This window comes from Centruroides vittatus, unplaced genomic scaffold, assembly GCF_030686945.1.
Source record: "Centruroides vittatus isolate TY-2023 unplaced genomic scaffold, ASM3068694v2 scaffold_1047, whole genome shotgun sequence".
In the NCBI taxonomy this organism is placed as follows: Eukaryota; Metazoa; Arthropoda; class Arachnida; order Scorpiones; family Buthidae; genus Centruroides; species Centruroides vittatus.
In genome coordinates, this window is record NW_027122669.1 from 781,067 (window position 1) to 903,155 (window position 122,089).

Here is a 122,089-nt window from a genome sequence, read left to right on the forward strand (position 1 = left end):
AAGGGCCCGATTTACGCGTGAGTTAACTGAGCCGAATCTTAGAGCCTCGTATTTTTACGTGTCTTATTTGGTAGAGAGGAAGAGCCCGTTACATGCCCTGACTTAACAAGTATGGCCATTAAACAAGGGATTGAACTGTAGATGTTGTAGGAATGCTGATGTAATAACATTAGCTCCAAAAAATAAGCCTAACCCCCAAAATGGAGCAAAAAATAAACAAATAGTGGAAAATGTGAACGTTTCCAGACAATAAAATTACCTAGATGTACTGGAGACAGCGGGAACCCATGAACATTGTGCAAGACACCAGTTTGCAGCTAGTGGTATCATGATCTGGGGTGGCATTATGTTTTAATGGACTCACTAAGCTCCGCATTTTTGCAAGGGATGCAAGAAGGCGCAGGAAAGAGGTTTTAGAACACCATGCAGAGGTGCAATGCAGAGTTTCATTTTCATGGACGATGATGCCCGCGCGCTTGGGGATGCACACGTCGATGACTTTGTTGACAGTGAGGATATTCGTCACATGGAATGGCTAGTAAGTCTCCTGAACTAAATCTCATAGAACATTTGTAGGATGCTCTCTCTAGAGCGCCCTACACAGGTTCTATAGAACGTGCATCTCTTTAGCCTATCCCAAGAAAACTCCAAGAGCTTCAAGATGCCCTTATTCAAGAATGGACGTTGCTCCCGATAGATCTCATAACCAAATAGTAGCAGATTATGTTTCCTTGAGGCCCGAGGCGCAGTTTTCTTTCTGCTATGTAATTTTTGAGGCCCTCGAAACGAAGAGGCCTTAGGTGCGTGGTATTGCGCCTGTTGGGTAATCCACTACCGTAACCAAGATTTGGCAATGAGTCTACAGGGATCTATAAATGTGAGGCTGAATTAAATAAGAGGCATAGATCCATATTTAATATGAATGTAAAGTCATAAATTTAAATATGAGGCTCTATAAATGTGGCATTGTTAGGGCTTGACTTCGACACGTTATGGCCCTAAGCAATAACATAATAGTGCCTTCCTTTCCACCAAATAACAATTTACGTGTGAAAATTCGATGCATTAAGCGAGGCCCTAGGCTGTAATATAACAGGCCTTTCCCATCACCAAATACAACAATAACAACTAGCGTAAAAATGCGAGGCGCTAAGCTATGTGAGGCTCAAAGTCGTAACCTAACAGGCCCTTTCCCACCACCAAATAATAACTTACACGTTAAAATGTGAGTCATTAAGCTATAGTCTCTTAACGCGAGGCCCTAAGCTTATAACAGCTTAAGCTTATAAGCGTAAATTGTTATTTGGTGGAGGCCCTAAGCTTATAACAGCTTAGGGCCTCCACCAAATAACAATTTACGTGTAAATAAGCGCTGCTTTAAGTTATAGACTGATAACGCGAGGCCCTAATCTCTAGTTTGTTTAACTTCCCACAAATTGGGCCATGTAAATTCTAAATTAAAATATGAGGCCCTACGAACGTGAGATTGTAAGAAGAGACTTTAATGCAGTTTAAATTCTTTAAAGTTAAGAACGTAATTAACTTGAAAAAATCAATTAAAAGTATGAGATAGATTTATAGGGTTAAACACAATTAAGTATTGTCACGTTTGAAATTTAATAGTTAAACTATTATTTACATTTAATTTTGTTATATAACATTTGTTGAAGGGTTTTAATGTTACACAATTAATTTATAATCATTTAATTTAAGGTTAAGGTTTAACGGCCACCCTCCCAACAACGGCCACCTTTAAACGGTCGAAATGCTTACAGAATAACCTGCAAAGAACGGACATTTTCTCCAGGAACGTTTATTTTTAATACAGATACGAAACGACCTCCGTAAAAAAAACGGCCGCCTCTAAACGACGGCCATTTTTATATACAGAAATGTCTTGTCTGTCGCAAACGCTATAAAATTACAATCTTGCACGCGCGAAATAGTAGCGAGCGAGAAGTTGATAGCGATATAGCTCTATCGAAGCGAAACCGTTCGCTGGAGGGACAGAAAATCTCGTTCTCGCGGATATCTGGCAGCGATTTTTATCGCGGTTAGAAGTTACTCTGTTGATCTCGCTTGAGCACGTTTTATACTCCATTCAGCTCGCTTGAGCATCAGCGAGAAAGAGAGTCTGACTCCCTCCCATTCTCTTTCTCGCGTCTGCGTGTAAACTATAGGAATTTTCGGCGTTTTCTCGCTGTCGCTAGCCATAGCGAGAGCGAGAAACAGAGATTGTCGTGCAGTAGCGTGAATTTTCCCATTTCGTTCGATAGTAAAGAAAGAAAATGGATTGTTGACGACTTTACAACAACGTCGAACAAAAAGAAAACAAAAAAAAAAAAAAAAAAATTCACGCTACCGCACGACGATGTTAGCGAGGCGAGAAACGAGAAAGCGAGAAAACGCCAAAAAAAAAAAAAATTCACGCTATCGCATGACGATGTTAGCGAGGCGAGAAACGAGAAAGCGAGAAACGCCAAAAAAAAAAAAAAAAAAAAAAAAGTTTATATTTTTAAACGCGGATGGCGTTTCTCGTTTGCTCGCTAATGTTCAAGCGAGAATCAACCGCGATAAAAATCAAACAGTGCGAGATATCTGCGAGCGAGAGATTTAATAATCGTTTCGTCAGAGCGACATCGCTACAAACTTGTCGCTCGCTACCATTCTCGCAGTATCCTCAAGAATGGAAGCGAGAAATCGAATCCCGAGAGACGTGGGTTCGTAAGGAAGAAAATTAACGAACGTAAATCTCATTTAAAGTGAATTATTACACAGAATATGCTCCATCAAGGACGATAAAATGAGATAAGAATTTTCGAAGGATAAACCTTATCTCAGTTTCTATTCGTGGCTTACCGATAAGAAATGCACCAACATCGTCTCGACCTTACGATTTGGGGTGTTTTTATTTCCTTAAAAGTGAAAAAAAAAATATGTAATTATTAACGTTAAATTTAATTAATTAATGCTTAATTTAAAAAAATATTTCATGCAAATTAAGTGTTTATTGATTTATTATTCATTTTATAGAAGCCAAACGCGAAATGCTGCTGCTGCAAACGGGTTAGACTAGTTTTTAGGGTTTTCAAGACGTAGAACGGCTGTTAAAATTGTTAACCAAATATAATAATTGACGAATAGTAACTGATAATTAATTTTAATTAATCATTAGGGGTTTAATTAAGTTTGGATTAACTAAAATTGGATCTCATTTGCATACTGCTCTTGTGGATGATGACGATGATGCGTATCGTTGCAGAATTATCTTTAATTATTGACTGTTTTTTGTTTAATTTTTAAATATTTTGAATATTCTGATGAATAATCTGGCGTTATTCCATTTAATTTAAAACTTTATAAATATTCTCTTGAATAATCTTCAATTATTCCAGCCCCCGAGTGAAAAAAAAACCAATGGTAGGGGGTTCTCACCTGACCAATTGGTGTCACGTGGTGTCTTCCGGATTTATTTCACCTGTATATGGTTCCTCTACGGGAACCTCTATTAAGGGTCAGTTTCCCGTAGAATCTTCTCGTGAGGCACCCCCGTTTGCAGATCGCCCAAATGTTGCAATGCCTTATTCCATCGATCCAATTAATCCCAATTTTTAAAACTTTATCCATCCTGCGGGCACCGAAATGGCCTTTTTTGGGTCCATCGTGGGGGGTTCTGCCAGGCCCGTAAGAGTGAGGAACGGGTCCCGACTACACGTAAAAAAGTTACCCAAAAATTCATGGAATTTAACGTCGTAAACACCTTAAAAGTTGCAAGGATCGAAGCAGTTTGACAAAATATTAAATTATTGAGTGCTTTTTTTTAAGAGTTTTTCCCCCTTTCTTCATCCTCCTTGGAGTTTATAATGCATCTGCAAAGGGTGAAGTCCTGCTGCAGAAGGACGTATGACGTGTAAACGCGTAAACTTTCCAGTACAAATCCATTGCATTGACATAATTAGGAGACTAATTACGTTCTTAGTCAGTTGATTAGGCATTCAACTAAGAATATGTTCGTTAAGTTAGTGCTTTAATTATCTAACTGAAATTACACGAACCTGACCTTTGACCAATGACCTTCGATTACTTTACTTGCAATCTATGAAAAAAAATATTTTAAATGTTTTAGTTTTTTCACTTTAAAATATGAATAATTCTCTGTTTTAAATGCATATAATAATAATTTTTATATGCAAAGGGGGTGGGAATAGATAATAGAATGTACAGATTTGGTTCGATGGGGCAACACGACACTTGGGCAATCTGCCTGGGGGTTCCCTCTTAAGAGGACATTCTATGGGAAACTGGGCCCTACTTAGAGGTCAATGTTAGAAAGGTAGAGCTTTCCACTGAAGAAAACGGAAAACTTCACGAGGCCAAGTCTAGTGGGGTGCGAACCCGCGACCACCTACCAGTGTTCAGTGGTTTTAATCCACTCGGTCACTGTTGGGCGATAGATACAGACATTCTGACTTTTATAACTCAATATAAGGCCTTAATTTTTAAGTTTATTATAGGGATATTTATTTGTTGGGTCATAATTTACTATATACAAGCGTTTTTATGAATATAGCAACGTGTAAAATGTATAAATTATACATGGAATATTGGAAAGTTGATGTTTCTGCGTAAGAATAAATAATTTGCAACTACTGAACCTAGTGGTTGGTCATGGGTTCTCACCAGATCAAAGGGCTGGCCGCGTGTTTTTTGTGTTTTCACGTGTCTGACACTTAAATAGGGGAATTTCTCATAGAATATCCTCCAAAGTGCCTCAAAGAATATCCTCCTTGAAAGATCGTCCACGTGGTGCATTGCCTTATCTCATAAACCCATCCACCCTTATACGATCTAAAGATGATTCCATGTAATCTAAGGTGCCCATTCCTTAGATCTATCTTTGGCATACAGAGCTGCAGAGATTCATTGATTCAAAGATGTTTGGCTCTCCGTAGCTCTTGAACTTGTCTATAAATTACTGATTGCCGGTATCCAGAGAGATTCAAGAATACAGTAAACCCGTTCAAAACGGAAAAAACTATACGGTACCGTGCGATTCCGTTTACACAGGTTATACTGTATACAGACAGTCGAACCTCAAATGACGGCCAACTCTACACAGATTTTTCTCAGCAAAGGAAGAAAAACAACCTCCAAACAACGGCATCTCCGAACAAAGGCCAGTTCTACATCCCAGTCAGTGGCCGCCATTGGGAGTTTTTTGACTGTATTTTAAATAAATTACGTCTTTTTCTAAGGATATTTTTATCCTTTACGTTCACACGCATCGATATTATTGATTTTAATGTTACTATCATTGCCCGAAGAAGGGGAAATAAAAATAATAAATGGTGTCACTAACTTTTTGATGGATTTCTTTGAAAATAAAGATTGAAACTCATTAATTTCCAAAATGATTATTCTTCTTAATGGATGTGAAATTAATAAAATTACTTAAAATTAAAAAAAATATATTCAAAAATTCGAATAAACGCAATCTAAAATACACAGTAAAACCTGTCTAAAACGGACGTCGTAGTGGGTTCGCCACGTGGATTTTCCGGGTTTTCGTCACGTGCGTAACGCGTAACGAAGGTGGTCCCTATTCCTTCCGGAAGATTGCCCATGAATTGGCATAATACATCAAATCAACTGATCCAGTCACTTCCATTGTATGCCTGTCCGAAACCACGATGGAAAAAGGCCCTCCTCCTATGTTTACTGAAAGAGCCTCTTACTGATGCTTTAGGGCTTTTTAATCATACCCATCGTGCATTCGGCTAGGCCCCTAATGTGGGAGGCCCGATATATATGGGATACATTACCCACGAAAATTCCTGCCGTTTCTCACCCCGATTCCATCCCTGGTCCCCAGAGCCTACGGTAGGTTTATGCCTTAACTATCTGGCCGTCTGGTTGTCTGTACATTAATGTTGAATTATATCATAATTCAAATTTAATGGATTTCTGATGAATGTGCGCACGAAGATCATTTTGCTAAATTTAATATTAAATTTTATAAGGCTTATTAAACAATAATATTACTTAATTTATATAATTTATAGTAAGATATTATCTTCTTATTAAAATATGCACTATGTAATTTGTCTTCTCGTATTCTCTGTTAATTGATAATTTCTTAGTAATTTTTAGAAGGGATAATTTAAAATGTTTGCTCGAATTCTACGTCTTTAGAATTGTTTTGTAGTTTTTGAAATATTATTAACTGCTTTATAATATTTTGCAATAAAAATCGTACAGGGGAGTGTGATTTTTCTAAAAACCTCAACGAGGAAAGATTAATTAAGGAACTAAATAAGAAATGATAAAGGCCTAGTGCAAAGTTAGAAAGGGCAAAAGGAACAAGGCTAGAAAAAGAAAAAAAAAGGCCCAATACGAAGCGAGAAAGGGCAAGGAAAAAAGGCCCAATGCAAAGGTAGAAAGGGAAAGGGGAAAAAGGCCCAATACAAATCTAGAAAGGGGAAGGGAATAAAGGCCCAATACAAAGCTAGGAAGGGGAAGGGAAAAAAAGCCCAATACAAAGCTAGGAAGGGGAAGGGAAAAAAGGCCCAATACAAAGCGAGAAAGGGGAAGGGAAAAAAGGCCCAATACAAAGCTAGGAAGGGGAAGGGAAAAAAAGCCCAATACAAAGCTAGGAAGGGGAAGGGAAAAAAGGCCCAATACAAAGCGAGAAAGGGTAAGGAAAAAAAGGCCGAATACAAAGCGAGAAAGAGTAAGGGAAAAAAGGCCCAATACAAAGCTAGGAAGGAAAAGGGAAAAAAGGCCCAATACAAAGCGAGAAAGGGTAAGGAAAAAAAGGCCGAATACAAAGCGAGAAAGGGTAAGGGAAAACGGGTCAATGCAAAGCGAGAAAGGGAAGGGGATAAGTGACACAGTGCAGTAAAACAAAAAAAAAAGCTCAGTTCAAAATAAAGGAAGAGAAATCTAATAGAAAATTAAAGAAGGAATGAAGCGAGCCAATATATAGACTAGAAAAAAAAACGATAACATTAAAGAAGAAAAGAATGTACAAAGAAAAATCCCCGATAATTACAACAACCAAGATAAAAGCTATTTAAAATATAAAATATTAACTCTCAAAAATCATCGCATCCTCCTTCGCCAACAAACACAAACACAAATTGACCTTTAAGTCTAGAAGACGTTCACATCAATTAATTAAAGGTATTTTTAAACAGAAAGTAAATCAATAAATGCCATTATTTATATAATTTTACCGTAAAATATATCATTAGAAACGAATTGAATAAAATAAAAAAAGAAGAAAGAAATGACAAGAGTTCGTTTGTCATTCTCCTCTTACGTCTTTAAGATCACAGCTTGAGGGTAAAACCTCTTTGATCGTCAATTTTCCTTTACTAGGACAGAAAAATAAATAAATCTATTTTTCAAAATGACAGTAAAGTCTTGGTTTAACTTATTGACGTAAGACAATATCTCTCCAGTTGAGAGTTACAGAGAATTCCAAGAGATTTGTAGTCTAGAAGCAGAGGAAAATCGAGTCGCCATTTTGCAAATTGGCACTCAGTCCTTCACTAAATTTACGATAATTTGAGTACAGGAAGAAGATTAACCCATCATACAGCGTATTGTTTATGAATATTTTCATAGTTTCATTTCCTTCCAGGAAGTGAGCGAGGCCCCAGTCCCTCATCCATAGTTTAATCAAGGATTAAAGGTTGTCAGGAGATGATTATCGAGCTTATTTTTAAGCGGGTTTTAACCTTTACCCTTTATCCTTTGTTTTTAGTAAGAAAAGTGGTTTATTTTTATTTTTATTTATATATAAGAGATAAACCCGTAAATTTACTTAAAATAACTGTTTTCTTGGTAAGGATCTTGGATGGGTGCCATGGATACGATGGAGATCTTTTGATAAAGATCTTGTTGATGCTTGATGAAGAATTCGTTAAAGGTTACGTAATTTTGTAAAATTTCGTAGCAAAATAATTCGGGAATTCTCCGCATTTAGATAAATTTATCGTTAATCAAACGTCCTTTGTTGAAAGGGGGTCAAACAAACAATCTCTATCGCTTGTCTGCTGACGACGAAGGAGAAAGTTTAGATAATGCTGTTTCATGTGACGATCTGATAACGTAACAAGACCGGTTACGACCGGTTAAATTGTTATCATATTCCGCAACCGATTGTCTATCGAATGATATATTTTGTTACAAAATTGCAGAAAATCTCCACGTGGTTTAGAGCTTGGGTTCGATCCATGTTGCAAAACTCTTCGTCTTCATCAGATGAAAACTCGATTTAAAAAAAAAAAACACGGTTTCGAGCAGGAAAAAATACGTTTTTAATTTGCTGATACAGTTGAACCTGTTCAAGACGGAACCTGACTAAAGTGGAAATCTGCTTAAACGGTAAAAATTCTTCGGAAATCAGCGATTTTTCTCTGTGTGTGTTTTAACCTGTACAAAACTGTCCGGTTTACACAGGTTTTTTTTACTGTATATTTAAATAAATATTCTAGGATTTTCTAGAAAGATTAAAAAGCATCATCGCAATACCCGAAACTGATAGATTTGCTTGATGCAATATGCGGGATTTCATAATTTAACACTTCGTTATGTCATCTACAGATGTTTACAAATGTTATTTCTCATGCTGATACTATCTGGTATTAATTTCACTAAGTGTTAAGTCCATTCTGTGAATTTTTATGGCACTCACTGGCGTTAATTGCAATTTAAAACGCTTTGATCTGAGAAATTCTCATTTTACTATGAAAATATATTTGGCACGTGGTTAAAATGAGGAAATTTCTTCACCGTCTATCGCAGAAGAGTTTAAGAGACACGTGGAGGCTTTCTACGAGAAACTTGGCCCCTATTTAGGTGCTAAATTAGACACGCGAACCTACGACCAGTGGTTTTAACCTTAACTAAGACCGGATCATATTGAACTGTGATCTTTCAAGAAGGTGTTCAGAAAGGATCACCCGAAGATGCCAACGTCACTTAATTGTTTCGAGGCTCCTGCGAATATGAGGCCCTCGAAAAAGCTAACAATATTTTCGAATGTGTCACCCCTTATATGTACCGTAAAGTCAGGTGATTCACGCTACTCTCCTGTACCTCTCATACAAGAATAACTCCAAATTTCTTTAGAATTTAGAGCTAATTTTATGTCTAATCGCAACACTTGGTAACTTTGTAATTAATAGTAAAGTAAATTACACATAGAAACTATTTGTAACAGGCGGCGGGGGGAGGAAAGTTACGTAACTTAAACACGTAACTCGATCCGTACATTGTGATTCTTTCTTTGTTCGAGTATTGTAGCAAGTTTTAACAAAGTTTTTCTTATTAAATTATATAATTTTTACAATTAAATTCCCTCGAAATGATTCGATTTAACGTTTTTTTTTAATAAAAAAAAGAAATTCCTTCCCCGTTATAGTGTTTGCAGTTGTCGATCGAATTGTATTTCCTTTCAGGTAACAGTACAGTCCTATTCCTGTACTCGCGCTAGACAGCGTGCCACCAATGTCATCTAAATGCGGGAGTATCTATTTTAGAAATTCGTAACACAGGTGCAGAGCACATGTAAAGCTTAAAACGAGGTATGACATAATGTCTAGACGGGCAACAATTCAAGGAACATTATATCAGAGCCGTAGTGCGCTGTCAGTTTTGCAGCGATGAAGTGACATTCGAGTAAAACGCTCGTGCGTATTCTTTAATTATTTTAATCTATATTGTCTTCTCCGGGGGTGGAGACGAGTAAGAGGTCCCCCCAGCCATTATCTGTGTAATTATAGTCTAATTGGGTAGATTCGTAAGGATCAATTCTATCGCTCTACGTAGCGAGGTAAAGATTTTTGAATGGCAATCACGTGACTTCCGGTCTGGATTGGGTTCTCTGACTAGAGTGGTAATTGATAGGTGTGCAATTCGAAAATTGCAGCCCAATGAGCTGAATGTCCCACCGGATGAAGGGATAGACGGGGTCCTAGCCCTAGGAGTCGCGATTGCATTACATCATTCTAGTCTTCAATATTTATTATTTTGGCTTAAACTACCCCCTACCAAGTGGCCGAATAGATGAAATAACCGAACACTGTCGCGGGTTCGCGCCTGATTGACGGGCTGGCCACTTGGTTTATTTGTTTACGCGTGGACGATCTACCGAGGACTTTCTAAGGGAAACGGGACCCAGTTTAGGCGTTACAAACGTGAAGAAAACTCGAAAATTACACATGTCCAGCCCGCTGGCGAGGAACGAACCCGCGACCAACTATCAGTGTTCAGTGATGTTAACCACTCGGGCACTGGTGGATGCTGCTCACGTGGAGTTTTCTGGGTTTTCTTCTCTTTCTTAACATCAAAATAAGTGCCGGTTTCAAATCGAAGGTCCTCTAGGTGGTCCCTCCTTTGGCAGGTCGCCCATGTTGTCTTGACTTTACCATAAATCCTACAATCCTTCCTTTAGGGGATGACAGTTTAACATAGATAATTCTGTAAAATAATTAATTAATAAATTTTGGAAATTGAAGATCAAGAGTCCATATTTCTGACTCGAGATGTGAAGAATCAATTTACTGATCCATAACGTGGATTCTAGTCTATTATTGTTGAAAAAATACACCAGATCGTGGACGAATGCCAGCTTAAATCGAAGATTTTATTTCTGAATGAATTTCAGAGTTTGGGTGGAATAAGGCCACGCAACACATGGGAAATCTTGCAAAGGGAACACCACCCGAGAGGACTTTCTACAGGAAAATGGCTCCTGTTCAGTGGTCAGACACGTGGGAAAAACACAAATTCCATGCTACCATCCCTTTGGTGAGGTGCGAACCCGCAGCCAGGGATTTTATCCACTCGGCCACTACAGGAGACGTGATTTCACACCTTTAATAATTCAAAAATATGATATAAAGATAAGTAATCAAGGGCAGGATTCATTGCCGAAAGCAGGTTCACGTTCTTGTAACATGGCTTAGACGATCAGTTATAAAGCGGAGTCGTTGATTTCCCATTATTATATGCGTTAAAATTTCATTTTAATTTGTAAAATATCACTGATACCACCACCAATAGATAAAAACCACTAAATAATGGTAGTTGGTCGCGTGTTCGCGCCTGACCAACGAACTGGCCATGTGACTTTCCAGGCCTTCTTTACGTAAATAGGGGTCTTGGCAAATCGCCCGTGTTATGTTGATTTATACCATGGATCCTTCAATTCAATTCTTTTTAGAATGCCATAAAAATTATGTAATAAACTACTGTAGTTTTGCGAGTATAACCCGCGGGTTTCGTGTGCTTGAAATGAAATTTGAAGGAGTGGAGAGTTTACAGTGGTCAATATTTAGTCCTATTTAGTGGTATAAGGTAACGCAGCAATTTGAGATCATTCAAAATATCATTGTGGTTCCCAGGACTTTATGAGAAACTGTCCTTTATTTAAGTCTGAAGAAGATAGTGAAGAAAACTCGGAAAACTCCACGTCAGGTGCGAACCCACGACCATGTGAAGACCAATCAGTCAAACTGTTAAGGCGTCAGCCTACTGCTTTAAGAGGACCCGGAATCGAATCCGAATGGGCAATCTGTCTCTGATGTCCTATGAATTTGGGGAACCCAGTTGATTACTAACATCTTAGCAAGGAAAAATAATAATTTTTAAATACTCTGTACGAAAATATGGAATATTTGAAGATGTATAAGTATAAGTAAATAAAAAATATGAGCCTTATCCAGTCCTTATATGTAACTTTTGCATAAGGGACAAGATATTCTTGCTCCTCCACTGAAGGGAGATGAGTAACATAATCTATGAAAGAATTATTAAACTTACAAAGAGAAAGTATGTTTTATTTATGTAAACTATGCAAAAAAATATAACTTATCGGTTAATGTTACCTATGGTTCCAAAATGGCGGCTCGTCTCTGATTCCAGCAAATAGAAGAAAGGAAATGGTGGGGACGCACGTTCTAACCTAACCTAACCTATTCTAATAATTTTGTTGGTAATAATTATGGTAATTTATCAGAATAGGTTAGGTTAGAATGTGCGTCCCCACTGTTTCCTTTCTTCTATTTGCTGGAATGAGAGACGAGCCGCCATTTTGAAACCATAGGTAACATTAACCAAATTATCTGATAGAAATCAGCATACAGTGTATATAAGCGGGAATTCTCAGAGGTGGAAAGTGAGACTCAAGCCAAAAGGCTCTACTGGCCCTCCTGTGATAAGGTTTATTCATACAGAGGTGAATCCTTAAAATAAAAGTATAAATCCAGTGAATGAATGTGTAATTATTTATGTGTCATAACACATTAAAAACTCAGCATAACAATAAATAATGCTCCAACCATAAATGCTCTAGGTAACATCAAACTGTGCAGCCACACAGAGCAATTAGAGAAAATGGATGCAAAATTTACACTATTGATTAGTAAGCCCAGGAGTGCCAAAACTTCTTGCATAAGGCTAGAGCTGCTACTAGTTAAAATATATTGTTGGTTTCTAATAACATACATTATCATTGGTGTATGAGGATGAGTAAAATTAAATTCACACAGCAGAATGACATGCCATTAATGTGTCATTTTATAATACATTACAAGTAATAATTGAGTAGAGTCTGACATTTCTTGCATCATTGATTATTTACTAGGCAATTTTTATGTAACAAGATATGTTACTTTACTGTATCTTTTGGATCATTTTTTTGGTTGTAAATAAAAATGTCTTTGATAGTTTTCCTTTTTTTTTATTGATAATTATGGATAAAAATAACCTTTCCATTAACTTTCATTTAATCTATTTTTGGAAATAAATTAATATAAATTGGAGAAAAAATAAGAAGGAAATGACAAATTTTATATCAAATTACCTTTGTTAAAAAACAATTTGTTGGCTAGCAGTTCGTCCGTCCGTTTGTCAGTACGTAGTCTATTTGATGACTATATCGGTAGGGATAGATTTATGGATTAAGGAAAATAAATAATGGACAATCTGCCAAGAGGTAACGCTCCCAGGTGAACCTAGCTTCTATTTGGGCAAAACTGCTAGACTAATCTCTACGAAATTTGATACGGACAACGAGTCCAAGTCGGTGAATGTCTTAAAATATATTTGGAATCCTGATCAGATTGTGCATTTGAGGAATACTCTCCCAAGTCAAAATAATAGTTTAACAAGAATCCATTTTCAGAAACTGAAACACCGATCCTCCAATCAGGGCAGAATCGGGATTCTTCACACGAGGTTAGGACCTCACAGTTTTACATGTTTCATTATTTGGTGGAGTGAAAGGGCCTGTTATGTCTTATAGCTTAGGACAGGGGTAGGAAACCTTTACTCATTTAAAGGCCGTATGAGAGCCAACATACTTCCAAGAAGGCCACATTCTTCGGCTTTTACCGAAAATCATCTCTTAGCGGAATCGCCATATTGCCAAAATTAATTCACATATGTTAATCAATGTCATATACATAACAATATGAAAACTTGTTTAAGAAGGCCACAGGTTTCCTGCTCGTGGTTTAGTGCCACAACAAGTCTAAGTCTAAGTTTCCTCGGATGATAAACTGAAGTGCCCTTTGTAATAGAAATGTGGAGCCAAACTTAGTACAAAAAATGTAGAGTTAATTGTTTTCCTTGAATTAAAATTACTTAAAAGACATTTAATTTTTATTTTTAAATGAATTATTTAGTTCTTGCGAACTTGCTTGAGGCATAATTGCAACATTTTCACGTTTACAATAAGTCATATCACGTTGCATTCAGAAATATGAGAAATTTGCAATAAGATCGTGCATCAGATATTCGTTTTCATTATTCAGAATATTACTAACGGCGATTTATTTTTAATTATGATTATTATGCAAATGTACTGTCGAACGGCCAGTAACGGCCACCTCCAAACAACGGCCATATTTTGTTTCTCGTCGGTGGCCGTTGTTCAAAAGTTTCATTTATCGCCTTTGATCATAAATTAAATATTAGAGGGCAGGAAGGACTCATTTGTGGCACTAAAATAGTCTTAAAAAAGGAATTTATAGCTGTAAAATATAATAATACAGGCACGAAAAGCAAAATTTGAGGCATTAAATTACAATTTTAATTGAACAAGGCTGATTTCTATGCAATAAAATCGAATATAAGAGGCATAAAAGATGAAGTAGGAGGCACGAAAAACAACATTAGCCACTATAGAAGGTAATTTTACTTTGAAGTTCTTTCATCAGGCGTAAGAAAATCAATTAAAATAAACCAAAAGTTACATAGACTCTATCAATTATCTAATATAAACATGTGTATAGGTTAAATAATACACTTAAGTAGTATTATAAACACGTGAAATTCATTAATTGTTTGTTTGTTTTATTTGATTACACGTGGGCGATCTGCCGAAGAGGAGGGTCTCACGGGAGAGCCCACCAACGTGTAGGAAACCCAAAAAACTCCACGTGGCCAGCCCGTTGGCGAGGTGCAAACCCGCCAATGTGCCCACCAGTGGCTAAATGGACAAATCCCTTCAAACGCTGGTTCCAGCGTTGAAGGGATTTGTCCATTTTGCCACTGGTGGGCACGCGATTCATTAATTAGTCATTAAATTTTCTAAATCATGCGCCCAGAATATCAAGTGACTTCATCACATTGCAATTCTCACCTGACAGACTTTCGTTACATTGCAACAGAGTAATAAACTGAATTACGTTAGAGTTTGGCAACATAAAACATGGAGGATCATCTGATAAGAATTTCGAACTTTCAATTAATTTATTACTAAATTAACGATTTTTTTTAAATGAGCGAATTCGCTGGAATTATTTTTTAATTGAGTCGAAAGTTAAAATAAAAATTAATTAAATGTAAATTTACTAATTAAAAAACGAATTGTCGCGTGGATTACAAGAGGAGAATTTGTTACCCAACGTTGCTTGCCACATTGGGATTGTAACGTTACAAAATCAAGTCTACAGGCCAAAGCCTCCTGGTTGCAGAATTTAAATTAGTTGTGATATGATCGACTTGAATTTTATTATTACGCATTAGAATTACATTCTCATCTAGTGTTACAGCGCTGAAGATTCATTCAACATCATTTTGGACACGTATTTCGCTTTAGTTATTGGTGCAACGTTCGGGTATTTGGCTCAGCAATGGCCATATTTTTGAACACTGTTTATTCAGGGAATCGAAGCAATTTAATCGTTTTCTGTTTCATGTGTGCATGATTTTTAATGCCTGTGGAGTAAATATTAGAGGCATGAAAATATCTGCTGCGCTAAAATTGAATAAATTAGTTTTGTATTCCTGTAGTAAGGGGAAAAATATTATTTTATGTAACGAAGGAAAAATGCCAAAAGAACAATAGCCTAGTTTGTGAGCTAAAATGGAATATTAGGGGCAGGGAAGAATAGTTTCTGGCGCTAAAATGGAGTATTAGGGGCAGAAAAGACTCATTCGTAGCGCTAAAATGGAGTATTAGGGGCAGAGAAAAATAGTTTGTAGCGCTAAAATGGAGTATTAGGGGCAGAGAAAACGCGTTTATAGCGCTAAAATGGAGTATTAGGGGCAGATAAAAATAGTTTGTAGCACTAAAATGGAGTATTTGGGGCAGAGAAAACTCATTTGTAGCGCTAAAGTGGAGTATTAGGGGCAGGGAAGAATAGTTTGTAGCGCTAAAATGGAGTATTAGGGGCAGAGAAGAATAGTCTGTAGCGCTAAAATGGAGTATTAGGGGCAGAGAAACTCATTTGTAGCGCTAAAATGGAGTATTAGGGGCAGGGAAGAATAGTTTGTAGCGCTAAAATGGAGTATTAGGGGCAGAGAAGAATAGTCTGTAGCGCTAAAATGGAGTATTAGGGGCAGAGAAAACTCATTTGTAGCGCTAAAGTGGAGTATTAGGGGCAGGGAAGAATAGTTTGTAGCGCTAAAATGGAGTATTAGGGGCAGAGAAGAATAGTCTGTAGCGCTAAAATGGAGTATTAGGGGCAGGGAAGAATAGTTTGTAGCGCTAAAATGGAGTATTAGGGGCAGAGAAGAATAGTCTGTAGCGCTAAAATGGAGTATTAGGGGCAGAGAAAACTCATTTGTAGCGCTAAAATGGAGTATTAGGGGCAGAGAAGAATAGTTTGTAGCGCTAAAATGGAGTATTAGGGGCAGATAAGAATAGTTTGTAGCACTAAAATGGAGTATTTGGGGCAGAGAAAACTCATTTGTAGCGCTAAAGTGAAGTATTAGGGGCAGGGAAGAATAGTTTGTAGCGCTAAAATGGAGTATTAGGGGCAGAGAAGACTAGTCTGTAGCGCTAAAATGGAGTATTAGGGGCAGAGAAAAATAGTTTGTAGCGCTAAAATGGAGTATTAGGGGCAGAGAAAACGCGTTTATAGCGCTAAAATGGAGTATTAGGGGCAGATAAGAATAGTTTGTAGCACTAAAATGGAGTATTTGGGGCAGAGAAAACTCATTTGTAGCGCTAAAGTGGAGTATTAGGGGCAGGGAAGAATAGTTTGTAGCGCTAAAATGGAGTATTAGGGGCAGAGAAGAATAGTCTGTAGCGCTAAAATGGAGTATTAGGGGCAGAGAAGACTCATTTGTAGCGCTAAAATGGAGTATTAGGGGCAGGGAAAAATAGTTTGTAGCGCTAAAATGGAGTATTAGGGGCAGAGAAAACGCGTTTATAGCGCTAAAATGGAGTATTAGGGGCAGATAAGAATAGTTTGTAGCACTAAAATGGAGTATTTGGGGCAGAGAAAACTCATTTGTAGCGCTAAAGTGGAGTATTAGGGGCAGGGAAGAATAGTTTGTAGCGCTAAAATGGAGTATTAGGGGCAGAGAAGAATAGTTTGTAGCGCTAAAATGGAGTATTAGGGGCAGAGAAGAATAGTTGTAGCGCTAAAATGGAGTATTAGGGGCAGAGAAGAATAGTTTGTAGCGCTAAAATGGAGTATTAGGGGCAGAGAAGAATAGTCTGTAGCGCTAAAATGGAGTATTAGGGGCAGAGAAAACTCATTTGTAGCGCTAAAATGGAGTATTAGGGGCAGAGAAGAATAGTTTGTAGCGCTAAAATGGAGTATTAGGGGCAGAGAAGAATAGTCTGTAGCGCTAAAATGGAGTATTAGGGGCAGAGAAAACTCATTTGTAGCGCTAAAATGGAGTATTAGGGGCAGGGAAGAATAGTTTGTAGCGCTAAAGTGGAGTATTAGGGGCAGAGAAGACTCATTCGTAGCGCTAAAATGGAGTATTAGGGGCAGAGAAAAATAGTTTGTAGCGCTAAAATGGAGTATTAGGGGCAGAGAAAACGCGTTTGTAGCGCTAAAATGGAGTATTAGGGGCAGATAAGAATAGTTTGTAGCACTAAAATGGAGTATTTGGGGCAGAGAAAACTCATTTGTAGCGCTAAAATGGAGTATTAGGGGCAGGGAAGAATAGTTTGTAGCGCTAAAATGGAGTATTAGGGGCAGAGAAGAATAGTTTGTAGCGCTAAAGTGGAGTATTAGGGGCAGAGAAGACTCATTCGTAGCGCTAAAATGGAGTATTAGGGGCAGAGAAAAATAGTTTGTAGCGCTAAAATGGAGTATTAGGGGCAGAGAAAACGCGTTTATAGCGCTAAAATGGAGTATTAGGGGCAGATAAAAATAGTTTGTAGCACTAAAATGGAGTATTTGGGGCAGAGAAAACTCATTTGTAGCGCTGAAGTGGAGTATTAGGGGCAGGGAAGAATAGTTTGTAGCGCTAAAATGGAGTATTAGGGGCAGAGAAGAATAGTCTGTAGCGCTAAAATGGAGTATTAGGGGCAGAGAAAACTCATTTGTAGCGCTAAAATGGAGTATTAGGGGCAGAGAAGAATAGTTTGTAGCGCTAAAATGGAGTATTAGGGGCAGAGAAGAATAGTCTGTAGCGCTAAAATGGAGTATTAGGGGCAGAGAAAACTCATTTGTAGCGCTAAAATGGAGTATTAGGGGCAGAAAGAATAGTTTGTAGCACTAAAATGGAGTATTTGGGGCAGAGAAAACTCATTTGTAGCGCTAAAGTGGAGTATTAGGGGCAGGAAAATATTTGTAGCGCTAAAATGGAGTATTAGGGGCAGAGAAGAATAGTCTGTAGCGCTAAAATGGAGTATTAGGGGCAGAGAAGACTCATTTGTAGCGCTAAAATGGAGTATTAGGGGCAGAGAAAAATAGTTTGTAGCGCTAAAATGGAGTATTAGGGGCAGAGAAAACGCGTTTATAGCGCTAAAATGGAGTATTAGGGGCAGATAAGAATAGTTTGTAGCACTAAAATGGAGTATTTGGGGCAGAGAAAACTCATTTGTAGCGCTAAAGTGGAGTATTAGGGGCAGGGAAGAATAGTTTGTAGCGCTAAAATGGAGTATTAGGGGCAGAGAAGAATAGTTCTGTAGCGCTAAAATGGAGTATTAGGGGCAGAGAAAAATAGTTTGTAGCGCTAAAATGGAGTATTAGGGGCAGAGAAGAATAGTTTGTAGCACTAAAATGGAGTATTTGGGGCAGAGAAGAATAGTCTGTAGCGCTAAAATGGAGTATTAGGGGCAGAGAAACTCATTTGTAGCGCTAAAATGGAGTATTAGGGGCAGAGAAGAATAGTTTGTAGCGCTAAAATGGAGTATTAGGGGCAGAGAAGAATAGTCTGTAGCGCTAAAATGGAGTATTAGGGGCAGAGAAGAATAGTTTGTAGCGCTAAAATGGAGTATTAGGGGCAGGGAAGAATAGTTTGTAGCGCTAAAGTGGAGTATTAGGGGCAGAGAAGACTCATTCGTAGCGCTAAAATGGAGTATTAGGGGCAGAGAAAAATAGTTTGTAGCGCTAAAATGGAGTATTAGGGGCAGAGAAAACGCGTTTATAGCGCTAAAATGGAGTATTAGGGGCAGATAAGAATAGTTTGTAGCACTAAAATGGAGTATTTGGGGCAGAGAAAACTCATTTGTAGCGCTAAAGTGGAGTATTAGGGGCAGGGAAGAATAGTTTGTAGCGCTAAAATGGAGTATTAGGGGCAGGGAAGAATAGTTTGTAGCGCTAAAGTGGAGTATTAGGGGCAGAGAAGACTCATTCGTAGCGCTAAAATGGAGTATTAGGGGCAGAGAAAAATAGTTTGTAGCGCTAAAATGGAGTATTAGGGGCAGAGAAAACGCGTTTATAGCGCTAAAATGGAGTATTAGGGGCAGATAAAAATAGTTTGTAGCACTAAAATGGAGTATTTGGGGCAGAGAAAACTCATTTGTAGCGCTGAAGTGGAGTATTAGGGGCAGGGAAGAATAGTTTGTAGCGCTAAAATGGAGTATTAGGGGCAGAGAAGAATAGTCTGTAGCGCTAAAATGGAGTATTAGGGGCAGAGAAAACTCATTTGTAGCGCTAAAATGGAGTATTAGGGGCAGGGAAGAATAGTTTGTAGCGCTAAAATGGAGTATTAGGGGCAGAGAAGAATAGTCTGTAGCGCTAAAATGGAGTATTAGGGGCAGAGAAAACTCATTTGTAGCGCTAAAATGGAGTATTAGGGGCAGGGAAGAATAGTTTGTAGCGCTAAAATGGAGTATTAGGGGCAGAGAAGAATAGTCTGTAGCGCTAAAATGGAGTATTAGGGGCAGGGAAGAATAGTTTGTAGCGCTAAAATGGAGTATTAGGGGCAGAGAAGAATAGTCTGTAGCGCTAAAATGGAGTATTAGGGGCAGAGAAAACTCATTTGTAGCGCTAAAATGGAGTATTAGGGGCAGAGAAGAATAGTTCGTAGCGCTAAAATGGAGTATTAGGGGCAGAGAAAACGCGTTTATAGCGCTAAAATGGAGTATTAGGGGCAGATAAGAATAGTTTGTAGCACTAAAATGGAGTATTTGGGGCAGAGAAAACTCATTTGTAGCGCTAAAGTGGAGTATTAGGGGCAGGGAAGAATAGTTTGTAGCGCTAAAATGGAGTATTAGGGGCAGAGAAGAATAGTTTGTAGCACTAAAATGGAGTATTTGGGGCAGAGAAGAATAGTTTGTAGCACTAAAATGAAGTATTTGGGGCAGAGAAGAATAGTTTGTAGCGCTAAAATGGAGTATTAGGGGCAGAGAAGACTCATTTGTAGCGCTAAAATGGAGTATTAGGGGCAGAGAAAACTCGTTTGTAGCGCTAAAATGGAGTATTAGGGGCAGGAAGAATAGTTTGTAGCGCTAAAATGGAGTACTAGGGGCAGAGAAAACTCGTTTATAGCGCTAAAATAGAGTATTGGGGGCAGAAAAGAATAGTTCGTAGCGCTAAAATAGGGGCAGAGAAGACTATTTTCAATAGAATATCATTAATTTTTAGAGTGAGAATGAAACATCACAAGTTATTTGTAACGTTTTAGTCTTTCCTTTCGCTTTTCAATATCATACTGAAACCTGACGTCTTGTGTTTTTATTTGATAATAAAACATAATGGATCGACGTTGATATTTAATACTGTATAAAGGAAACTAAAATTAATAAACTAAAACAGTACATAAAAAAAAGCAATTTGGTGTTTATGTGCAGGTAAACAAAGGATAAAAGACGTCAATGTGATTGGGTAACAAACAGAATTTTGATTTTATAATTCTATAAATAAATTAATAAAAATGTGTTATCTTACAATTACGGATAAATAACAGCTGAATTAATTAATTTTTCTTTTAAAATATACTCGCTTGTTCATTTGCAAGAACCATATTGAGTACTAACTTGTAAGTGCAAAAACCGCGATAAAAATCAAATAGTCCGAGCATCAAAAGAATAGACGTGAGTCAGCCTGAGCTGGAAGGGTCTATGTCAGATGAAAGGGATGGAAGGAGGCACATGGGAGTTGAAGCATGGATAACAGTAATAAAATTAGTAAAAATAAATAAAATAATAGAACGAAGAAGTCAGATACGTCACGATACAAACGAGATTGCTGTAGGAAGGGACTAACCCAGAGAAAAATAAAATTTGAAACTAAAGGTGGACATTTAAAAATACTCCATTAGTGTAAGCAAAACTGTTGAGTCATGCTGAATAAACGGCCATTCGAGTGCTACATTAGGTGAAGCTGCTAAAAATTTAGATAGGCCATAACTTTGTTTGAAGGATGGACAAATGAAACTTTATAGTGGGTAACGAATGACACAAGTTACTTTGAAAAAACTCAATTGAGGGGTGCTAACTTCACAAATCTTTTAATTCTTCATTAAAATATCACAAATTTGTGGCACTATAAATTGTGGCACTAGATAGGAATGTCAAAACGCAGAAGGCATATTCGAGGTACTTTTCAATTGCTCCTTGGCATTCTTTTCTACAATGTCGAGGCACAATATGCACATTTGTGGTACTAGAGAAGAATGTCAAAGGCGCAGGAAGCAAATTTGAGGCATCAGAGAATGCCACGGGTGCAGGAAGCATATTTGTGGCACTAAAGAAGAATGCCAAAGGCGCAGGATGCAAATTTGAGGCACCAGAGAAGAATGTTAATGGCACGTAAACCCTTATACCCCTATAGACAAGACTGTTGCATAAAAGATATCAGGCTATGAAATACAAGTCTAATAATCATCTCAATGAACGTAGATCAACGTTTCTAATAATTTATGAGTATAAAATGTAATTTTTTTTCCCTCATAAATTCTTTAAATAAAAACAAAACATTAAATTAAGAATAAAACCAGTTTTATCGTTTCTCACATATCATAAATCATTGTAATTTATGATAAAAAAAACAATCATTAAAATTGTGATTTATGTGATAAAATATCGAAAATAAAAATATTTCAACGGATAAACAAATTGTTTTATGCTTATGAATGCAAAATAAGTAAAAATTCGTATAATAAAAAAATAAATATGACAAATTTTATTCGAATAATAAAGATAAACATCTTCATAATTCCCTTGAAAAGTCAATTGTGCCACATATTTTTCACTTGTTTTATGAAAAATTCCACTAAAAATGGTGATAAAGTCCTTGGCTTTTTATGTGTATTGATACATTGTTTTTTTTTTATCTTTCCAAGTAAATATAATGATAAATGATCGAGCTAATTGCAATTAATTAACCTTGGACCACTCAATTTTACCATTAAAGAAACGTGTACCAAACACTTTAATTACAGTCGAACGGCTACCTGCCAACAACGGTCACCTCTAAATAGCGGCCACTTTTTTCCTTGCACAAAAATGCATACCGAGTAACCTGCCAAGAACGGACAGCTTTTATATTTCAGTCAGTGGAATGGCCGTCGTTTAGAGGTTCGACTGTACCGACTGTACTATAGACTCACTTTAAAAAGTTTCTGTTATAAAATGTTTGAGGTCCCAATTTTTATCGGACCTAATATACAGGTTGGCCTACGATCCTGCGATCGATTCGTTAATTTTTGGATTGATTGATTGATTGATTAATTGATTGGATTGATGAAATAAGAAAGCGACAAATCGGAGATCCGCTAAAGGGTGCCACCCCTTCTCCCTATTTAGGTAAGATCTACCAAGGAGATGACACCGGGGATGCTTTCAAAGTGAAACTGGCACTCATTTGGGTATTAGGCAAGTGAAGAAACTCGGAAAACTCCACGTGACTATCCCGTTGGTGGGGTCGAACCCCAGTTTTCGGTGGTTTTATCCACTCTGCCACTGGTAGGCCAATTAATTTTTGAAGAATCTCGGTTTTGAGCAATTTTACAAAGCTTGCAATAGAAAAGGACTCGAATAATACAGAAGTTTAGCCTTTAGAGTGATCAACAGACTGTATAATAATAATAATAATTTTTTTTTTAAATTGTTTAATTTATAATTCTAAGAACGTCCCTACTGAGCACACAGAACGGGTTTCATTGTATACCAAACATCTGCGCCATGTTTATACATTACATTTGTCTTAATTTGGCAAAATATATGGACATCACGTCATATTTTTTGCCTTATTTTCTGAAGATCAAAAGATAGTTCTGCCAATGACGCACGTTTTGTGATACAACCATTAAAAAAAACTTAAGGAACATGCAAAATGTCACTTAATAGTTAATGGTTTTTTGTTTATTTATTTTCCTTATTCATTGTAGATCAATTTCATAAAAAAAAACAAATAATTAAATAGACAATTGTTACTAAAGCCCTAAGTGCAGTAAAACCTGTTTAAAACGGAAACCTTCATAAACGGGTAAAAAATCTTCGAATTGAATCGATTTTCTGTGTTTAAAAATAAAAAACCTGTTTAAAACGGAATTATTCAATGTTTCTCGAGTCCGGTTTACGCAGGTTTTGCTGTACTTGCAAAAATCGTATTTGAAAATTGCACATTCTGGCGGGAATTTCAGGTATAAATTCTCAAATCTTTGCAAAATGCATACGTTAGTCACAGTAAAACCTGTCCAAAACGGAACCTGGATAAAACGGAAACCTGCCTAAACGGAAGAAATTCTTCGGAACGCATCGATTTTCTGTCGTTAGGATAAACCTGTTCAAAACGGAAACCTGTCAAACCAGATGCAATATTCCGTACCATGCGAATCCGGTTTACACAGGTTTTCTGCATTAAAATACCCTTATTTAACGCTGCCGAGAAATATTAACGGTTCGAATACAATCAGATCTGTTATAGTGACATTTACGTAAAAAGTTATTAGTACCAAAATTCACTACTTGGGCACTTTTGGCGCTTAGGATCTTAACCCGCAAGATTTTCGGCGATGGGAGCACTTAAAAAGTTTGGTTTATCGGGAACATGTTGCAAATTTGGCAACTCGAAAGACAGTGTCACAATACACGAAAGACGATCAATTATGATCGATCGTTGAATGACGATCGATCAGATCTTTCAGAATGGGTGTTTTATACTTGCATTGCTAACATTTCTGTAGAACACGGGTGTCTTGTGTAAATAAAATGTTTACTGCGCGCAGCGCCAAAAGTGCTCACACGGAGAGTTTTGGTACTAATTTTTTCACGGAAGTGTCTTCCGCATGTCCTGAAGTGTCACCATAGCATTTGGATAGCTAAATATCTCTAGAGATCGTTCACTAGAGTTGCACTAATTACAATCACCAGGTATAAATTGAGCATAGAAAGTGATTTCATACTTAGTAAAACAGTATACTTGTCCAGTAAACTGTACTGTACATAGGCCTGTACACGAGTCTAGAAAACAGTAAATTTACTGTTACTTTGTAATATATAGGTTAGTAAGATTACTAACAAATTGTTTTTATTATCTCTGTCATACATGCACATACAACCACACCTTATATTTGTAGAGATTATTAACGTAACCTGTAAGATATAGTTATATTTATATACTAAAGGTTAACATCATGTTAGTGTATACGCGTATATTTACGTAAAAATACACTGTTTACGACTATATATATCAAAAAGTCCAGTTAATGTTACCCATGGTTCCAAGATAGCGGCTCGTCTGATTCCAGCAAGGAAATAGTGGGGACGCACATTCTAATCTAACCTATTCTAATAATTTGGTTGGCAATAATTACGGTAATTTATTAGAATAGGTTAGGTTAGGTTAGAATGTGCGTCCCCACTGTTTCCCTTCTTCTATTTGCTGGAATCAGAGACGAGCCGCCATCTTGGAACCATAGGTAACATTAACCAAAAATCCGTATGGGATGATAAGAAACATCACTTATTACACGTGTTTTATCATCCTATTTAGGAATTATTAATCGAATTGCTTTTCCTGTTTATTTGTAATTAACCCTTTGTTCTGGCGTGAAACTTTATTAAGTAGATTATCATTGCGTTTTATTTTTAAATTTCTTTATGACGTACGCGATTAAAAAAAAAAAACAATAATAACCAAGGAAATTGAACGCAGAGATTTTTATAAATTGTTAAATTTATAGAGCAGAAACTATTTGATTTAAAGTAAAAATAAAATCTTCTGTTAAATTACATCCAGACACGAATACATTATTTTAAATTGTTTTCCAATCACTTATGGTACAAGTGTTGTTTAAGTGTCCAGAAACAATATTCCTCGCATACGAAAAGCGAAAGTGTTACTCTATTAAGCAATGTTTGAAGAGAATATTTCGGATATAAACCTGTATAAACCGGACGTACAATAGCAATATTTCTTTCGGTTTGGCAGGTTTCCTTCCGTTCTGGACAGGTTTCACTGTAATGAACTTCCATCTGTTTTGACATAGAACTCTTGTACTTTTTGTCGAAAATTTCTGAAATTTTGCAGGAAGGTTTGTATGTTAGGAGGATCGGTGCTATTAAAATTTGGTGGTTAAACGCCTAGGGGGTGGGGAGATAAAGGGGATTGTGTGTACCTCCAGTAGGGCCGGACTTAATGGAGATTTTACTCGTTATTATCATTTACAATGTTTTATAAAACCCATCCCTACCCCGAAAATTAAGCTTTTTGCCATTTTCTAATGATTAGAAATATAAAAATTTTTAAAATAAAATATCACGACAGATGGCGCTACCAAATGTCGCCGGGAAAGTTAAGTAACTCGTTGCTGGATTTTTTTTAATGGTTACGCGAGTCATTTTTTTGTGAATATAACGATTAAAATTGTTTTATTTTAAATTAAATAAATAATTCGATCGCACGATAAGTGTGTACAGTAAAACCTGTTGGAAACGGAACCTCAATAGAACGAAAACCTGCTTAAACGGGAAACATTCGTTGGACAGTAGCGATTTTTTGTGTTAAAAAGAAACCTGTTTAAAACGGTCCCGCGAGAGTCCGGTTTACACAGGTTTTGCTGTATACGCTATACACGATGATCGCAATTAAATGAGAGTTGTTCGGAGAACACTGTAGATAGAACTATAGAGCAAATCTAGAAAACGCACGTAATACGCACAGCGGCGCCAAATTCTGTCCTAGCGGCTACATTTTGAAGTAAGTTTTTCCCCCGAAAATCGAAACCGCATATACACCAATTATTTGAGGAGCTCTGCCCATTAGTTTTTTCTACAGAGCGCTCTTTACATCCACTCTTTAATTATAATCACACTTAAACTATAAATTTCATATAGGCCCTATCTTTTCTTTTACGTAATGGGCCTTTTTTCTTGCAATACAGTAGACCCTGCTTTACGACCCGATCGGTTTCTGGAATCTACGGTAAACTGAACTTACGATTTCCTACAGAATTAATGTCATGGAGTAAGTGTCCCTTTGGGGCCCTTGGCACAATTTTGTTATAAGGCCCTTTATGTAGAAGTGTTTTATTATGTGTTAAAAAGGAAATAAAATCGTCACTGTTCTTGCCAGGGGATGCGAAATATACGGAAGAAACCCCCCGAATTTTTTGCATTTCTCGACGTTTCGAGGTGTCCTGAGTCTAAAAATGTAAAAATCTCGGGGGGATTGTTTGACCGATCGCCATACTTTCCCTCTGTTTTATATATAACAACGGAAGAAGTAAAGATCAGAGTTTAAAGTAAACATACATTAAGGAAAATTAATTAAAATTGCATAAAAATTAAAATCAAATATTTACACATTTAATATTTATTAATATGAAAATGTTTGCAATTACAGAAGGTTTTTAATTAAAAATTGCATAAAATATGATTTAGAAAAGGAGAAAATATTTGCACAGTACCTTTTTTTTTATTACAGTGTAAATGAATTTAAAAACATCCGACCAATCATTCGCTTATCGAATCTCTCTAAATCCTGCAAGTTGTCTGAATCCATTGTAAACCAATGGATTCAGACAATAGATTCAGACTGAATCTATTGTAAGCCAATGAATTCAGACAATGATATTATACTACAAAGGTACAGGAATTCAAGTCAAAGTAGTATCTATCACACTATAAAAGTACAGTTGCCCTATTAGCGATTCAGGGCGGACAGAGGCGAAAAAACAATAAACAACTACAAAAGTACTAGGGATTCGGGAGAGCACTTCTTTCCTCCTTGAAAAAAAAATCACAAAAAATAGAAAGAAATAGGGTGAAAATTTCGACAGGCACGTGGTCCTTCGTTATTCTATTGTCTGTTCTTCTCTCGCCCAGGGGCGGATCTATATAGGGACTAATAGGGCTTAAACCCTGGGCCCCCATGTGTCAAGGTCCCACAAAAATTCAATTATCATAAACTTTTAATACTTTTTCATTAACAATGAGCACTTATCGTATAATAAAAAATATTTAATATGTTAGGTTTGGTAAAAATGGGGCTCCATTGGATTTCAATAAGCCCTAGGCCCCGAAAAACCTAGATCTGTCCCTGCTCTCGTTCATAGTCCCAATCAAACGCACAAGTTAGCAAGATAAAATGTAATAACTAACCTTCCTTTTCTTCTCTTTTTTACAACACAATTGGGCAACAACCTGCTACCTCACTCCTCTCCCTCTTCTTACCTCTTCCCTTCCACTCACCTTGAGCCCTCAGATCTCTCTCTCTCTCTCTCTCTCTCTCTCTCTCTCTCTCTCTTCGGAACTTGCCCCGTGACCTATTTTTTCGGAAGTGCTGCCTTAAGCCAACCAATACTAGCAAAGAGATAGATATACCAAGACCGGAAATAGCAGAATTTTCTAGAAAAGGAGAGGGTTTTAAGAAAATAAAAGAAAAATGGTTTCATCAAGCCACATCTGTACCTATTATATGGCTGGAGCAGTGGTTTTCAAACCGTACTAATGTGCAGCGACGCATCATTAGGAGTGTTTATGTTCATGTAGGCTATAACTTTCCGTTTTCGATGTAAATTTTACTTACTTACGTCATAGATGAGGTTTTTGTCTTTTTGAAATACGGGACGGCATTGAAAACGTTGCCAAAAAACGCCACGCGGGCTTTACACTTGCTCCACAAAAGCACTCTTTGATAACTGCTCCATTCAGTAACGCGTTATCCTGCGGGCAAAAAGGGCAATTGCCAGGTGTAACCACAGCAGGGAACCCCAAACCAATCTTTTATAAATACATTGCTGTAGTAAAAGTAGGAAATTTAAATTTGTGCCATATCTGGCGATCCCAGATTGCAGGTGCAGGCGCGATTCATAACTTAATTAGTTTTTCTAACAGAAGACTCGTTAAAAATCGTACGAGGATTCTCCAAAAACGTCTGAACTCAACATTGAACATGCGGGTCCCTAATTCAAATTTCCCTGGACCCTATGAAGTTATAACGCACCTCTACCTTTATGGGCAGAACCGCCGGGCTAGAACATTTGGCATCAAAGTCGCGCGATTCGTGCGATATCGCATTGTCGCCTTCTTGTATCTCGAAAACGAAGCCACAGACCCTATTTTCGTTACGTTTTTTGGATTCCTCAACTTAATTAATGGAAAATGGCAAATTTTCGTCAAAATTAGCCCATCAAATTTTGAAAACGAACACAATTCCCTTTTGAAGAAGAGAGAGGAGTCAAAGGAGGCTTCAAAAGAACAGAAGAGGAGGAGAGTTAGAAAGGAGAGTTAGCGAAGCCTCAATAACATTTTAAAAAATAAACTCTGATAACAGATGGCGCCACGCATAATTAAGACTTTTTTGCCGGAAAAGTTAGGCAACTCGTTTCTGGTTTTTTTTTTTTTTTTTTTGGTACTGATTTCTTTTTCTAGGTTTCATTTGATATTGGATTTTATTGGATTTAGATCTTATTTTATTTACGAATAAACAATATTTAAACAGTAAAATTTGTAAAATAATTAATTAAAATGACATTTTCCTTACATTTCCCCCCTTTTTTCAGGAAGACCATCGACTGTCATAACGAATTAACGATAAAAATACACGAAATTAAACAATTTCCTAACAGTAATCAACGACACGAAGCTATGCTGATGATCGATAACAGGAAATGAATCATTAAAAACATGATTTGTAATGAATTAAATAATAATAATAATAATAATCCTTTTCAAAAAATTATTTCCAAAATACAGAAAAAATTCTGAATAGAATCAATAACGCGTTAAAAATACAGTAAAAAAAAACACCGCGTTAATGACTCAATTGTTAATTTAAGTCACGGGATACATGGCTTATCATTTCTGTATTCTATATACGGTCAAACCTCGATATAACGCCACCCTCGTAAAGCGTGATTTCGCGTAGTGAACGGAAGAAAAACAAGAGAATGAATACCAAAACAATAGTGATAAAACAAAAGGTAACGAAAACCTTAATGGAATAATAATAGAAGACACAGCACGGTAAGCTTTTTTATAGAGAACTTTAACTAAAAGTAAATTAATATAAGCTTACAGAATTTTATAATAGGTAAAATCCAATCTTTCCAACCTTTTTTCTTCTGTTTTTTTAACTCTAGGAACACGAGACTCTTCAAAAACATGTTTCCCCCCCTTTCGTCTTTTTTAACTTTTATTGCTCGTGTTTCTTACGGACCTTGAGATAAACCAAATCTCCAACAGTTTTTAAAAATACACGAAACACGCGAATAATAGTGAAAATATATCACACAAAACAGCGAATATACAAAAAAGAATACGCATTATTCTTCTCGAACAGTTAAAAAAAATAATAGAAGAATACAAACAAGCTGTCCTTTATTCCTCTTCTACTTAAGTAGAAGAAGACAAATACAAGAGACTACAAGACTATTATTCTTCTTAAATAGTTGAAATTATACAAAAACCTGTATTACTGTAAAACCTGTGTAAACCGGACACGCACTGTACCGAATATTTTTCCGACTTAGCAGGTTTCCTTTTTGAACAGGTTTTATTGTATAACAATTTCAGAAATTTGTCTATCTTTAAAATACAGTCGAACCTCTCAAAGACGGCCACTAACGAGTATAAGTAAAAAAGCGATGGAGGTTATTATTTGAACACTTTAGAAAGAAACGTTCTTGAAAAAATGGCCGCCGTTTAGAGGTGTCCTTCGTTGGGGGGTTCGACTGTATTAAAGACTGTAAAATTACGCTTAATTCTTCAATTTCGAGATTTAAGAAAAACTGATGTAAATTTTAAAAAAGATCACAATTAATATTATCTAAATTAAAAAATACAATTAAATAATTAATTGTAGTTAAAGAAATCGCAAATTAATTCACAGAAATGACAAAAAAATTAATTTCGTTTGTTAAAGAGTCAAAATGGATTCTTTAATTGGAAAATTTAATAAAATTCATTGCATTTTTTTGAAAAAAATCACAATTAAAAAGTTAATTGCAATTTTAAAAAATCGCAAATATTAAATTTTATTTTACATTTTTACTGTACTTTTTAGATGGGAATGTGTGATTTTAGAAGACGAATTATTTTATTAAATTTTCGTTATATTATTAATTTAAAATATTTATAAAGAAATGAAATTATATTTTTATGTACTAACCAATTTAAATTTAATTTATTTAAATTATTTTGTTTTCCTAAAACAGAATAGCTAGGTCATACTACACAGAAAACTGCATCAAGTCATGTAACACTATCGAGCTACGCCAGGCCCCAAAGAGAACTGTATCAAGTCAATCGAGCTACGCCAGGCCCCAAAGAGAACTGTATCAAGTCATGTAACACTATCGAGCTACGCCAGGCCCCAAAGAGAACTGTATCAAGTCAATCGAGCTACGCCAGGCCCCAAAGAGAACTGTATCAAGTCATGTAACACTATCGAGCTACGCCAGGCCCCAAAGAGAACTGTATCAAGTCAATCGAGCTACGCCAGGCCCCAAAGAGAACTGTATCAAGTCATGTAACACTATCGAGCTACGCCAGGCCCCAAAGAGAACTGTATCAAGTCAATCGAGCTACGCCAGGCCCCAAAGAGAACTGTATCAAGTCATGTAACACTATCGAGCTACGCCAGGCCCCAAAGAGAACTGTATCAAGTCAATCGAGCTACGCCAGGCCCCAAAGAGAACTGTATCAAGTCATGTAACACTATCGAGCTACGCCAGGCCCCAAAGAGAACTGTATCAAGTCAATCGAGCTACGCCAGGCCCCAAAGAGAACTGTATCAAGTCATGTAACACTATCGAGCTACGCCAGGCCCCAAAGAGAACTGTATCAAGTCAATCGAGCTACGCCAGGCCCCAAAGAGAACTGTATCAAGTCATGTAACACTATCGAGCTACGCCAGGCCCCAAAGAGAACTGTATCAAGTCAATCGAGCTACGCCAGGCCCCAAAGAGAACTGTATCAAGTCATGTAACACTATCGAGCTACGCCAGGCCCCAAAGAGAACTGTATCAAGTCAATCGAGCTACGCCAGGCCCCAAAGAGAACTGTATCAAGTCAATCGAGCTACGCCAGGCCCCAAAGAGAACTGTATCAAGTCATGTAACACTATCGAGCTACGCCAGGCCCCAAAGAGAACTGTATCAAGTCAATCGAGCTACGCCAGGCCCCAAAGAGAACTGTATCAAGTCATGTAACACTATCGAGCTACGCCAGGCCCCAAAGAGAACTGTATCAAGTCATGTAACACTATCGAGCTACGCCAGGCCCCAAAGAGAACTGTATCAAGTCATGTAACACTATCGAGCTACGCCAGGCCCCAAAGAGAACTGTATCAAGTCAATCGAGCTACGCCAGGCCCCAAAGAGAACTGTATCAAGTCATGTAACACTATCGAGCTACGCCAGGCCCCAAACGGAACATTAGGCTCTACAAAGCTGTAGATTTTGCACTAATTCTGTTAAAGTAAAATTTAACAGACTTTAAATAAATAATTTTATTATAACATATTTTAAATACAAAAATAGAGGAAGTAAATTAATAAAATTTAAGCCTAATTAAAACACTCAAACTCGATTTCGAATGATAATTTGATAAACTATCAAGAGCACAGAAAAAAAAACAAACAAACAGTAAATGATTTAATAATAATAATAATAATAAATTAAACAGCAATTTAGTTAAATCGAATTGAATTTTAAGTGTTTCTCCCAATTTCATTTTGGCACAGTTTAATCAACAAGACACGAGAAAAACATGTTGCGCAAGATAAAAACAAGTGTTTAAACATGGATTTTAATAAGAATAGCAAAGAATAATTCACTTAGATCTTACTCGACTTGTGTTTAAATTCAATTCAATTAAGAGCATTTAATTAATAAATACGTTTAATTCGTTAAAAGATAAAAAATAAATAAAATCCTTCTAATTTTTTTAAACCTACCTACAGGGTTTGATTTACAAAAGCTACAGCTTAGGGCCTGACTATAGAATTAAACAGTTTAGGGCCTAATTACAAAACTAAACAGTTTAGAGCCTAATTATAAGGCCCGACTGTAGAAGTAAACGGTTTAACAGGCCTCACTTGAGTGGCGGTTGAAGGGCCTCTTATATGTTTTAGCTTAGAGTCATAACAAATCTAAGTCTGGCCCTGCTCTGTACGAACGAAGCGATAGTATTATCTCCCTTAAAATTAAAATATATTAATTTATTAATTACATTTTTTAGCGAAAAGTATGTTTAATCTACATTAAAAAACACTTTAAAAATGCAAATTTAATTTTAAAAAACACAATGAACGTTGCTAACAGGGAGAAGAAGAAGAAGAAGAAGAAAAATTGGCACTTCAGAAGAATTAATCTTCGTCGTTGTTTGGGTTATTTTTACAGTTTGTTTATCTTCACGCTTTCTTAAAAATATCCTCTTAACTATTTTATAACTTCTTAAATTCGTGTTTCCGATCGCCTCCCCACATTAAACATGGAGTTACTTCGAGTTGTACAATGCATAATGCTTTTTCAACATTTCATGTGTTCCTAGAATTAATAGAGCTGTATACTGCATAATACCTTCAGGCCAATAACACTTCATCCGCTCTTGGTTTTACAGAGTTGTATACAGGTAATCCTCGTATAACACGGCACTTCTATAGCACGGATTCACTCTAACACGGTTCGAGAATCGGGAACATCCCCCGTATAACACGGTTCGGAAATTAGGTAAAACACTCGTACAATACAACATGAAATGTAATAAAAACTGTTACCAGTTGATGATGCTCATGCTGAAATCATCATATAGGATTAATAATCTTTTGGTAAGGTATTTATTTAAATAATAAATAAGTGTTTACCCATGAAAAAAATCTACTATATAAAGCTGAAAAATCGGATTCTATCAATGTATGCCAAAAATGGTCACTAGGGGCGCCCCTGGCTACTGCTTAAATTAATTTAAAATAACAATATAAATTATTTTATATTTATTTTATATTTTTACAGTATAATATTCAGTGCATCCTTATTTTTATTTGTAATTTTGTATGTCCCGATGCCTGCCTGCATCCGGCCTTTCGACTTGTGAATAATAAATCCGATTTAAAGAAGGATTTAACAGCATGTTTTTTAATTCTTGGAACCTAACCCCCCTTTTCGCACTAGTTCTTTGTTTCGTATAACACGGATTCGCGTAACACGGCAATTTTTTGGAACGTAACTCCCGTGTTATACGGGGGTTACCTGTATTACCTGTATTGCATAATACTTTCTGCCACCCCCACATTACACGTGCTCCACGTGCGAAGCCATATCGAGTTGTATAACACTAATACTTTCTGGATGATGCCCACATTTCGTGTGCTCCTGAAGACACCTGAATGGTATGTTGCCTAATACTTTATGGATCACCTCCACATTTCGTGTGCTCCTGAATCTACATTGAATTATATACAACATAATACCTGTAATTTGTAAACCATCCTCAACCGCTAGAGTGAAATTGGCGCTGACGTTCCATTAATGTTCATATTACTTTTGTAAAATCGCTGCACTCTGTTCCTTAACTTCCGAAATTTGTTATAAAACGTAGATTATAGGAACAGCAGCGCAGAAGTTTGCCCTAGCGGCAGAATTTTTAAGTAAATTTAATCTCAAAAAATTGGGTCGATTCAATTAACATAAAAATTCATCCAAAAAACGCAATAAACGTATTTACAATATATTAAAATAGATTCTCAACTGGTAGATTACGTACCCTTTTTAAGCTTGCAAACCATTACGCGATGTGGAAAGGTTGAGAAACGTAACTGTAATTTAATTATTTGGACGTATTTTATTTTTAAATTTTAACGCATTTAATTTTTAATTAATTAACAACCAATCGTAATTAATTTAGCAATTTTTATTTATTAAAAATATTAAAATATTTGCCATTTTAAACACGTTTTGAGGCGGTAATGATAATTATAATACGCTTGTTTTCTTCATTTTGTTGGAAAAAGAATTTAAAATTCTCTTAAGGAAACTTTAATGATAATTATTAATTAATTAAGAACAGAGACTAATTAATATCTAAATGTTTAAATGTTTAATAATGTAACTAAGTAAATCTGTCACATTAACGCACTCGTGCACCGATTTATCGAAAATGCCAAGCAAAATCTTGGATAAATTTCTTATTAAACTGATTAAAAATATAAAAAAAACTTAATAAATTTTAATTATAATTATATATAATGTTGCTTAATTAAAAATTTCATGTAAAACAATCACTGGACGAACATAAAATCAATTTTTAATACACAGATGCAGACCCCCGCTTTACGACCGACCAGTTTACAACTCTCACTTTTACGATTTATATAAATTTACTGTTATAATTTTATAAAATGAGGTATTTACGTGCCATATTTTATAATGTTGGCCCGTTTTGTGTAGTATTTTACAGTATATTTACTTGCTGTTTCGATCTGTTTCCAGGAACTTAACTTCGATTTATAATATTGAGCCTACGGGAAATTAGGGTTCGATTTACGACGTTTAGGAATAATGGGCAGGCCCTAATAGAATCAATTATGGCTAGCTGGATGACTTAGACGGTTAAGGCGTGAACTGTGCTATGGGATCCCATGAACTTACCATTTGTGGGGCCCGAATCGACTCTGGACAATCAAAAAATTCCAGGAATTTTTGGGGGGTTCAGTCGTGGGTATGTTCCTCACCAGTCTGCTGCTCCATTGGACTTGGTTGGCCAGACCAAACCCAAAATGGACTTGAATAAAGGTTCTCTTAGTGCCAATAGGGCGCTAAGAGAACCTTTATTCAAGTCCATTACTTTTTCATACTTGAAGGTTCTTCAAGTATGAAAAAGTAAAAAAAAATCCTTTGTTTTATCTCGAAATTTAATTAAGAAACGAGGAAATTATATGCTTAAATGATAAATTATTTAATTTAAATTTATTTCAATTAAGTTATAACCATTTGAAGGCATTAACAATAACTTATTAGATGATCTTAACTTATTAATAATGGACAATATCGATTAGGAACATCTGTATGTCTGTGAGTAACTTCCATAACAGATAATATACGTCCATCGAATTTAAATTTTATGGGAAAATTTAACAATGGCCCAGTGAATTAATGGAATAAGATAGGAACTTACATGATTTATTATCGATTCGAACCATAATTTTGCAACTTTTATACACAAATTAAGAATTTTATGATGTTAAATTGTTAATAAAAATTTATAAATTAATTAAATAAATCCGAAATCAAAGGAAAATCTTTTAACAGGACAAGTATCGTATCTCAGATCCGAACCCACGTCCTGAATTAGCATATAACTTAAGTATCGGTATGCGTAGTTACTATATATAATAAAGGCTTATGATAAAGAGAGCGCTGCTTAGGGTCTGAACCCACGCTCTGAACCGAAATATGATATTACACCTACATTCGATAGGAATATCATGAATAAATATACTTTACTGTACTTGGGTCCGAACCCATGTCCTGTAACAAAATGTAAATATCTTTTTATACACTATAACTACGCTCATAGGAACAACTCATAACAGTTTTAAATATAATGTACTATAATTGGGATCCGAACCCATATCCTAAATCTATAGCATATTTTATTTATACATTATAAGTGCATTTTATATAATTAATACAATAGATCTGCTTTACGACCGCTTGCTTTACAACCCCCGCTTTTACGATTGGGTCCGACGTAACACGTTAAAGACTGTACAAGGCCCTAAGCTGTACTTAAGTGAGCTAGACAAACTGCAGCTTAGGGCTTCTCATTGTAAATCTAGTTTAGGGCCTCATAGTTTTGCATGTATCGTTTGGTGGAGGGAAAGGGCCTGTTATATGTTATAGTTTAGTGCCACAAGCTCAATGTTACGACAGTGAGATGAAACGAAATGGAAAGCCGTCGTAAAGCGAGTCATTTTTTTTATAACCAATTAAATGTGGGGACTGTTGGAGCATTTATATTTTGGCTTTCTGATTTATTATTACACCTCTATCATGGCTTGAACCGATCCAGATACAGCCCTGAGTACGGCCTCTTCTAGGCATAATGTTAAACCATAAGATATAACCCTGATTATACTGTGAGATTCGTGGATAAAACCACCGAACACTGGTCGTGGATTCGCGCTTCACTGTTCTCGTGGAGCTTTCCGGGTTTCTTTCGTGTCTAACACCTAATTAAGGGCCAGTTCCTCATAGAAAGCCATTCGGGAAGGCCCCCTACTCAGATTTTCAGTCATCCAAGTGCAATCTGATGACCTATATTTTACGGAGGCCTCTGTTTTATTGACTTTATATTATTTTGAAGATGTTTGAGGCCCCATTTCATTTTTCTCGGGCCACGTGTACGGTTTTAAAGCAACTTAAAATCTTATAAATCTTAACACAAGAGCACTCACTGATGGAGATTTACTGAATTATGTCATTCTATTTTAGGAAAACTTAACTGTGTGGCATCCTTTCACGCGCAACGTCCAACACTACGATATTGGTTAACTGCAGTAAATTAACTCCTAAAGAACGAAAAAAAGGCCTCTGTAGTTTCATTTTCTCACTTCAATTTTTTTCCACACACTCATCTGTTTTGTATATCCAATCCATGTCATTCTATAGTTCCTCCTCCTTAAAATTCAATAATATAAAACGTGAAAATGGAGAAGACATGACCTATATTTTTTGTCAAATTTCCTGACATTGAACAAATAACCGACTGATTAATTCGTTGATAAATATATATAAGCCATAAATCTAGCCAAAAAAGTTATATTTGTACATAAGATCCGAACCCAGGGTTGAATTTTCACGCAAGCTAAACAAGCTGCAGCTTAGGGCCTCAGTATTGCCTGTATTATCTTGTGTTATAGCTTATGGTCACAAGTCTAAATCCAGCCCTGATCGAACCCTATCCTTAACTTGGATTTCATACATTGGTTCCTAAAGTGGGATTTAATTAATATATGGGAGTTTATTGTATGATGTACTAAATAGGCTAGTCAACAAGGGAAAGAACACGAAGACAAGCAGTGAGCACTTAACACTAGCACCTGTCAAAAAACCCGGCCACTTACCTTTTTTGAGGCCTCCAATCTACTCAAAAACAATGGAAATTCAATAGAAATGAATAATTAGTAAAAAAATGTTTGAGCCTTCTGTAAATGTGAGGCCTCAAAAACATTTATGGGTTATTTGAGATGGTCTGTTCGTAAATGGGAGGCCCATGCCAAACGGTCATCCCGTGGTAATGAACGGGTTGACCATTTGGCACCCAGTGCATTACCACGTACACGGGCCTCCTAATTCAAAATTTCCTGGGCCCTCATGAAACTGTAAATGCCTCACTGGCCAAATGGTTTGTTTCCCCGTGATAATGCTTGCTTCACACAGCGATATAAAAATATATAGTGTTTCTAGAGGCATACCTCATATTTTTTCCACTATTTTGGGTATTCTTGGAGTGGATTTTATGTTGTACCCTATACCAGTACTATTAAATTAGGGTTTATTACTGTAACTTCTATACAGGACCGAGACTCCACACTTCGAGGGCCCGAATTCGTAAATATAAATATGGGCCCCCACTAAGCCTATGTAAGCGTGGAGGGACCCTATGCCAATGAACAGTTACGCATCCAAAGATCCTTCTCGGCTCCTAACAGAAGGGCTGGAGTATTAGCTCATACAATGCCTTGTTGTTAAGGCGTGAAAATTTAACTTGGCATAAATAAATTAATGCGATTAAGGGATTACGAACAAATCTGATAATCTAACAGATAATTCCGTCGTATGAAACACGTGGGTACTTATCGCGGGTGTTAGCTTTGTACTAAGTGCCATAACAGTGTACGGTATCTCATTGGAAATCTGCAACTTTACATTCTGTTAAAACAATTAAGTTACGCATCGTTTGATGGTACGGTTAATGCCTCGCTCGCTGCTTAAAGGATGGAACTTTCATATTTAGGACAAAGTAACAGCCACGCTTAGCGTGGTTCCTGGAAATCGTCCAGGTATTTCGGTTCGTGTAGCCTTTAACCTCGTTTAAAACACTGTTGAACTCACGTAAATTCGTTGAATAATGACGTTCGAGTGCTGGTATGGCTCAATAAACACATCAACTAAGCGATCAACCAATCAACGAGCTCGTAGTAAAGAAATTTGAACCTTTGGACGTGCGGGGGGGGAATTTGCCGAGAATTATAATTTATAGCCAATATAAATATTCAAATTCCTCTTATGTTTCTTTTTTTTTTTAATTTTAAATTAAGCCAGTCGTGTTTTATTTCATTAGGTGTAGGAATTTTGTGCCTTGGTTGTAAACAACAACATGTTTTCTTTATTTTCCTCCCCCCTCCCTACGAGACTCTGCTTAACCTATATAAATATTCAATGACTTCACATCCCAAATCTGACATAAAGATGCCAAAAACTTTGAAAGTTTGCCACAGGAGCCGAAGGATCTTCGTGGAATTCTTCGATCCGAGGCCTTAAATTATTCATTACCCCCCTTTCACACGAGCAATTTCGAATCATTCAGTAGTAGATCGAGAGAACGTTGACCTCCAACGCTCGCGCGCGCGCGCGCGCACACACACACACACACACAAACACTTGGAACCGGGAAGAAAAAAAAAAAATTGGAAAAAGTGACGAATAAAGTGGCATCCCGAATGATTAAACAGATTTTCAAAACAGGATTTTCTATCCAAGGACACGAAGGGTTTAAATATAGAACGAGACTGGATCGCCTGTTAGTAAACAGCAAAGGGGTGAAAGTTGACCAAAGGTTGTGTGCTTGTGTGTGTGTTCTCTTGGCATTTTTTTGTTTTTTTTTTTTTTTGGACGAATGCCAAGAAATCCGATAGCCTCCCGGGGATTTTTGGACCCGTCTCTAAACGTCTGTTAGGGAGCGAAGGTCTTCATAAATTTTCTTTGTTTAGATTCTTTTCGTTTGTTTCGTCTGTTCGCAGCCATCGCTTTCTGTGAATTTGTTTGGGTTTCAGCTGAAAGACCCTTTGCAAAACCGAGCCAAATTTAAAGGAAATTGCGTCATCGAAAGTCACGACTCCCCCGGAAATAGGCGTGGTGGCTCCATCTACGAGCGATGTGGTGCTTTAAATTATTGCCGACGTGGTGTTTTGCTAAGTCGTGATAAATCGCAGGCGGATAACTCCCCTTTCTTAAACCCAATTCTGTCATGTAATTACTCATATTTTTTTTTTTTTATTTAATTGATAGAAAGGAGAAAGTAGAACAAGAAAACATCCTTTCGCAATCATTTTCACACGATAAAAATGTAAACAAACTAAACTGTAATGGTGGAGACGGGTAGAGCCAAACTTAAAACTCAAGCCAACTCTTTCTTTGGGATGGGAGCCAATTACTAAATAATTTCGTGGTGTTTTGAAATCGCATCCGTTTACAAGTTATTCCTCGGGGAGGACGTTAAAATTTTCATTATTTTCGCTATATTTAGGCCCTGTCTATCTGTGGAATTCGTGATATTCCGGCTCATCAGTGGCGCGTTATCCTACGGGCAAAAAGGACAATTGCCTCAACAGAGGGCTCCAAACCAATCTTTTATAGGAAAATATTTCCCCCGAAGAAAAATCTGAAGTCAACACTGTACATGGGAGCCCCCTAACTCAAATTTTCCTGGGTGCCCATGATGCTATAAACAAGCCACTGAGAGTGGATGAGAGCACTGAGCGCCTGATCAACGGGTTGGCGGCGTGGAGTTTTGTGTTTTCTTCACGCGTATAACGTCTCAATGTGGCCAGTTTCCCATAGATTCATTCCAGGTTAGGCTATAGGCCAAGGGATCATCTATCTGCACGTGGGTGCCCATACGTTGTGTTGTCTCGTCCTATTAATACAATCCAAACCGCCGAATTCCTATTCAGCAATGTAGATTTGTATTTGTCTTTATGCCTATCACGAACACAGATATCTCAAAGCACACTGCGTGCAATCTGCAGAACCGGCTCCATATTTTGTAGGACCCAATGCAAGAAATAAATGATGTATCTTTCCAAGACGCTGTGGGTCGAGAATTAAGTGGTGAAGCTCCAATAAAACTCTTGTGAAAATGCCCTTGTAACGGTTTTACTGGCGGTTATTAGGGTTCCATCTCCTGTTATTTGGTTCGGTTTGATGAAGTACAGCAACACAACATATGGGAGGGGGGTGCCCCAGGAAGAACTTTATACGGGAAACTGGCCTCTATTTAGGTGGTAATTAAAATCATATTCATTAATTCGAACATTATGATCATTCTTACAATACCCAGATATATATGAACATTCCTAATGTTTATAACATTAGGAATGTTAATATACATCTGGGTATTGTAACATAACATTGGTCCTTTATCCCTGATCTTAACTCTTAACCTCTCATCATACATAATACTTAGATGAAAGAGATGCTTGAAGGCCCTAGCCTCAAGACCTATGGCCACTTTCCACGGCTCTGCCTATCAGTAAATCAACGTTTTTTAATTAAGCCTCAATAGTTTTTTTAAACTTTTTCCGTCCTACGGACACCAAAAGAGCCTTTTTACATAGACATTGTGGGTTCGTCAGGCCCAAAATTGGGACGACCAGGTAACGAGGCACGAAATCTGACGTACCTGGAAAACATGCCCATGAAAATGCCATCCACCACAAAGAAATGAGCGTGTCTTACTGGAACCTTCCGTTTCACTTCCCCATTCACAATCTCCCATTTCTTCACGAGGAATGAGGAAATTTTGGATTAATTATAAAGGTACCAAGAAATAAATAAATGCCCTTAAAAATATACGAATAATTACATCCAGTGAATGAAAGAATTGTAAAATAAAACCAACGTAAACCGGACTGGCACGGCACCGAATATTTTTCCGGTTTAGGCAGGTTTCCACTTTAGTAAGGTTCCGTTTTAAACAGATTTTACCTGTAATTAATTAATGTTAATCGTGTAAAAGTGTACATTTTTCAGAGCTAAAACTTACACGTATCGGTTACTACAGTACACGACATTAAAATAATCAATTGAAATGGTTCTGTACTCTAATTACTTAATTTATACAAAATTTTATAACAGAATAATATAATTAAGTTTTGTGTGACTCTGCCAATTACGAAAGAGCAATTACCTTGCAGTACAAAGCTATTAAGCTCGATTGTATTGCATAATACAATCAAATTTAATTTCTTCGTGCGGTTGATGAAGTAAGAACCCACGAACTACCACCAATGTTCAGTGGTTTCATCTACACAACCTACGAGATACTGGCCTCTATTTAGAATAGACACGTGAAGAAACCCCCCTCGCCACGAACCCATGACCGACTTCAGTGGTTTCATCCCCTCGACCACTGGTGGGCTCCTATTTGAACAGGTCTATTACGAACGTTAAAAGCATCATTAAATGACTTAATAATAAGTAAACACATCTATAAATAATAAAATTTACTAAATAAAGGTACAGAATTATACAAAACAATCATGAAATAACAAAAATATAATTAAAAATATAAATATTTACACGCGAACAGTGATGACCTTCGTCCATGCTCAACACCCCGCTTTACGACGGGTATTCAACATGGCATTCTCTTGTCGATTTAATTTCATTTCAACTAGTTTCACTAATTATTATTCAATTAAGGTATAATTTACTCATTTAAACATTTAAAATAAACTAACTTTGCTTCTTTTTTTTTAAATTTTAATCAACAGAACCATTAAAAAACAAAATTCCTCAGCTTTAAGTAATTACTGTTCCTAAATTGTTATGACATCATAATAAATTCAACTGATGACATAAAAATGACGTTAATTGTATTTTAATAATTAATTTGATAGAAATTCGGGAATAATTTTAATGTTTTTCTTTAATTGTGAAGCTTTTCTATGTGGATCTCAATGGAGTCATCCCGAATGCCTCAATGGATAATTACTCGAAGCATTCAAATTAAACATTAATATTGATTAGAAATATATAAATCGATCGATAATTTTTAAATATATACAACACGAAATTCCTTAAATATAAAATTAATTTGGTTAAATCCGCCATACTGAAAATTCAAGATGCACACGAGTGCCCGGGTAAGTAAAGACGGAGAATGGATAAAACCGAGCGGGTTCGCACTCTGACAATGGTTCGATCACGTAATTTTTCGTGTTTTCTTCGTGTGTAACACCTAAAAAGGGGTTCCGTTTTCCCTAAAAAGTACTCCGGGTTTGGTTTATTTCTTTACGACAACGCGATGCGTGAGAGATCTGCGGAGGAAGGATGCCTCGCAGGAGGACCTTCTATGGGAAACTGTCCCGTTTAATTAAAATTTTATGATATAAAATAACTTATATAACCCAAATTACATAAAAGCGTACTAATTTAGCCCACGAATCGCGTAATTTTACATTTTCTGATTGCAAACAGGATAATTACTTTGATGACATTGAATCTGATTCAACACTAATTATAAACTATGTAAAGGATAAATTGCGAATTATTTACACGAAATACATATTATTTTCTTTCGTAATTTAATTTATTTAAGTCTAAATTGCCGTAATTAAAAAAATCATCGTAAGAAATTTGAATTTCTGAAGTACCATTCTTTTCATTTATGGTATTTTTTTGGAATTTATTGTCTTCGGTTGAAATCTTTCGGTGAGGTTACAATGAAGAATAGAGATTAAATATGGCGTTCAAACAGCTAAATCATAAAATTTTACAGCAATATTACGCTGTGAAACCTCCTGCAATTAGATGAAATAAATACAAAAGATCGTTCCCTCTTGGCACATTGTCCATGTGTTGAGTTGCCTTATCCTCTCAATTTAATCACTTCTTATAATAAGCCCAGAAGTGATTAGGCTATTTTAAGGCTTCACGTTTTTTTTTTAAATGATTATTATTTGGTGGAAGAAGCAACCTCTTAAATTCGTGGCAAAACGTGTAGCTTCTTATGGCCCTAAAGCTACAATGGGTTACGAATGATTTGGGTTTAGATTTTTCCACTTCTAAGATAGCATTTTATAAATTTGTATTATCCTCTTTAGGCCTAGTTAATTTTCGAAAATCGCGTAATAAGGCGAATAATTAATGAAATTAATTAATTTAAGTAAAACGAACAAGCTATTGGGGAATAACGTGTCGCCATCTGTTGAATAATAATTAGATTAAAAACAAATTTTGGTTTGGTTCTTTTGTATACGGTCACGCGACACGTGGGCGATCTGCCGAAGGGGGATGCTTCCCGGGAGGTCTTTCTATGGAAAAATTATTCCCCTATTTAGTGGTCACAGACGTGAAAATCCAGAAAACTCCACGTGGCCACGTCCTTTTGGCGAGAATCGAACCCACAACCAACTACCCACTCGGTCACCGGGGCCGGATTTACCAATCCCGGGCACAAATTCGGTGGGGCCCCCCTTTAAGAGTAGGCAAATTTGATGATTTAGAAAATTTACACAAAATACTGTACTTTCAATTAGATTTCAACTAGGAAGTTGTAAATTTCATTTAAAAATAAGGTTATTGTAAACATACATATATTTTATTATGTAAAACTAATTATTTTAATTTAATTGAAAAATACCTATGTAAAATTTTTTCCCGAAATTTTCTGATGTTTCGTAGGTTTCCGGGTTTGGTTTTCTTTACCTGTGGCCCTCGTGATTAGGCTACACTAGGCTGTCGCAGTATAGGAAAAAAAAAAATTATGTTTAAACATAGTTTTGTGGGAGCCCCTATTTTGTGGGGGCCCTGGGCACCGGCCCCAAATGTCCCTATGTAAATCCGGCCCTTTCGGTCACTGGTGAGCGTGTTGTATCGAGAGAATAAAGTTTAATGTTATAATTTGTTTTAAACAGAAGTTTAAATACTAAAATACATTTAATGCCTCGAGAACATTTTCAAACATAATACTGTCAGACACAGTCCATTATAAATTAAGTTTTCCGTGTCCTTTGTTGGGAGAAATTGAAGCAAGTTGAAGACCATTGAGGCTAGCCGGTATCTACAGAGATGTGATGTCGATATATATGACAGCACGGGCATCCACAGAAAATTTTTCACGAAAGGTCAATGCTTGGAAACAAATACAATAAGACCCCGCTTAATGCTGCCTCGTTCGATATAACGCTGTCTGCTCGAAGCCAAAAATATACGCCGATTCAGATTATCGCGGCATTTCATTGATTCGTATATAATACGATTATTCCCGAACACGAACCTATCAGAAAAAGATGGCAATTCGTCGTAGCGCTGTTAAATCCACGTTTGTTTGGTGCAATTATGCAAAAAACAATATAACATCGTGGATGCCATAGGAAATATCGACTTGGCTTGGCAAGAATTAACCGATAAATGCATGAACAAAGTGTGGAAGAAGTTATGGATGAAGGTATCTATGAATTCTCAACGAGAATTCGTTGACCAAATTATCGACCAAATCGGTACAGCAGGACTGGGAGATGCAGACGAGCAGGATATTGAGGAGTTACTGCAGGTTCCTGGTGAGAGGTGACATACCCCAATCACTTTTACATCATAATTTCTGCTATTTTTTACTCGATCCTGAGGACAAAAGTGCCCGTTCGTCCCCTTCCGCGGACGTCCATGTATAGTGACATAATTTCCTAAATTCATAAATTCTTATGGGTTTTTTAAACTCTCCTCTCTGCGATCACTAAGATGGCCCGTTTTAATCGCGCTCATTATCGATTCGGCAGGCTTACAACCGGGCGGCCCGAATTATCCGGATAACCTCCCGAAAAATTCCTGGTGGTTTTCGAACCGTTTGGATTCGATTCCTGTTCCTGTGAGCGGTAGGTTGCTATCTTAACCGCTAGGCCATCTAGCCGTCATATAAGGGGATTTATTATATAACTCCACAGTTAATTAACTCGACAATAATAATTGGCTGCATAAAACCCGTGTTACTATAAATATGATCAATTCGTAATTAAATACATCGGAATAAATGTAGAGGTCGTTTGGTTTTTATTTGTATGTGACAACACGACACGGGCGATCTGTCAAGGGGAATACCTCCCGGGAGATGTTTACGGGAACTGAACCCTATTTAGGTGTTACTAACGTGAAGAAAACCCGGAAAACGCCACGTGGCCCACGACCAACTACATTTTCGCGAACAACTTCATTCAGACCCGCCTGTAAAGAGTTACTCTTCTATTGTGGACAGACACATTCAGAAATAGATACAGTCGAAACTATTATCCGAACTCGACGGGGCCGAGAAAATCTTTCAGATAATTCAGCTCGTATCACAAATTTAAAAATGCGCAGTAGCAGGGACCAGTTTATTTACTTAATTGTTTGATTAATCTTTGTAAAGACTTCACTGTAAGTTACCAAAAACCCTTTAAAACATCAAAGCTCCGACCGAGTATCGCGCATCTCCCAGTCAAGATCTGTACTATATTTAAATAAATTAATTGAATCAAAATTCAACATAACGTGTATGACCTAGTTTCGGGGCGCTACAATCGACTGACGACGTAATAATACGTATGCCTCATTACTATACTGTGTAGTTTAGCGCGACACCCCATTTAGTGACAATTTCAAAAGTGAACAAATTATAGCTCTTTATCGAGGTTCCTGTCAAAAAATTTAAGAATGTGGGAAGGTGCACCCTTATACTTCTTTATTTCGATAACACCGAATCCATCTTCTCAAATAATGTGATAATCCGATTCTATGAAATACATCAATCAAAAATGGGCGATTTGCGGAAGGACATTCAATGAAAAACTAGTCCTCTCTTGCTGTTATATACATTAAAACCCAGAAAATTCAGTCAGGAGTGATTAGTTTGGTTTATTTGTTTATGGCAACGCGACAATGGGCCATCCGTCGAGGAAACTGGCCTGTTTAGGTTTTACTAACGTGAAGAAAACCCGAAAAACTCCACGTGACCATCCTGTTGGCGAGACACGAACCCACCACCAGTATTCGGTGGTTTTATACCCTCGGTTGGCACAGGCCGTATTGGCAACGATGTCATACATAATTGAAACAAATTTTCGCCATCAATAGTGATAAAATATAGTAAAAAAGTATATTATAACTTTAAATTGTTCCCATTAAATATACTTCCAGAATAGTTTTTCTACTACGCCAGTAAAATCATTAAATTCATCATAGGTTCCACATGTAATTATGGCGTTAACTTAAAAACTGCATCCAATCCAATTTTATGGTATTGGTGTAAATGTTTACCATTAAATTAACTTATAATTAAATAATTAGAGAACATTCTAAGAAATAATATTAACAAATTATCAATACTTTTTAAGAATGAATTGAATTATATCCGAGGGCAGGATGGCCGAGCTGCTAAGCTGGCTCTAGGGGCCCTTGGGATCGAATTGGGACGGGACCCTAGGAATTTTTCGGTGGTGGACCGTCCGGATATTGTGAAAAGGGGTGTAAAGATGACGACATTTAAATTAATTGACCTCTAAATTGGTTATTTCACACTAAACGACTTATAAAACGGTTCTTCTTAAAATCTTAATCTAATTTTTCGGGGTTAAAAACGGGAGAAATCCGGGACCAAAGTTAAAAATCAACTTTCGAATAGAATTATAATTAATTATATATTATCAAAAGTTTATTAGCATTCCTAGAAAGTTTACTAATAATTGATTAGAAGACGAACGTAAAATTTCATTCGTGTCTCGACTTTATGATGCCGATAAAAGAGTTAACAACGGGGTTGATAAGATGTACATATTAATTAATTATATTGGATTGTATCTGTAGAATTTTCTTCACGATTTCGCCAACAAAGAAATGCTCTGTACAGAAAAACGGAACAGCAGAAGCAACGTTCACGAATGGTGCACCGCTCGATGCAATGGTTTGCGCCAGACTATCAGGCAAAGAAAGCTTCCATATGTAACTAAATTTCTCTCTTCAATCTCCGGTCATCATTTCCATAAATTCTGAAAGGAAAAAAAAATATAGTAATCAGAGAAAACTTGTCCGTGTCACCCTCAATTTTAACATTAAAAATTCCCGAAGTTCTTAATTTGCTTACAGAATAAGCCGTACCGATTTGATTCCAATGGCTTATTGGATTGAACGCTAGCCTAAAACGTGGGTTCGAATCCCATCTGAGTGCCTAGTCTCCAATTATGTGAGTCAATGCGTTGTTATTCGCATAACTGAAAACTAGGCAACGTGGAGTGGAAAATTTAAATTGAGATGCTTACCATCGAAATCTACGGTTCCGCTTCCGTCAGTATCGATTTCGGCGATCATCTCGTCTAATTCATCTTCCGTCAATTTATCATCCAGGGCTCTTAGAATCTCCCTCAAATCGGAAACGTTAATATAACCATTCCCTGATTTATCGTACATCCTGAAGGCTTCTCTTAGTTCTTCTTGCATGGCTTCTGTATCTTCTTCTATGAGAAATCTAGCAGTCAATGCCAAGAATTCGTCAAATTCTAATTCACCGCTTCCTGAAATAAAATATTTACGATGTAACCATGAGATTTTATTAATAAATCAATCAAAAACAACAGACGTAATTACGAGGAATTTTCTATCCCATCGAGAAATGAATTCCAGAATTCCTGGAGGTTATTAGGAATACAATAAACCCTCGCTTTACGACCGCCCACTTCTCTAATTACGAGTGGTACCGGTATTTAAATAACCGTACAATCGAACCTCTCGACAACGGCCATTGCAAGAACAAAAAATAACCGCCGTATCGGGGTGACCGTTGTTTGGAGGTTATTTTGTATGAATATCTATTTAAAATAAGAGTTCTTGATGTTTAGAGACGGCCATTGTTAAGGGGTGTCCGTTATTTGGAGGTTCGGCTGTATAAAATTTATGACTCGGAGTAAAAATGTGTAATAAGGCATCGGGATGCCGTACACTTAATGAGGTTTGCCTTGATTTTTGTAATGAATAAAAAAGGCACTAAAAATGACACCAAAAATGCCCATTCTCTTTAAAAAACGGGCAATAATTTGCCTTATTATTTAATTATTCTTAATGCAAATTTTTACTCGGTGGCGGATAACAGGGTAGTACACAGTTGTCCGAGCCCTAGGAAGGCCCAAACCCTTGTGTAATATATTACTAACTAACGGGCCCACCAAAGGCCCGGCAAGTTAATAAATTTAACGAAAATATAAAAATTTTTGAAGCCCTATAAATAATTTTTTGCACCTTCATCACCTTGCTCCATTACTGTTTCTGTGTTTACAATTAAAGAAAGGATTATTTGTAATGAAACTTTATCCTTTTCTTTTTTTGTGTAGGTCTTTGTTCTTGATAAGTATTTGTAACAATTTACCATTCGAGTGTAAGCTGCCCAACACCTTTTAAACATGGCGGATGTCATCAATTTTCCTTAAATGCCATTGTTTATATTTCCAAAATAAAGCTAAAAGGGTACTGTTTATTTTATAGAATTTTATAATTATTTCATTCTTTCCATTTAACCTATAAACAGGGCACACCAGAGACGAGTTTAGACCTAGAACAGTCACAAATATAGGGCCATAATCCTAAACACTCATAAAAATGCGCGAAAATCATTTTCGTGTACAGTTTTTAACACAAAATAGCGAAAGTTTGGAGGCCCTACGGGTCCCATTCTACCTGCTCATAAACTATGAAAGAATTGATAATTGCCTATTTTAAAGTATAAACTCTAAAATTTCTGGTTGTTTAAAGATCTCTGGCATCGCTTGATCATTCGAAGATCGATCCTTTAACAATTTATGTTATAATTTGCATACATATTTTAATGCAGCTGTAGAAAATAATAACTCTTTCGTGTTATTTTTAATGTAATAAAAGTAGATTATTTTCTATTTTTAAGCTCTTTCTGCCCTTCAAACACTAAGAATAGTCTCTCTCACGCGCTCGTGGATTCCTCGAGGTCCGCAATGGGTGCCACCGGATGGTGAAAAACGAGGCACAACATATCTCGGTCAAATTATCCATGAAAATCCCTGAAGATCCGGTCCTCGTTCAAACTTGGATCCCTCAGGTAAGTAGAATTTTGCACGAAAACACTCCCGATCCCTTACAGCAGCAAAGTTTTTTTACTTAAGGCACTCTCGATCATCGGGTTTTTGCAGGTAAACACTGCTGATCCCTTAGAGCAGCAGATTATAAACATAAATATAACAACTTGCTGTTTTAAAGGATCACAGTTTGAATACGGACTGGATCATCAAGGATTTAGCATGGATCCTGGTCCGTCCTCGAACTCAAATCCCTCAAGGCAGCAGATAGTTATGTAAAGATGAGGCCTGCTGCTCTACGAAATCAGGGCGCCATACTAACTTATCTAATTTAAACGCTCTCGACTGAAATTTATAGATAATTTCGAGCGACAAAACACGATTATCTACATATTTATTTATTAAAAACTTAGAAAAAGGTACTCACCATCTTGATCAATCTCGGCAATTAATGCTTTGAGATCCTTCTCTTCGAATGTCTGCCCCAGAGTACGAAGAATGGTGGAGACCATATTTGTATGAATGAAACCTTTCTTATCACGATCGAACATGTCAAATGCTTTTCTCAGCACTAAAATTTATAAATAATTTGCAATTAGTTTAAATTTTTTTAAACAAAATTAACATACTGTATTGCAATTTTCAGTTAATTCATTAATAGTTGGTTATTCACCATCAAGAACGACACTTAGGACCGTACTTTGGTTTGGTTCGGGTGCGACACATACACATGGGCAATCCGCCAAGAGAAGAAGACTTTTTATGAGCAACTGGCTCCTATTTAGGTACTAGACGCGTGTAAAAAAACTCCAAAATCTTCACCCGTACCAGTGTTAAATGGTTTCATTCACTCGGTTACTGGAGGGCCTCTAGGGCGGTAGAGAGCGATGGCGTGAGATCATAACTACGGAGCGAAACACACAGGCAATCTGCCAAGAGGGAGTGCCTTACGGAAGAACATTCTACGGGAAAGTGACTCCTATTTAGGTGTTAGACACACGAATAAAACTCTGAAATCTCCACCCGTAACCAGTGTTCAATGGCTTATTCACTCGGCTACTGGAGGGCCTCTAGGACCGTGGAGAGCGATCGTGAAAGGCCCTAACTCCGAAACGGTTCCGGGTCAGACCCTTCTTCCGACATTTCTTTTTTCTCCCTCTAAACACTTGAAATTACATAATTAAAATTTTATTATATAGATTCCGGCACGGGCATTCTACAGGTTTGGTCCCAAGGGATACAATCTCTTAAATCTTCACGATAAACGAAGATTTAAGCCACAAATATTACAAAAAAAATTGCCAAATTTCTCACAGTTTAAATCAACGGATCAAGTCCGTGACTAAAACAAAGAATTCTTTCAGCGGTCGTACTGAAAGGCCACTTTGTTGCCGCTCACACTGTACATTGTCTAGCACTTTGTATAGAACTCGACACCCTATTTTACGAGAGTTTTACGCATTAAATAATTACAGGAACTAAATTCGGCAATATTGTAAAGAATCTCGAATCTAAACCAAACGCCGAATAACCCATTTATCATTTTATAAGGTATATAAATAGTGCCAAAAAGATCTTCTATTTGCAGTGAGGACAGGTGAGCGGCTGTCAATCATTCGTGAATTTTTCTAACCTAATTCCGTCTTAACCTTCCTTTCGGGAAAATTAAGAATTGGGCCAATTTTAGGACATAAAAAAAAACAAAATTTAAATTGGAATTTCTGGCCAGTTCGGTCCGATTCTTCGGATCAAGGATTTTACTTTCGTGTCCATTTCTAATGGCAAATTTTGGAATGGTTCCAACTTACTCTTTACCAATCCCTCCCCGTCTTTTTCTGTTGGAAAGTTTTCAAGTGGACATTTTTTATGGACTTGAGAATTGCATTTGCCACCCACTCGTACAAAATATTTGGGCTAAACATAGGCGCGTAACATCCATCACCATGGAAATGTCTGGAATTCGACCCCAACTGAGTTATTTTCTCTATTCGACTCTATCCGTTTTGGCGTCACTTTAAACCGAGAGATGCCAGAAGCAACGTTACGTGTCAACACGCTTACTAATTTCATAAATTTTTCATATTCCCAATTTGGAGTCTCATAACGTAACGCGTCACTTCCTACCCCTACTACCAAATGCTGCACTTTCTTCCAATATATTGAATGGTTTCCAATTATAGAACGTAACAAATCGTAAAACGTTACTTTTTTATCCTGAAAAAAACGCATTTTGCGGGTACGAACGATGGTGTTATACGCGAATTTTTCCTTTTCGATGGAACGCTTCTTAATTGGTAGATCGCGATCTCTGTGTTGTGTTACGCACTTCGAAGCGATGAATGACAGCTTTAACGAGATGCAGTTGATGTTACGCTTGTATTTCTTGCAGTGTGATGCTCATATTACAGAGTAAATTGTATTTTCTCGATAATTTTATACGTTTTTTTTCGATGTCATAAAATGGAATCATCAGCTTGCAATGCGCTAAGAAAGGTACCACTAAACTTTAAATATACTGTAAAAAGGCTCATCGTGCCTTCAATATGCTGAGAAAGGGCTCATCACGCTTCAATCGTCACGCATCACTCTGCTAAGGAAGGACTCATTGCGCTTCAATATGCTAAGGATTCATCATGCCCGCAATAAGCGAATAAAGGGCTCATCACGCTTCAATCTGCTAAAAAAGGAACCGTCACGCTTGCAACGTGCCAAGAAATGGATCATCGCGTTAAAAAGACCTCATAAAATTCTAATTTACATACAAAAATACGAAGTTTAGATCAAAGAAGAATTTCCGAAGTTGCGTCACAACATCGGTGACACAAAGCGGAAGTTGTTACTCGACCTTGAACCCCCCCTCTCCGCGCCACTTCGCCATTTTGATAGAAATCCGATCTACAACCGAACGTGCTCCAACATTACCAAATTTGGTTTGGGATTTTAAATCATAATTAACACCGAAAAAATCGCAAATTGGAACCACAGAAATCCATTAGAACCGATGGACGACAACGCGTGGAACTTAACGAAGAAGAAATTCACTTACTTTGCACCTGTTCTTTACTCAATTCTTCCACCTGAAATTGCATTTTTTTAAAAATTTAATTTTCATTTTTGTAATTTTTTTTTCCTTTTAGAAAATTAAAATGGTTTTTTGTAAGTCGAGGAACTCGAGACTTACCATTTCTTTGACGCTTTACTCTCGATGGACTCGTGGATCGAGACTAACGAGCGACAGTATGTGACTCGTCACTTTATGGATTTATCGTGACGCCCCCGCACTGGGAATTATGGGTAACCGGGAGTTCTTAAGCGAGGAAAATATCGTCTTTGAGTTATATTTAGCGATCACGTGAGTGAATTGCATATTTTTTTCCGATAGATTACAAAGGTTTGGCCATAGAAAATTGGGTTATTAAATGAAAGAATCCACGATTACAAATGGCAATTTTCTCAATTGCTCTTCTTAGTCACGAACTCTTAACTGACAATGCTAGGGGGTGAATTTTCTTCATTAGAATCACTTTAGAGATGTTTGGAGCAATTTTAAGGATTTGGAGCTACTTTAGAACCATCTTAGGTGTTTAGATTCATATTAATCTGTAAAAATTTCTTAAGATAAGTTAACGAAAATCCCACGCGAATTTCGAAAATAACGCAACTTTTGCTATAATAATTCGTTCTCTTCCTTTTTTAATTCGTTAACAGAAAATAGATTTCCTGGAGAATTTCGTACCAGTTTCCTAACGAGTCGTCTGCAAAATGTGGCGGTGTTGTAGCTGAAACGATTTTTTAAATTTAAATTTTAAAATATGATCTTAAGTTTATTTAATATTTTTTAAAATTTTCACTCATTTCTTGCAAAAAATAGGGATTAAAGAAGGGCTTCAGACGCAAGAAAAGACGAGTTTATACAGCTAATCCATAAGGCAAGTGAAAGAAGGATTTAAGCAGCTAAACCCGTTATAAAGCTCGTGGAAGAAGAGTTTAAGCTGCTAAAACCCTTCATATGGCTCGTAAAAAAGAGTTTAAGCAGCTAAACCCGTTATAAAGCTCGTGGAAGAAGAGTTTAAGCTGCTAAAACCCTTTATAAGGCTCGTAAAAAAGAGTTTAAGCAGCTAAACCCGTTATAAAGCTCGTGGAAGAAGAGTTTAAGCTGCTAAAACCCTTTATAAGGCTCGTAAAAAAGAGTTTAAGCAGCTAAACCCGTTATAAAGCTCGTGGAAGAAGAGTTTAAGCTGCTAAAACCCTTTATAAGGCTCGTAAAAAAGAGTTTAAGCAGCTAAACCCGTTATAAAAGCTCGTGGAAGAAGAGTTTAAGCTGCTAAAACCCTTTATAAGGCTCGTAAAAAAGAGTTTAAGCAGCTAAACCCGTTATAAAGCTCGTGGAAGAAGAGTTTAAGCTGCTAAAACCCTTTATAAGGCTCGTAAAAAAGAGTTTAAGCAGCTAAACCCGTTATAAAGCTCGTGGAAGAAGAGTTTAAGCTGCTAAAACCCTTTATAAGGCTCGTAAAAAAGAGTTTAAGCAGCTAAACCCGTTATAAAGCTCGTGGAAGAAGAGTTTAAGCTGCTAAAACCCTTTATAAGGCTCGTAAAAAAGAGTTTAAGCAGCTAAACCCGTTATAAAGCTCGTGGAAGAAGAGTTTAAGCTGCTAAAACCCTTTATAAGGCTCGTAAAAAAGAGTTTAAGCAGCTAAACCCGTTATAAAGCTCGTGGAAGAAGAGTTTAAGCTGCTAAAAACCTTTATAAGGCTCGTAAAAAAGAGTTTAAGCAGCTAAACCCGTTATAAAGCTCGTGGAAGAAGAGTTTAAGCTGCTAAAACCCTTTATAAGGCTCGTAAAAAAGAGTTTAAGCAGCTAAACCCGTTATAAAAGCTCGTGGAAGAAGAGTTTAAGCTGCTAAAACCCTTTATAAGGCTCGTAAAAAAGAGTTTAAGCAGCTAAACCCGTTATAAAGCTCGTGGAAGAAGAGTTTAAGCTGCTAAAACCCTTCATATGGCTCGTAAAAAAGAGTTTAAGCAGCTAAACCCGTTATAAAGCTCGTGGAAGAAGAGTTTAAGCTGCTAAAAACCTTTATAAGGCTCGTAAAAAAGAGTTTAAGCAGCTAAACCCGTTATAAAGCTCGTGGAAGAAGAGTTTAAGCTGCTAAAACCCTTTATAAGGCTCGTAAAAAAGAGTTTAAGCAGCTAAACCCGTTATAAAGCTCGTGGAAGAAGAGTTTAAGCTGCTAAAACCCTTCATATGGCTCGTAAAAAAGAGTTTAAGCAGCTAAACCCGTTATAAAGCTCGTGGAAGAAGAGTTTAAGCTGCTAAAACCCTTTATAAGGCTCGTAAAAAAGAGTTTAAGCAGCTAAACCCGTTATAAAGCTCGTGGAAGAAGAGTTTAAGCTGCTAAAACCCTTTATAAGGCTCGTAAAAAAGAGTTTAAGCAGCTAAACCCGTTATAAAAGCTCGTGGAAGAAGAGTTTAAGCTGCTAAAACCCTTTATAAGGCTCGTAAAAAAGAGTTTAAGCAGCTAAACCCGTTATAAAAGCTCGTGGAAGAAGAGTTTAAGCTGCTAAAAACCTTTATAAGGCTCGTAAAAAAGAGTTTAAGCAGCTAAACCCGTTATAAAGCTCGTGGAAGAAGAGTTTAAGCTGCTAAAACCCTTTATAAGGCTCGTAAAAAAGAGTTTAAGCAGCTAAACCCGTTATAAAGCTCGTGGAAGAAGAGTTTAAGCTGCTAAAAACCTTTATAAGGCTCGTAAAAAAGAGTTTAAGCAGCTAAACCCGTTATAAAGCTCGTGGAAGAAGAGTTTAAGCTGCTAAAACCTTTATAAGGCTCGTAAAAAAGAGTTTAAGCAGCTAAACCCGTTATAAAGCTCGTGGAAGAAGAGTTTAAGCTGCTAAAAACCTTTATAAGGCTCGGAAAAAAGAGTTTAAGCAGCTAAACCCGTTATAAAGCTCGTGGAAGAAGAGTTTAAGCTGCTAAAACCCTTATAAGGCTCGTAAAAAAGAGTTTAAGCAGCTAAACCCGTTATAAAGCTCGTGGAAGAAGAGTTTAAGCTGCTAAAACCTTTATAAGGCTCGTAAAAAAGAGTTTAAGCAGCTAAACCCGTTATAAAGCTCGTGGAAGAAGAGTTTAAGCTGCTAAAACCCTTCATATGGCTCGTAAAAAAGAGTTTAAGCAGCTAAACCCGTTATAAAGCTCGTGGAAGAAGAGTTTAAGCTGCTAAAAACCTTTATAAGGCTCGTAAAAAAGAGTTTAAGCAGCTAAACCCGTTATAAAGCTCGTGGAAGAAGAATATGTAAATGTCTCGACCTATTCACACAGTAATTCTGTCATAGTGGCCCGATTTTAAAAATCTTTGGCTCTATACCAGGTGAATTTATTTCATTTTTCTTTTTTATAGTTTCTGCTATATAAAGCCATGAATGTAAACACGACGATACCATTTATATAGCTTAACGTTATGTGAATATCATTGCTAAGCCCTACAACTGTTGTTGAAACTATCCAGTTAGAAATGATGTAGGTGTTCGTTTATTACGCTTGAAATTTATGCGAATTTTAACATTTTTCTTCCCTCGATACCCTTAAAATCTATTTACAAGGCTCTACGAGTCTTATAAATAGATTTGGTTTGAAAGGGTTTGAGCCGCTTGAACCTCTGTAACTCTTTTATAAGGCCTATAAATGGATTGAATCCCTTAACACTTCTATGAGGGTTTAAGTCAAAGGGCTTTGACTTAAACGATAAATCTCAGTTAATGCTTAAGCCTCATAAAACTTGTTTTTTACAAGCTCTATAAGGAGTTAGGTTCCTTATTCTTCTTTCGTAATCTCTATAAAGGGTTTGAGCCCTATAAACTTTTCTTCTGCACGCCCATAAAGAGCTTGTCTCTAAAATTTTTCTATTACCCATGTAGAGTTTGAGCCTCTTAAAATCTAGATCCACAAAGCCCTGTAAATGATTTGATTCCATTAACCCTTCTATGAGCCATATAATCCCTTAAATGCATATTCTACAAGCCTACAAAGGATCTGAATATCTTAAACTCTGCTATAAAGTTCATAAAGCATCTTAAACTTGTTTTTAAGAGCCATATGAAGTCGATCTCTTAAATCCTTCTTCCATAATTTCTGTAAAAGGTTTAACCCCATAAACTCTTCTAAAAGCCTACAAAAGTCTTGTAGAAAGACTTTGAAGAAACGAACAGTCTTAAAGTCTTTCCCTATGAGATTTAGCTCCTTATTCTAACAGCCTTCTAATTTAAAATTCCCAAAAATGTTATCCATTTCTATCAACCCAACCCTCTTATAGGGTCATAGCTTTATTTTGCTAGAGAGCTTCTTGAAAATTGCTAGAGAGCCTCTTCAATCAAGAGCATAGACTATTGGAAGTGGCATCCTGTCATCAGCTTTTTGCTCAACAGCATCAATTGTGATTCGTCCTGGTGTAAATTTCGCATCGTGTTGACCAATCAAATCACTTCAAGCATGTTGTGCCAGTTGCAGATAGATGCGTGTCATGGCAATGTAAAATGTGGTGTACTTGACTGCTGCATACCACATCAAATTGCTTGTATGATTGTATGTAGATGTGTGTGGAAGACAATAGCAAACGGGATCGATCGTAAGCGCTTGTGGAATGTACGTGCTGCTTCTCGACCCCCAGAACGAGTGCCGGATTTGCACATAAACGGCATCTTGGGGCCTTGCGTTACGAGTTGATAGCTTAGGGCCTCATATTTTTACGTGCATCATTTGGTAGAGGAGAAGGGTTGCATTTGGTAAATCCAACCCTGCTAATATTTACACGGTAGTGTTCGTGAGAATAAGGCATTGTCGTGTAACTGTAAAAGTTACAGTATAATAAATGCACCAGAGCAATGCTGAAAAGACCCCCCTCGATCTTTAACCACCAAAATTTAATAGCATCAATGCTCCTCATACACAAGCCACCATGTCAAATTTTAATCTTCACCCCATCCCGAGATATTAAGTGGAATAGAATCCAATAATATATAATAATTAATAACATAAATTCTTAAAAAAATAAAATAAAATCTCATAATAGTTACAAGCAATTTTAACTTTTCTTTTTGCCGGGAAAGTTAGGCAACTCACTGCTGGATCTTTTTTAAAAATTATTTATTTAACTATACAAATATATAATTAAAATCAAAAAATCGTCTGGAAAAACATCTGAAAACAGTTTTGGTTCATCCATTCCTGATATATAAATCAAAACAGCGGCCCTTGTAGACCCTCATGTACTTGCGTGCACAATTTTGTAAGGGTTTATTTTACATTTTTAAGCTTCTGGAGTGTCGAAAAATGCAAACAATCATTGGTCAAAATTTGACTGAACACAATACTTTCTCTATTTTATTTTGTAACAGCAAGGTAAGTAAGACCACTTGCTGTGCAACAGGTATATATTTTCACTTATGTCTACCTAAAATGTATTTTTTATTGATTTTTTTTGCGTGGTGTTTTATATTTCCAAGAATATAACCCCAAGTTATGATGCTGAGCCTAAAAGAAATTAAATTTCAGTTTACATCAGCTTGCTTAACGACAGTTTACCCACAATATGTATATTCTGTTCTTATCCTTGATCTATTTTTTACAAGAGATACTACAAATATGGCGTGTGTACGTTCCATGTCCTTTCCAGAAAGCCTTCTTAGTGTTAAACCTGCAACCCTTCAATTTCTCTTTCATGTTATAATAGATAAAAAAATTGAGAAAGCATTTTTATGCAGTCAGATATTCATTAACCAGGAATGACTGATGCAAACCGAATGTGGAAGTTTAAGTCGTGAAAGCTCTTGGAGACATCTCGAAAAGTGGCTTCCAGGGGTCTGTTCCTAAATACTTTTGATAATTCCGAAGCTTTAGTATCCAATGGAGACTTATGCGGCAGATTTGAAGTTACACCCAACATGTCTTAGGCTGCAACATCCTGTTTGATGTTTGGTGAGTCTGCATTAGTGATAGATACCGAAACTTCAGTACTACCAAAAGTAGTTAAGACCGCTGGGACCAATTTGACAAATGGTGTGATCACTGGAATTTGCAGCTGCAGAGGAAGTTTATTTTGAAGGTAGTCCTTCCATAAGCACTTAACATAATGAAAGTTACACTAAAAGTTTTAGTTTTATTCTATCGTGTAGTAAAATTTTAAGGGAAAGTGATGATGATGTGAATTTGATCAATCAAAGTACAAAATGTCTACAAAGGAATGTTGTGGTAAAAAAATGTCTATTTTTATTATATTTATTACACACATCTTGGTAATAAATTCAGATTTACAATTTTTGTAATTAAAAATAACACTGACCACTATTGAGTTGTGGGAGTCGGACTCGATTTTGATTTTTGAATTTCTTGTTCTACGGTGGCGACTTCTTCTTCTAACTCTGCACAAGCTCGTTCAATTTCATAATTTTTACTTACTAATCCTACCCAACTGCAGAAAGAGAAATTATTTTATTATTATTATTATAATAACAATTTTATTCATTGTATATATATATATAACTATGCTGGTCTCATTCACTTGCTTACCAATATACATATTTGAATAGAAGAAAGCTTTTTACCGAAAATTAAATGGTGTAGCGGAAAGAGGATGTCTAATATATTATAAAATATCTTGAAAATGTCAAATATTTCACATTCTATGAGCATCAAAACGTAACGCCCAATGCTCATAGTGAACATTTTGGCTCGTAAACAATTTCAAACATATTTGCTTACTCGAAACCTTTTAATTTCTCTTAATAATGCAATGCAAAACACCATGGTTAAGTGATTAAAGGCAATCAGGAGATAAACTCCAAGTATTTAATGAATAAAATATTTATATATATTTAGAATAATATAAAAGAAGAGCATAAAGGACTAGGAAGAGAGAATTGAAAGGAAGATCATGTTTACTATCTTTAATTATGCCTTACTACATCATCATCTTAAATAAGGCAGAAGACTATCTTTTGACATTAACTAACTTTAATTGAAATAATAAAGGGCAAAGATACAGAAGTGATTAAATGTACAAGTATTTTTCACAACAATGTCATTGTCATGCAAAATTTAAAAGGAATAAAATAACACCCCAAAAACATTCTAAAGAGCACGACAAATGTCTTAAATAATAAAAGCAACTATAATTGAAAATTGCAATATTGGCAACATGCTCTAAAGCAGGCCTGGCCAACCCAAATTGTTTTGTGGGCCACTTTGATCATGCGTAACATTATGGTGGGCCACAATTTAGGCAAACGTGATTTTTAAAAAGTAAAACAAATACAAAATGAATAAGATTTTATTGTTATACCAAGAGTTTGTACTTGTACTTGTGCATTATAACAATGACACATGCAAATGTTCATTTATTTAATTGTTTTGGTATACACATAACGGAAAACAAAAGTTTTAATAGATATATAATATCGCTTAGCGGGCCACACAATTTAACGTGACGGGCCGCAGGTTGGCCAGGCCTGCTGTAAAGTGAGATACAATTATATTGGAGTCTAGAACTGCAGGTCAATAATACAATGAAATTATTAAACTCCTAAACATGTTACTGAGATCATTGAAATGGATAAACACGCAAGCATAATGCTCCACAAATCTGGTTCAAAATGTAGAGTTTTAACTGCACTATTATGAGTCTGGTTATCAAATCCATTTAGCCAGCTTCACACATTCGGTATTCACCGAATACCGGCAAACATTTAGCCAATACCAAGTAGTGTGAATGATTTACTTTGACAAATATCCAATACTTGCCATTTCCCATTCCTTCTTGGTATATTGTGCTGAATCAAAGAAAAAAATAGACAATTATTTATCTACTGGCAAATACCAAATGGCAGAGTTAGCTTCAAGGACACAAAAACAAATGAGTAATATACAAATAATTTTCATTTTACAATGATTTGTTTAGTTTGAGCTATATTCACAATGTAATATTCCACTGAGTAAATTTAAATCTTAGTGAATACATTACATAAATTAAAACAAAATTATACCTGGCTTCTAAATTTCTTAGTTTTTCTCCTGCTTCTGTTTGCGTAGTTTTTCTCTGCCAATTAACTTCTTGAATATTTTTTCTGCAAAATAAAAAAAAAATGTATTTATTAATAATCTAAAGTACGTAAGTAAGTAAAGAAAAACAATATAATTTAATTTTTACTTTCTTTCTAGTAATAATATTGATTTGGAGGATTGAAGAAAAATGCACTAGGAATACACACAAACACCCACTCTGACAAAAATAATTTTGCACGCACAGAAGCAGACATTAAAATCAAACAGAACTTCCCATATGCAATGATAACGAGGATGGAGATAACCAATTACCAATATCATGACAAACATGCAGTTTAATTCGGAATAACAATGCATTTAGTATTGTGTAGCACATCCTCTTGTACCTATGTGAGCAGAGATGTGTTATACTGTCTTGGCAATAGATTTTTCCAACGGTTTTCTAATTGTCTCTCCAAAATCTGCATACTCATTGATGGCAAAATGCCATATCCCACACACTTCTATACAACTCTATACTATCAATTTATTGCCTAGATAAATTGATGACTGGATGAGCCAAGAAAGTTTCAACATTATAGAGGTGCTCCTGGAAAATCCATTTGTTTGGGTGGTCTTTATCATGTTGTAGATGTTAGTGAAAGGGAACACAATTGCAGATCTTGTGGATGTATCAATTAGCAGTTATCATCTCCCTAATAATTAGTAATGAAGATTAATTATAGGAGACAGCCCATGGCACTATCAGTGGTACCAGTATGAGCTCAACAATGAATTTGAAATTCTGATGCTCTCCAGTGCTTTTCCATACTCGAATATAATGGTTATTTGTGCCCAAACAGAAGCAAGAATTGTTATTAAAAAGGATGTGTTGCCATTCCAAAACTATCTATGCTTGATGGGCACAACACAACTGTAAAAAAATGCTGCTGGAATCAAGTGTTAATGCCAGTCAGCATGAGGGGTACCATAAATGCAGTCCTGTTTTTGCAAGTTGTCTTGCAATCAGGCAAGAGGACACACAATTCTCAACATCTTTGGATGGTGGACAGTGTACGTGTCTTGTTATTAAGTGCTCTTCTTTTGGAATAGTTTGCTTAAAGTGACCAGAACTTTTCTGATGTCTCTTCTTGCAACCATTGCTGCCAGTATCCTCTCACAGTAAAGTCTGATCATTCTACATGGCTGTCAATTTAACAAAACTGACCATCAAACAGCAAGTACACTGAAAATACTGAATACAGTGGACATCTAAGAGTCTTTTAATATGATACTCGGATAGCAAATTTAAAGCACTCTACTAATAATACTTGATGTTCACTCTCAGATCAATTATAATCATTTACATACCTAATATAGTTGACAGTCAACTTTTGCAGTAATCAGATAATTCTATCTGTGCGCACCATTTCTGCATTCATTGTTATGAATTATGAATATCATTTCACAAGAGAAATAATTGCAGCTGGATCCATTATTTATGAAAAGAAGCAATTTTGCTTTGCTAGTAATGAGCATTTGACAAAAGCAATTTTACTTTTTAACATTTAAATTGTCTTCAAGACAACATTATGATGCAGCTTTAAAAGTTATTGAATATGTACAAGAGCACAGAAATGGTGTTTCTTATCATCACCTCTTTCATGGCATTTGTATTATATTATCATTAGTTTTCAAATTAAATAATATATGCTCTTACCTTAATTCTTGTAATTGTTTTTGAGTCTGTTGCAACATTTTTACTAAAATTGAATTGTACATTTTCCATGCTTCGCATCCATATTTAGACATCAGTTCCAAGTTTGCAATTCTAATTTTAAAAGAAAATAATTAAATATATAAATATTCAAAATATACACATTAAAATGCTTTAACAAAGTAAACATATGAATTTATTGTACTTATTCTATAACCACAATCTTAAAATAACAACAAAAGTAATATTAAATCAACTTTACCTAGTTGCCTGATGTTCTAACTGTGCCATTGAATTATCTACACATTCTGTCCAAGCAGCTATGTCTGTCATTTTACCAGATGGTGGCTGAGGTAATTCATATCTAATAAATAAAATTTTTTATTAAATAAATTATGAAGAATTTCTAAATAATAATTATCGGAATAGTTTATTGGCTTTTATAAAACAAAATAAAAATTTAAATCTCTTAAAATTTAGTGATGAATCAATGCAATTTTTAAAATTGTAATGTTTTATCAGGTGTTTAAGCATCCTAAAATTCAAGAAAAATAATCAAAAAGAACAACTCGCCAATATCTTTTGACTATCCTTAGTTTAAAACAATTCATTCAATGCATTAAAATCATGTATAACACATACATTTTGTTAAATGAGTTGTTCAAAGGCAAGAAAGAAAATTCAAACATGTTGCTACCAAGTTTTGTGAACTCATACCAAGAAAATGAATATTGTAACAATAAAAATTCAGAATGAAAACCCATTAAAAAAATACGGGGTGATTCAAAAAAGACTTTACAACTTTAGAAAAATATAGAATTTAATCAGAAGACTTACAGAGTTAGTTGAGATATTAATTTATAGTAAAACACATCAAGTTTGTCTCACATAGTGCAGAAATGTCGCATTGGATGAAGGAAGATGAGACATTCCTGAGCATTATCTTCAGTAATAAGTCAATATTTTGTCTGTAGTAACGTGAACAATCACAATTATAGGATTTTGACATTGAAATTCTACAAGCAACTGTGGTATATGTTTGTAACAGTCTAAAAGTGAATGTGTTTTGTGCTCTTAGCAAAGATAACGTGCATGATCCTTCTTCTATACAGAAACCATCAATGGTATTGTGTATCTGGACATGCTGAAAAATTTCTCAATTAAAAAATGATGACATAGGACATTTACAAAGACGATGTACAACCTTACAACTGTACAGGTCTCTGGGATTTCCTCAAATGTTTTCAAGGTTGGTGGATTGGTCAAGTAGGGATGTTACGTTGTCACCTCATTCTCCAAATTTAATAATGAGGTTGAGACCGAAGTTTTAAACACAAAAATGTGTACGTCGGACGTTCGGTGCCGCTTTCCTATAAGCATAGAAGTTTGACAATGGCATTTGGAATGTCGAGCATGATTCCACTGACTTTCCAAACACCATTATCAAACTTCTAGGCTTACAGGAAAGCAGTGCTGAATGTCTGACGTACACGTTTTCATGTTTAAGATTTTGGCCTCAACCTTGCTAATATTTCCTGATTTTTTCTTCTTGGGTTCCTTTAAAGATGTGTTTATTCCACCAATGCCCGCATATCTTGCTAAACTGATAATTCAAATCACTGTTGCAGTTACTGAAGAGACAATAGATATGCTGTTTCAAGTTTGGAAAAAAGACAAATTAGGTAGAATGTCTGGTATATCACCAATGATATTCAGATTATACCAAAATAGCTGACTGAGATAAGACTTAGTGTATATTGCTATAAATTAATACAACTGATTCTGTAAGTCTTCTATTTAAAATTTTAGGCTTTCAACTTAAATTATGAACCATATCTGAAGTTGTCAAGATCTGCAAATGGTCGGCGGATCTCAACATCTTAATCTCCACTGGAAGGAGAGAGAATTTTTACCAACATATTAATTCTGATAACAATATTCATAACTACAATAAGAAGATTCTACTGTAGTTTTGAATATACGTGAACATGCTTTGCAAACAATTTAAAGGGGATACTATAGATTACCACCTATGGAATTTCGGGTCTTTGAGTATATATCTGAACTCAGGAGATCGAGACGAGTTCAACAGTACCCTACTTTTGGACCGGAGACGAAAAATAATAAAGTTATCATACTTTTTTCCAGCAATCGCGCAATAATAGAAAGTCGCGTCGCTCTCTTCGCTAAGTCGGCCTCGCTATCGCAATCGGGAGTCGCGTCGCTTGCTGTTAAAACTGCCTTTAGTAGACATTTCCCCTTTATTTTTTTACTTTGTTCAAGAACTACTGTGAATCAATAACTAGTGACGTTTAGCACATGGCGGCTTGCCAACGGCTCCCCTCCGGGATGTCAGTCGGGAGCACGAACAGTGGGAACAGCCGCCATGTTCACTGCCATAAGTAACATTAACCGAAATGGCGATCGCACGATGATCGAAAGTCGCGTCACTCTCTCTGCTTTCGTATTGTGTGTTTAACCCTACTGGAGACCGTAGTCTGACGTCATGGTTTGCAGACTTTATTGCAAGATGGCAAGTACTAGCAACTATGGTGCCGTCTTCATGAGAGCATTAAAAAAGTATGGTAACTTAAAAAGTATGATAACTTTTTTATTTTTTGTCTCCGGTCCAAAAATAGGGTACCGTTGAACTCGTCTCGGTCACCTGAGTTCAAATATATAATCAAAGTCCTAAAATTCCATAGGTGGTAATCTATAGTACACCCAATTTAAATACAAATGTAAATTGCATGAATTCAAATTACATTACATGATTAATAAAGTAGATTTTTCTTAATAAAGTTTGTGATTTGTTATTAAAATTCTTCAAGATCCGGTATTCAAATGTTCAATATCATATCTCAAAATCATCTTTTAAGTGTAATTATTTATGTTTGTTGGTTATATAATGAATTAACCATATTAGATGAGACAATCGTAGTTAACAAGTATGTTAATTAATAGAGACTTAATCATTTTACCGTTTCATGCTTAACATTTCCATCGGTTGACGAGCCTGAAGTCGTTCAAATTCATTTCTAATAATTTCAGTCTGAAATGAAACAGTGAATGTTAATTAAATAAAGAAATTTTATAAAAGTGTTTTAAAAAGTATCTTACTTTTAAATAGAAAAGAAATAACAATATTTATATCCATAAGAGTGAACTTAAGTATATCAAACTCTGTCCCTCACCCCTAGTCACTGCTGTCTGAAACCATTAATGAACTTGCTAAAAGACCCTCTTAGTGCCCACCAGTGGCTGAGTGGTTCTGTCGCTAAACACTGGGAGTTCGATCGTGGGTTCGCGCCGCACTCGGATGGGCTGGCCACGTGGAGTTTTCTGGGTTTTCTCCATGTTTGTAACACCTGAACAGGGGCCAATTTCTTTTAAAAGACCTCCCGTTAAGCATTTCTCCTCGCATAGCATCATGCACTAGAAAATGCAACAGGGAACCACTCTGGTTGTAACTTCCCCCAGAATACACCATGGTGCCTTAACTAACCACTTATTAACCTGCGCCAGGTGCTCGCCAACTTCAGGATTTCTGATATAGTATACAGAAAGAGAAAAGGCCCTCTTAGTGCCCACAGGGTAAAGTTATAAAACAAAATTGATTTGGGCACAACGCCTGCAATGACTTACTGCTTTACAAGATCAGTAAGACTCACAAGGAGGATTATGATATAGTCCCAAGGATTTCAACAGTACTATTTGCATGAATAAGCCTTGATACAAGTCTTTATTGAGCAAAGGGAAAAGCTTGCTTAGTATAATTTGCATCGGTGACTGATCCCGTGATGCAAACAAATGTAAATAGGGCAGTGCGGAGCTATACGCAAAGAACAGGATAAAAGGCAATATGTACAGTACATTCAGCTGTGTAGTGTAGCTCCTGACAACAATCGGCGTAGGAACCACATACCTTGAATATTCTTTTTTGGCGGAGATTTGAATTGAGTTGACTTGACTTATTTTGATTGTATCTAATTGTAGAATTTATTTATTTATTTTGTTGTTTGGATTTTCGAATATTTGAAATATATGCTAACATTTGTTATAATTAATCATTGTTTGTTATTTATTTCACTACTGATCAATTGAATAAATATTTATTGTGAATTTATACTTTTATGTGTTTTTGGATGATTATATTTTTTTTGGTTTCCATAAAGTCCAGACCTTGTACTTGAACCCTAACTTGTGCAACCCTGCTTTTGCATCGCGCGGATGTTACAATTTGAAGGTCTAACCCCAACACTACTAACTATAAAGGACTTTGCTCCAAGAGAAGAAAATACGACAAGATTGGAGCTAGGCACAAGAGCAATAGTTTTCCTAGCAAGTGCTTTTTCTAGGAAATATGTTAGTGGGAACACTTATTCACTAAGGAACGAAGTGGTCAGGCAGATTTATGTATTTTTACCTAAAGAATAGTCTGGGACATGTTACATTGGCCAGTGGATCTACAGGTCCAATGCTGATGTTACACCCAGCATAGCGACAACTTTTTTACTTTTCTCAGCACTGTAGGGGTTGAGTCTACCTACATTATCACAGATCCCAATTGTAGCAGGAAATCATCAGCCCTATGCAAACAGTCGTCGTTTCTGCACAGCACAAACCTCTTTTGGTCTCAGACAAGGATAACAGCCAATCATTTTCTTACAATAAATATTAATTCTCACCTCGTTACAATTACACTTCTGAATGAGACGGATTAACCTTATCAGAGTTGTAGACCATACCCATAGAAGCAAAAGAGTCGAAGGAACCATACCTCTACACTCGAACCTTTGCAAGATACAGCCCTCCGAAATCAGCCTACTTCAAGTCAACCGGGAGTCATGTCACACCACCAAGACTATCGCATCTACCTATTTAATCCACACGACTACGACGGCTTTGAGTAGCCCACTCTACCATTCACGGGGTACTTGAAATTATATAGTTTTAGGGGGTATGGGGCTCTCCCCCATGCGGATGCATTGGTGCAAGCAACAGCAAGCACCAAAGCGCACGACTGCATGCAGAACACCACTCAAGACTTGCTACACTCGCCTCGACCAATGCAGAGAACGAAGAATGGGCAGCGTACCAGTTCGTGGGTTAAAACGGACCTACGGGAGCAAATATCTTGCAAAGAGTTGCATGTACAGGTATGGTTCCATTGACTTTTTTGCTTGTACAGGGGAGGGGGTCTATAACTCTGGGGTCATTCAGAGTTCACATCTTACCCTTACCTCAAAGGAATGCATATTTAAAGCTGGTAAATGTTCTAAATAATTTTTCGTTGGTCTGTATCTTCTTGTTTCTTCCTCCACCATTGCAAGAACCTATAAACAACCATAGAATAAGGCTATTTATTTAATATACCTCTAATTACCATCAAATTTAAATGTTTAAACTTATATTTCTTCCTTTCAGAAAAAATATGTCTAATGTCTTCATTTATTTATTAAATATTCGATTTATTGTTTAAAACTTACAGCTTCTCGCACTCCAGGTTCATCGTAACCTTGGTCGATGTACGGTAAAGCATCCACGACAACTTCTCCCGCCATTGTTAATTTTAATAAGCGTTGCCAGCTCAGGTTTGATTACAGAAAATAATAATTTTTTTTTTTTCAAATACATTGATTTCTCAATTTTAAATTTATCACAAATTTTATCACGTTGTAAATACTATTAATAAATATAAACTTTTGAAAGTATTCCAAAATATGAAGTAAATTCGACGTATTAATGGTGCACCGTGGACGTTTCCGTGTTAAGCGGCTAATGACAATAAGTAAGCCAATGACGTAGTTCGTTTCATATGAAACGAACTATGTCATTGGCTTGCTTACTCGTCCCCTAGTGTCTGTATAACCAGACAGTGGGACGGCCGTGTAGTTAATTACTGCTCTGGGGATACGGGTTCGAATTCCGGATCGAAAAACCCAGAAAGTTTTTGGGGGTGGTCCGTCAGTATATGCCCAACATACACCACACTCCGCCTCCTCGTGGGGGCTAGCCTAGAGTTAAAACAAACAGCGTCTGGATTATAAAGAGAGTTAATGATTAATTAACAGCGCAGCATCTAAGAGAGAAAGGCGCTTCGACTTTCGGGTCAGGCGTGAACTCGCGACCAGTGTTTCGGAGGTTTTATTCACTTTGCCAATAGGTGTCACAAACAAAATGCCTCCTAAAACAAACATAAACAAATACTGGAAACCGAGTAGATCCTACTGCCCACTTTTACTACCGAAACATTTGAATTTTTCACAAATGCGCTTCGAAAAACTTTGTAATGTCGGGATTATTCGATTTGGATATAAAAAAAAGGCTTTTTTGGCGTATTTAATTGTTTTCGAGGAACATCCGGTTGAGCACGTTGATTTATAACAAGATAACTGATTTATAACAAGAGAAAAATAGAATGTAAAACTATACATAATGGCTTATACGGTGGAATCCGATTATTATACTCACGGATAATGTTATCAATCGGTTATAGTTATCATAATCAGTCTCTCCAAAACACTATATAAAATTAGTTAAAACCTATTGTAATCAAACTCTTGTTATCAGTCGAAGAGAAAGGGACAAAGGGACATCAGTTGAGGACACTTGGGGACAAAGGATGAGAATTCTTAGAAAGTTTTTAATTAATAAATAGACAATTTTTCCTAAACTTAGCCTACTTTTAGCTGAAGCATACCTTTTATCTTTGATATACTGTAAGGGCGTGACAAGAATTTTTAGAAAATACATGTACTGTAGATTTTTACTCGAAGCGTACAGTACATTTGGGGATGAACAATCCTTCTGCGATTTCTATAGTTTGATCTTGTGATCTGTTGAGTTAAAACCAGTCTAAAAGCAGTTTATACGAGTAAGAAATGAAGCGTATATATTTTGTATCAAGTATACTGTACAGTTTATGATAAATTGTACACATTCATACTGTAATTTTAATAAATTTAATTCAATTGTTCAATTATGAAAAATTTTAAATCCTCTGTTTAATGTTATCAGCCGGATATTGTTATCAAGAGTTTCAAATTCCAAAGTGATCTTAATAAGCGAATTCATTGCATAATGATAAAAAACAAATTCATCTTATCTCTCACGGACAACAAAAAACAACGGCATAGAAGAGTTGATACTGGCCTATGTTAAGCACACCTATTCTACACTAAATGAATGTTCAGAAATACAGTTTTATCCGTATACGGCAGCACCACACGTAAGCATGGGGATGTTTTTCGAGAAATTGGCTCCTGTTTAGGTGTTATCAACGTAAACAAAACCCAGGGAACTCCACGTTGGCAGTTCGTTGGTAAGGCGCAAACCCACGCCAATTTTCAAGTGTTCAGTGGTTTTATCCACTCGTCTACAGAAATACTCTTGTATCTATCTTACATCCTAGACATCTTATAAGTTCGTTTTAAGTGTGAAATTTTGCGCATTACAGAACTATATAAAATGCACTTTATAAAGAAGAATGTTAACTGCAGTTTGATAGTAAATAACAGATATTTATGTATACGTTACTACACAGACAATTTACGAATTTTATTTTAAAAAAATTGTAAACGCTAATAACGAATAAAATCATCATTAAGTCCGACCTTACTCGAGATACGATAAACAATCCCCTTTTATCTCCGCTCCCCGTCTACCCTTAACCATCAAAATTTAACAGCATCAGTGTCTCTAATACAAAAACCTCCCTGCAAAATTTTAAAAATTTTCGACAAAAGACATAGGAGTTATTAACCTTCAAAGTGAGTTAAGTTGAACAAAATCGCGCCCCCTCACACACACACTAATATCCTTTCTTTACTTCACAACTGGGTGAATAGGTAGACACTAGGCATCTAGAATATTATATATATATATATAAAATAAGTCTTTCTTTTGCAAGATAAATGTAAAAATGGCGTGATTCGTATTATTTAACATTTCGCAATCAATCCATTGTATTCTGCATTAACAATATAAAATTGATTGATACAAGTAATGTTAATAAATAAATCACGTCAGACCATTTTATTGTTTTCTATTATAAAATTTACACATTTATTTTAATCTAGGAATTATTATATTTAAACTAAATGATATCAGCAATAAAATAAGCATCCTTTTTGAATAAAATATATGGAGATTTCAAATTCAGAGATGCTCCAAGTGAAAACGATCACTTGAAGCATCTCTGAATGCCTTCAATGAGGTGACTTCAGAAGGTTTTCTCGTGGATTGCACTTAAATAATCACTTGAATCGAGTTGTTAACTATTTTAAAATAGTTTATTCTATTTAAAATAACGTTTATTGTTTTTATTTTTCCCGTTAGAAAACTGTTACAATACAATATTTAATCCATGGTTACGGTACATTAAATATTAATGTGTAAAACCAATTATATTATAGAACCAATCAATTAGACCTATATATAGAGTTTGAGATTTGGCCATTCATAAATATGAGGGCCTAACCACTAAGGAAAGATGGCCCAATAATAATCATGTCTTTCCCAAAGGAGGGCCATTTGGCTGACTAAGGACTGATTTTTTACAAGCTGGAGCTTAGGGCCTCACGCTTTTATACGTTTGATTATTTGATGGAAGTGAAGGGCCTGTTATATAATACAGCTTAGGGTCACAGGTCTACAAAAAGTAATAGCTGGATTCATCTTCCTTTCCTGATACTAAATAATACTTGCATCTTGATAGTCTTTACAAAAGAATATCAAATTGTAGAACATTAACTTACGTTTCAACGGTGTTAAATTAAACACTACAGCCAAGGAAAGTAAAGGAAAGTAAAAGGAAGAAGGGCGGCCATTTGCAAATAAAAATGGACGCTGTTTACAGAGATTTAGACTATACATTCGTGGAAATCTATGCAAACAAAAATAACCCGCAAACAGTGGCCACCTCCGAATAACGTCCATTTTTCACGTTTTCGTCAGCGGCCGTTGTTTAGAGGTTTGGTCCGATTAGGCCTTCAAGACCTAATCAGGAAACTACTGTATAAACTACTGCCCACCACACCCTTGAAGTGCTCTTGCAGTGCTTTCAGAGCACTGCAAGAGCAATGCTACAAACATGAGGACGAGTCAAGCTTACATTGTTGTATCCTACTTTCTCTTTGGCTATCTTAAGTTGATCTTAAATTTGAGGGGATCTTTAAGGGCCTTGAAGATCGGCTTAAGGGCCACAATATACATCTATTTGGATCTGGGTTCAACACCCTTCGAAAACTATAAAAATACTTAAATAAAATCAATAAAACACGTTTATACTACTTTCGTATAATGCTTTTTACACAAAGTACTAAATTTTGTGGGCTATTTCAGGAGGTTCAGCCTAAATGGCATCCCATTTAAGTTTTAGACCCATGTTTCTTCTGTATCTGGTCTTCTAAGAAATTTTTCTTATTCATATATATATATATCTCAAGGTTCCCCCGAACAAAAACAATAAATTTAACCACATTTATTATAATAGTCTTTTAGTCATCTTTTGAGCAAAAATTACCTTTAATTTTCTAAAAATATCACCTGTAATTAAAAAAACTGAATACTTTCGAATTAAATTGAAGAACAGGATTATTTAGAATGAAAGAAATAAAGACAGGATCATTTGGAATGAAATAAAGGACAGGATCATTTAGGATGAAAGAAAGAAGGGCAGGATCATTTAGGATGAAAAAAGGACAGGATCATTTAGGATGAAAGAAAGAAGGGCAGGATCATTTAGGATGAAATAAAGGACAGGATCATTTAGGATGAAAGAAAGAAGGGCAGGATCATTTAGGATGAAATAAAGGACAGGATCATTTAGGATGAAAGAAAGAAGGGCAGGATCATTTAGGATGAAATAAAGGACAGGATCATTTAGGATGAAAGAAAGAAGGGCAGGATCATTTAGGATGAAATAAAGGACAGGATCATTTAGGATGAAAGAAAGAAGGGCAGGATCATTTAGGATGAAATAAAGGACAGGATCATTTAGGATGAAAGAAAGACGGACGGGATCATTTAGGATGAAAGAAAGAAGAGCAGGATCATTTAGGATGAAAGAAAGAAGGGCAGGATCATTTAGGATGAAAGAAAGAAGAGCAGGATCATTTAGGATGAAAGAAAGAAGGCAGGATCATTTAGGATGAAAGAAAGAAGAGCAGGATCATTTAGGATGAAAGAAAGAAGAGCAGGATCATTTAGGATGAAAGAAAGAAGGGCGGAATCATTTAGGATGAAAGAAAGAAGGACGGGATCATTTAGGATGAAAGAAAGAAGGGCAGGATCATTTAGGATGAAATAAAGGACAGGATCATTTAGGATGAAAGAAAGAAGGGCAGGATCATTTAGGATGAAATAAAGGACAGGATCATTTAGGATGAAATAAAGGACAGGATCATTTAGGATGAAAGAAAGAAGGGCAGGATCATTTAGGATGAAATAAAGGACAGGCTCATTTAGGATGAAAGAAAGAAGGGCAGGATCATTTAGGATGAAATAAAGGACAGGATCATTTAGGATGAAAAGATCATAAACAACAGAAAGACAGGATCATTTAGAACAAAAAACAAAAGAAGGACAGGGTAAAGGTCACCTACAATAAGAAGAAGAGGGAAGACGGAATCAATCAGTACGCAAAACAGGACGATCGGAGCCACAAGGCTCCAAGCAACCAAATGACTTCGTCCGCCAGGCGTCGCCACCGCAAACTGCCGGCTAGTATCGTAATTGGAGTGAGTGTCGCCGAAGTCGACTTCACCCCCGCCGTCGACTGAATTGTTTTCCAATGTGTTTCCCTTCCTGGCAACCCCATCGTTAGTTTGTTTCGCTCCCGATTCAACTTACTCCAACAGCAAACATGGTGAGTTGTCCATTTCCTATATTCCACACTCAACACTCAACCACTTTCACCCCTTTCATCCGACTTTCCTCGATTTTTCTCCCTTTTCTCATCTGTTGCGCTCTCGAATTTCTTCATTCCAAACCGATTTAACCACTTAAATCGATAGAATAATTAATGTTTAAGAAACGCAACTCCGTTAGATCTCTGCGTAACGTTAATTTCCGCACTTCTGGAGGAAAAGAAACAAAAAAGAAATTTCGATTTTTTTACCAAGAAAACTCGAATCGGGTTCCTCAAAGAGTTTTCGAAGTTTTCTCCGCCATTCGATTGATTTTTTACACGCGAAAACTCGAACAATTTCTCATTTACTTGGCCTTCTCCTGTGTCGAGTCGATAACTTTTCCTTGTATTGACTGATCGACAAACTGTTAACTTGTTACATTTTGTTTACGTAAAGCGACTCGCAGTCGCCTGCACTTTGATTTTTCGTGGGTTCTGACGTAAATGGCCACGGAATAATTTCGTTTTTATGGTCTTCTTCCCTACAAAAACATGCGTGTGGGCAGTTATATAATTTAGAAGTTAGTTCTATTGACTTTTTCCGAACTCGGTGTTTGACCAAGTGCCGTTAAATCGTCGGTCACGCCAATTTCCATCGTGGCGTTACCTGGTTTAACGTAACTTTTTACAGGTTATACGATGGTTGTACGTCGAGTGCGGGTTAAATTAATGGTGAGAACATTCATTGATAGCGATAAAGAATAAGTTTATTCTCACACACTCCACGAGACAGGAGAGTGGGTGCGTTATTTGTTGTATAGAGTAGATCATTGTATGTAGGATAGTGTGGAGCACTGTAGTATTACCTATATAGGATAGTGTGCTAGAGTTTACCAATATACGAGTGTATTATTTGGATGGTATACAGGCTACTTTGGTGTATTATTTGCATTATATTACCTCTATACACTAGCGTGATTTAGTATTGTTGGATGGTAGTATGTGCCCCTGTACGAGCCTATAGACTAGTATGATGTATTATTTAGATTTTATGCGTGCCTCTACAGACTAATGTAATTATTCGGTGTGTGTCTATAGTGTTGGATCGTGTGGAGAGCATCCAAATATGTGCCCATCCCATTATTGTGGTGCAATCGTAGCGTGGAGCACCATCCTACAGTGATCTAATACTTTTCTGGCATTACTTGTTGATTTAAAGTATGGCAATAAATAAAGTTTTATCATCCGTACGATGCGATGCGTCATTGAGTGCAATACGACAAAGTTCGCAGAGAGTTTGTCTCCTTCGTTTGCCTTGAACTATTTTGGTGATGGATGGGGGTGGAAGGCGATGGACCAAAATAGATTTTAGAGGTAACGGAATCGCCGCTTTTCTACAAAAAATACAACATTTAAAAACATCAAATGAAATGACGTAAGATTTCGTTGAAGAAAGCTCCGACATCATCCAACTCTATTCTTGTATGAGCCTTAAGTTCGAGGAATGAAATCGTTTACTTTAAATAAATAAATAAAAATCAATTACTTGGAAAATATTTTCAGATTAGAAGAAAGTTTAAGAGTTTCTCTTTATCTAAGAAAGCAAATTTTAGTAAATTTTCTGTAAATATTTTGAGTAAAACGTCCTGAAAAATTAGAAAGTGGGATGCATCATCGAGAAAATACTGTTTATAAAAATGATATCCCGACAATACCCGATAATTCCTAATGAATATCCTGTCATACTGATAAATGGAAAACTGTATAATGCAAGCTGTCATGATTCAGGTGAATATCAGAATGAATATCATTATCTCGATATCCATCAAGACACTAGGATATCAGTATTATCGGAATATTCTGTTTATAAAAAGAATCGCGGTATCCTTCAAGACAGGATATCAGAATCCATTAGTGTTCCTGATAAATATCAGCAATTTATCAAGAATACTAAACATATCTTAACGTCGTGGTAGATATCAGGATCATGGTGTATTTATTAGAAAGTATCAGGGTATCAGAACTTTGTATTTATAAAATATAATTTGTATAGAAAATTGTGTAATCCTTATGTTCATTAGGAGATTAAGGACTTTCATCAGGATAACAAGATCATTATCACGAATATCAAGAAGAAAGCAAGATATCGAGCCTTCTGTTAGAACCTGTATTTATTAAAACTATTTTGATGATAATTATATATTTACTTGCTAATTTTTACACAGTTTTTAACGCAAAAATGTCGAATCATTCAATAAATTTGCTGATCAATACATCTCGACTTAACGAGCACCTGTAAACAGCGGCCATTTGCAAATAAAAATGGACGCCGTTTATAGAGATTTAGACTATACATTCGTGGAAATCTACGCAAACAAAAATAACCCGCAAACAGTGGCCACCTGCGAATAACGTCCATTTTTCACGTTTTCGTCAGCGGCCGTTGTTTAGAGGTTTGGTCCGATTAGGCCTTCAAGACCTAATCAGGAAACTACTGTATAAACTACTGCCCACCATACCCTTGAAGTGCTCTTGCAGTGCTTTCAGAGCACTGCAAGAGCAATGCTACAAACATGAGGACGAGTCAAGCTTACATTGTTGTATCCTACTTTCTCTTTGGCTATCTTAACCAAAAATTTAACAGTGAAAGTTATTAATTTTGTTTTTGTAGAAGAACTACTTTCATTTGCCTCACATCCTACTTCAGTGTAGAGTGGGCAGACTGGTAGGCAACTTGCCTGTAAGATAACACTCCACTGTGCCCTTTCTCTGATACATCAGAAAATGCATCGTGGGTTTGCAAGTGGAGTTTTCCGGATTTTCTTCACGTTAGTAACACCTAAATAGGGGCCAGTTTTCCGTAGAAAGTCCACCCGGGAGGCACCTCCTTTCGGCAAGTACAGCTGGAATCCCAAGTCGTGTCAAACAAGTTTCCGGATGCGATTCATTTATTTGATTCTTGGCCTTCCACGTGATCTGGAGTCTGAATCCATTGGGACTTTGGATCCAAGTATTTCCTGTGGCATTCTACTTACGTGTCCAAGCCACCTCTCAATGAGAAACTAAAGAAAACATTAAATTACCGTTGACCCTCGGAGTAATGGCAAAAACGTTGTATCCGAAGAGGTCATGGTCAACTTTATATGAGGCTTTTGATAAGAGACACACGGGGAACCACACTACACTTTTCACCCCGATTAAAGGGAATGAGATCGGGAGTAAGCACTACAATAGAGAGGCAGGAGTGATAAGATATGTAAACACGGAAGAAACAGCATTTTAAGACGGAATGGGGCAAACAGAGGGGTGAGGAACAACTGATGTTGTGGGCATTCCGCGCAATCTATCATTCTTAATAAAATCATCTTACAGCACAATCGAAAAGCATTCATCAAATCTGCAAAGACTCAGACTGTGTAACCGAAACACGTGAAATTTAATCGACAGGCAGAACAGTAAAGCAAACAGAACTCTTTTATTATATTCAAGTTGTCAGTCCACAATAATTACTTTGAAGTAGGTTCGTATCATGCGCTTCATCGTATCTTCCATCAAGGTCAATTGATGATACATGCTACTCGCTTAGAAAATAGGACGATCGATACAGATCGTTCGTTTGTTTATAAAATTCATCGAAGTATAAGGGTCAAACTATGTATTTTTCCACTTTCTGTATTATTAGCGTTCCATTTTCAATACATTTTTTAAAAAAATGTAGTGAATTAAATCGAATATCGATCCGGAAAGGTACACGAAAATCCCATTGAACTACACGTTTGCGGGGTCAAAATGGCGGCATTCGTGCTAATTTTTTGCATGTATTTCGATTGTATGACTCGTGTGCCACTCTAACTATCCTTATAGGATAAAATGAAAGTTGTAGGTCTATAAATAGTAGAGACATAAACAAACTAGATCATAATTACTTGCCCAAATCATCTGTTTAAAGTGAAGTTATCAAGTTTCAGATGGAGTGAATATCCTCGTATTTAAAAATTGGCGTGGTCCTAACGTTTAATAATTAGTTTTAAAGTTTAAAATGAATATTTTAGTAAATTTAAAACAGAATTTTATATTCTTTTATTACTTTTTAAAAGAGTTTTGCCCTTCTTACTGCGCTTAGAAATTGGTTTCTGCCAATTTGTTTTCTAAATATGGCTCGATACTTCACGTAAACCTGATTTTATACTCTTTGTATGAAAATTAATTCTAAGTACGATTAAAATAATAATTAAAATGTATGGTTTTTTTTTAATATTTACATAATTTAAAATTGAGATCGTAAGGTTGAATGTTTCCATATTGACGGAATAAGGCACGCAACACATCGAGGTAGTGGTACTGTACCTCTCTGGGTGCAGTGGAGCGTTATAGCTTTGCAAATTTGAATTAGGGATCAGTGTTGACTTCGAGCATTTTTAAGAGGGGAATATTTTCTTAAAAGATTGGTTTTGGGCCTGCCGTTGGTGGGTCCTCCAGACAATTTCCCTTTTTTGCTCGTAGGATAACGCGCCTCTGTCCGAGTGGACTTTCTACGGGGAATTGGCCCCTCTATTTAGGAGCCAGACACCAGACGAAGAATTTACTCAATATATGGTGTATAAGTATGTCAAAGTATACTTATCAGTACGAAATTCTGTGGCATCACTTCACCATTATGATTTTTCGAAACGCAGCAAACCCCCGCTTTACGACCGCGATTATACAATCTACCGCTTTATAACCGGTATAATTTGTCTGTTATAACTGTATAAAGTTCTCTATCTTTATTTTCCATTTAGTTATTGTATTTTCCAATAACGTACGTAACTTCAATTTATGACATCGAGTTTGTGGAAAATGGCGGCTCGCTTTACGACGGTTTACGAAAGATCTTAAAACGGAGATAGATTAATAAAGAATTATGTTTAATTATTTTAACTCGGAGACTGTATTCTATATTTTAATTTTTAGAAATATAGAAAAATTATTTTAATTATTTTATCGGATTAACGGTCGTCGTAAAGCGAGCCATCATTTCCCATTAGTTTAGCGTCATAAATTGAGATTACGTTCTCGGAAATACTCCTTCAATACGGCATTTTGTGCATTAATATAGTCGAATCTCCGAGCAACGGCCACTGACAGGATCGGAAATTGTGGCCGTTGTTTACAGGTGGCCTTTATTCCAGGTTGCATCGGTTATAAATGCTTTCAGCCAAGTCATTCCCCGTTTATCCATAATAAGGACTAGTGTTAGATTTGTTGTGTCCCAACCTATAACGTAACAGGCCGTAATTATAGAAAGAAAATGAGGAAGAATTCTTAATTCCTCATTTTGAGATGAGTAATTATGGAAAGACGATGAGGAAAAACTTTAATTCTTCATCTTGAGAAACTTAAGAAGAGAAATGAGGAAGAGGATGAGTGTTTTTCCCTGGAAATGAGGATAATAATTATGAATTTCTATTCTATATGCTATTTTTGTGAGTTTATAAAGCAAAATAATGCTTGCATAATTGTTATATTTATAGCATATTTTATTGCCAATAAATAATCATATTTTGACACCATTTTGGCAATGTCTTTGCACATGTAAGCTGTTTGTTAAATAATTTATTTTTATTAAAAGTAGCTTTTTTTCTTTTTTTTTTCTTAAATTGTATATTAAATATTATTGTATTAATATAAAATATTCATGCAAATACTGTCTCAAATTCAAGGATCCTTAATTATCTTATCGGCTTCTGTAAATTGTTATGAAGATGAAACACTTCATCTTCCTATCTTATCATATGGCATGTGACAAGTTATTGATGATATTCTTCAGTTTTCTTCCATAAACTGTAAGAGAAAGTTAGATATAACTGGATACATCTCCTTATATCTTAAAAATAAAAAAAAATGGTGATGCTTCCTGTTATACTTAGGAAAGGTAATGAGAGCTCCTGTTATATTTAGATGGGGTGATGATACTTCTCATTATAACTTGAAGGAAGTGATGATATCATTACACAATAGATAATGATACTTACACCTTAGAGAGGTGACACTCAGAGGTAGATTTATGTTTAAGCTGTAGCTTAGGGTCTCATTCCATTCTCAGAGATAGTTTACATTGCCCATTATTATTTAGTGTAGGAGGAAGGATCTCTTGTATTCTGCACATTGCAAACATAGAAACAATGCAATGTTCCTCTATGCTCTTCTGTACATAAAGTAGCATTCATGACTTACTAATGAAGATGCAGATATAAAATAACAACATTCAAGCTAAAATACTTTAAAAATATTGATTTTAATTCAGAAAAATGGAGTGTAATCACTGAATTTCTCTCTTCCACTTCTACAAGTGGCATTGAGTGTTGTTTATGTCTTTGTTTTACAAGAGAGATATGGTTTAGTTTGGTTGTTAGGAAATTTATGTTTATTTTAAGAATGATTCACTTAGTTTTATTTTTCATTTGTAGAAAAACAAATATTTTCCCTACAAAGAGTCTTATTGTAAACAGAGTTATCCATTTTCTGGTGTTAAAAATAATTATGATCAATTGTAAATTATCTTGGTTTTTTCAACATATTGTTGAGCAAAGTCTGTATAAATTCACAGCATTAAAGGTGAGTAAATTACTCGATTTAAATTTATAGTATGGAAGCTGTGATGTAGTTTCATGTAAATATACATTAAGAAGCTTCTTGTCTGTATTACTAATTTTACAAAAAAGTAGTAACCAGAACCAGTGAATTAATCTTATTATACTCGTAGCGAAGTGTCTTCGGCTGTATTTCTATGTTCGTAGCATTGCACTTATATTATGCTACGTTGTTTGTATTGAATGTTTTCTCTTTGTTTATAAGGTGACGTAACACGAAGACTATTTGCCAAGGAGGGTGCCTTCCGAAAGGATTTTGTCGTGGGAAACTGGCCATTATTTAGGCGACAAAGATCCTTGGCAACGTTCCTGGCCAACTAAGCTGGGATCAATTACCATTGTTCAGTGGTGTCAGCCACTCATTGATGGGCTCTTAACTGGAGGTAACCGAGTGGATAATACCGTAGAACACTGGTAGTCGATCGCGGGTTCGAACCTCGCTAACTTACCTGGGGTTTTCTGAGTTTTCTTCATGTATAAATAGGTGCCAGTTTCCCATAGGAAGTCTTTCCGGGAGCATTCTCCTCTTGGCAGATTGCCCATAGGTTGCGTTGTCTTATTCCAATCAATCCAATACAATGTAATCAGCCTAACTATAGAAGCATAGGATCAATCAATGTATACAAATCAAGATTACCCACATAGAAATACACAAAAATCAAATATACAAGATACAAATACGTGCATTGCACAATTGTATGAGAACTATAAGTCGATCTATTGAAAGAACCGGTAATTATAAAGCCGAGAGTGCTTCTGTCTTTCGTTAATCTTGTAATTTGAAAATTGCAGCCCATTAATTATAGACTCTTTAATATACAGAAAGGTTTCATAAAGCTACAAACCTCTTAGAATTTCAGGCTCCCGAAAGCCTTATTTTACGATGGAGAAAGCCTGTAGATCCTTATCTACGGACTTCCTTCAAATTCAAGGGTGTATCTAAACTACTTAAGTATGGGCTAAATATTATTAATTTAATTAATTTCTTATGGAATTATTCGTATTTTTTGAATAAAATCGCTTGAAAATACGCTTTATCAATTCTCGAAAACCCCGTTTTAACGTAAGCTTCTCTTCTCGGGAATTGAAATCAATGAACTCTAGTGACAAGTGATGTGAATAACTGCCAAGAATTAATCCAACTTCCCAAAATAATATTACTCTTTTTCTTTAAAAAAGAAAAAAAAAGAAAAGAAAAATGCACGATTATCATTCTTCTGAAGCTTAAAACATGGATTTTTTCATACAAAATAAAGAAATTGCATATAGTTTTAACTCAAATTTCTACACTTTACGAATGAAATTGGGCAGTTAATTGCAATTATCGAGCCAAATTTAGTAGATTTTTTGCCACTAGAAACAGTACGGAAGTCGAAATTCAAGAATAGTAGCAAACAATTTCATGCAAATTCAAAGAATTTCTATATATAATGTAATTATGAGGCCATTCACCCCTATGTGAGGAATTTATCACTCCTCCTCCACAAGAGTACTGATAATATCTTTTAAGATTTGTCTGTTATATCTATAGAGATCCTTCTGTTTTGTATTTCTATATATTAATAAAAATACAAAAATTCTATCAACATTTCCTGTCGTGTAGTTCAGAAAAAAACACAGAAAATACAAAAAAACAATTATCTGTCAACAGCTTCTGATTTGTATTTTCTTTATCAAATTTTATTTGTATTGTCATTCTAAAGTACAAATAAGTTCTGTCAATGGCTTCTGTTGTGTTTGTATACCAGAAAAATACAGAAAACACAAAAAGTTCACATACGAAAGACCCTATTCTCCCAGTTTTTCTAATTTTTAACTGTTTTCTTTTTTTGGACTTTACGCCCCGTGGGAACTGACAGGGCCTTTTTTCGGGCCTTCGTGGGTCATTAGGATTAAAGATTTTTTCAACTTAGACCCCCCTTCTATGTTATTTAAGTGTTAAAACTATTGAATTTTAAATTACAGTAAAACCTGTCTAAACCGGAATTGACAGATTTCCGTTTTGAGGAGGTTTTACTGTATAATTTTTAATATTATTAAGCAACGAAATTCTTAAAAAATTCATTATTTTTTTCTTTATACAGACGGAATACGGTTTGACAGAAGAACAAGTCGCTGGTAAGTAAGCTTTCAAATGTAGTAGAAAAATAAAAAAAAATGGAGGAGGAACATCGTAAGTTCTTGGCTTCGGTCAATAGCAGCGAAACAGATGGCCGAGATTGTTCTAATAACGCTTTTTACTGTCTCTTCTTCTAACCCAGGAAATGGTAAATTTAGCCCAAATGTAATAACCATCAAGAACTGGCATGCTGACAGTTGCCAATCGAGCGAAACGCGATATTTCCTAGAATATGCTCTGTACTTGCAATGCTTTGCAACTCCCCGAAAATTCTTTTATCTATCAAAATGGAAAGATTTTCTTGTTAATTACGTTGTAGGAAGCCAAAAAATTACGTTTCTTTGCCATAAAAAAATCAGTAATTGATTACTTATTTGGATTGCCATCTTGGATCCTCCGCGGGTTCCGTTTTTGACAGGTTTTACTGTATTATACTACTATTAGGGACTCGCTCTTTAAGTTACGTAACGCGGATGTGGGTGGTTGGTTACGCAGGTTATCGTTACGATGCGAGGAGGTGGGGTGTTTACAAAAACGTTACGGGCCTCAAACACAACGGTTCGCTTTTGTTTCCGGTGTGTTGCATAGTGAACCGTACTGAACCGGGTTACGTGGAGTTTTCCGGTTTTCTTCAAGTATCTAACACTTAAACAAGTGTCCTATCCACCACCGTTGTGGGCCTAGCCGAACCATAATGTGCTTGCCAGAAGACCCTCTAAGTGACCACAGGGTAGAGAGGTTTATAAAGATGGTCTTTAAAGAAACCTAAACGAGTGCCAAGTTTTCTATATCATGTGTCTAACACCTAAATAGTAGTAGTCCCATAAAAAGTTCTTTCTGGAGGCAGATTGCCCTCGTGTTTTGTTGCCTTATTCCATCAAAATCAAATCATTTCTGTCAGTGGCGTAGCTAGGGGGGTGCGGTAGGTGCGGTCCTCACCGGGCCCCTGGAAAGCGGTAGGTTCACGAGGGCTCCAAAATCACAAGAAAAAAGACCCGAAAAATTTTTCGGGGGCCACAAATCTGGTTCCTCACCGGGCCCGGAGAACCGTAGCTACGCCACTGATTTCTGTCGAGGAGGCATCAAGAATTTTGACTCGGTATTCACGGAGAAGTAAAGAAGTGACATTAAACTTAAGTAATGTTATTTGTCTCATTTGCATACATTCGGCTCCACTCCGAGTAACGTTAATATTTTAAATTTAGACGATTTATCGATAAAGCACAAAAATATTGATCATTCTCTAGTGACGTTCTGAAGAGACTGGATTGTTAAATATAGTAACACAGTAACACAACAGATGTAAATATATATTTTTTATAAATTAGTTTTTTAAAGCGGTAAGTTATTTAGGCTAATTATAAAATATCATTACATATTGCAGGTCCTTTCGTCCAAAAACTGTGTCTAAAATTAATCTAGTTATGTTATTTTCGTGAAGGGGATAAAAAAGCGAGACGAGAAACTGAAATAGGGTAATTGGACTCTTACATGTTGTTTCTTTGAAAGGAATTCTGAGTTTTTTTTCCTTCTAAACTCTGTTTAAAGTGTTTAAAACTTATCGAAATCTTATTTTATACACAAAATATCTAATTTTCGTGCGTTAAAATGTATGTGGAATAAGTTACCGTACATATGAATGACTCGGAGCACGGACAAGACATAAATATGAAATCCACTCTCCTTCGAAAACCATAGAAATATTAAATAAAACCAATAGAACAAACAAGAACAGATTTCTTTTATTGCTTACCGAAGAAAAACACTAATTTTTATCACTCTCGTATGCATAAAGTCCTAAATTTTGGGACCCCTTTGCAAATCCGAATATACACTTGTGGGCTTTATCATGAGACTCTTTCCTCTCATCAAACAATAATGAATTACGTTTAACTGCGTGAGAGCGTAAGCTGCAACCATGTAGCAAGAGGCTTTGAGGTACAGCTTAGGGCCTCTTTGTTATGAGGTTGCAGGTTAGAGCCTCTGGCCATTAAACTCCCCAAACACTAGCTTATTTCTGAGAGTCGAGCCAAATGGCCTTCATGGCTCTCTAATTACCCTAGTTCTTCAATGGCTGAATCTTTCAAATCCAGTCATTGAAGCACTTTAGTATAGAAGATTCAATCATTATAGCACTAATATTAAAGATTAAGCCATTAAATTTGCTTTAATACGGGTCATTAAACCATACTTCAGTAGAATATAATGGTAATCTAAAGCTATTCATAGTTACCATTCCTCCAACTCCAAAGTTATCGGTTTTATAAAAGCATCTTGAACGTAATCTTTACATTGCAATTCGTTAATTAAACAAAGAATTTATTTATTTGTTTATTTTTACAGAATTCAAAGAGGCATTTATGTTGTTCGATAAGGATTCTGATGGAATGATAACTGCTGCAGAATTAGGAGTTGTCATGAGATCTTTGGGGCAAAGACCAACTGAAATGGAACTAAGGAACATGGTGCATATTGTCGATCAAGATGGTAAATTTCTCGTTTTTCCCCCCTTTAAAACACTGATTTTTCTAACAAAATATAAAGGATTGAGTTATATTTAATACTGTAATTTATTAACGATTCAACCTTCATTATACAGTTAAGAATTTAAAACTTTAAAACCATGTCTCAAACCCTTAAACTGCAGCCTAAAGTCTTGAAATCTTATATTTTGAAATATAATTTACATTACATTTATAGTGTGAACATTATTTACATATATTCCTTTAAAATACACCCGACAGCCCGATAGTGGGTCTAGATAGCCACGATGGACTTGAAAATAAGGCTCTCTTAGTGCCCTTATGATGGAAAGTAAAAAAAAGAATGACTAATCTTCATATTTTAAGATTTAACTGATTAGTCTTCTTCAAATGTATGTGTTTCTTAAAGCTATTTATAATATCTTAATTGTCATGATAGTAAATATGGAAGTAGATGTTGAATTCTTTAAAATTCTGACACGAAAATTGAAGTGGTTGTTTTTACGTCCCACTTCAAAATTTTTCAATATTTTTCTCTCTCGTCAATTGACTAATTTGGTAAAAATTTAGATCGACACTAAAAGAAATCATTCTTTGGCATAACTTATACAGGGTGTCCGAAAACTTATGCCCATCAGTAGCCAAGTGGATAAAACCAATGAAGTAGTTGGTAGTGGGTTAGTGCCTCGCCAATGGGCTGATCACATGGAGTTTCATGCTAGTAACATCTAAATAGGGGCCAGTTTTTCACAAAAATCCTCCTGAGAGGTATTCCCCTTGGCAGATCCTTCACGTGTCACGTTGCTGTAACCAAAATAAACCGAATCGAAAAGTTACAGCAAATGCTGGAAATGACCCCCAAAATCTGGAAGAGTGATATCCAGAGACCTAGCAGGCGAGATTTCATGAGATATTGTGTGATTGGCAAAGAGGTTTTCCAAAAATTAGTCTAAAAACCAGAACATTTGCGAGCAATCAGTGATGCCATCTACTGCAAAGTGGAAACATGGGACACACAACTTACAACACCAATGTATGACTATATTTTTTTATATGGCACCGCGACACGAGGGCGATCTACAGAGGGCCTCTCAACGGATTGCTTTAGAAAGTCCTCCCGGGAGGACTTAAGGGAAATTGGCCCCATTTAGGTATTACTAACACAAAGAAAACCCAGAAAACTCAGAGCGGCCAGCCTGTTGGCTAGATGCAAACCCACAACATCTATTGGGCTAATAAACCCATCTATTGGGTTTTATTTCCAATTGATGGTTTGGTTTTATTAGCCCATAAATGGGCTAATAAAACCAACCCATCTATTGGGCTAATAGGGCTACCCTAAGGTGCCAGCCCACGCCACTTCACAAAGTTTTTTATTATATATTTATTGTTTAAGGCATCCTTCTGTCGATCTAAAATACCCAGGATCGAATCTTGAAGGAATTGTTCAGGAATCTTAACGGGATTTTTTTGGACTCTATCTTTCACCACTCGGCTGCCACATTTGGACCTGCCAAACCCACAATGGGTATGATTAAAAGGTCGTCTTAGTGCCGATAGGATAAATGGCTTGATGTGTGGCTAGCTATTGTACTAGCCACAATTATGCTCATTGCAGGTATTATTACGCCTACGGTTTGGTAAATATTGCAATTTTATTTATTTTCTTGCAGGTAACGGAACTATAGAATTTGACGAATTTTTATATATGATGTCTAAAAAAATGAAAGATACCGACAGCGAAGAAGAACTAAAAGAAGCTTTTAGTGTTTTTGATAAAAATGGGGACGGTTTCATCAGTGCAACGGAATTAAGACACGTAATGACAAACTTGGGGGAGAAACTAACAGATGAAGAAGTAGAAGACATGATCAAAGAAGCTGACTTAGATGGAGACGGTCTTGTTAATTACGATGGTAAACAAAGGTTTTCAAAATTTAATTTCTTTATTTTATCATTCTAAAAACTAATCTTATCATTTCAATATCCTACAGTGTGTCCCATAAGCAATACACCATAACAAAATAGGTGTTCAGATGCAGTGCCGGATTAACCAATAGCAATAATTTTAAGTGACATTATTTCAGTTTTCTTTAGAAACAATTTATTTAAATGGTGTTCCAATTTAAATTTTGTCTAGGGCCCGTTAGAAGCTTAATCCAGCACTGTTCAGATGGCATGTTCAATGTGATTGCCATCTTGTTGCACACACAAATTCAGACCAGTGATCAAATAATTTCACACGTTTCAATTTGTTACCGGTTACAACTGACGTGCACTTGCAGACACTAAAGGTGCAAGAAGGCAAAAGTTTGCCTATGGTGCATGAATTACGGATTATGACCTGACATGCAATTGCAGACAGTACCGATTCGGAGGCAAAAACCTGGTTTGCCTATTTTCATATGGTGCGCGAATTATGGAACATCCTGTAGAACCAATGATAGAACCTAATTTAAACGTTACTTCCTCTGTTTCAGAATTTGTTACCATTCTGACGTCAGCCAAATGAGATGAAATGAGATGAAATTTCCTTCCTTTATTTGTATATGGTGTACACTCAGGACCAGAGTTTGTACAAGTATCGTCCATTTTGTTATATTGAAACAGTAGAGTTCCAATTAACTTAGCGAAGAATGGATTAAGAGAAACATCGTTCATCAATTGAAACAACTTTTTTAATCATTTACATTGGTTTATGATTAAAATACTACTAGACAAAAAGTGAAACAGTAACATAAAAACAAAAAATATTAAGTTTTGAATGTATTTTACATTCTACGCCGGTATCATTATTGTGTATTTCAGTTGATATGATTGAAAATATATATATGAGGAGCTGTCGAGAACAGGTTTGTAGATTTTTGTAGATATATATCTTTGATAGAATGAAATAAAAAATATTTCTTAAGTAATGTTATAAAATGAGTAAAATGATTTTTTATTTTTATTAAAAATACAATGTTTTAATGCACAGAAGTGGAAGATAAATGCTGATATTAATCGTTTCTGTACAAAAAATGAAACTTTACCTTTTCATTTTGAATACTTTGCATTATTTCTATAACAGAATGTATTAACTACAGTAGAACCTCACTTTATGTTGGTTTCTTCCCTGTAACAGGTTGTATAAGCACAGATCTACCGTACTTCTTCCTAAATAATGTCTAGTAAACACTTGATTTTTAATAATTTCTTGAGCATTTAGTAAAATTTTCTTCCTCTAAACAAGAAATTTTAGAAGTGCGTGGAAGTATTTTCCTGTTTGAAAGTGGAAATTTCACGAAGAATTTAATATTATGATGTAGGGCTAATGATGATATAAAATAAATATAAAAGCTTGTAAAGTAATTATTTATATATTCTCCTAGCTTCTTATTTAATCCACAAAGCATAAAGGATGCAACATCAAAGATTCCCTGATTCTTATCCATTAAAAAACTGGAAAATGTTATAGTTGGGAGTTCCTGTTGTCGGGGTTGGATGGTGGTACGATGCAGCAAGGTGGCATTTTTCCTAATTTTTATCGTGACAAAAATGTTCGAGGCTACAAAGGCACAAGAGTTTGTAAATTGGAAAGGTGAAACAGTATAAAGTTTCATTTCCATTGTTAATTTCGTGTACAATGAGCGGCATTCACAAAGTTTGCCTCACTTTATCTGGCACTGCTTATCAGATACATTTTCTAACATTGAAGTTTCAAGTAATCACATATTTATGGATTTAATGAGACAATTAAATTAGTTTCTCTGAGGTATTATTGATGGGATGAGATTCCACATTCTTTAAATGCTGTGCCTGCCTATATAAGTTTCTTCAATGTCATAGCATAACTTGGCATTCTACCGAACCTTTGATACAGAAGCTGCAAGAAAAATATCCAAAAGTATATATAATGTTAGCAATATAAAATAATATTTATGTTATATTGATTGTTTCTATACTTTTGACTTTACTTCTCAAAAAATTTAAGAATAAAATAATAAAAATGTTAATTTTTATTAAATTTATCTGATGAAAATTATCTGAACTTATGCCATTAACATTTTGCTTGCTTTCTAATTATTTTAATTCATTTTCATTTAGAATTTGGCTTTTGTTCTATTAAGTAATGGAGCAAAAGTATCATGAGTTCTAGTGAAAAAGTTATTTTAGGGTTCTGTTATTAACTAACTGAGTCCCCAAAGATCTGAAACCCAGTGCACTACACTATACATAGCTGGTTCTATTCATCTTGAATTCGAAAGGTAAAAAATTCATTTTTTATGTTAAAAAATATTAAATTTATTTCATGTAATTGTTTAAATTAATTAATAAATCAAAGAATCAATTCTTTGATCCCATCTTTCCTTTATCAAGTTTTCATAAAGGAAAAGATGGAAATGAACTCCAGTTTCATAACTTATATATGGCCAGGGATATACTTAGACTTGTTGAGGTCCTTTGTTTTCATCAAATATTAATTGGTACTGTATAAATGTAGACCCTAAACCAGCGTTTTTAATTTTTTTGTAATATTGGCATCCCTACTTCTTTTTCAATGTAGAGTTATTATGTCTTGTGTCTTTAGTAATACACATAAGAAGTGTTAGAGTGCTGCTCAGCACTATATTTTGTGATGCATGAAGCATTGTTGTGGGCACTCTCCATTAAAAACCACTGCCCTAAGCTTTACACTCAACACAAAACCCTAAGTTGCAGATTGTTTAGCTTATGCGCAAATCCAGTCCTGTTTATTGTGGCCCAAGTATTAGTTAACAATTCTAAAGAGTTTAATTATAATTTCTTGACTTATTCTGAAACTGTCTTTTAATTATTCGTTACGTCACAACTGGATGCATAGGTAGACACTGGGCATCTTTAACGTCACTCTTTGTTCATGAATATCTTACACACCTAATTTCTTCCTAACAAAATTTTAAAAAATTGTATAAGATGCTCAATGGACAGCATTCTCAAAACATTTCTACAGATTTTCTGATATAAAACTATGTTGTTATCAAGAAGTACAAAAGCTTCAGCAATCAGTTCTTCGGTGTTCTTAGTTAGGTTAATCCATTCTCTATACAGGCTGTTCTATAAGTCTGGAAATGCTGGAGTTATATAGATGTTTGTTTATTCTTTTATAAATAAAGCATATATTGAACCCAGAGGAATGAATTCAAGTTATTTTGATGGTGGGAAACAGCAATCAGCTTGAAGTTGCCAAAGAGTTTAACAAGCTGAATTCACATCCAGGGCAATATAGGCCTCTGGGCAAAGTAGTATACCAGGCTCTGCCTAAACAACTGATGGGTGATTCGAAAATTAGTGTTAAATTCCGATCTGTGCCTAAATTACCATTGGGTCTCCACATAATTGTCCAGTGTGCCTGTGCATTAAGATGACACTGTCCAGACTGCACATCAATCACACACATGGTCCTGTCTAGTTGAAGCCACTCAGCACTAGTGTTACCACCCGTTCGGTTTTCACCCGGACAGTCTGGGAATTGACTCACTGTCCGGGTGAACTATTAATTTTGTCTTTCATAGAAATTGTGAAATTACGATGAAACAAAGTTCTTGCAAATATTGTTATAAATTTACACCATTTGAACAACAAAAGACCTCACACTCACTGAAACTCATTTGTCATTCCGCCATGTTACTCTGTTTATGCTGACGTGTGACGTGCAACCTGCCTCTCGACATCCCTAACTGTAACTGATTTAGAACAAGCATGCACATTATTCTTTGCATTGTAAAATGACATTGCACATGTGTCAGGAACTTCTGTTTGAACAAACCCGACCTGCTGTCTAGGTCAGTGATTTTGTAAAGGTGGCAACACTACTCAGCACCATGCTCCCTGTAAAAATTAACATAACTTTTATGTGTTTCAGACTTATCTCTGTTTAACCTCTATTATAAACTCTCATTTCCCCCAATTGTTTATGGATTTAAACTCACAAACAGTATTTTTACATAAAAATTTCTTAATTATCGTACAACATTGTAATTTCTTTATAAATAAAATAAGTAAATAAAGATTTTTACCAGTCCACAACATAACTTTTGAGCATAAATTGTTGCATGTGTTCATATTGTTGCGCAGTCAGTAAACAGCCTCCTGGAAGATAAACTAGGAAAAAAAAACAAAGAAATTAATGAAAAATATGAAGCAATTGTAAGAAAATAGTGGAAATTTTAATAAATAAGCACTCACCAGTATCTTTTCCTACTTTTTCCTTGAACAAATCACTTTCATCTACTGAAAATCTACCTGAAATATAATTTATAGGTCAATAATACAGTTAATCATCATCAAAATTGATTATTTTTAGTATGTCTTCTGTTTAACAATCTGACAATTTAAAAAAAGATTAAGTGTCTTTAAATCTCAGCCACTGGTATTCCCTCTTTTAATTTAAATTACAATATATTGCAATGAGTGATTAACACTACTAAACGCTGGTAGTTAATCTCAGGTTAGCACCTCACCAACAGGCTGGGCATGTGGAGTTTTCTGGGTTCTCTTCGCATGTTTAACAAATAAATCTGTGTTATTTCTGTTCTGCAATATAAATCTGTTGTTATAACTGATATAAATACTTGCCTTCTTGTAATGTATTTGGAATACAAGTGCCAGAACTTGGAATCCCTCTGACAGGATCACCAGGTTCTTTGATGCGACAAGTATATCCTGATGGACATCCTGTTGTTTCAGTAGGTGCCGAAATAGAGGAACCGCTACAGGAACGTTCAACTACATCTGTGTAAATAAACAAAATAAAAATTTTTAAAAAAGTTCTTGTTAAAAATGGCGGGTGACATAAAGGAAAACATGCCTTGAAATCAGATCTTTTATTGTTTATTGTAAAGTATGTAGGAATTTTTGTGTGAATATTTTCGACCCAACCCATGACACATCTGGTATTATTTGATACATGTTCTATCGTAAGACAAGGGGAAAAAATTGACACGTGCTAGCAACCTACTTTCAGATTTAAAGAAGGAAGTGAAGGTCTTTGTTTTCAATGAAAACATTTATTTTATTGTTTTTTCTCTTTGTTTAAATAGTAGAGTGGGGTTAATTCTATCAAGTGTTGACAATGTAAAGCCTCTTGTAAGACATGTCCTACGTTTGATAGGGATTTAAAAAAGGAACACCCGACATTAGAATAGTCATAGAAATATGAAAAAGGAGTTTTTTTTGTTTTGTTTTCGATAAAAATATATACATATAATACAGTAAAATCTGTCTAAGACGGAACTGGTCTAAAACGGAATTGTTCGGTGCTAGTTTAAACAGGTTTTACAGTAATTACATTCTTTTCCAATTACTTCCTGTATTTCTCTAAAATAATTTGTAAAATTTGAAAATTATAAGCGAGATTTAATTTTTAAAAAAATACAATCAAATCCCTGAACAAAGGATTATATAAATGACCGTTGCTTGGAGGTTATTCTGTATGCATTTTTGTTATAAAATGCTGAAAAAAATGGTCTCTAATTATAAGTGGCCGTTATTAGAGGTTCGACTGACTATGGCAGTAGTCAGTCGAAACATACCCCTATAATAACCTCCATTTAATTAATAAGTAGACACCATCCATAGGTATCTTCTCGTAGAAGATACCTATGGAAAAGTTAGCTCTGGAATATGGATGATAATGAAGTCGTGTCGTATGAGGTTGCTCATAAGTTACCTCCAATGCCATAGGCTACCATACCCATATAGTAACCGATAATAATATATCAGAAACAGTACATTTCCATAAGAATTCTCTATGAGAGGATACATATGGAAGGGTAAGAAGTGTTCTCTTAATATTAACAGCTAACTACGTTAATCATACGTGCAACCTTTAGAAGATACTAGCGAGGTTGAGGCCGAAGTTTTAAGCGCGAAAACGTGTACGTCGGACGTTCGGCGCCGCTTTCCTGTAAGCCTAGAAGTTTGACAATGACGTTTGGAACGTCAGTGGAATCATGTTCGACATTCCAAACGCCATTGTCAAACTTCTAGGCTTACAGGAAAGCGGCACTGAACGTCCGACGTACACGTTTTCGCGTTTAAAACTTCGGCCTCAACCTCGCTATTAATTACTATCATCATCAATTAAATTATTAATATTTATTGATGTTACAAATACTTTGTCATCAGTCTATGTAAGAAAAAAGACCTAATTAATGTCACTCACCTGGTAAAGCGACTGAATTCATATCAGCTTCTTGTAACCAATCGATAACTATAAAAAAATATATGAATGAGTATATTAATGTGCATTGAAGGTAACAGATTTATGTGTACTGTACAGTACGTATATATAAATAAATATAATGTGGTTATAAGCACATGGTTGTAAGCATATAGCTATGTGCATAATCTATGAAACTAATTACTCACACCTAGTATATACATAATTAGGTTAAATTTACCTATAGTTCCAAAATGGCGGCTCGTCTCCGATTCCAAAATGGCGGCTCGTCTCCGATTCCAGCAAATAGAAGAAAGGAAACAGTGGGGACGCACTTTCTAACCTATTCTAATAATTTTGTTGGTAATAATTATGGTAATTTATTAGAATAGGTCAGGTTAGGTTAGAACGTGTGTCCCTACTGTTTCCTTTCTTCTATTTGCTGGAATCGGAGACGAGCCGCCATTTTGGAACCATAGGTAACATTAACCCATATATAAATTATTGTAATATGTTTATTGTTATAAGCACATAATTACATAGTTATCTTAAATGCACATAGTTATGCGCGTATAACAATTATGTACGTCATGTATGTGCTTATAATAAATTATGTAATTATACACTTATAACTATGCTAAACATAATTACATCAATGTGCTTATAGTTATTATTAAAGTAATACGTTTATAGTTATAAACACATTATGTGTTTAACCATAAAATTACATGCTACACATAACTACTATAAACATAATTACATATAATTACAGTTATACTAATGTGCACATAATTGCGCTGCAATAAAACAACATATAATAAAAAATCCAGCAACGAGTTGCGTAACTTTCCAGGCAAAAGAATTCAAAATTGCGTAATTTATAATTTGATGCGTAATTTTTTCACGTATAAAGTTCATAATTATATTCCTGGTACCGAAAACACAACTATGTGCACGATCGTATAAACATAATCTGGTAATTACGTCTATGTGCATAACCACATGCATATAACCTTTATGATCATATGCACGTGGTTATGCACATAGACATAATCTAATATGAGGTTAACCTTATAATATTAGATATGTGCATAAACATATATGTATAACCATCTCGCTATGACTATGTGCTTAATGATGTAAGCATAGCTAATATTTTAATTTCGATAAACAGCTCTAACCTTATAACCATGCTCATAACATAAGCATAACCGCAGGCATGTGATTTAATGAGTGATATTACAGTGCAAACATAACTATGAGCGTATTTTGTCATAATTATGTTAAATTTTTGGGTTATTGTGATTTTAGGGCCCCAAAAATACCCTAAAATTACATTGGTTTACACGCCTTTTTTTTAGAAAGAATCATTTCATTTATCTCAGATACAGCACGAAACAATTCTGCATACAATAGAATGAATCATAAAGAACCGGTTCTTATCACGTTCGTTTTTATTCTTTATCTCGAACGTCCGTTTTGTCTGGATTTAAAAAGCGCACTTAAAGTAATTTTCGCAGGGATTTTTCGCTCGTCGGACACGTCACCGCGAGGTCATCATTCCATTTCGGTCCCGTCGATAGAGGAAAACTTGGCGCTACTCACCGGGCAGCAGGCGCCATCTGTTGAGTGCATGTGAAAACGCAGCCGTTGTAACAGCAGAGTAAAGTGTCGCAATCGGCGTGGAAGCGGCAACGTCGTGCTGAGCATTTCTCTTTTTCTATAGGCCAGGTCGGTGCTGGGCATTTTTGCTGATCCGTGTCGTTGCTGGACATGAGTTTGGTGAGGAAATGCTGCAACTGTTCCTGCAGAAAAAATAATTAAAAATATGAGAAAAATTGAGGCGAGGAAAGGCCAAAATATCCTGAGGGAAGGTGGGGTTGTGAGATTGCTTTAGCTGTTTCTGTGAGGAAATAGGCAAAAAAATGGGAGAAAAATTTATGTACGGTAGAGGAAAGAGTAAACAATTGAAAATAACGGGCATAAATGTTCAGTGAAGAAATGTTCGTTTAGGGAGAAAACAAGAAAAAAAAATTGGAAACGATGATGAGGTACCGTTTCTGCATGAGGAAAGATAACATAAAACTAAAAATAATGTCAAAAATATGATGAGGAATCGTTTCTGCAAGAGGAAAATCAAAGTGAAAATTGAAAATGGGTAAAAAGTATAGTGAGGAAATGTTCTTCTATTAGGAAAAAAAAAAACAAAAACAAACAATTGAAAACAATGGGCATAAAACTATTACGAATTGTTCCTGCGAGGGGAAAAAATGAAAAAACATGTACAAAATCAGTCAAAATTATGAGGAAATGAACATAAATTTGTCGAGAAATTGTTTAATTGTTCCTACAACAAAATTAATAAATGAAAATAATGGGTAACGTGGAAGTGTTACAAAGCCAAAAGCTAAGAATATCCTGTAGGATAAAAAAATTAAAAGAACTGAGTATAAATTCGGTGAGGAATTGTTTCAGTTGTTCCTGTAGAAAACAACAAAAATTGAGGAACTGTTTCTATTTAAGAAAACTAAATTATGTCTACAGAAACGAGTATAACTAATGAGATTGCTTCAATTGTTCCTATAAAAGAGAGAAAAAATGGCGCATCTATTGCATTCGTTCCATTTGTCATTGATTTTTATTTTCACTTCTAAATGATCATTCAGTTCAAAATCTATCATTTAATATCGATCGATCGCCGATCGATGATCGCAAAACTAAAAATTCTGGAGTTATTGTAACAATTAAACGTAACGTCGCGACAGTTGTGACTCGGTTGTCATTAACGGGAGAGAGATTTGAAGCGGAAATTGGTGGTGACCTTTTAACCTTTTTTTGTCAATCAAGAAATACCCCCTTCGTCCTTGACGTGTAGATCTGCTGCTTTTCTAAAGAATATTTTAAATGTAAATCTTTACATTTTATTTCGTGATCGATCAAATTTCTTTGTGAAATTTGACGTACGAAACGTAAGATATTCCGAGAAAATTAGTAAGAAAATATGTATGAAATTCTTACGTGTATGTGAAATAGTGATATGAAATATTAAATGTTCGTGAAATTCTAAAATGTTTACAAGAAATGTGCGCGAAATTCCGGAAAAATTCATTAACAATGTACCTGAAATTCTGAAGAAACATAAATATTGGGCTTGAAAATCTGAAAAATTTTCATAAAATTGTTCATGAAATTCTGAGAAAATTTTGCATAAAGTTGTAAAAAATTACATGGAAAATATGCGTGAAATTCTGAGGAAATTTTGCATAAAGTCGTAAAAAATTACATGGAAAATATACGTGAAATTCGGAGGAAATTTTGCATAAAGTTGTAAAAAATTACATGGAAAATATGCGTGAAATTCGGAGGAAATTTTGCATAAAGTTGTAAAAAATTACATGGAAAATATGCGTGAAATTCTGAGGAAATTTTGCATAAAGTTGTAAAAAATTACATGGAAAATATGCGTGAAATTCGGAGGAAATTTTGCATAAAGTTGTAAAAAATTACATGGAAAATATGCGTGAAATTCGGAGGAAATTTTGCATAAAGTTGTAAAAAATTACATGGAAAATATGCGTGAAATTCGGAGGAAATTTTGCATAAAGTTGTAAAAAATTACATGGAAAATATGCGTGAAATTCGGAGGAAATTTTGCATAAAGTTGTAAAAAATTACATGGAAAATATGCGTGAAATTCGGAGGAAATTTTGCATAAAGTTGTAAAAAATTACATGGAAAATATGCGTGAAATTCGGAGGAAATTTTGCATAAAGTTGTAAAAAATTACATGGAAAATATGCGTGAAATTCGGAGGAAATTTTGCATAAAGTTGTAAAAAATTACATGGAAAATATGCGTGAAATTCGGAGGAAATTTTGCATAAAGTTGTAAAAAATTACATGGAAAATATGCGTGAAATTCGGAGGAAATTTTGCATAAAGTTGTAAAAAATTACATGGAAAATATGCGTGAAATTCGGAGGAAATTTTGCATAAAGTTGTAAAAAATTACATGGAAAATATGCGTGAAATTCGGAGGAAATTTTGCATAAAGTTGTAAAAAATTACATGGAAAATATGCGTGAAATTCGGAGGAAATTTTGCATAAAGTTGTAAAAAATTACATGGAAAATATGCGTGAAATTCGGAGGAAATTTTGCATAAAGTTGTAAAAAATTACATGGAAAATATGCGTGAAATTCGGAGGAAATTTTGCATAAAGTTGTAAAAAATTACATGGAAAATATGCGTGAAATTCGGAGGAAATTTTGCATAAAGTTGTAAAAAATTACATGGAAAATATGCGTGAAATTCTGAGGAAATTTTGCATAAAGTTGTAAAAAATTACATGGAAAATATACGTGAAATTCTGAGAAAATGTTCACGAAATAATAAAAATAGTATAAAAAAGTATGTACGAAATGCATAACAAAATGCATGAAATACTCGTTCGTGGATATTATTTAAATTTCCTGTTTTTAAATAATTGAATTAAAAGAAATTCACTCGAAAATGCTCGAGTTATTGAACTCGACAGAACAAGTTGATTAAACTCTCATCCGGTATTTCTTTTTATCAACACGCTTAAAACTCGAAAACTAAGCAACAAAAAATTTCCAAGAATGAAATAATTAATATACAATTTTAATTCAAATTTTACGAAATTTAAATTTCTATTGTTTCTTTTTATTATTCCTTTAAAGATATTTAATTAAAATAAAATGTGGTTTGCTTCGTGTGAAAAACGGGTTCGATTCCCTCACGATTTGAGCCAAGAAATTAAAATGTTCGTCCGTCTGTCTGGATGTTTTTATTACAATTTATGGCATATGATTAGTATTCGTTATATAAGACATTCCCCGCTTTTAAGACGAATGAGTATTAAGCGGGAGGTCGTAAAGCGAGGTCTTGTTATTGCCTGTCTTCACGTTTAAGCACCTTAAATTCTGAATTTCATTCACAATAAAAGAATTAAATTCTTATTTTTTTTTATTAAAGAAAAAAGCTTCTTTCGCGTCATTAAATGTGTCGACCTAAAACCTACAAATTAATAAAGGACCCCCTTTCAATTTTTCCTCGTAACAAAATGACAAGGCGGAACAAAGTGGCATTTCCTGTTTGTCAAATTATAGTACAAAATTTCATTATCATCGACTACACTTGACAGCTTTTCTTCTTCTGTTCGGCAATTACAGTAAACCTGTCTAAGGTGGAACCTATCAAAAACAGAACAGATGCTCTTCCTATGTTTTTTTAACACAGAAAAGCGTAGGAAGAAGCAAGATTTTAATGGCATCCCTAGATTAGCGAAGAAGATAATTAGTAGCCGCTCTTTGATAAAAATACGTCATTAAATTTATTAAAGTGTTACTTTCCCCTCACGCGAGCTTCCTCATCGCATAGCTCACGGTAGGCGCTTGAGTAACGTGATTATACATAAGGAGGAACCTTAATGCGCTAAAAATACGACTGTGTTTTCTGCAAGTTTCTAAAATTAAGTTTGTAAATTATGGGGTTTTGGCCCATTGACGCCCCCTGAAATCGCTTGTTGAACACAGACAAAACTCGATTATATTGTCGTTACGTTAAAGATGGTTGTTTGATACGTAACTACAATACTTCTTGTGTGGAAGAGAAGTTCCCTTAAGGAAATACTGGCAGAAATGAGTGAGGAAGTTCGTCTGAGAAGATACTGGCAGTGAGAGAAAGTTTCTGTAAAGTGATACTATGAGAAGAAAGTAAGGAAGTTTGTCTGAGGAAATAGTGGTAGAGGAAGCTAGTGAAGAGGTTTGTTTGAGGAAATACTGGTAGAGGAAGCGAACGAAAAGATTTGTCTGAGGAAATACTGGTAGAGGAAGCGAGCGAAGAGATTTGTCTGAGGAAATACTGGTAGAGGAAGCGAGCGAAGAGATTTGTCTGAGGAAATACTGGTAGAGGAAGCGAGCGAAGAGATTTGTCTGAGGAAATACTGGTAGAGGAAGCGAGCGAAGAGATTTGTCTGAGGAAATACTGGTAGAGGAAGCGAGGGAAGAGATTTGTCTGAGGAAATACTGGTAGAGGAAGCGAGCGAAGAGATTTGTCTGAGGAAATACTGGTAGAGGAAGCGAACGAAAAGATTTGTCTGAGGAAATACTGGTAGAGGAAGCGAACGAAGAGATTTGTCTGAGGAAATACTGGTAGAGGAAGCGAACGAAGAGATTTGTCTGAGGAAATACTGGTAGAGGAAGCGAACGAAGAGATTTGTCTGAGGAAATACTGGTAGAGGAAGCGAGTGAAGAGATTTGTCTGAGGAAATACTGGTAGAGGAAGCGAGGGAAGAGATTTGTTTGAGGAAATACTGGTAGAGGAAGCGAGCGAAGAGATTTGTCTGAGGAAATACTGGTAGAGGAAGCGAACGAAGAGATTTGTCTGAGGAAATACTGGTAGAGGAAGCGAACGAAGAGATTTGTCTGAGGAAATACTGGTAGAGGAAGCGAGTGAAGAGATTTGTCTGAGGAAATACTGGTAGAGGAAGCGAGGGAAGAGATTTGTTTGAGGAAATACTGGTAGAGGAAGCGAGCGAAGAGATTTGTCTGAGGAAATACTGGTAGAGGAAGCGAACGAAAAGATTTGTCTGAGGAAATACTGGTAGAGGAAGCGAACGAAGAGATTTGTCTGAGGAAATACTGGTAGAGGAAGCGAACGAAGAGATTTGTCTGAGGAAATACTGGTAGAGGAAGCGAGTGAAGAGATTTGTCTGAGGAAATACTGGTAGAGGAAGCGAGGGAAGAGATTTGTTTGAGGAAATACTGGTAGAGGAAGCGAGCGAAGAGATTTGTCTGAGGAAATACTGGTAGAGGAAGCGAGCGAAGAGATTTGTCTGAGGAAATACTGGTAGAGGAAGCGAACGAAGAGATTTGTCTGAGGAAATACTGGTAGAGGAAGCGAGCGAAGAGGTTTCTCTGAGGAAATACTAGTAGAAGAAGCGAGTGAAGAGGTTTGTCTAAGGAAATAATAGTATAACTCAAGATAATGGAGCCTTTTTGAGATTTCCAATACATTGAGTTAGTTATTTTGTCAGTGTATTAGTTGCTCCAGTGTATGGAGTTCTGCTGGACTTCCTAAGATACGGTCTGTACATAGGGTTTGCGCTCGTCTAATAATGAGCTTTTCAGCAATCTATTGGGTCGTAAAGCGGGGATCTGCTACAGATATCAATTATTTACTGGATTGAAGCAGAACATAATGAAGTTTATACAAATAACACGACGAAACCATAGAAATTTAATTAATTGAATAAGATGTGGCAACAAAATAAAAAAGAGCATAATTTAGCCATTTACAACGGCTTGCTTAACGACAGGCTTTGACGAATTAATTAGGTCGTAAAGCGAAGGGTATGTTCAACTACATATTTAAACTTAATTTTCACCGGATGTAACCAGAAAATTTTTAAGAAACTTTATCGTAAATTTTATAAAATTAACTAAAAAATTTAAATGAGCACTGCTTATACATTTGTAACGGCTGGTTTAATGTCCGTTTTCTGGAACAGAACCTCGTTTTATAACACTGAATAAATGTGAAACCCGGGTTCGCTTTACGACGACTTGCTTAAATGGCTTTGCAGCGAACAAATAGATCGTAAAAGCGAAGTATAACGTATATTACGACTTTAAATTTGATTTATTTTGCATCTTAGCATAAAAATTTTATAAAATACAATCAAAAATTACTCGCTTAACGATAATTATCTAAGAACTAATTAGGTCGTAAAGCGAGGGTTATACTTAAATACTAAATGTAGATTTAGATTTACTTAAAATTAAGCAGAGAAATTTTAAGAATTTCATAAATTTTAATAAATAAAAAAAAATCAGTAAAGAATATAAACAGGTGAGATGAGGCCTCACCCCATTAATTTAATTGGTATTTAAATTAAATTAAAGAAATTCTTTTACTCATTTTCTAGCTAAATTATTGATTTTTAATTGAGAATTTAATAAGCTCTATGCATAAATTAAGCGTTAAAGAATCTTTCCTGGGAGTTGCTTATTAATATTTATGATTAAACGAAGGTCAGTTTGTATGTCTGCTTTTAAAAATATCAATAAAATTGATTATCCTATTTATTTTTTCTGCTACAGAAACGATGTCATTAACTGGGAATGTATTTTAAAAAAAGAGCTATTTTACCTTCTAATTCGACCAATTGAGTTTTGTAACGCCCGATTATTATAGGAATTATAATATATTCTCGATATACAGTTAACCCCGCTTTTACGACCTATTTTTTTGCTGTAAAATCATTTTTTTAAGCTAGTCGTCGTAAAGCGAACCTTGATTTCCCATAGATTCAGTATTATAAAAGAAGGTTCAGTTCCTGGAAATGAATTTAAAGAACCTAAATAAAGAAAATTGCCATAATCCTTTCTTTCTAGGCTTTCTACAAGAAACTGACTGCTAGGCTTTTGGTATGATCCGAACCCACGAATCGAACAGAATGTGACCAAATGATCCTTTGCTATAGGAAAGGATAAATCCTATGATTTGTTCTTTTACTTGCATTTCTTAGAAACAATCAGTGTAAGAGACTAATGAGAAAATCCTTCATAAATCAAGAGAAGAGGATTATGAAGGATTGCAAGAGGAATCAACTTTATCGTTGATTCCTCTTGCAATTTCGTCGATTCCTCTTGAAATTTCATTGATTCCTCTTGCAATTTCTCTGATTCCGCTTGCAATTTCTCTGATTCCTCTTGCAATTTCTCTGATTCCTCTTGCAATTTCGTCGATTTTTCTTGCAATTTCGTCGATTCCTCTTGCAATTTCGCTGATTCCTCTTGCAATTTCGCTGATTCCTCTTGAAATTTCATTTATTCCTCTTGCAATTTCGTTGGTTCCTCTTGCAATTTCGTTGATTCTTCCTGAAATTTCATTCATTCCTCTCAATTTCACCCACCAGTGGCCGTGTGGATCAAATACCCAAACACTGGTGGTAGGTTCGCGCCTGGCCAACTTGCTGGCCACGCGGATTTTCCCGGGTTTTCTTCACGTTCGTAACAGCTAAATATAGACGAGATTCCCCTAGAAAGTCCCCTGGACAGATCGCCCACGTGTCATGTGCCTTATACAAACAAAAACAAAACCATTCGGCCCGTAAACAGGATCAAAGAATTTTCCGTAATTATTTAATAAACGAGGATAAAAACTGGATGTATTCTCGATTCCTAAACTTAGATGCAACATAAATCTTTCAAGTCACTAAAACTGTTTTTCCAGATTCATTCGTCTGCTCTCCTCTTTTCTTGAGAGTATTATTGGTTAATGGCGTGTCTAGACTCTCTTCCAATCCTGTCAGTTAGATAGATTATCTTTTCAGATCAGCAATTTCCGGAATGAAGCGCTGTTTTTTGGGCCAGTCACTCCCGAATTGTTATAAATCTAAGGAATTATATAGAAGTTGCAAGTTTAAATAATAAGGATCCGTTTTGCCATTATCGAGTTGAAGTCAGATTAAAGTAGAAATCGCTTTATTTACTTTAATTTTTAATATTTTAAGACTTTAAGTTGTTTAGAAACGCTAAATGGGAAGATAGATAGGAAGCTTGGCATAGGATTAGATAACTCGGATTGATAGGAAGTTTAGGATAGGATTGAATAGGAAAGCTTGGGATAATAGAATTAAATAGGAAGCTTGAGATAAGATTGAATAGGATAAGAAGCTTGGGATAAGATTGAATAGGAAGGAAAGGATAGGAATGAATAGGAAGCTTAGGGTAGGATTGAATAGGAAGCTTAGGGTAGGATTGAATAGGAAGCTTAGGATAGGATTGAATAGGAAGCTTGAGATAGGACTGAATAGGATAGGAAGTTTAGGATAAGATTGAATAGGAAGGAAGCTTAGGATAGGAATGAATAGAATAGGAAGCTTAGGATAGGATTGAATAGGAAGCTTAGGATAGGATTGAATAGAAAGCTTAAGATAAGATTGAATAGGATAGGATAGGAATAAATAGAATAGGAAGCTTAGGATAGAATTGAATAGGAAGCTGATGACAAAAATGAATACTAAAATATATAGGAGCTTAATATAAGTGTATATAGGAACGTTAAATGAGAAGCTTAAGATAGAATTTAGCAGGAAACTTAGGATTAGATAGGAAGAATAGTAAAAGATAAAACACAAAATTAAGTAGAAAGATTATTATAGGATTAAATAGCAAGTTTAGAATAGAATTAAACAGGAAACTAAATAGACAGTTAAGAAAGGATTAAATAGGAATATAAATAGGAAATTTAGAGGATCTAAATTTAAGGAGAATTAAATAGGATCTAAAAAAAAATGATTGCAAAAATGTACTGTTTTGATTGACAACAGTTTTGGTTTCGAGTGTGATAAACAGTTGATGTGGAGCAACGACTGAAGTCAACAGAGAAAGTCAAACTAAATTCCATTCAGTTGATGGTTTGTTTATTTTCGAGTTGTAAAAATGCCGAGAGGCGAAACTTCGAACGATGAACAAACAAAAAACAAAGAGAAAATTGCCAAGGTCTTTCACCCTCTCATCACTGATCTCATTCTGAGTGCAGCAACCTTCTGACCCGCACTCAATACAAACTTTCGATTCCTGTGAATCTTCAAACCGCAGACTTTCATGTTTAGACATAATTAAATGTGTGTAAACGACAGATTCCCGTGTAAATATTTAAAGATTACGTGAATCCTGTAGGATCGAATCGAGAGCACGCTTCAGATGAATATTTGAAGTGTGTTCCTCATCCGATCCTAAGCGATGTAAGGTCAAATGCAGTTCACACTCTACTGTTTATTTTTCTTTCTTGGCTTTCTACTTAGTTTCTAGAGCTTTGGAGCATGATATTTACAAATAAACTAGGATTCTGGAAAGGATATCCATTGCTGACTTCAGGAAATCCATTAATAATCTCAGAAATTCCATTTTAAATAATGTGTAAATACAGTGATTTAATAATTTAATGTTTATAACCTAAAATATTCCTTTATATTAATTTAAAATTAAAATTTTAGTACACCAAAGTATTGTGGCAATCATAGAGTACAATTGGTCCTCCTTCTTTACGTTTGTATGCTGTTCCTGAACAGAAATTTTGGTTTATAAACATTAAATTATTTTTAATTAGACTCTAAATGGCTAGTCGAAGAGAGATTATTAAATCGTACAAGTGTACAACTGAAATTTTCTTGTGTACATGCTGTAGAAAGCATCAGCACAGTGAATGGAATGCAACAGTGATAAGTGTTTGTGGCACACCTGATACACAATAATTTATTTAAACTCTAAATTATTGTGTATCAGGGAATCCCGCGATATCCTCAGAAGCTGGTCGAGACACCCTGGGGTGCCGCAATCAGGTTGACAATCTTTACGACATGTACCCATGTCTCTTCCTATACTTTTGAGCCAACTGTCAAGAGTTGGGATTAACCTTAGTTAAAATACAGTAAAACCCGTATAAACCGGAATTGCAACGTACGAATTGTTTCCGTTTTAGACAGGTTTATAGTAAAAAAGACGTTTATTTCTTTGTTTAATATAAAAACAAAAACACTACGTTTCTGTATAGATTCTAAAAGACCTGCAAACCTCACGACACATTCCACATCCATAAAATAGGCTGTGAAATGTAAAATCCACCCTCCAAATCATTGCACCTCATAAAAAGGTGCAGATTATTATTACATTTTGTGTTTAAAAAATCAGGTATGAATCTTCTTGTTTTTTATGGTTCCTCAGAAGCGCAGTGTGTAATTCAATACGTAATGTATCACAGCTGAATCAAAATATCGGTCGTTATTGATTGTTAAGGAAGGTCGATTCATTTTGCTAAATGAAGTATAACGCATTCCTTTGCCCATAAATGGGTTAAATATCTGGCAAAGGATGAAGATCGAATGTCAGAATATCCTCATTTGCTTCCTCTTAATGTTTTCATTCCGATAAATTTATCTTTAGTTAATCGATAAAATTCATTTTTTTTTCTTCCTGTATTATTGGTTTTAAATTACAATTAATGTTTTTACTCCCAATTTTTTAAACATATTTTTAATTGTTTTAGGAATTTGTTGCCGAGGGAATGTCCTCAATTCGATTCGTTTTTGTTGAAGGAACGTATTACGTTCAACTTATCCGGATTGGGAGAGGTTACGTTTTGTTGAAGAAACGTAATTTATCGATCCTATTTTCACGAGGAAAAAATGCTTTATTCGATCCTGTGTTGATGACGAAACGTGCTTTATTCGATCCTGTGTTGATGACGAAACGTGCTTTATTCGATCCTGTGTTGATGACGAAACGTGCTTTATTCGATCCTGTGTTGATGACGAAACGTGCTTTATTCGATCCTGTGTTGATGACGAAACGTGCTTTATTCGATCCTGTGTTGATGACGAAACGTGCTTTATTCGATCCTGTGTTGATGACGAAACGTGCTTTATTCGATCCTGTGTTGATGACGAAACGTGCTTTATTCGATCCTGTGTTGATGACGAAACGTGCTTTATTCGATCCTGTGTTGATGACGAAACGTGCTTTATTCGATCCTGTGTTGATGACGAAACGTGCTTTATTCGATCCTGTGTTGATGACGAAACGTGCTTTATTCGATCCTGTGTTGATGACGAAACGTGCTTTATTCGATCCTGTGTTGATGACGAAACGTGCTTTATTCGATCCTGTGTTGATGACGAAACGTGCTTTATTCGATCCTGTGTTGATGACGAAACGTGCTTTATTCGATCCTGTGTTGATGACGAAACGTGCTTTATTCGATCCTGTGTTGATGACGAAACGTGCTTTATTCGATCCTGTGTTGATGACGAAACGTGCTTTATTCGATCCTGTGTTGATGACGAAACGTGCTTTATTCGATCCTGTGTTGATGACGAAACGTGCTTTATTCGATCCTGTGTTGATGACGAAACGTGCTTTATTCGATCCTGTGTTGATGACGAAACGTGCTTTATTCGATCCTGTGTTGATGACGAAACGTGCTTTATTCGATCCTGTGTTGATGACGAAACGTGCTTTATTCGATCCTGTGTTGATGACGAAACGTGCTTTATTCGATCCTGTGTTGATGACGAAACGTGCTTTATTCGATCCTGTGTTGATGACGAAACGTGCTTTATTCGATCCTGTGTTGATGACGAAACGTGCTTTATTCGATCCTGTGTTGATCAGAAAATTTACTTTTATTCTATTTATTGTTGTTTGTTGAGGAGATATATTATCTTCAATCCTACTTTGCCGAGGAAATATGTTTTATTTATGTTTCCCTAAAGAAAAATACTGCATTTAGTTCTACTCTTGACGATTTGTTTTTGGTTGTATACGGCAATGCGACACGTGGGCAATTCTGCCGAGAAGATGACTCCCAGGTGGACTTTCTACAGGAAACTGGGTGTTACAAACGTGAAGAAACCCGGAAAACGATACGCGAACGGTTCGTTAGTAAGTCACGAACCCACGACCAACTACCAGTGTTCAGAGGTTTTATCCACTCGGTCACTGATGGACACTACTTACGAGGGAAAGTATGCATTATTCCGACATTCTGCTGAGGAAATTTACTGAATACAACATTTGTTTCCAAGAAAAAAAATGTACAGTACATTTACGAATCTTTTCACAGAAATGTATTAAAAACTCAATTCTTTCCTGCTGAGGAAATCCATATTCTTACACTTATATCACATTTCATTTTTGAGGAAATATGCTGTATTCTACTAAATCTTGTTGGCAAAATATACCGCATTCGAGTCTTGCTGCTGAGGTAAAATGTATTACATCCCGCAGCTTACTACGTGAGGTACTCACGATGAATTGACAGATATCTACAAGAATGTAACGAATTCTCATGAAAATTACCTTCACCATGTTTCATTTTCAAATTATTTACATATTTAGAGGATAAATGATGAAACATCTGCTCGTTTCAACTACGAAACCACCTGGCAGAGAGAGGATCCAAGGTTACTTTCTACACGGGGATTACCAAATTCTGCTAGGTCATAATCTCCAACATTTGTGATACAACGTCTGACCGATACAATCAATGGACCAACTACTAGTATTTCTGGTTTCTACCGGTGAATTGAACTACTTTATTCGGGTCACGAATCTCACGTTGCAGCTGCTCCGAACAACTTGCAACCAATTAGTAATCTTTTCATGGGATAATTACAGATTTCGCGTGGTACTCGATGGAGAAAATATGTACCGAGCACCTTTCTCGAAGGTATATACACAAAGTTTTATTGGTAATTATGGCTTTTGCGGTGTTGTTTAACAATAAAATTCCGTGTTTTATTCGTTGCTAGAACAATAGCAACGGGAGGTTGAGGACAAAAGGATAAATTAACTTCCACCCCGTGTAAGGGGGAGTGTAAAATAAACATCGATTAGGATTCTGTACCGATCATTGTCAGCTTTAGAAGTGGGTGAAGGACGGATTAACGTCGTTTCTTTAAATTAACAGCGGCTCCACCCTTCACAATCAGTTAATTAATAAGATTTAATAAATGAATATTCGTTGAGGGATGTTCGAATGTTCTCATTATCATCTCATCAGTGTGTAAATATGCGAAAGGATGATTTACGACACCATCAACTATGGACTGAGTAACAGTATAATAGGAATTATTTGATGTTTATCAGTAGAAAAGTAGGGCAAAGGTGTATTTTTTATAGGTTTATTACAAAATGTGTGCTTGATGAGAGGGTGGATAGTATCCTGATGCATTGTGATGTAAGCAGAAATTGCTGCAGGAGTTTCCTTTCTAATAACAGATCATAAAAAGAGGTGGTACTAGATATTTCTAGATAAATTATTAGATTAAAATGCACTTAAATATTAAAATTTTAAGCAAAATCTGCTTTAAATCATGCTAAATAACCAAGTTTTTCTTCAATTAGAATCAAATTATATAGAGAATTTGTAGGTATTTTCATGTTTCATTGTACAATATTAAACTAATAAGAACCTTATTCAATCTTTTAATATTAGATTACTTCAAGGACAAAGTTTTTCTAAGGTTAGCTCCATAGTAATAAGGATATGAAACCTTTAAAGGAATGTGACAGTGATCATGATTTTTAAAAAGAGTAGTGAATAATTAAATTCCTGTGACAAAAAGAATGTACATTTTCTAAAAAAATCATAAGAAAATCTGATTTTATAAATAAAAAAATTAGAAATTTGGGTGTGTTTTTAGAATATTAAGTGTAAAAGATGAAGATTTTTTAAATATTTAAAGTCTATTTAGTATAAATTTATTAATTATTGCACAAAGTATATAAGTATTTTCTCTTTTTCTTTGATCAAATTACTCAATTATCACAGCCTTAAAATTCAGATCATTTTTAAAAATAGAAGACAAGGTTTTTATTTGGTATTTTTTGTGCCTTTATCAGGTTACAGGTTTTTATAAAATTGCATTTTAATGCTTTTTTAAGGTTGTTCCATTGACACTCTAACATAGAGGCACTGTTTATAAGTCTCTAAGATGTTTATTTGCAATTAAAACATTATTATTCTACAGTATAATTATAGGGAAAAATCATTTATAATACAGAAATTATATCTATAATAAGTTTATTCCGTGTAGCTTTTGATGTACTGTATATGTACGTGCATAGTACGCTATATTCATAATAAATGCTATAGTACATTCATATTATAAATATAAATGTATATAGTTTTTAGCATACCCACAGCTGATAGCTCTAACGCTGTTTGCTGTAGCAAATGCTATGCTGTTTCTATAGTGTTTGCTATTGTGAATGCAGTGTTGTAACTGAAGTATATGTTGTAGTGAAAGCTGTGCTGTATCTAAATGGTTTTCTATAGTGAATACTGTATTTAAAGTGTGTGTTGTAGTTAATGCTATGCTGTATCTACAAACACTTTAGATGATACAGTGAATGATGTTAATAGTAAATTCTGTGTTTGTATCTACAGTATTTCCTATAGTGAATACAGCATTCACTATAGGAAATACTGTAGTAAATGCTGTAATATAGCTGTATTCTTAATTAATTTATAATTATATCAGGCAAATGTAAAAAGTATATAAAATAGAAGCAAAAACTTTAAAAATGAAGCATGAAATGTGTGAACTCAATTGTTTATATTCTTAGTTGTTGAATAATATAGGGCAAGAGACAATGTAATTTTGTTAACCTAAATAATACTAAATTTCATAATTCAAAATTATTAAATTACTAAATAAATACATAATTAATGCAAAATTAAATTAGGATAATTAATATTTTAATTAAAATTAAAGTTAAGCTATTTTAAATCATTTTTCTCCTATCATTTACTTGAATGAATCAATCTAAGGAAAGGGTCTTGCTATATTCATACCCTCTTTTTATTCATGAGAAAAATCAGATAAAAAGTAATAAATGTCATTCTATATTTAAAAAAAAAAGATTATTTGAATTATTTTTAATAAAAAATTAAGTTTTTTCTGTATCTAAAGGCAATTATCTCGCTAAATATCATTAAAAAAACACAAACGGGTTATGAGAGGAATCTTCTTCACCCATCCCTTTCTTAGAATATACAATTAATTTTCAATTACTCTATCAATTTATATAGAATTTTGCATGCTGTTTTTACTGATTTGACTGTAATTTTACAGACTTTTTACTGATTTCGCAGGACTCGAAAACCCTATTCAAATTCATTACACAGTTACCCAGACGAATCCTTCTGTCTGTCTCAAAATGTTGACCCTATGACACGGGGATGGGTCCCAGGTGTCGCGTGTTACTGAAAATATTTGCTAAAGTTTTTGCAAAGATTAAATTTCCTTAGAGTAATGGCATGGCATCTGTCAAAAATCTAGACCTCTCCATTATAATTTAATAGATGTGAGTGGAAAAGGGACACTTAGAAGAAAAATTTTATTTACATTTAAATAAATATAATTGCTCTAGAAAAGATTCTGCAGAAATGGGGTTTCTCTGTAAACAATCTTCGCGCGTGGCTTTAACTATTAAGGTAGTGTTTTAAAGTATGATACAGGCGTCACACAGAGGAGGTCTCGTGTCATGAGCTTAAAAGTAGGCGGGTATGACCTAAAAACATCCTATCCGTAGTGTAAAATTGCTTGTAATTTAAAAAAAATTACACTTGAAATTTTAATAATCAAGTGTTGTAAAGACAAGAAATATCAAGTTATTTCATGGTAAATTCTGAAATTAGTAATAAAAAAAACTCAATTGAAAATGAAAGAAAATAGCAACAAATACTAAAAATAGTAACAAAGGCAATTGATAATAGCTGATTATTTAGTAACAAGTAACAAATGTAACAACAAATGTTACCCGAAAATGTCAGTGAACAGCTCAAAGATAACGGATACACGATAATGGAATTAATATTTTTTCCGTGGTAAATATACAAAAACGTCATTTCAAGTAGAAAATTTTCAGGGAAAAATAATTAGAATTGTCATAAACAGTTACAAATAAAAGATAAAGGAATTAAAGACGAATTACAGGTGAGTAAATTTGGTTATTAGGCAGCATCGTGTTTAAAGCGAGAAAATTACGTAAGCACTTGAGGAGTTATGGCAGTAGAAATTGTTAAATTTAGATACGCTAGATTTATTTCTTTCTCTTCATATTTGTCAAATATGAAAGCATATCAAATATCGATTATGCTCTCATTATTTGAATGCTCTCATGCCCTACTGGCATGTTTCTTTGTATCCCCTGAGATTGTATATTCTCTTTTAGATTCGTTTCATATTCTGAAGAGACTATCATTGTCCCTCCATATTCCCGAATATACAACCGCATATATCCCTCTATATTCCCGAATGACAACCGCATATATCCCTCTATATTCCCGAATGACAACCGCATATATCCCTCTATATTCCCGAATGACAACCGCATATATCCCTCTATATTCCCGAATGACAACCGCATATATCCCTCTATATTCCCGAATGACAACCGCATATATCCCTCTATATTCCCGAATGACAACCGCATATATCCCTCTATATTCCCGAATGACAACCGCATATATCCCTCTATATTCCCGAATGACAACCGCATATATCCCTCTATATTCCCGAATGACAACCGCATATATCCCTCTATATTCCCGAATAACAACCGCATATATCCCTCTATATTCCCGAATAACAACCGCATATATCCCTCTATATTCCCGAATAACAACCGCATATATCCCTCTATATTCCCGAATAACAACCGCATATATCCCTCTATATTCCCGAATAACAACCGCATATATCCCTCTATATTCCCGAATAACAACCGCATATATCCCTCTATATTCCCGAATAACAACCGCATATATCCCTCTATATTCCCGAATAACAACCGCATATATCCCTCTATATTCCCGAATAACAACCGCATATATCCCTCTATATTCCCGAATAACAACCGCATATATCCCTCTATATTCCCGAATAACAACCGCATATATCCCTCTATATTCCCGAATAACAACCGCATATATCCCTCTATATTCCCGAATAACAACCGCATATATCCCTCTATATTCCCGAATAACAACCGCATATATCCCTCTATATTCCCGAATAACAACCGCATATATCCCTCTATATTCCCGAATAACAACCGCATATATCCCTCTATATTCCCGAATAACAACCGCATATATCCCTCTATATTCCCGAATAACAACCGCATATATCCCTCTATATTCCCGAATAACAACCGCATATATCCCTCTATATTCCCGAATAACAACCGCATATATCCCTCTATATTCCCGAATAACAACCGCATATATCCCTCTATATTCCCGAATAACAACCGCATATATCCCTCTATATTCCCGAATGACAACCGCATATATCCCTCTATATTCCCGAATGACAACCGCATGATATCTCCTTCACATTCCAGACTATTGATTATATTCCTTTATATTAAAGACTATTCCGCGCGTTAATGACTACATTCAAATGACGAAAAACAAGCACACAATTTAAATTAAATCCTTCAAAACAAACTTTAAAACAAAGCCAACGAATTAAATTATTTTTCTAGCCAAAACTAATCAATTTTTAATATTTTATAACCCAAATATCTTTAATTAAAAGTTAAGTTATCGTACAGGAAGAGCGCTCGCATTCGAAAAACTTGGCAAAGAGTGATTAAATAAATAAAAAAGTTTACGAATAATTCTTCTGTAAGGTGACAGGAGGAGTTAGAAAATTCCTTACCAGACTTTCAGGGCGGAAATTATTTGGTTTTTCTTCACAAGTGCAGCCATATAACTGTAGGTAAAGAACGAGAAAACATATAAGTAGAGCCTTCATGCCGTAGCAATCAACTGCCAAACAGCTGAGTGGTGTGATTATCTCTTGACGTTTTCGAAACTTGAGGGGGGACTTTTTCGTACTTCACTGCCATCTATCGTCTGAGAAAGTAATTACATTACACAATACTCTAAATTGCAAATATAGTTTTATTTATTTTTTGTGAGATTATTCTACTTATTTTTACTTTCCTGGCTGTTATATATAACAGAGGGAAAGTATGGCATCGGTCAAAAAATGAACCCCCAAGATTTTTGCATATTTTGGACTTAGGAACCTTAAAATTAAAAAAAAAAATTAAGTGGTAATTTCTGTATGTATGGATGTTTGTGTGTTTGTATGTGTATGGGCACGATTTTGTTCACCCAGTTTGAAGCTTAATAATTCCTGTGCTTTTTTGTCAAAAATTTTCCATGGGGTTTGTTTATTAGGGGGATTGGTGCTGTAAAGTTTGGTGGTTAAAGGTCGAAGGGGTGGGGAGATAATGGGGGTAGTGTGTACTGTACCTCCAGTAGGGTCGGACTTAATGATGATTTTATTCGTTATTATCATTTACAAAACCTTTAAAATTAATTCTTTTGCCATTTTATAACAGTTAAAAATAGATGGCGCCACCAAAATTTGAAATGCTGCCGGGAAAGTCGAGCAACTCGTTGTTGGTTTATTTTAATTACAGCAATGCACTAGAGCTGCGAGGAAAGCCATCCCCCGTGCTCTATACTAACATTGCTGTTAGGTCCTCTCAAAATAAAAAATCGGTAAATTTATTTGTTATATTTACAAGTAACCCTCTCGGAGAGGGTGTGAAAGTTACTATATTTACATTGTTTACTTGTACACATTTTAAATTTTATTTATTTATATGCATGTTTATAAACTAATTTACGGGCTCTGTCAGATCTGGACCTTAGGCAAGTGTCCAATTTAACTAAATTTTCATAGAAAATAATTTTAACTTAAATAAAAGATTATACGGAATTAAATGTAAATACTAATAAATTACAAACGCGCTTTAAAACTAGTAATATTGATAATTAAATCCCCAACTTCCCGCTCCTTTAGACAGCCCTGTTTGTCAAAACCTCCATAGTGACCAGAAGCTCTCTGTCAGAATCTCCACATTAAACAGATCTATGTTAGAATGTGACAAGCTCTTTGTGAGAACCCCATAGTGAACAGAACCTCTGTCAAGAATCACCATAGTAAACATATCTCTATCATAACCACCATAGGGAACAGAAGCTCTTTGTCAAAAATGAATAGTAATCTCCATTGTAAATAGATTTCTGTCAAAAATCACCATAGTAAACAGATCTCTGTCATAACCACCATAGGGAACAGAAGCTCTTTGTCAGAAACTCCATAATGAATAGTAACCTCCATTGTAAACAGATTTCTGTCAAGAATCACCATAGTAAACAGATCTCTGTCATAACAACCATAGGGAACAGAAGCTCTTTGTCAGAAACTCCATAATGAATAGTAACCTCCATTGTAAACAGATTTCTGTCAAGAATCACCATAGTAAACAGATCTCTGTCATAACAACCATAGGGAACAGAAGCTCTTTGTCAAAAATAAATAGTAATCTCCATTGTAAACAGATTTCTGTCAAGAATCACCATAGTAAACAGATCTCTGTCATAACCACCATAGGGAACAGAAGCTCTTTGTCAGAAACTCCATAATGAATAGTAACCTCCATTGTAAACAGATTTCTGTCAAGAATCACCATAGTAAACAGATCTCTGTCATAACAACCATAGGGAACAGAAGCTCTTTGTCAAAAATAAATAGTAATCTCCATTGTAAACAGATTTCTGTCAAGAATCACCATAGTAAACAGATCTCTGTCATAACCACCATAGGGAACAGAAGCTCTTTGTCAGAAACTCCATAATGAATAGTAACCTCCATTGTAAACAGATTTCTGTCAAGAATCACCATAGTAAACAGATCTCTGTCATAACAACCATAGGGAACAGAAGCTCTTTGTCAAAAATAAATAGTAATCTCCATTGTAAACAGATTTCTGTCAAGAATCACCATAGTAAACAGATCTCTGTCATAACCACCATAGTAAACAGATCTCTGTCATAACCACCATAGGGAACAGAAGCTCTTTGTCAGAAACTCCATAATGAATAGTAATCTCCATTGTAAACAGATTTCTGTCAAGAATCACCATAGTAAACAGATCTCTGTCATAACAACCATAGGGAACAGAAGCTCTTTGTCAAAAATAATGAATAGTAATCTCCATTGTAAACAGATTTCTGTCAAAAATCACCATAGTAAACAGATCTCTGTCATAACCACCATAGTAAACAGATCTCTGTCATAACCACCACAGGGAACAGAAGCTCTTTGTCAGAAACTCCATAATGAATAGTAACCTCCATTGTAAACAGATTTCTGTCAAGAATCACCATAGTAAACAGATCTCTGTCATAACCACCATAGTAAACAGATCTCTGTCATAACCACCACAGGGAACAGAAGCTCTTTGTCAGAAACTCCATAATGAATAGTAATCTCCATTGTAAACAGATTTCTGTCAAGAATCACCATAGTAAACAGATCTCTGTCATAACCACCATAGTAAACAGATCTCTGTCATAACCACCATAGGGAACAGAAGCTCTTTGTCAGAAACTCCATAATGAATAGTAACCTCCATTGTAAACAGATTTCTGTCAAGAATCACCATAGTAAACAGATCTCTGTCATAACAACCATAGGGAACAGAAGCTCTTTGTCAAAAATAAATAGTAATCTCCATTGTAAACAGATTTCTGTCAAGAATCACCATAGTAAACAGATCTCTGTCATAACCACCATAGTAAACAGATCTCTGTCATAACCACCACAGGGAACAGAAGCTCTTTGTCAGAAACTCCATAATGAATAGTAATCTCCATTGTAAACAGATTTCTGTCAAGAATCACCATAGTAAACAGATCTCTGTCATAACAACCATAGGGAACAGAAGCTCTTTGTCAAAAATAAATAGTAATCTCCATTGTAAACAGATTTCTGTCAAAGAATCACCATAGTAAACAGATCTCTGTCATAACCACCATAGTAAACAGATCTCTGTCATAACCACCACAGGGAACAGAAGCTCTTTGTCAGAAACTCCATAATGAATAGTAACCTCCATTGTAAACAGATTTCTGTCAAGAATCACCATAGTAAACAGATCTCTGTCATAACAACCATAGGGAACAGAAGCTCTTTGTCAAAAATAAATAGTAATCTCCATTGTAAACAGATTTCTGTCAAGAATCACCATAGTAAACAGATCTCTGTCATAACCACCATAGTAAACAGATCTCTGTCATAACCACCACAGGGAACAGAAGCTCTTTGTCAGAAACTCCATAATGAATAGTAACCTCCATTGTAAACAGATTTCTGTCAAGAATCACCATAGTAAACAGATCTCTGTCATAACAACCATAGGGAACAGAAGCTCTTTGTCAAAAATAAATAGTAATCTCCATTGTAAACAGATTTCTGTCAAGAATAACCATAGTAAACAGATCTCTGTCATAACCACCATAGTAAACAGATCTCTGTCATAACCACCACAGGGAACAGAAGCTCTTTGTCAGAAACTCCATAATGAATAGTAATCTCCATTGTAAACAGATTTCTGTCACTTCCACATTGAACAGAATAGTCTCTAGGCAATTGGCAATGTAGTAAATGGATAGTGTAGTAAACTGGACGAATAAAAGTTTACAAAAAGAGATTGTCAAAGGAAGGAAACAATTGAAAAAACTGGCAATACAACAATCTGATGTTTATCTGAAGAAGGAAAATGTGATCGCAAGTGTCAAATGAGGTATTAAAAGTTAGACTGCTTAATTTATGGAACATAAAATGTATTTTATTGAGTACTTTTTTAATTTTTAATAAAGAAGTAGGTATGGAATACCAAACAGGTTATCCATAATCAGTGAGTGGATGAAAAAAAGGCAAAAAACAGTAAACGAAGCTTTGATTCCAAACGGAGTAGCGAGTTTTCCAAATCAGTAGCGCATTATACCAAAAGCAAAAAAAAGGGGTCTCAATTATAATAAGATAGGAGCAGTTAATTTACTACTCCTCTCTTATGCCTCCTAGCAATGAATAAATCGCGCGCATAGTTAATCCCTTATAAGGTCAATTAACGCAGTTATTTGACTTTACAAGGAATGTGACTTTACTTGTCTCTATAAGGATAGGATTTAATTTTTTAAATGTATTTTGGTAGGGCCCCCGAGATTCATAACGTACCACTACTGTCTTCTACGAATTACACTTAATTTGATCATTAATTTGCAAGATTGATCATTAATTTGCAAGATCATTAATTTGCAATAATATTAATTTGCAAGATTTACTTGCAAATTAATATGAGAAAATATAGAAAATAGGACCTGTGAGGTCTAGTAACAGCGAGAGTACCATAAAGATTTGTTTTTCTTATTTGCACAAATTGATTTGTAAGTTACGACCAGAGTACCGGTTGTAAAATTCATTGATATCCTGTTGAAGGAGAATGGCCTCGGAATTTATGAATTTTATGTCGTCGGAGCAATTAATTGATGTTGAAGATAAACGATGGTAAATCGAACGAATATAAATTGTATACAGATAAAGATCTGTATTCTAATTGATATTCAGAATACCAGAATGTCCTGATGAGTATCAGAGGTGAAAGGAAAGTCAGGAGGAGTGAGTCAACTTTCCAAAATTATTACGTAGCCAACATGGACATACGCAGAAATTCATCTAGGCTTGGAGTCAAATAATTAAATCAATAAATTTTTATTTAAATATTAACATTTTGGTGCTATTTTTTCTTTTAATTGTAGAATACAGTCAAAATGTTAGTCAAGGTTTATAAGAGAAAAATTTAGTGTATGAAATTTTACGAAAATACTGAGCAAACAAAAATATCTGAGTCCTTGATTGTAAGAATTAGATTTTAATATCAAAAACAGAAAAAAAACCCTCCAGCAACGAGTTGCTTAACTTTTCCGGCAACATTCGGTGAAACTATCCATTACGATATTTTATTAAAACTCTTTTTATATTCACAATTATTATGAAATGAAAAAATTTAATTTTCAGGGTAGGAGTGGGTTTTATTAAAAATTGTAAATGCTAATAACGAGTAAAATCGTCGTTAAGTCCGACCCCACTGGAGATAAACACGACCCTCTTTATCTCTCCATTTCCTCGAGTTTTAATCACCAAAATGTAATGGCATCGATCCTCCTGATAAACGAATCTCCATGCAAAATTTCAGAAATTTGTGACAAAAGGTACGGGAGTTATTAAGCTTTAAAGAGCCTCCCTCACACGCACTAACATCTATACATACAGAAATTACCCCGAATTTTCTTGCATTTCTCGACGTTCAAGGTCATTTTTTTGACCGATCGCCATACTTTTCCTTTGTTGTCGCTTCGCCATTAAGATACTGCAGGAACTACGGAACTGAAGAACTATACAATTAAGAATATAATTGATTTTGAAAGGACCAATAGAAATTTGTTCACAACGTTCACTTGCGACATGAGAAAATGGCCACATTTAGAACACAGCTGTATTTGATTACCTTATTGAAAGTAAAGTCTATTATTACCAAAAATGCTTAATTATAGGGGTCTTGACTCTTATAATTATTTTTCAAGTGGTAAAGTAGGTAAAATTTAATTAATAAGTTATAACAAATCATTTGTGTCCTTAAGAGAGAAATGCAGTACCATTACAAACCTTACACAAATTCGTACAGAATGATTACTTATAGGTGTCTTATGATGGCAAAGTTATTTATCTAGCTGGATGTACTAGCACCCATTCTCTTCTTTAAATTTTCATCACGTGGAAATGAATGTAACTGGAACTGCTGAATACATGGACAATTTCGATGCATCATGTTTTCGTGTACATCGCATACAGCTTCAAACCTCTCAGAAGAACTCTCTGGCTATTATTGGCAGACAACCACTGCACACCTGAACTGGTTTTATAATGCATGTCGCCAATGAAAAAGTAAAATTTGCAAACTACACTAACGAATAGCAGTATCTTAATGGCTGCCATGACATACGACTCTTGTGACAGCATTCAAAAACATGCGGATAATCAAAATTAATTTGATGAGTATTTGTTTGAACGCTCGTGCTTTCAAATCCTGACGATTTCCTGTTAAATGTTCCTCCTTAATGTCAGGCCAAGATGAATTACGTGTGAAGGACTACTCACACGTATTCCACAACTAACAACTCGGGCATTTTTATTTCTGAACAATACTACTTTCTTAATTCTAATAATGTTCCAGGATATATCATTGTCTCAGTAATTAGGTGAACGTAATATTTGTTTTAATCATATTCCTTTTTTGTATGAATTTAATTTAGTTTATTATTATTTTTTATTTTTTTTGCTAGCAGATGGCGCTACGTGTAAATCCAGCAAGTCTGATGTAGACACAAAATAAATTGTTATATAGAAATTAAATCAATAATTTCGGGTAGTATATAGCTTAGCGTCGATTCTAAGGTATAAGTAAAACTCATACAAACTTTGGTCCAGATCAGATTAAGAATAAAGATTTGTATAAAGAACAAACCAACAAGAATTCATTTTTATATTGTATATATAGATAAATAAAATTGTGTGTGGCGCCATCTGTTACCAAATTTTGTTATAAAGGTTTTTCTATTTTTAATTATTATAAAATAGCAAAATGAGTTATTTTGAGGATAGAAATGAGTTTCATAAACAATTGTAAATGTAAGTAACGAATAACATCTTCATTAAGTCCACCATGACACCACTCTATCTCCTCACCCCCTAGACTTTTGACCATCAAAATATAATAGCATCAATGCACCTATGTATGCTGTATATTACCTTACACACCAGTTACCATGCCAAGTTATTTTTCTTCGTGGGTCATCTCAGGATGGGGTGAAGATTAAGAAACGAAATTTGGCATGGCAGCTTGTCTATAAGGGGCATTGGTGCTATTAAATTTTGGTGGTTAAAGATTAAAGGGGTGGGGAGATAGAGGGAGAGAGAGGTCGTTCTGCAAAATAAAAAAACACTGTCCGAAAAAAAACAACGTACTGAGTATGGTACAGATCAGACTGACCTAAGTACACTATAAATAAACAATGATATGGCCGACAGTAAAGCCTTTCAAGACCTGGCTCGTACTTAGATTATAAAAATATTGTTATATTTTTATAATCTAAGGATTCACTGAGATTATTGTGCCCTATCCAGGGATTAAATACTACACTTATCACTTTAAACTCTGATCTTACCTTCTCTTTAATAATTTAATAAAATCTAGAAAATAGCTAAAATTGAGACGAAATAATCTAGATTTGTATCATTTATCTAATTGCCTAAATCTCAAATCTAGGGGCAAACAAAACAATCCAGATTTAGATGAAAAAAATAAATTCTAAAGTGACAATCCTGCACAAAACGTGGTACAGACTTCGATGTTTTGACTTAAAGTAAAATGGCGGTCGATAGTACCCGTCGTTGCCACCAAGAGCGCTATATCTAAGGTCACAGCCACTTTGTGTAGTATATTTTAGCTCGTTGGATAGGCCACAATAACGTGTGTTTAATTCCAGTGAATTCAAATAGATGCATCTTACTTTTTAAAGATTAAGATCTTGTTTTCGTGGGTTCGCGTCTTGCCACGTGAAATTTTTCGAGTTTTCTTCACGTTTGTAATCTAAATAGGGGCCAATTTTTCATAAAAGACCTCCCGGGAGGCATTTTCCCTCGGAAGCTTCGCCCATGTGTCTCGTTGCCGTATACAATAACACCCACACCGAAGAACAAGGGACCCGAACCCACGTTCTTTCGGTAACAAAATGAACGTGCCCCAGTGGTTACTGGTGCTTTTGCTTCACATCTTTCGATAACAGGGTGAATATATTCTCAAATATTATTACATAGAGCATTTTCGAAAAACCTCCAGCTCTCCTCTTAAAAAATATGTTATTTTTCTCCCTGTCTAGAGCTTGATTTCTTTTTGATACGATGCCATATACTAAACACTAAAGTTTATAATTTGAGCTTTTAACTTGTTGTTTATTTAGCAATTATTGCTATTATTCCGAATAATATTTTTACATTCAAACTTCTCAATAACGGGGACATAAGAAAATGTCCGTTGTTTGGAGGTTCTTTCCTTTTTCTCTGGAAGCTTACATTAGCCTACATCTAGTACTATATAGGAGCTTCCATCTTCCATAAACTCATTGTCAACTGAGATTGTGCAGTGGCGTAGCGAGAGGGGTGCATCATGCACCGGGCGCAACTCGCAGAGGGGCGCCCAAATGGTCTCCAAGACAAACTGTTCCTGGAGGGGGAGGGGGCTTCAACAAAGTGTCGTGCCCCAGGCGCCAGTTATGTTCGCTACGCCACTGAGATTGTGTACCTTGTTTTACGTTTTAAGCAGTATTTCGCAAACCGTCGTAAAGCGAGACTGTATTTTATTGCCTATATCGTTAATCTAAATGTATAAGCGGCTGGATGGCCGAGAGGTCAACGTTAGCAGCCTGCCGCCCTGGGGGATCCGGGATCGAATCCGGACGGGTCGAAAAATCCCCAGGAATTTTTCGGGGGTGGTCCGTCCCTCACTACACGGCCGCCCCATTGTGGGCCTGGCCGAACCCATAATGGGCTTGCTATAAGAGGCCCTCTTAGTGCCCACTGGGCGGAAAGAGTTACAAAAAAAATCTAAATATATAAATAAAATGATTACGAACTGTTATGTAATTCAATTCGCTGAAAAAATATAAATTTATTAATTAAACCGAGAGAAAACGCCAAAAGTTAGGCTTTATGCCAAAAATTTGACAAGATGTGATGTAACATTTGATGCATTTACATTGCGCGGTCTTATTATTGAATGTAATCATGAAAATGTAATACAAAAAGATTAAAACAACGTAAATTTACACGTAAAATAAAAAAACGATAAATAAATTATCGAAAAACGTAACTTTTCTTGATATTTATGTAACTGAGTATCATTTTAAGTGCATAATTCAGGTGAAGCATCCATAAAAATCAAATTTTTCTACCAATTAAACCCCTTTTTTTTAATTTTCATCTTCTCGTTTGCTTAAATTGAACATAGAAGGTCTGTGTTTTGATTCATAAAGTTACTCATATAAATGTAGTTATACACGAAGGTCGTTAAGCAGGAGTAACTTCTATCTTCAATGAATGTTGGTGACCTTGACCCAGAATCCCAGATGCGTTGTTCTATAATATAATTTACGAAATTTGATTAAAGGAAGAGGCATTAAAAAAAAACACTTGATAATTAGAACAGCATTCATCAAACACAAGAATGATTGCAAAAAAGAGCATATTATGTGTTTTGTCTGGTGTTTTTCCATTGTGTAATAACTTTACGTCCTCCAAAAAACAGTTTTCTAGCAAAATATTTTAAAATAAATTCGATTTATTAAAGTTTTTAAACATATTTTAACAATTTTTTTATTTCCAAATGGCACAAATAACAAAAATCTTCTGAATATTTAATCATTTATCGCGCTGTACGCGATCCTTCCTTCGAGTGAAAATTGATCCTCATCGTGGACAAAATCCAACAAATTGTAAAAAATTACAAAAAATATGCTAATTTTTTACATTTTTTTATTGAACTATTTAAAAATCTTTTAGATTCATTTAAAAATTCTTATGTAAACGACATGTTTGCAACGAAAAATAAAATCAAACGGTACCATGTTGATGGCTTGCAATGCGACACGAAAGAACTAGTATAAATCCTGTTAACCTTTAAATAAATTCTATATTTTATCAGTTAAAGGTTTTAATTAGGTTAAACATATTTAGACCTTTTAAAAATCCGGTTAAACACGGATATAATTACACGTGAACAATATATTACCCATGGATCTTCTGTAAGTCTATTGTAATTTCGCCAGATTTACCTAAAACCAGGTGAAATTACCATAGAATATTTGTTTAAATGAAGTGCCATAACATAACTATCATAAACGTGGATTTACACAAGGAAAAAAAAATTGTAATAATGGTGTAACAATACAAATTTCTAATTGCAAATTAAATTCTATCAACTCGAAGTCATCAGTGATGCAAAGACCGGTTCCCAATTACGCAAATTCCCTTAGGGAAACAGTCTGATGACGTTTTCGAGATATCTTTGACGTCACACTGAGTGAAAATTGCAAGGTATTAAATATGATAACAACGACAGAGGACGAACATATGGCATATTCTAGGATACAGAGCTTGTGTGTCATAGTTTCAAGCAACACATGACTCGTTTTATGTCATTTTAAAATTGTTTTTATCGTTAACAATACAGAAAATGACTTGGGATAGCATAATAATTAAATCACAAACAACCAAACACCTTAAGTTGCTGAGAAAAATTTAATAAACAACAAACGTTTTCAGCCAAATCTGTTGGCCATCATCAGGTTAAACAAATTCGAATGCGAATGCAAACATAAAATGGAA

General features: G+C 35.5%; 4 protein-coding genes across 6 annotated transcripts; 1 reads left to right on the forward strand and 3 right to left on the reverse strand.

Annotated features, from left to right (window-relative positions):
- Positions 1–46,767: 46,767 nt before the first annotated feature.
- On the reverse strand, positions 46,768–52,473 carry LOC136986495 (troponin C). 2 transcript variants are annotated; one of them, XM_067284047.1, is made up of 5 exons: positions 52,354–52,473; positions 52,219–52,249; positions 49,600–49,743; positions 47,394–47,645; positions 46,768–47,123 (listed from the first exon to the last, which is right to left on the reverse strand). In XM_067284047.1, exons 1-5 carry the CDS (start codon positions 52,354–52,356, stop codon positions 47,095–47,097), a joined length of 459 nt encoding a protein of 152 aa, XP_067140148.1. In that variant the 5' UTR covers positions 52,357–52,473; the 3' UTR covers positions 46,768–47,094. The 2 variants fall into 2 exon arrangements, with proteins under 2 accessions (XP_067140148.1, XP_067140147.1); XM_067284046.1 differs by lacking the exon at positions 52,354–52,473 and having other exon boundaries at positions 52,219–52,261.
- Positions 52,474–58,404: 5,931 nt separating this feature from the next.
- On the reverse strand, positions 58,405–67,503 carry BCAS2 (BCAS2 pre-mRNA processing factor). The gene is made up of 7 exons (XM_067284049.1): positions 67,404–67,503; positions 67,158–67,250; positions 64,896–64,966; positions 62,177–62,278; positions 61,918–62,028; positions 60,200–60,280; positions 58,405–58,629 (listed from the first exon to the last, which is right to left on the reverse strand). Exons 1-7 carry the CDS (start codon positions 67,476–67,478, stop codon positions 58,503–58,505), a joined length of 660 nt encoding a protein of 219 aa, XP_067140150.1. The 5' UTR covers positions 67,479–67,503; the 3' UTR covers positions 58,405–58,502.
- Positions 67,504–72,647: 5,144 nt separating this feature from the next.
- LOC136986478 (calmodulin-like) lies at positions 72,648–86,915 on the forward strand. Its single transcript, XM_067284016.1, has 5 exons — positions 72,648–72,784; positions 81,483–81,516; positions 83,861–84,004; positions 85,674–85,916; positions 86,481–86,915. Exons 1-5 carry the CDS (start codon positions 72,782–72,784, stop codon positions 86,510–86,512), a joined length of 456 nt encoding a protein of 151 aa, XP_067140117.1. The 5' UTR covers positions 72,648–72,781; the 3' UTR covers positions 86,513–86,915.
- A 17-nt stretch (positions 86,916–86,932) lies between these two features.
- Positions 86,933–111,550, reverse strand: LOC136986477 (WAP four-disulfide core domain protein 1-like). 2 transcript variants are annotated; one of them, XM_067284014.1, is made up of 7 exons: positions 111,446–111,550; positions 93,790–93,987; positions 92,186–92,234; positions 90,598–90,753; positions 90,208–90,264; positions 90,039–90,123; positions 86,933–87,865 (listed from the first exon to the last, which is right to left on the reverse strand). In XM_067284014.1, exons 1-7 carry the CDS (start codon positions 111,539–111,541, stop codon positions 87,823–87,825), a joined length of 684 nt encoding a protein of 227 aa, XP_067140115.1. In that variant the 5' UTR covers positions 111,542–111,550; the 3' UTR covers positions 86,933–87,822. The 2 variants fall into 2 exon arrangements, with proteins under 2 accessions (XP_067140115.1, XP_067140116.1); XM_067284015.1 differs by having other exon boundaries at positions 90,208–90,260; positions 90,594–90,753.
- Between the last annotated feature and the right edge of the window lie 10,539 nt (positions 111,551–122,089).

Bases quoted from the DNA above. Each gene is read 5' to 3' on its own strand.
- LOC136986477 (XM_067284014.1), bottom strand. From the start codon at position 111,541: ATGAAGGCTCTACTTATATGTTTTCTCGTTCTTTACCTACAGTTATAT. The intron at 92,235-93,789 runs CGGTGAGTAGCG...TATTTTTTTATA, and splicing joins AACAGATGGCGCCTGCTGCC to GTTATCGATTGGTTACAAGA. The intron at 90,124-90,207 runs GTGAGTGCTTAT...TTTTTTTCCTAG, and splicing joins AAAAGTAGGAAAAGATACTG to TTTATCTTCCAGGAGGCTGT.
- BCAS2 (XM_067284049.1), bottom strand. From the start codon at position 67,478: ATGGCGGGAGAAGTTGTCGTGGATGCTTTACCGTACATCGACCAAGGT. The intron at 62,279-64,895 runs GTAAAATGATTA...TTTATTTATTAG, and splicing joins GAAATGTTAAGCATGAAACG to ATATGAATTACCTCAGCCAC. The intron at 60,281-61,917 runs GTAAGAGCATAT...TTTATTTTGCAG, and splicing joins AAACAATTACAAGAATTAAG to AAAAAATATTCAAGAAGTTA.
- LOC136986495 (XM_067284046.1), bottom strand. From the start codon at position 52,261: ATGCAATTTCAGGTGGAAGAATTGAGTAAAGAACAGGTGCAAA. The intron at 49,744-52,218 runs GTAAGTGAATTT...TATAAATTTTAG, and splicing joins GAGTAAAGAACAGGTGCAAA to TGCTGAGAAAAGCATTTGAC. The intron at 47,124-47,393 runs GTAAGCATCTCA...TTTTCCTTTCAG, and splicing joins CGGAACCGTAGATTTCGATG to AATTTATGGAAATGATGACC.
- LOC136986478 (XM_067284016.1), top strand. The intron at 84,005-85,673 runs GTAAATTTCTCG...ATTTTCTTGCAG, and splicing joins GCATATTGTCGATCAAGATG to GTAACGGAACTATAGAATTT. The intron at 85,917-86,480 runs GTAAACAAAGGT...CCTCTGTTTCAG, and splicing joins CGGTCTTGTTAATTACGATG to AATTTGTTACCATTCTGACG.